The following is a 144,179-nucleotide window of genomic DNA, read 5'->3' as shown; positions in this document are numbered from 1 at the left end:
GAGAGAGCAAAAAATTTGCAAACCGAAGAATTTTTTTCTAACTCTATTTCATCATTTGGAAATTTAATCGTTCTACTAACATAAGAACTTTTTCTAATGTGTCCACTTGTTTCTTTTTCTCTTCTTCTTTTTGCTTTGATGTTTAATATATCTGTGCGTTAATGGAATTTCACGTCGTTCAAATAAATGGATAAATAATTGAATTAAAAAAATGTTGATAAAATGGAAGAAGCAGGGAAACAGGTAGAAGACAATGAAAGAAGGAATGGAAGAGAAAACGTACGAGTGCAAATGAATTGACTGTGTGACGGAAACACAATGCTTCCATAAAACTAAACATGTGCCCATGATGTGTTGAAGAGAAGCGGAAAATGTGGAAAACGTGGCTGGAGATATCCAGTGATGACGTAGTTAACAACGTGTGCTTGTCTCTGACACAGTGGACGCACGCTTTAATGCAAACAAGTTCTCTCAAATAACCGGTCTCTGGTTTTCATCATGGATTTCAGTATTGACATTAGAAGTGATGTGTAAATAACGCCACTTGAAGCGTATGAAAAAAAAAAAGAAAAAAGAAAAAAAGAAATTCAAAGGGGGATACCGGGCGATGGATGCATTCACAGACCTAAAAATAACTAAAGGACACTGTCGCGAACGATCTGAAAAGAGTTTTGTAGTTCGTACAAATGAAAGGTTGGGTGTCAAATTTCGAAGCCTAGGTGTCGCCAATACTCGTCAAATCTCTGCATTTAACGGGGGAAATTGAAATCATTAGAAAGGAAGTGAATTTCAATGTGATCCCGCGGGTACTTGTCTCTCACGAACCCCTAGATTATATGAATGGAATCCTTGACCTCATTTTTTCCCCACGCAGTTGCTTCCTACGCACAGCCTTGAGGGAAATGTTGAAGGAGATGTTACAATAACATCGCACAATTAATCTCCACTGAAAGTACCGGCAAGAAATTTCATCTCATTGCTCGCGGTTAAGTGGAAACTTAACACTCTTCGATGTACAGGGTGAAGCATTTAAATCCACCTAAATTACTCCCGAGACGAGAAAAAAAGATTCAGGACGAAGTTCTTAGTTTACGAGGAAGTCATCGCGCGATTCCGTTTCTTGGGTTCCAAGTGGAAGATATTTCAAGGTCACCCGTTTAATTGGTGCGATACGTTCGTTTTCATTTATCTTGCAATGGTGGCTGTTAAGTCGAGTACAACGATATATATCTCAAGGTCGTGCGACCTTGTCACTCGTCGAGAAAAGTATTTTACTTCAATTAAGCGATAAAACTCAAGGGTGTCCCAATCATCACCGGTCGATTTACTTTTTGAATAAAACGCAAACCGTTTAAGTAATCTTGATACATTTTCTTTTGTTCGAAAGTACAAACTTGGGAGTTTATAATGGAATAAGATATCTTCCAAATGGACGCCTTGGCTTTTTTTTATCAATCTTTTTGCAAAATTTTTCACGACAATTTCGTACAAACTTGGATCAATCTCACCAATGACACGTTCGATGTTGTCTCTCGGCTTTGCAATTGTTTCTGGATTGTCGGCATAAACCTTACCCTTGATGTGACTTCAAAGAAAATAGTCCAAAAGTATCAAATCGTAGGATCTTGATGGCCAATTGACATTACCTCTTCGAGAAATTACGCGCTGTGGAAATTTTGTTTGCAAAGTGCCATTGTTTCGTTCGCTGTATAATACTGAACACCATTTTGTTGAAACCAAATATCAGCCAAGTCGAGATCTTCCAATTGATGGCAGAAATAGTCAGTAAACGTGTCGCGATATCGTTTCTCATTCACAGTAAGCACTTCGTCGTCATCATTTTCGAAAAAAAAATAACCCGATCACCTCTTTTGACCAAAAACTACACTGAACAGTGACTCGGTTTGGATGTATTGGCAATTGTTCAACCTGTCGTGGATTTTCCAAGTCCCATATACGACAATTTTATTAATTCGCGTAACGACCGAGATGAAAATGCTGATGATAATTTTGTCGAAACAAATCATTATCGTCCTCTTTCCTCCGCAGTGTCCAATCCACGAACGTACGACGTTGGAAATGGTCCAATGATTCAAGCACTTGGCATAATTGAATCTTACAAGCGTGCAAATGAAGATGCTCTTAGTACTCGACTCGATACTCCCAAGTTTGTACTTTTAAACAAAAGAAAATGTATCAAGATTACTTAAACGGTTTGCGTTTTATTCAAAAAGTAAATCGACCGGTGATGATTGGGACACCCTTGAGTCTCATCGCTTAATTGAAGTAAAAATAAATTTTAATTTTGTCAAAATTCATTGCAAATTGGTCCTCGAAATGTTCAATACCTGAGAACGATGTCGAATCGATGTGCCCGTGGTTTCTCTCTAGATTTCAGCAACAGCAGCAACATTTTCACTCGAACGAGCGACAGGACAATCTTCAAGCATCGAAGAATGCCTCCGCTGTGCTACATTTTCAAATATCCCTCCAATAATATTTCCACGCTCTTTTGTAACATTTACGTTCCAATACAGTAGTCGGCACAGTTCTCCCCTCGACTTTCGACCTCTGGCTCGTATTTCCCGAAGCCTCGAATCGAGATTCATCGGCGACTTAATAAACCGAAATTCGATACTGTCTTTTTCTCTGGGAACTCGAGTCCTCGGGCAATCAAAGACTTGAGGAAACAGATTGAAAATCTCGAAGCGTGTCCCGCAGCGGCCAAAATGCCGCGAGACGAATATCAAACGATAGTTCCCGGATTACAACGTTAAACTTCCTCCGCCTTCGGAGAGATTTATTTTTCTTATCCATCGTCGATCCCGTTTTCCGTTGGACGTCTCCATCGGTGTAATTGCTTTTCGAAGGGGGACAAGCTCGAGGGGGGAAAAATTGCAGCCTATGCGCCTGACAGCGAGATACGATGGAGTCGAATCGGGCGGACTCGTTTCTGTACCGATATCGACAAATGTAAGAGAACGTTCGGAAGGGGTGCACCGAATAGAGGTCAGGATCTCCGCGGAGACCTACCAAGCGATTGTGATACACTCGTAAAATGGGTAACATCATTGTTATTTTACGAGGTTCGCTGTACCGAAGATCATTGACGCCCAGGCGCGATTCGAATTCCAAATCCTCGTTCTCCCGTGGTTCTGCCATTTTTTAAGGTGTGCTTTCTCGTTTCATTTTATACAGACTTCCACCGAATGGAGTCTATAGACGTTTGTTCACGTTTTGAAGTTTCTTCGAGTACGAGGATTTCTGTCGATTGTATTCGTGGTTACGAGGAGATGCAGAAATAGTTTATTTACTAAATACTTCGCGTTATGCTCGGTTGTCTAGAGAAACAAAGTGTTATTATTTGGAAAAATTCACAAGGGTCGAGATCGAAAGAGATTATTTCCATTTTTTAAGGCGTGCTTTCTCGTTTCATTTTATACAGATTTTCAACAGATAGAGTTTATAGACGTTTGTTCACGTTTTGAAGTTTCTTCGAGTACGAGGATTTCTGTCGATTGTATTCGTGGTTACGAGGAGATGCAGAAATAGCTTATTTATTAAATACTCCGCGTTATGCTCGGTTGTCTAGAGAAACAATGTGTTATTATTTGGGAAAATTCACAAGGGTCGAGATCGAAAGAGATTATTTCCATTTTTTAAGGCGTGCTTTCTCGTTTCATTTTATACAGATTTTCAACAGATAGAGTTTATAGACGTTTGTTCACGTTTTGAAGTTTCTTCGAGTACGAGGATTTCTGTCGATTGTATTCGTGGTTACGAGGAGATGCAGAAATAGCTTATTTATTAAATACTCCGCGTTATGCTCGATTGTCTAGAGAAACAATGTGTTATTATTTGGGAAAATTCACAAGGGTCGAGATCGAAAGAGATTATTTCCATTTTTTAAGGCGTGCTTTCTCGTTTCATTTTATACAGATTTTCAACAGATAGAGTTTATAGACGTTTGTTCACTTTTTGAAGTTTCTTCGAGTACGAGGATTTCTGTCGATTGTATTCGTGGTTACGAGGAGATGCAGAAATAGCTTATTTACTAAATACTTCGCGTTATGTTCGGTTGTCTAGAGAAACAATGTGTTATTATTTGGGAAAATTCACAAGGGTCGAGATCGAAAGAGATTATTTCCATTTTTTAAGGCGTGCTTTCTCGTTTCATTTTATACAGATTTTCAACAGATAGAGTTTATAGACGTTTGTTCACTTTTTGAAGTTTCTTCGAGTACGAGGATTTCTGTCGATTGTATTCGTGGTTACGAGGAGATGCAGAAATAGCTTATTTATTAAATACTTCGCGTTATGCTCGGTTGTCTAGAGAAACAAAGTGTTATTATTTGGGAAAATTCACAAGGGTCGAGATCGAAAGAGATTATTTCCGATGATGGGTTTCGAGTATTTTAACTTGAGGCGTGGTTACACTGTGAAACAATGTCGATGGTAATATTTTGAAATTTTATATTTACAGAATTTCGAGTTTTGAATATTATGGGTTCTTAATTTTTGTAAGGTCGCATAAAATGTATCCAATGGTAATGGACATTTTATGGTGTACATGTATGATATACATACATATTATGGTGATAAATTCTTATTAAATATATTTTGTTGTTGTTTGTAATTGAATAAAATTATGTACGTTAATTTATAGAGGGGACACCGAAGAACCTAACTTACCTTCGCCTTCATCGTGAGATAATTCAAAGATCTTGCATTCTTTATAGATTGTTTATAACCTGAATTGAGAATAGCTAGGGTAAAAGGCTCGTCAATATTGGTATAAGAAATTTATGAAGTAATTTCTTATTGAGCGGGGGATTTCTAGTATCCCTGTTAAGTACAGTGTTCCTGAGAAATTGTCGTCAACTTGGGATAAAGCCGGTAACAAAGGTTCAGAGAAGGTAGCAAAATTCGATCATTATCGATGAGTTAGAATTTACCTTAGTGGAGTGGGAAGGGGAGGGATAATCGCACAATTTCTTAAGAATATTATAATTTATGTTATTCTTTGACGTTACTATTCTTTGGAAAATATTTAAAGAAAAGTAATGCTGTTTAATACACGACTTTTCTCGATGAGTATAGAAAATATCCATTTATTTAATAAACGATATTTAATAATAAATAAACAGTAATTAATTATCAGTCTCATCGAGTTGTTTCTATTATTTCAGACGATAATATCACTTGAAACGTCAATAATAAGAATAGTCCGTTTAAGATCAATAATTAGTCATTATTTGAACAAATATCTAGTAAACATCGATATATAAAAAATGGTAAAGGAGTTTTACATATACAATATTGCACCGACAGAAAATTTGTCCCCTTCAACCCCAAAACATTACATTATTCATATTTCTCAAAAATCACCCTCTAAATTTATCTAAATTCACCCTTATTATATTATACAAATATATTATTTTGTGTCTTCCTTATGGTGGTCGTAAAATTTGCTTTTCTAATTCTTATACATTGCTGGCTGGCTTAAAGGTTCGAGTGGCATCCTCTGCGAGAAAAACTTTCCACTTTCTGGTCGAATTGAAGGGCCTGCTTTAACGTCCTCATACCAGCACGTCTGGCATGATCCAGGGACATTCCACTTTCCATAGGACAGGTTAAATCCTGTGACGCCTACGCTCTTTTTCCCCTAATCTTCAAATTTGCTTTCTCATCCTATCGTACCACGAGAAAATCCCCGTGTTTTATACTCCTATTTGCCGTGTTTCACTCTTTTACTCGACGTGTCCCATGAAACGACAATGAAGACATTCTATCGGTACTGTTACTTTCTAGCTATACGTTTACAGAAAAGATTTTATGGAGTGAAGAGTATCAATTTCTAGGATTCTTTTTTTTCACGGATGCACAGCATATCTTGAATTTTATATGTCTAATATATCAAAATAATAGACGGAATGTTTAATTTAATAACCGTTTTTAAATTGTACGATGGAGCAAGTTAATTGTCAATCATAAGTCTGATATGGTTGTAAGGTATAGTACTTAACCGATCATTCGACCGATTGGTACTTAATAGACAAAAGTTAGTGTATCGACGAGTATACTTATTCATTAATAAATTAGTATTTCACTTCTTGTACTTAGTTAACGAATCAAGGAATTTGTAAGTATACTTTTTGTTCAACCAGTTAATTTCTTATCACGTTACTCTTGATTAATGTTTGGTAGATAGGTTGATAGATCGATGAGAAATACTTGTTCCCTAATTTGATGTTTGATAGCCTAATTATTGATTGGTACTTGGTTCGATCTCTTAATTGTTGATTGGCACTTGATTCAATCGTCTAATCGTTCATCGATACTTCATTTGTGAACTGGTATACTTCTAATTGAAAAGTACCGATACACTTAGAAGAGAAAAAAGGAACTAATTCTCGCGAGTGCGCGCAATTATTTCACAAATAGAATTCAAGTATATTATTATTTGAAATCAAGTTACGATCGTCAAAAGAATTATACAGCGTGTAAGAATAAAGAGCCACATGCCCATTTGCATCACGACCTGTACGCCCACCGTTTGACCTCGAGTGTTGCAATCTTTGAAAATAATGAGCAGGTTTCGCTCGGTAGATTATGGTGGGTCACGCGTGCATTGCAAATAACAGACAGCCATATGCCCCAACAAAACTGCCCTTTTTCAGGGTGTCATCTCTCAGGGCCAGTCCAAAAATAATCATGACGACCTTAAGCCTGTCTGCCTGTAGCATTTGAAAGGGAACGCGTAGTGAAATGTTTAAAGTGTACACTCTTTGCGTTTGGATATTTTTCTAATATTGGATTTCGATTGTAAATGTTTTACATTATTTTCTTTGGGGACTGTTCTTAGCAGGATATCCTCTTTGTGGAAAAATTCTCTACACATACACTGATAAGTTACTACTAACGGTACGTCAATACGTTGATGAATATTTTCATTCGGTAATCAGTTAATGGCTGATCTCACGAGGAGTAATTGGTAGTAAATAGACGAGATAATGTATTAATAATTATACATGTTTATTAATAAGTTGGTATTTGACCTCGAATGTCACGATTGGTACTTAATTGATATTTTCACAAGTGTACTTACTATGAGATTGATTTTTGATCGCTTAACTTGATAAGTCGATAAATTTGGTATACTTGCTCGCTACTAAATTGATTTTTGATCATTTCACTTAAGAAAATGGTGATACTCGATGGATAAGTCGGTACGTTAATAACTTTTCGTTGGAGAGTGTTCAGTTTTGGAGAAAATATACTAACAAGTTATAACATCAAAAAATTGAATTGTGTTGAATATTTTTTCGTGGAAGCAATAAGTAACAGAGAATGGTATTTATTATTGTCGATAATTATTAAATGATAAATATATATCTGGTATCAACAGTAGGAGACTTTGTGTATTTCTAATATCATTTACAACAAGTAACCGTTATCAAGTGCAACTGAACTCGCAGTTGATAAGTTACAGATACTTGGTATATTCGTTGTTCTGTGCAATACTTAGCTACGAATCGTATCGAAATTTTCGATAATAGTTAATTTTATTATAACAGTTACCTGTAAAAGTTATAGTTATCATCAATAATACCTAAATATCTGTATTTGATAATTATTGGTAGTTTATAAGCGACAAGCAATACGACTGTACAATATATACGTGAGTGCGTGTATGTGCGCGCGTGTACACGTTACACCGAAGGATATTTGACTATTGAATTGTCCTCGTGCATTAATATTTATCTACTGCAATTATTATCCATCTAATATATGATTGTTATCGGCTGTAGTTGACGCATACACCACGATGGAAGTTTGTCAGAGAATCAGACACGAAACGAGTCATGAAAGAAAAGGCCGAGAATATAGAGGATGAGGATCAAGTTCACTAGAAAACCTAGAACTCGACGGTAGGATTTCTGACTATCGAGCAAGCAAATTGTGTAATAGGGCCATTGGCACCGGTCCAAAGTCTACGGTTTCATGCTTGCGCCAGAACTCCGAGCTCCAGAATTCAACGGTAGCGCTGGTGGGTCATCAACGGGGAACTCTGGTTTCAGATGAACGTGTTCAAAATTGGGTCATATGGAAGCAATCGTTGCAGCTGAACAATTAACAGACCAACGGTCGAATAGTTCTTGCAAATGTTATGCAACGGTTGCTCAAGATTCATGTACACCATGATTGGATGACAGTTGCACCGCGTGCCAAGTGCTTGGACGGTGTCGTGTTTCCGGTTTCGTAGTCATCCATTATCGACAGGAAACGTTTATTAATTAGAGGACAAAGGGCGACACGTGCAAACATTGAATTATAATGGAATCTTTCATTCTATCGTCTTGCATTATTCATTGTACCGAATGAAATAAGTCGCGATTGTTGCATTCTTTTCGTTCTTTTTTATGCAGATTCATTCGAATATATTTTTTTTAACTAATAAAGATTTAATGGAGTGGTAGAATATTGTTCAATTGACTTGATCAAGAAGTTTTGATTTGTATGCATTACAATGGCAGTTCTGTTTGTCGTCAAACACTTGATAACGTAGGCTCAAAGGAACGAAATTATTCTGAATTCAAAATATGGTTACAAACGGTTGTGCTAGGTCACACAAGTGTTCGTTATTCATAGATTAAAAGAATTCTTCTTTTTCGCGAAATAATTTTAAATATTTACCAATACACTGTTAAATTATTATAGGTTGTAACATGTGTCTTATTTTGATTGTAACCTTATCATTCTTTTTCTTGTTGTGAAAACTATTGTATTACATTGATATACTTTTAGAATATGTTAACAGGTTGTACCAATATACTTTTACATTATACTGATTCTAATATAACTAATTATTTCTGATTCTAATATAGTTATCAGCTGTTAGTACAAGTATGGTCACGACAGTCTTTTTTCTGATTATAGTTACTATTGTTACTACTTCAATTATTATTATTTACCAGGGTTAAAATAATACCGATTATATTGTTCAGTATTGACATTTGTTGGAGATAAACCAATATATTTTCCTATAAATTATAACTGATCATCATTGTTATTAATCGTAACTATAATTTCTACACAATATTACAATTACAATCTGACTGTAGTAGATATTATTCTACTGCACCCATTAAACGCTAAAGAAAGTGCTGTAAAGCAAATAACTTATTGTAAAGATTTCACTATACTTTTACCAATACTTCAACTTCATTCAGTCTTATATATACTAATGTGCTGATGTACAAGAGGATGAATTGACGATCATACTTAAATTGATGTCTGACAGCTGTCGTGATATCAATAAGTGTCACAATCGAGAATTAGTACTTCAAATCATTTCTTAAAAGCGTAACAATATATTCAATCCCTTATGGTCTTTCTCTTTTTTAATAAATCGGAATTTTATCTCGTTACAAAACGAATTAATCATACTGAACATTCAACTAAAAGTTTCCGCAATAGAGAACGATTGAAATGTAAAAAGAAGTTGTATATTTATTTCACAACGAATTTCCCCAATTTATCACTTTAATCTCATTCAAGCTGCCAGTGTTCACTGGAACAGAGACGAGGCCAATAGTAGCTTTATTCATTGGATCGTGTCCAAGTTACTTTCATTTTCATTTCCATTTACTCCCCATCTGCCATAGACTTGTAATTCACGTCTGAAGGTGTAAGGGGTTAGAAAATATGCATAGAATATTTCAAGAAATCCTCCCACTCCTCACCCGCTACCTACAAGAAATACTCCTAATAATTTCCTCAGGCGTGAATCTGCTCTCTCGGAGCTAGAAGAAAACCAATATGTAAAGTGAAAGGAGAAAATGGAAAAGTTTCTGAAGAAACGTGAAATTGCCTGTAGACCCCGCCGTTTCTTTCATGTTCTCGGCACCGCTGCTTGAACTTGAACTCGTGGAAATATACGAAATTATATTCGCTGGACATGAATAAACATGTTTAATCAAAACGTAAGTTTCATTTCAAAGTTCCCATTTTTATCACAGTCGAGTGTTTAAACATCGGCCGCGATAATTAAGTGGAGTCGTTTGATTATTGTCAAATGGAAATATTATACAAACGAACAGCTAAAATTAATACCTGATGGCAATATACACTGTTGGTTCTATATCGGTGCAAATATAATTTTATAATTTAATTTAGCATAAATTTGATCGCAGGAGAATAATATTAATTGTCGTAGAGTAAAGAGAAGTACATTAAAATATATAGATTTGAAAAACATTAATTTTCATTGTATATTGCGAGTGATTTTCCTTAACCAATTCCCTTGTTTTCGTTGATTACTTAATTCTCTGCCTGCAGTATAAAATTCTAAGTGGTTAGATAAATATAATTGAATTAGACGAAACTAAAAATTGATTTTAAATCCATATTTTACAATTTTCGCGTCATGCAATTAAATAATTTTGCTATGAGTTCGACTCAAACCAGGGTTTTGTTTGTTTAGAATTAGAAAGAAACCTTACAATAATATATTATTGTAATAATATATATTAACTAGAAATAAGAGAATTACTTTTAAAATAATTTTGAGTACAATATTGTTCCAGACCGTGACAGTATAATTTTAGAACTATAATCACTATGGTTCTTCGATAAATCATCGAAGATCTGCTTCGATTGGAAATTATCTTAAAATTACAAGGACTTTCCTTAATTAATACCCTGAAAAACACTAAGTATTACTATATAGTTACATTTGTTATGTAGTATTACTACAATCGCAGATAGTTGCTCCTCATCTGCGTGAAACGGGGAAGAAAATTTTGATACGATTGTGCGAAGTCATCTTGCAAAATGGCCCCTCTATTTGGCAGCCTTTCGTTGCTTCGATGATAAATGACCCTAATACGAAATTGGAAACGCGATCCATAACCGCGAATTTACCGCGATTATTTATTGTTATTACCGCAGCTCCGTCTGCGTACAACGGTTGCCAAGCGAGCTCAGAATCATGAAATTGACGATGGATAGAATGACCTTAACCTTGAACCTCGAGGACCTAGGTTTTTTCCGTTGATTACTTAAAAACTGGTACATTTGGTTCCAACTACGATTCTTCCTTAAATGAAGAACAAATTAAATTGATGAGAAAATAGAGCGTGATGAAACAGTGAAGGATATTGGGAATTATAAATGCTCGGGTTACTCGCAATTGTCAGTTAACGAATATTCTAATTAGTTTAATTCCTCAACGTTTAATATCTGTGGTTTCTAATTAGGGAACAAATACATTTAGCCACAAGGATAAATTCCGAAAACGATTTCGAACTATGAATAATGAATGCTTCGGTCCTTAAAAATGAACTGTTCCGTCTTCAACGGAATGTGCGAGCAGACCTTGGACGATGATCAGATGGGTGATAAATTGCAACGCCTTGTAATTAGTTTTCGAGCACGCGTTAAAAGCGATAATAAATAGACGTCGAGACCGGAATCGTAGCTTAATTTATGATTCCTCAAATCGGTACTGGTCTCCCACAGTATCGAGTGTTTTCAGGCTATCGACTTCACTTGCCCTTTTCTTGGCGATCAACACCTTCGGTAATGGACAGAATGAAGTCGAGACCAATGAAAGCCCAATTTTTTAAAAACAAATCATGACTCCAAGTTCAACGACTCTTCGTCACTGCGCGGAGGGAGATTCGAGTGAGACGTTAAAATAGATGTAATTTAAATTTAGTTTGATGATGAGTTTGATTTTTATCTTGGAATGTTAAAGACGTATATGGAAACTAACAAAAAGTTTCATTAAGGTTTTACATTATGAAAATATTGCAAAAATTACTTTCATTTTAACGTTTTATTCGAATTTCCCATCATACCTTTTAATTCTCTTTTAAACTATAACAGAGAAATTTTTCTTTTAAATTGAGAAATCTTACCTTTTAATTTTCTTTTAAACTATAACAGAGAAATCTTTCTTTTAAATTGAGTCATAGAAGAATTTTTTGAACGAAAATTATTCGGTATTGAGTTCCTTAAGTCGCACATTGTAGTTTCAAAGTGTTCGTAATGATTTGATCAGTCACTGTATGTGACATATTCCAAGATTGAAATCGTGAGAACATGTCCTGTACCGTCTGTTTGTGAGAAGGCTAACGAGTGTTTACATCGCCCCTCCCTTTAGTTTACAGTCTTGAACCGAGGAGGGTGACGAAGGTCGACAGTCGCCAATAGCGACAAATAGAGGAGCTGATAGACCGTAAATTAGAATGGTGGTGTAAACATTAACATTTTCTCGCGGACGGACAGTACATGGTATCGTTAATTCTGTAATAGTCCTGGAAAATATTTTTGAAAGTTGGATTTCTATTTCACAATTTTCAAACGAGGAAGATTCAACTTCAGAGTGGTGCTTCGAAATCCCACTGTCTCCACATACTGTGTCTTACGATATCTGTGTGGACATGAAAAATTGGCAGAGTATTATTGGAATGAAAACTGCTCTGTTGTCATAGCGTTTCTGCAATGCCTTGTGATAAAACAAAGATTCCACTATTTGAAGACGTCACAATGAATGGAATTCCACGTTCCGTGTACGAATGAAGAGAGAGAGAAAGAAAAAGAGAGAAAGAGAGAGAGAGAGAGAGAGAGAGATGTGTGTATTCTGCAATGGCGCAAAACTCGCGTCGCATAGAAAGAGAGTTGCGCGACGGGAATGGTTTTCTTCCACCCTTACTGGACCACGGCCAAGTAACTTTTCTACTTTGCTTTCATCGTGATTCCCGGTCGCCCTTATCAGGAACAGTTTATACGTATTTTTGCGAATAGCGAGGTCCGCGGGTTACCGGGCACTGGAAATGTACAACGTTTCCCAGATTTCTTTCGATTACTCGGAAAAGTAGAACGCCATTTCTCTGCTGTATTTTTTGTTTTTTTTTTTGTTTGTTTTCTTTCTTTTTTTTTTGTAGTAAAACCGGAGAACGTTTTTTCCCCCCTTAGGAGCGAAATTTCGGAAGATGATGTACCGTGCTTCTCGGTTCTTGGAAGATTGAACCCGAGCTGGAGGTGTTGGAATAATAATTGAAAGTTTGAGACGTGGAGTAATTAAGACTTTGTTCGTGATATATTTTCATAATTTAGTATCAAATACTCCAACATCAATTTAGGACCTGAGCGAGAAGTTAAGAGGGAAACCTCGAAGGCTCGGATCTTTGATGTATGACGTTAAGCTTTAAAGCTTAAAAGCTATGTATCTTGACGTCAAAGCTTTCCATCTTAGGTAGTAATGTCTCAAATTTCGAAGCTCGATAGCTAACTTATTTCGGGGTTAAAGAGTTCACATGGTTGCCGCGTTTCATCTGTTCCTCTGAGTGGAAATTCAGTTGAACGCTCCCGAGCGTCTGGGCACTAATCATTAAGGTTAAATGCGTTAAATCGGACACGTCGGAAACATCTCCGTTACAGTGTTAAAAGCTACCATCTTGGGGCAGTAAAATGTTCGGTCTCGTGTGAAAGAAAGTTTCGTCTTTTGCAGATCAAAGATAACGGTATCCAAGGTTCGGTGGTTAACATCGAAACGTTTTTAAAGCTAAGCTCTCGTACTAAAGTTTTTCCTAGCTCAAATTTAGCGCATTGATATTTGACTCTCGAATGCCTCAACCTTGAAAGATAAAGAGAGTCCCACTCTTTGAAGATTAAATATTCCGATAGTCAGATCCTGAATCCGATATCGTTCAAGCTATTCACTTACAACATTGAAAATTTTCTAACAACCCAAAATTTGTTCGCTCGTACCGTCCCGCCTCGGACAGTGTATTGTCTCAAGAGTTGCAAACTTGCAAGGTCAACAAGGCTCTAACCTTCGAAGAGGATAAGTATTCTGTTAGTGTCTGAATTCGATATTTCTAAAGATATGATTTTATCATAGTAAAGCATTCGTGGACAGGTAAAAGTAAATTGCAATGTTTCAAAAATTGCGACCTTAAACAGTCAGTTCCAGTCCAGTACACGTAAGCGATGTCCCTTGTACTTACAATATTCGACGATTGTCTGTTATTTGTGTGTATATATTTAAACTTACGTTTAGTCTTACATTTATAATTAATTTTAAATCTACGTCTTGCCCATACAACTACCCTCCTCTACGATTTTTTTTTTCGGTTTCTTGTACATAGAATGTAGGTTTAAAGTTCAAAGGGATTGTCACAGTGTGTTTTCGTGGTATAGGAAATTACATAAATTAGTTTAAACGGTGAAACGATACATATCATTCTTGACAGTCACTCTATTAGTAAGATCCCAGACTTGAATTTAATACGGTTAAATAAATTTTGATTTGTGCCGTATGCTTGTTAGCAACGTCGCAAAGTTCGTGACAGTGAAATGCACGATTTACTCCCAATAGGAAAGGTCTCTAGGCGTCTGGACCTCGAGTCATCGAAACGAAGTTGCTGGCGACCGCAATCGACTCGGTGTTTCAGTTGATCAGTTCGAATTAGTTCTCGATATACCACCGGGGTCTTCCATTTGCGGATTTCCGCGTTAACGCGAACCCAACCGGTGCTCTTTTTAATCGCAACGTGCGTATATATACGGAATATTCTAGTGAACAAATAAAAAAATAGAAAAAGGTTTGAGACTTTGTCCGAGTTTTGCATCGTAAGGAGGGAAATTCGAATAAAACTTTAAAATAGATGTAATTTAAATTTAGTTTGATGATGAGTTTGATTTTTATCTTGGAATGTTAAAGATATATATGGAAACTAACAAAAAGTTTCATTAAGGTTTTACATTATGGAAATATTGCCGAAAATCACTTTCATTTTAACGTTTTATTCGAATTTCCCATCTTACCTTTTAATTTTCTTTTGTACTATAACAGAGAAATATTTCTTTCAAATTGAGTCATAGAAAAATTTTTTAAACAAGAATTATTCGGTATTGAAAGGTTTTATGTATAGTCTTAGTCACTTTTTTTGAAGATGGAGTTGCTTAACAAGTACAAATGTATATTTATGATTTTTTTTAATGGCAGTCTACCTTTTCAGTGTATTATCTGATAGTAGCTCATACAATGAACACACATGCTTAGAACACGAGATCAAGATCATGCAAAAGGGATTCTGCATAATGAACATTTTTGTTTTAGACGTCACGTTTGAAATGGCAGGTGATGTAATAATTCTTTGTTTTGTGTTTATAAGTGTTCAGAATTTTTCGTGCAATGGATCCTTCAATGTAGTAAGTAAATATTTACTTGGAACGCCTTAGTTCGGTAAAACATTATATTATAAATTAATAAACTGAAAAGTATACGTTGTCATTTAAAGAAACAAAAACGACCTTCGCAAATAATTTCTCTTACGAAAAACATCGATACTACCTGTTAAATATCTTCGACAACTTTTGTTTGAAAAATTTTCTTATAGTTTAAAAAAAAATTAAGATGCTAATTTTTATCGAAACACTTTGTATATGCACACAACATATATATACGTGGAATCTTTATTTTTTATCTCAAGAAACACGGAAAATTCTTATTCGCGTAAATTTAGTAATAGAACGTAACAATGTACGAACAACGAAGAATGAGTTTAACTCTGGTAAATAAATAATAGGAAATTGATCTTACTTACGGAGAAAACAAAGTAGTTACACAAGTACGAAGATAAATTTGCAGAATTGTCAAGAGGATAAAATTAAATAACGTTGATTAAACGGAGATGGTAATTATCAGCGTGTAAATGAATTTCATTTCAACAAGTTTGACCAGTATTTGTACGCAAGTATTTCTCAATCAAATTTCCCACCCACACCTTTGCTAATTGTCAAACACACCGCTTTTAGTTTGAAGCACGCAATCAATCCCAGAATAAACGAGTCACTGGATGTATCTCTGCACCGAGGCGCGATATTTACGAAATTATTTCGCCGTGGAGAACGTCGAAACTCTTGATCAGACACGCAAATTATCTCGAAGGAAGAAGCTTGAACGAGCAGCGGAATTTTAAAACGAAACACGATCACAATGCTGTGTGTTTACCCAACATTGTAGTTCGATTCATCGGGTGGTAAGGTTGGTAGGAATGGGTGCGAGTTAGAAACGGTCGAACGATTTCACATTGTACCGTAACATCGCGATTCATTCGAATCAATTGGGTTGTAAATCCGATAAGTCGACGTTAAATGACACGTTATTTTTTGGAATTAATGAAAGACGTAGGGGAAACGTAATTATAACATACTCTGTGTAATACATACGGTGCGATTGAATAATATGTACAAGCGAGCGGGATGTGATTTTTGATGAAAAAATAAGAAAACTATAAACAATGAAATTGTTTCACTTTTGATTTAGTTTTCGAGATAATCAAGTTTGACAATTTGTACGTATCGCGTAAGTGTATTTTACAAATATGGTAAACATTATGATTATTTCGAAAAATTAAACCGAAAATGGAACAATTTTATGATTTATGCTTTTCTTATTTTTTGTACTTGTATATGTTATTTGGACGCACCTTGTATACGGTGGCTCAAGAAAATATTCAAAGTGCACTCTATTATAAGGAAATTCTCGTAATTTGTAAGTTTGATTTTAATGAAAGTTTGTGTGCATGTAGAGCATAATAATGTATATATGGAACAATTCTTTTGTCCGTAGAAAATTTTTTTAAGAAGGTGAAATCAAGTCTCGAAGGTTTCAATACTTTCTTTATTTTTTTATGCAATTTTTCTCAATACATTTCTGCGATATAGCAATATAATACTGATTGTGAGAGCTAAACGATCATATGATTAGAAATCTTGCAAAAATTTTCATTTCTTAGAAAAAAAGTTCAGTTTTTAGTGCTCTATCACTCTACTGTGAAAAAAGTAGACAAAATGTTTTATCGACAAAAAAATTTTTATATGTGGCTCACTATGCTTTACATGCATACAAACTTTCATTGAAATCAGACATATAGATTAAGGAAATTTTCTCATAGTTCTTAGCCTGCAAATACTTTCGTGGGCCACTGTACCTATATAACAATATCTATAACAATATGAATATAACTGTTTCCGATCATTCGTCCGAGATAATTTGTCGAAACTTAACTGTGCTTGCAATACTTTTTTTTAATCTACTCAAAGTTATTACGATCAATTTTTCATAGGGAATTACAAGTATGGGATATTATTGCATTCATTCATTATTGCAAATAAAATGAATAGAGTATATCTTAGGATATACCGGACATTAACAAAAATATAACGACGAAACAAATACGCCACAGAACTACCATGACCCTGAGTACACGGTTGTCTTCGATGCTAGCTACAAAAGGATTCCCTCGTTCAGGGCGATGGTCTTTCTTGTATCTAGGTTTTTGGGCCTACGTGACCTAAATCACGAGGTCAGGGTCGTTGCCTGAAATGCACAAGAGGCGTAGGTCGGATGGTCCTCACAGGTGGTTGCTAAGACGTAGACCAGGCAATGGACCTGCGTTATGTCACTGTCGTCGGAAAACTCCACAGTCCTATCGGTTGGTACCTTTTTGTCGGGCACGAACCCTCACGTAGGATCACTCGCACCTCGGCTCGCTTCCATGTTCTTTTTTTTTCCCACACGCACGAACCCAACACCCTACATAATTAAATTCGATGACGTTACATTGTGACACGTGAGGTAACAGCTATTACTCACAATCGGCTGTTATATACTAGATTGTTCAATAAGTTTTTTCGTTCGATACAATTTATTCGACAGTATAGTACTAGCTTGCTCAATAACGTTTATCGAACGACAAAACTTATTGAACAACTATTATGTATCACCTTCCGCTGACTTCAAGTCTCGCGGGACGACACAAGGGCAAAGAGGGTTCGGATCACTCATCCCCACACGAGCTGCACATTCTGAACCTTAACCAGGGTCTCTGCCATAGTAGTTGGAGTAGATTTTAATTACATCCCTATTTGAAACTGTATTTATACGAATATAAAGTTTGGAGATTGTAAACCTAAATTTATTAAGACAAAATCATGCGATGGTCATGGTACATCAGATCGTTGAATTGGTCTTAATAGAAATTATAATAACATGAAGCAAAAAATACGCAATGCCATTTAAAAAAATGAAAATAACCGTGATTTCTTACAATAGAAAAATTTTCTTTGTTATTTTTTGTATTTACATTTGTAGCTGACCAGAAACTGATTAGTGTGACACCTTGTGTGTCACACACTGTATATAATTTTTTTTGGAATGAATAAAAGATTCATTTTTATTTACTTCTAAATGATATTTCTTTTAAATTATTTTTGTTTCTGAAAGGAATATTATTTACTTCTACTTGTAGTTATATAACCAATGCTTTTCTAGTGTATTGTAAAAAAACTAGCAAAACTTGTTGTCCTGTATTAGATATAAATAATGTATAATAGTAATATATTACTAGGTTGTTCGATAAGTGTTGTCGTTTTTTCCATTGTAAAAAAACTACTATGACACTTCAACTTTAAACAACCGTAAGTATATGAACAAATCGACAGATTTACACGAAGCTTCACACATGTTCATCAAACAGTAGTACCTTCTTTAAAAAAATTAAACAACGAACCTAATAGATCCATTTTTTTATCAAACGACAAAACTTATCGAACAACTTATTATATGTATAATATATACCATAGGTATATGATCAGTGTTATTAAACTAAAAACAAGCGTCCCCCAATTCATGCTAATTAACCATTCCACGCAGTTCTTTTTTCAACATGGAAGAAAATTACGTAAAAAGGTACGAAGAAAAACTAAAGCAAACAGCTAATATAAATTATAAAAATATTTACTTCGTACATTTTCACGAAAAAATTCGGATAAATATTCAGAAAAATCGTCAATAAATTTTATCTATTGTCGATATCTGGACCGTAATGGTACATAAAAGGAAAGACCGCTGTAAATTAAAATCGCGTAATAAAAGTTTGCGTAAACGGTAGGATTATTTACCGGGTAAAAGGAGATTGGTGTAAAAAAAAAAGTATCGTGTAAAACGAGAGACGAGTGTATCGGTTATGGGTAAGTCTGTTTATCAGATTTAGTAGAGCGTATCTTGTTAATCTGTAAGAGCGATTATTGGATGGAGTTGGTTCTAAAGCTAGTGGATCCACGTGCTCTGATAATTATTTTATGCGACGTTTGCTGTAATTTGATACTCCTCGTTTAACTGTGGATATTGCGTGATGTATTATGCCGTTGGAAACATATCACAGGATACGTGTACGTTACGTAATTACGTTTTTGATTGGAATCGTTAAAGGATTTCAATATTCGAATTACCAACTCTACACCATAACTGTACACCGCACGCCCAGACTTGCATTAAATCAATTTAATACATTAACAGTGTGTTTCCTAGTTCTGGTTTCTAACGTCTGGTTGTCAGTCAGTGTATCTTCTTCGTTTTAATTTTAAGTCGAGTACAATTGGTCTTTATTTTCTTTTTCCAAGTTGATCTTCTGGCCAGTTTCGTACCAAGGTATTCAACTGTGAATCAGTTAAATCAGAAATTAATTTCATGACAGGAATTGTAGAGGCTTGCAGCTGCGTTTTATGGCGGGACCGTGCTTCGAGTTTGTTAGAGAAATTGTCCACATGGCTACGGCAAGGGCCTGTCACCGTGGGTCAGTTTATTTGTTGTTCGACTCGAGGCACGGAGCAAGTGATGGCTATTTCCCGTCATAAAACACTGCAGGCACTTGGACAGGGACCCTCTGCACAGCCTGGCACGCGAGGCCCTGGCGCGGCCTTGTTGCGTCATTCGGGATGCTGGAAAATTCCAGCCCAGGCCTGCAGGGGTTTGGACACCCTGTCTACGTCGCGACGCCCCCACCTAAGCCCCATAGGGATGGGCATGCCTTAGATTCGGCGGGACTAGGACCCGTCGTAATTGGTCAGGCATTCGTCGCCACCCACCCTTAATTTAAGGGAGTAGGGCGAACCGAGGCGACGTTTGCACTGACCCGAGAAATCTTAGACTAGTGCACAGAATACCACCAAGACAATACAGCCAAGGGTCTACGACTAGAGTGTACAGAGTACAGCCAAGGGTTTACAGCCAGAGCGTACAGAGTACAGCTAAGAGATCACTGTTAGAGTTTTGGCCTGAACGCACGGATTGACGTGTGAAGCTTCCTGCGTTAGTTCCCATAAAGAACTTGCACTCCTCGAGGGAATTACCAGCAATCCCTCGAGCCTCCACGGAATCTTGGACCTTCGAGGAAGTTCGGCAGCCGGCTTGTGCATCCAGTGAGGCGCCGTGTGTGAGGACAACGCTCAACACCCCCCTGGACGTGAGAGCAGCAAGCGGCGAAGACCTCGAAGGCGCCATTACAACCTCCATCGGTCCAGCCTAGCGGACAACGATCAACAACAGTTAGTCCTTCCAACGGGAAGGTGGTCCTTCGAGTAATCTATAGTCGGCACCCATCGTGCAAACACACTCAATGCTCGAAAGATCCTCGAGATCTACCACGAGCAGCTACAGGAATACCAAGTAACGATTCTGAAAGCATCGTAGTTTTTATTTTGGCAGTAATTGAACTACAGCTTTTGTCTGTTTTCTTATCGAATGACCCTCGTATCCGCGTGCATTGAACGTTCTCCAATTCTGATTATTTTGTCTCGATCGATGTGTGAGTTCACAATGGTGAGCTTGCTATCTCGGTAAACTCCGCGTCCTTGAGTTCGGTCGTGGATTTCTTCGGCAAAGTATTCGCGTTGCATCACGTAGATGTTCTTTCCCTCGACTGGGTACAGTTCTTCAGGACATAGTCAACCCTTGACGTTGCCTCGCTCCAATAGAAGGAAATACGTGATTCCTCCGAGCACACGATGAAAGAATATTGCTGAAGCAATTTGGATGGAGTTACAGTGGCTGAACAAATTATTATGAACACTTTGAAACTACTACTTATTTGAAATACGATCAAGAATGGAATTGAACATGCATTTCATTCCGTAGTAACTGTTTCTAAGCCTTTACAATGGAATAGATATTTATATGTTGATACTTAATCATGCCACTTTCCTCGTTTATAATTATTTGAGCACGTCTCTGTATGATTTTCATATTTTTTTCAATACTTTTCTTATTTTCTTATATTTCATGATGCCATATAGATATAACTTTCTCGATCAATTGATGTTTATTGCACATGAATGCAAAGGGCGATGTGATCAAATATTCATATATATATATATTCTTTTTTTCTTTATTATGAAAACTTGAAAATAGTTGCAGTATATTGTTATGAATATAATAATACATTTTTTTTCAAAATTGAACTAACTTTTTAAGGACGTTTTCAATTCCATTCTTGATCGAACTTCAAACAAATAGTAATTTTAAAGTGTTCATGATAAGTTCACCACTAACTGTATTTTTCTCCTTGTTAGACAAGGTTTGCGTCTTACCTCTAGAATCTTGTCATTGGTGGTTCGAATACTGACCACATAAATTTCTCATCTGCAAGACATTCTGGACCAATCTGTGGAAATGGATGCTGGATGAATTCAGTCGGTTGTTGTTTACGAGGCAGAGAATCCGTAGAATTCTATTCGGATATTCGATGGAACGTGTTTCCACATATTTGTCGATGTTTCGCTCTGTATTTCGCAAAACTCGATTCATTATAAAAGTTTTTAACCAATACGATGTTACTCAATGGAGAGTAACGGCGGAATCAGTCTGAAAGAATGCTTCTTCGATTTTCGCGTTAATCGACCGTAGAATGCTGCGATACAAGTTGGCCAATAATTGTGCTCTACATACAGTTGCCCCCAAAAGTTTTTAGAGAGTACTGAAATTTTTTAGCGATGTATCTGAGTCAATTATGAAAAGAATTGGGTTAACTCTATTTTTTAATAAAACATCGTTTATTACTGTTTAAAATGATCTATTATCGGTTTAATTTATTTTCGTATACATTATCGTAATACCAATAAATTAAAATTATATTCAATTATCTCGTGACAAAAGTATTCGAACACTTGTAAAGAAATTATATTTTTGCATATTCTCGGCGAAAGAAAGAAATGCAATACTAATATTTCGTTAGACATATTATTCTACATTAATAAAAGTCCACTCTTCCGTTAACCTCGTCGGTATTTTTTTTTTTTACCATGAACTGGAATTTTGCGAATTCTAGGATCAAGTTCGTTCCATAGATTCTCGATCCGATTCAGATCTGGAGATTAGAGCAACAAATGCAAAATTTTCTGATGGTTTTATAACAAGTATTCTTGGACAATACGTATCTTATGTTTAAAATCTGATAGAATTTATAAATATTTTGAAGTCTTAAATTGCCCACAGATTTGAATAAATTATTTTGTAAGACACTTGAATAATTAATTTTATCGAATGCTTAAAATAAATTCCGATACCATTACATTTTCTGCATCGAGTTTAACGGTTGGTTTTGAATGTTTCTGTTATAATTGCTTATTTTCTTTTTACTCTACACTATTGCTCTTTGCAAAAATCCATCTCTTTTTTGATTGGTCTCATTGACACATGTTTTCAAGCAATTCACCTGTTCATTTTTATTCAGTTCTCTATGTATTATATTTGTATGAATAGATTGTTAATTAGAGTGGGGATGTACACACTCGTTCGCTTTCTTGTCACAGATGAACAGTATTTCTTTATAAATATGCTCGAACAAATTTGATTTGTTCCTTACATGACAGTTTTCCATACTTAAAGATGCCCATGATATTTGTTCAAACCGTAGTGTAAAAAGTAGAAATATACGATAATTTGTCGATATACTTGTTATTTCGTAGCATTACTAACGAGAGTACTGCTATTTAGAAGTTTACAATTATTAGCGTTTGTCTTGTAAGCGCTTTAGAAAATCGTTGTAACTTTGGAGCGTCGGTCACCAGTGAACTATGTCACTGTTAACTATGGAGTATTAACACTAGAACTACCAATAGAACTACAATGGTGAATGTACTTCTATTTGTATCAGATCTCATAGGTAGCTTCGAAGTTAAATGGGGAAAGGGCAAATTAATTTACGAGTACCATTAGTTGTCTATTTCATTAATTGTCCGTGAATATTGTAGGCAAAGACACCGTTAATTATTAAGTAATTTTCAGAAGAAGTTTGAAACAGGTAAAATTGAACCCTTTGGTAGTTCTAGTGTTAATTTGACGACTTTTTTCAACTCTTCCATCGTGTTTCTCTTCCATTCTGTGAGCATCCATCTTCAAGGTGTCCAAATACTTTTGTCACGAGACAATTGAGCATGATTTCAATTTATTCGTATTACAGTGATGTATGAAAAAATGTACCAAATTGACGGTACATAATTTTAAAGAGCAACGAATAACGTTTTCGTAATTAGTCTGGATACATCGCTTCAAAGTAAAATTTAGCTGGTATCTGAATACTTTTGGGAGTAACTGTAGCTTAAAGCGAGACAGTAAAACGGTCTTGAGAAGAGCTACTCGTGTCTTGACGCGCAACAATCTAGACCGAACTAGACCCTCGGTGTTACAAGAGCGAAAAGTAAATACAGGTTCTGTATCCATTCTTGCATTGTAGAATCCGTGGAGTTGAATGTTTACCGCGTCCGAGGGAATTATTTATCTATCGAAGGACAGATCGTTGGATAGATCGAGTTCTACGCGATGGTTGGTCCAAATGCTACAAACGTTGATAAACGTTGACCAGTCCCGGTTCAATTTTAATTGCCACAATGATTGCATTATAAATTCGACAGTCTAATCAGGAGTTTTTCTACAAATTTTTCTCCTTCTCAATCATTTTTGTTAACAATTTATCTATTTCTCGCGGATAATGCTATTCATTTTCGTCAACTGGTGAGTCTGTTCTGTAGATGAGTACGTCTTTGAAAATAAAAAGAATCGTTAATTTGGTAGTAAGAACGACTAGACTAAACAATTTCAAGGGGACAAAAATCTTAGTAATTTCTGGAAGAACTATTCTCTTCGTGATTCTCGACATTGATGGATTTTACTAAATACATAATAAAATCTTGTTGCAGATTCCAGGTGTTTCGTTGTCATGCGATTGAAATGTAACGTTGATGCTGCCTTCATGGGTATGGGTTAAAATAATCAGCACACACTTCTCTAACGAAAATGTATGAACATATAATCGTAAAATAAATATTGCTAACTAGTTTCAGACGATTCTCAGAAATACATCTTTCTCGATGCAACACACAATCCATCCTTCACTTGCATCCTTTCTGTATTTCAGTTTTTACATACACACATTAGTTGTCTATTTGTAGATACACATACCTTTCCTGTATCGCTAATTCGATTAAACCAACAGTATCATGTACCAAGTTCTCTCGCAATGTTACGCTGGTTTCTTTCGTTAATGCGTCGTTAGTCAGTAAGGTAGTGTTATACTTACTGCTTCGCATATATGTCTTGGTTCTAGGTATTACTGCACGACTGTTGAGTATCGTTGCTCGAAGACAGAGTTTTCACGAAACTGCATTGCTGAGCACCGAACGAACCGTTTCGAATCTCTGGGACGTGAGTTGCCCAAACGCTTCTTGCCTTAATTTAAGGTAATGCTGCGACGTATCTTCCGGTAGTATCTCGTTTCATATGCTGTTGGAAATACTCCTCTGAAAGTTTTCCTTTTACAGAGAGACGAGGTGTGAATTTTCTCTTCCAGAACCACTTCGTATCGAATACAACTCGGGGCAACATTGTAACTCTTCGTGAGTAAAATTCTCTACCAGCTGCTTGGAAATTCAACTCGGTGTACTTCAATTGCACTGGAGACTACGTTCCATCACTGATTCGCCGAGAGGTGTTTCGATCTTTGCTCGTCGAGAATCGAATGCTGACGGTGGTTACAGAAGAATCCTTTCTGTAGTTTCAGCTCGATGGAAACAGAATGTTATTACCGATGATTCATCCCAGATCGGATACTTGTCGGTGCGAAAAGTTTAGTCTCGTTCCTGGTGGATTTTTGTTAAACTCTAACGGTAAAAACGATCCAAGAGTAAACTTTCTTGCATTGAAAATAGAGCAAGTGTCTCCCCTACCTGATCTCGATCAATTAAATACGATGAAAGGACTAGTTATTCCGAGTCGAATCTCCTGGCAGAGGGTAGCTCATGGTGGATAGGTAACTCTGTCGATGATGTACGATTTCCGAATCGATACGGTGATAAGTGAAAGCCTCTGGACCTATGAGTACTATCTACGGAACATGACATATAATTTCGATGCAAAAGTTTCATTTGTTCAACTCCGAGAAGAGACGAGAATCGTTTGTGAAACTTTGCATCCGTCAGTTCGATGTTTGCTGGACTATCGATGCGTTGTTGTGGTACGAGCTCTGAGATCCGTGGAAAAATGAGAAACTCGGATATTCAACTACACGAGAGATTGTGTAGTTTCTGATGAGTCGATCCAAAGCTCCAATAGGAATGAAGCACATCCCCTGTAGTAGACGAAGCGTTACTGCTGGCCACTCGTCGATGAAATTTCCCATTGGACGTGTGTCCAACAGTGATCCCCAACAGATTGTCCGTTCAGAGGAGTCGTTTACCCGAATTATTGCCTTGGACATCAACTTGGGGACTCATAGTCGGGGACAAATTGTCGTTGAATGTTGCTCGAGGAAACATTCCACCAGAGTTTCTTGAAGACGTCATTTTACTTGACTTTCTTGGAGATGTTTCAATGGAGTTTCTCGAAGACGTCAGTTGTTTCAGTTGAGTTTCTTGATTGAGATGAAGTTGTTTCTGTAGTCCTTGGTAGATGCAGAAGTGTACTGTGCCCTTGATTGTAGATTCTTACAAAGGGATGATCTGCATTGCTACATTGTGTCTCTTCTTCAAGACACTTTAGACACAGCTCTCATTTGACCGGATTGGAGAGGGTAGAATAGTAATAATGGATGAAGTGTGCAAAGTCTTGGCAAGTGTCATCTGCCTTTGATGATGTGATCGTGACGAAGATCTTCGCGCGTTGCCTGGACGAGATGCTGGGTGACTACTGAGTGTAGTGTGACCTTTGTGGTAGCGTCAGTGTTGTCGTCTTGTTGTCTCGATTTCGATGTATGTTATTTTCAAACATCTGGATCTTTGCATGGGAAACTGAGAGATTTTTAGCTAGCGGAGACTCCTTGTCCCTGAGTGTTCCGTCAGAAGCTCTCCTTGTCGATCTAGGTAGTTCGGGTAGCAAAGGTGACATCAGGATGGTATCTCACGAATTCACCGACACGTCTGGGGTTTTAGGAGCTGTTGCTGTACGTGATAACGTATAAACTTGCAACTGTCTTGTGCTCCACGGTGGTGTCTGCACGTTAAGGTCGGTACTCTCAGAGATAACCGATCTATCGAACATGTGCGTTCTGAAACATTTGGCAAGCCTGGTCGTAGTTAGCATCGGTGGTTTTCGTAACTTCGATGACCTTCGAAGACTCCTCTGATAAAGCTGACCTCAGTTAATGCAGTTTCCAGACATTGGCAAGTCTAACCTAAGTACCGATCATATACAGAGATTTTACTGCGAATGATTGCCAGTTTTTCGACTTTTGGAAGTCCATGTTGTAGACCCTTGAGGTAACGTGATTTTGCATATGTATGTAGAAGTTTCGCAGATGTTTTGAGTTGCATCTTGATACCAGCCTTTTCCTAGATGAGAATTTTGATGCGTCGAGCTTTTACGACCATGTCAAGTGACGATGAATCATTTCGTATCTGGATTGATATACAGATGTAAAATGGTGGAATTCACTTTACTCTCGGTCCACGATGTCTACAGGTTGCTCGTTCCGAATCGTCTCGACGAATCCGAATTAGTCGAAGGAACGAAATCGTAATACGCGATTCTTTTATAACAATCGGATTGTAAATCTAATATGACGACGTTGGATGGCACGCTATTCTTCGAAGTAACGAAAGGTAGTTCTTGTTCATAGTTGAAACGTTCTACATTCTATGGAGAATACTGTAACCGCACGACAGGCGTTATATCGGCAACAGTGGCGACGTGACATTATCGGATATACAGAGTGATTCAAAAATACACGTCTATACTTAGGTCTATACTAAGAGATACTTAGAGGAGACTTTAAAAGTCGTGAGCTACACTCTGAAATAAGTAAAAAAACGTCTTCTGAACGCAGGATTGATTTAATTTAAAAATACCGAAATTACTCATTTAAATGAACCTTTTCGTATTAATAAAGTCCTATATTCCTTACTTTTCGAATTACGAAGAATTAAAGAACATGTTCGAAGTGTAGGCCTTGTGTCTTAACAGACGCTAGTGTACGCCTTGTCCTTATCTAATGTCTCTGAACGACCTTTAGATACGTTAGTGTACATCAGGCGAAATTTGTGTTTCGTATATGATTACGCTCCGTTTCATTTTCTTCGTACAGTGAGAACATTTTTAAATAATTAGTGGACCTATCGTGTGGCTATCGCGATCTTCTGATTTCAACCCATCAGATTTTTACCTACGGGGCCATTTGAAATCTACTGTGTTGACGAAGCAAGTGAACAATGTGGAAGATTCACGAGAAAGGATACAACAGGAATACAAGGAATACTTGACATTCTCGAACGAGTGTGGAACTGAATGCTAAGGTATGCAATAGCGTGAGTTGAAGAACGAGGCACTGTGAACATTTTCTTATTTCTTCACAACTTATTTTAGTGCGTTGATTCACATTCTGAGATATAGACATACATTTATGAATCATTTTGTATATACGCTCTGGTGATAATAAGTGATAATGTAGAAGAAAATTTAAACGTTGTCTGGTATCAAGAGGAGAGTACAATGCAATAATTCGTTTTTTGCTGCATCGATTTTTTATCGAGATAAACACAGAATTTATGTATCAAGGATACAAGCGTTGTATAAGTTCCATTATCTTTCGCTATTGAATATTTCGTTAATTATTAATTTTCGACGATATATATACTTAATAATTTTTTACTCGACATTCAGTACTCTGTCAACTTGCATGATCACAAACGTTACATAATTACGGTTAAGAAAAATTAAGGCAACCTTCGTGTCTTGATAAAAAATGAAATTGCAAAAAATTATTATCGCTTTGTGCGCTTCTTCTGATACCAAACAACTTTTGTTTGAAATATCTTTTCGTACGGCACATAATTCACAAGTAAATTCAAGTGATACAGTTAAATGATTCAATTTGTACACGCTAATGATACAAATGCGTTAAAGCGGAACAATACGGAACTATTTTTAAAATGAATTGTTACCGAAGATGAGAAGTGGGTTTTATATGAGAATTCAAAAAGGAAACGGAGTTGGTGCGGAACAAATGATGTGCTTGAAAAGGTGGCAAAGTAAGGGTACACTTACGCAAACTTTTGTTGGTCTTTGGTGGCATTACCAAGGCGTTATTTATTATGAATTTCTACAGTCTAGTCGAACCGTTAATTCCGAAAAATATTGTACACACTTGGACAAATTGAAAAAAGATAAAAGAATCCACAATTTTTTAATTGGAGTGGTGTCACCCTCTAGCAGGTCTATGCTCGATCACACGTGGCAAAAAAAGTGCAAAAAAACTGTACGATTTCAGCTGAGAAATTTTACAAGACCCAACTTATTCCCCGGACATTACTCCGTCAAATTATATTCAGATCACTGCAATATTCATTATGAGGAAAAATATTTCAAAACAGAGAAGCCGTCCAGGAACACGTGGAACAATTTTTTAACCAAAAGGATAAAACATTTTGCAAATGTGAGATATAACGAAATGATAGAATAAATGAGGAAGGATTATCGAACAAGACAGAAACTACGTTTCAACGTAAAAAAAGAGGGAAAATGAAAAATATGAAGCTCGATTGAACGTATTGAAACGACACGAACTTTCCAGACGAATTCATACCTTTCGAAATGCTCAAATCTTGAGGTGATTGGTTGGCGTACGTAAGAGAGAGAACTTTATTAATACAAAAAGTTCATTAAAATAAATAGTTTCAATATTTTTAAATGAAATTAAATTAAATCAATCTCATGTTCATAAGTCGCGACAGGTGTAAGAAAATTCCATTGGTGGTGGGATAATAAGGCCCAAATGGTTCGAACTAAAGTGCTCGATGTTTTATAATGCAAATGAGTTTATAATCGGGAATTATGTAGTATTGGTTTCTACGAAGTTATTTTGGTAAAACAGGATTTTCACAAATGCTTTAGGTTAGTACCTTTGGAAGTGATTATTGCCACGTTATGAAGGATAATTAAAGGATAAAAATGTAAAATTAAGAAATTTCGATTCGAGAAAAATGCTTCAGGCACTCGAAGAGAAATAAAGTTGAAAACGAAACTGAAGAATGGAATTCCGTTGTATAAACGGAACACACATTTCAATAATTGAAAATAGACATCGATGTCTATTTCCAATATTTATTGCTGCGGTATAGTTGTCCAAATCATGTCAAATTTTATTCAAGACTCTACTCGTGAAAATTTGAAATTATTTTCAATTGCAAAGTTCTCATCAAATAGATGAACTCCCTGCAAAATGGCAAGAATATTATATTAGACTTCAATATTTCTACACGATACGAATCAGTTCGTGACATCTCATAAAGAATTCGCAAAAGAAGATAAAAAAACTTTCTAACAAATTGAATATTCCCATATGCATTGCTCGGAATAATCAAAGGACCACCTTCTCGCATAAATTATCCTTCGTCACAGTATCCAATACATCAAACAGCTTCAACGGATTAGACACTTTAAACATTTTTGCAAAATTGTCGTCTGAAATTTTGTTCAACTAATTCTTTCCTCATCACATACAGAGCGGAGCAAGATTTAAAATTCCACGCAGTATTTTATGTACTTTCATGTACAGTATGCTCTCGATTTTCCTTACTCCATTTAACTAACGCGAAGGAGAGATATTTTTGTCCATTCTATTTGCAGAGACGAACCGGATGGCCTCCTTTAACTGAAAGTCTTTAAACAGTGTTACAAAGAAAAGTGTGTCCCAGGTTCTGATACAAAATTCTGCTTCCGGAAACTGGACATTAATCGAGGGTGACGGTCAGGTAGGAATAGTAGGATAGCTAGCCTAAGTTGTTCACGAGGGGGCTGGTTAATGAAGATTCGAAAGAATCCCGGGCTCTTTGGAAATACACGTGAACAGATCGATGGAAATGAGTCAGTCGTGCTCTTTCCTACATAGGTAAATAGGTTAGCGGCATTGAGCGTGCGCCTTTAAGGCTGCTTTGCTCTTCCTTACGAGCCGCTTAGCGAATCGATAACAGGAGAAAGCGAAATGTCCTCCAACGAAAACGGTGAATCCGTATATATGTAGCTGCAATCGCCCCCCCACCCACCTCTCTTTCCGTCTTCTATTCTCTATGCACGTTCAATGTCATTAATGAACTCATTACGGATTCGCTGATCCACGGGGTGGATGTTTATTAAGCTCCGAATGAAATGCAAAGCTTCGTCGATCGCTACCTTGACTTCGTTCTCTCCTTCGTTGCATACCCTGTTAGCTTTAGCTACACTCTTAATGTTTGTTAAAGAGGGCAGCATCTTTGAAGGAAGAACGTTTGTCGACGAAGACACCAATGTTGAAACGTGGCAGTTTATAGATTGAACTTGTCGGAGTGATCTACATAGGCAAATCAGAGTGCAGAAGATTGCTGATGAACAGCTACTGGATGGTTCAATAAGTTCTTTCGTTCGATAAAACTTCTCGAACAGTATAGTACCAGGTTGCTCGATAAGTTTTGTCGTTTGATAAAACTTCTCGAACAATATAGTACTAGGTTGCTCGATAAGTTTTTTCGTTCGATAAAACTTTTTCAACAGTACAGTACTAGGTTGCTCGATAAGTTTTGTCGTTCGATAAAACTTATCGAAGAATCTGTTATGTCAAATACAGTGAGTTTGTTCGTGAAGGCAACAATTATGTCGGTTAGAGCATCGATGAGCTTAGCAGAATGAAGAAATCTATAGATAGAGATAGCAACGATAGAGTATATAGGTCTATCGTTAAAAATATCTATTATGTTCGTTAAATTATCAACGAGCTATATCAAAGTGTCAAAATTTGCTGACAAAGCCAACAATATTGAGACAGAGGTATGATTATAAAGTTATCGATTGCATTTTCCAAAATGTTGATGCGTGTAACAAAATCAGAGTGTAGGAATCTATTGACAAAGACAACATGTTCGAAGGCTGAAATGGTTCAATCGTTGACGAACATACTGTTTTGTAAGAGTATTATAGATATCTGCTAAAGAAAACTGACCCGATCAAGATAATTTTGTTCTGTATTAGACAACTATCAATTGCACAAAAACTTGCTCATAAATCTTGACGATTCAAATCCGCGCAATTATGTCAAGGAACTGAACGTCTTGTGAGCTACAAACTGATGTTCCAGGATTCTATTACCGACCGCAGTAAATACTCTTATAAAAGAACCTTCTCCATTCGAAGATTATTTGTTCAGTCTCAGACTGGTAATAGTGTTCTGAATTGAATCTGAAAATAATGATCTCTGAACGAATTAGGTGAAATGATCCTGGATGTAACGAAATTAGACTTTAGTAATTGTACGTTTTTAATTAGATGAAATTTCATCTAAATTGAACAGGAGTAAACAATGCTTATCTCAACGACGAGTGGAAGTAAACTTGTGGAGTACATAATATTTTTGATTCAGAATCACGTGGCAGAGGTATTGAAAATGTTTGCTGTGTTAGCACATGGGACAACCTGTATATTAATAAATAAATACATGCCTGGTTACCTAATACGATACCACCCTGGTAACTGAAGAAATTTCATCTCGAACGATTACTGAGAAAATTTACATAACTTTTTCACATAACTGAAAAGGCACGAGACATTTTTCAGTTAACCGGGTAGTACCACGTCGAAAATAATTTTCTGTCGAAAATCTCGAACGTATTATGTCCAGTTTATCACTCGGAGTATTTTATGCAGTAAATTAAGATACTCGATGAAGAAACTGGTTTCAAAGTATAAGGAAATGAAAGAGCGAAGTGTCCCGATGCATTAACTGGGACAAGTGAGGGAGAGAGACGCAACCTACGAGTCGGAAAGTTTATAATTGGAAATTTTCGACGCGATTGTAGATCATGCACCGTTATAGTTTATTTCAACGCAATGAGTACCATCGCGAAGTCGAAAGTGGCTGAAATTAGCAAACTAACTCGAAGAGTTACGTAATGCCGCCTCTATTATTAGAACCAACGTTTAATTAAAGGTCGAAGGGGTACATTCTTGTCCAGTAGTGAATTTAATTGCCCAAAATCGATTGCTGCATCGAGCACTTTAACGAGTTCTGCAACTTCTGTGAAGTATTTAAGTTTGACGACTGTGCATAGGTTCAAAAATTTAATGCGATTGGTGGTTGTCGTTTATTCTTGTTCTCTTCAGCTCGGTGAAACGGAACAACGTACGATATAGTTATACTTGACGATTTAGTAATTATTTTTCTCAAAATTTGAAAATCTGATTCTGATGTTATTAATTTAACGAGAGGTATAGTTTGCGACTATTTCTTTTTTTTAATAATAGAGTTACAATTGGAGAAAATCACTTGTTAAATCGCCAATGAACAATCTGCATTTGCATTATTCAACTACGTATTCATGTAAGATTAATTTATAGAGACATTTCGTGTTGCAAAATTTCAAAAATCTGAACAAGAACAACGGAAACTGAAATAATAGTAACCGATTAGTAATTGAACTACGATAACAACTTATTTCACTATTAATTGATAGTTAAGAGAATTGATTAATCTTTAGTAAGTTACGTTACTAAAATAATAGACAATTGATCCAAGACACTTCAGTTATTAGTAACAAATCCAAGACTCAAAATATCTATTTATCAACGTGTCATGCTGCAATGGTTCATTTGCTGATAATTAAATCAGAATAGGTAATAACTGAGATATAGTAAATAATTAATTGTGAAGAAATTACAAGTCATTAGATTTATCAGTATTAGCGATGCTGAGACTAGACACGAGGTATTGACTCTTTGTTTATAGTGCTTTGTATACCGTGTCATTTTTTTAACATTTACGCTATAACAGAAGACATAAAGCTTTGTAGAATTTAAATACATCTAATTCGAGAACCATTTGAATCTTTGAATATCGACTCAAGAACAATTATCAGAGAAGTGAAACACAGCACAGCTGAAACATTCATCTAACTTCGATTAAACATGGTTCGATTCGGTCTCTTTGTCATTGTTGTTAATCGAGAAAGATCACCAGCAAGTTAGATGTAATGAGCAATCCTGACGACGTAATAACGGCGGACGCCAATCTGGTCGCTCATCGATTGGTTTCTAATTATGCGTTTCAGTGAATCTGTCGAGCACGATTCGATTGAACACAGGGAGGCTACGCAATCGAAGAATAATTACAGAATATCAATCAGAGCTATGATATACATTTCGTACTGGGTACGAAGATACATAGATTTTTTTATACTTCATAATTTCTTTTTACCATCTCAACTATCACCCTTAAAGAGATCATTTTCGTTTCAGACACCCTGTAATAATTTTCAATAATTGATATTAATGCATGTATGCCGATGAAATACAGAAACAGAAGCAGAGAATATTTAAAATAATTTTAATAAATTTCTCTCGCGTTCTAACTACTCTTGTATAACAATGGAATTTTATTAAAATTAAATCATTGTTTCACATTATTCTTTAAGTATCTGGATATTTTTAATAAGATTTGTGTTTTTTATTAAGACTTGTAACTTTCATTGATTGAACATTATTAGTAATTATTGTTTGCATTCAGTGTTCAAACGTTTTTGCGTTACGTAAAATAAGAACTTGCGTCAAAAATGTTCATTTTGGCATGAACAACGCGCATAAATTGCCACGAGTCATTATGGATAGTGTCGTAACGTCAAAGATGATCTACTTAGGATTCCGAAGTTTGTCACTGCCGGGGAATATTAACCCAATTTATCGGATCATCATTATCCACTGATTTGCACGCGTGCTCGATCCTCTGTACGCGTTATTGTGCCCGCAAGCTCGCTAATACCTAATTGTCTCGTCAAAGCTACGATAACCCGCGGCCATCTCTATAGGGGTATGCTTTGTGATCGTAGACGAAGGTGAAACAGACAGTGATTGGGGTGAATGTTATCAACGGATCGAAATGTTAGGGTACTCCACCTTTCGCGGGCTTTCACCTTCTGAGACCTGAATTTCGACGCCCCGTGGGACAACATTACTATATAGCCAAAGGACAAGAAACTTTTACTACAGGGTAAAGGTAAACGAAGATTAAGATGGAGATGCGTTCTGAACTTTGCTAGATGCGATGTTATTCGGAAGGATGTTGTACAAATAGAAGAGCCGTGATGCTACAGTGATATAACAATAGAAACTTTAATTTTGTAATTCGGTATACCGAGTGTCTCGCTGGTAACAGGTCACTTTAGTATTTTTACTTTTTCAAATCATAGGAATTCAGTCGAAGTAATGTTAATCGTCGATTTGTGGAAAATTTTCAAAGAATAAGTCAATCAGTTCGTAAATAATGAATATAGCGGACGACGCAGTGGAAATGTAGTCTGTGTGTTTTGTTAAGTCGCAGCAAATCCACTCAAGGCCGTTGGGGTGTTGCCCCACCACCACCTCCACCACCTCCACCACTCGGCTATCACCACCACGCCATCTCCCGTCTTTTGTCGTAAGCCAGTAGAGACTGTGTGGAATTAAGAAAAATAAACCTCACGGGTACCACGACCGATCGTCTTTATGAAAATATTATTTAGAATTATAATCTAAATAATCTTGTATGGAATTATGTCCTAATTACTATTATTTAGAATTATATTCTAATTAATCTTATTTAGAATTATGTTCTAATTACTATTATTTAGAATTATATTCTAATTAATCTTATTTGGAATTATATCCTAATTACTATTATTCAGAATTATATTCTAATTAATCTTATTTAGAATTATGTTCTAATTACTATTATTTAGAATTATAATCTAAATAACCTTATTTTTAATCCTAATTACTATTATTTAGAATTATATTCTAATAATAGTATTATTTGGATTATGTCCTAATTACTATTATTTAGAATTATATTCTAATTAATCTTATTTGGAATTATATCCTAATTACTATTATTTAGAATTATATTCTAATTAATCTTATTTAGAATTATGTTCTAATTACTATTATTTAGAATTATATTCTAATTAATCTTATTTGGAATTATATCCTAATTACTATTATTTAGAATTATATTCTAATTAATCTTATTTAGAATTATGTTCTAATTACTATTATTTAGAATTATATTCTAATTAATCTTATTTAGAATTATATCCCAAATACTATTATTTAGAATTATATTCTAATTAATCTTATTTGGAATGATGTCCTAATTACTATTATTTAGAATTATATTCTAAATAATTTTATTTGGAATTATGTTCTAATTACTATTATTTAGAATTATATTCTAATTAATCTTATTTGGAATTATATCCTAATTACTATTATTTAGAATTATATTCTAATTAATCTTATTTGGAATTATATCCTAATTACTATTATTTAGAATTATATTCTAATTAATCTTATTTAGAATTATGTTCTAATTACTATTATTTAGAATTATATTCTAATTAATCTTATTTGGAATTATATCCTAATTACTATTATTTAGAATTATATTCTAATTAATCTTATTTAGAATTATGTTCTAATTACTATTATTTAGAATTATATTCTAATTAATCTTATTTAGAATTATATCCTAAATACTATTATTTAGAATTATATTCTAATTAATCTTATTTGGAATGATGTCCTAATTACTATTATTTAGAATTATATTCTAAATAATTTTATTTGGAATTATGTTCTAATTACTATTATTTAGAATTATATTCTAATTAATCTTATTTGGAATTATATCCTAATTACTATTATTTAGAATTATATTCTAATTAATCTTATTTGGAATTATATCCTAATTACTATTATTTAGAATTATATTCTAATTAATCTTATTTGGAATTATATCCTAATTACTATTATTTAGAATTATATTCTAATTAATCTTATTTGGAATGATGTCCTAATTACTATTATTTAGAATTATATTCTAAATAATTTTATTTGGAATTATGTCCTAATTACTATTATTTAGAATTATATTCTAATTAATCTTATTTGGAATTATATCCTAATTACTATTATTTAGAATTATATTCTAATTAATATTATTTGGAATTATATCCTAATTACTATTATTTAGAATTATATTCTAATTAATCTTATTTGGAATTATATCCTAATTACTATTATTTAGAATTATATTCTAATTAATCTTATTTGGAAAATATATTCGAATTAATATTGCACCCAATAGGACCTACATTTCTTTCAGGTCACTCATATGCAAATGAAAGCTGATATTGCGGAAAAGGAAAGTCATGTACGGTGTGATTCATAGTGAAAGACGGTGATATTGAGTGGTCAATTGAGTTTAATACGACTAAAGTAAAGTCGTTTAATGGCGACAAATATTGACTTTGTTCTTGATTGCATTTATGACTTACCTGTAGCTATTTAGGAAAGGACTATTCAGCGAAAGCCAGGGATGAAATGGAATAAAGAAGCGGTGGAAAAACAAAGTTTTCCTAACGGGTTACATTTATTATAAAAAGGAACAGCAAATGTTAAACCTTTTAAAATAATTATCGTACGAGATATTAAAAAGTATCGATTATTTTATAATCTTATTGTCACACTTTCTTGCAAGTATTCGTGCGCAGCATTTAATTTACTGAAAGCAAATACATTACACTTTGGCTGCGCGGACTTCACGAATCGAGTCTATTATCGATATATCAAGCGAAATGAAATACCATTCAGTGACTGGTTTCTTCTGTACAATTTGTGAATACTGGATACGTTTGTATTTTACGAAGCTCTTTGTTTTCCATTAGAATAAGTGACAAGATATTTTTTAAATAACTGAGAATTGTTAATTTACGATTAACATCAGTGCAATTAATGTGGAATAAAACGTGGAAATCCTGTATCGAATTAGAGGCGACAAGGATTTCTGTAGGAGTTTTATTATTGTTACACATGTAGTGTGACTCGAATGATTGAGCATTTTGATAAACGTAGTCAAATTTCACATAAATTTGACATAATGCTTTATAACGTTATCATAATACAAATTATGCTTTAAAGTATAATATCGTTACTCGACCAAGACTTTCAAGAATTTCAAGATTTTTAAAACATTTGAGGCTCTTAAGACTTTCTGGAGTTTCACGGCATTCACGTCCCTCATGACTTTCTAATCTTCTAAATCATTCAACACTCGCGAGACTTTCAAACCTTTCAATTATTCCTAATCTTGTCACATTATATAAATTTATTAGATTGTTCAAAGTTTCGAGCTCCTATCGAATTCCAACGTCATCTATAATTCCCAAACTTTCGGAACTCTAGATATTTGGAGCTCTCGAAGTTCCTCGGACTATATAAATTTTCCAAATTTATAGTGCAAAGGGTCCAACAATATTGAAATATAAAGTCTTCAACGATATCTAATATTTTTTCTTCATCGAACAAAGTCTAGATCGAATAAAGTGTCGAAACGAATATCTCTCATCGGATAAGTGACCGTAATAAAAGTATCTTTCACTTTCTAACTGTGATATTTATGAGTACGTCACATTGTATCTTCGTCTATTGTTCCGTAAGTTATTCACAAACCAATTATAGCGTGAACGACGAGATCTCCTCGACGATGTCAGAAATTCAGAGAAATATTTTCGCACCGAGTACGTCCCAAGAATGTCTAGTAAGAACTACAATGGACGTGTTCGATAAATTTTTCCCAGCTTGTTCGAAGGATTTCGGTCGAATAGTGACACGACAGACGAGATTGTATCCTGGATACAATTCGTGGCACACCACTAAACCGTACAATTTCATAAACCTGATGCAGTTTTCGTACTGCTACGTGTCTTGCCTCCTGATGTTTCAATAATTTATGGGGATGTTTAGTGCGCGCGTATGCGTGACACATGTTACTCATCGATTATTCAATGAAATCTTGAAAACTGTCGAGCATGTGACACGTTTGGCCTATGCTCGATAAGATACAGTTCTTGTCGATTACGTTAACGACTTAGAATAATATTTCTCAAACTTTTATAATATAGTAGTTTATTTGGGTAAAACACTAACCCTATTTATTTGAGTTACTATTGAGATTAACTGTGCGGTACAATGACGTTTAATTGATATTCAATTAAAGTTATAATAATATATTTTGTTACAGTAATGTATCGAGTGCGATGCAATAATCCAGAAAACATTACAAAATGTTGGATTCCAATTCTGAAAAAGAAAGTTTTCGAATAATTTTTCATACCAGTTTACAAACCTTCAGAAATAATACAATTTTTATTTAAAACATTTTTCAATGTCTTCTGGAATTTAAGAATTATATAGGCGTAAATGAAATTGGAGGGTCTGAAAGATAATTAAAACTGAAAGATAACGCCAACAAAATACGATATAGTTCTTAAGTTGTGCAAAGTTTCATAAAAATCTGTGTATGACAGTTTGCAATGTTCCCTTATAAGTCCCGAAAGATTGAATCGGTTTCCAGTCACATCGGTTCGCAGTTGAAATTCGCTTCAATTCTGAATTGAACGTTACATTCAACTAAAATTGCATTTTAATCTTCAACTTGTTTTCACATTCGAATGCATCCCTTTCCAGTATAATTTATTAGAAATAACACTATATTTGTTTCAATTTACCAATTATGTGAAATTCCTCACGAATTTCGAAGAAATGTATGAGACGCTGCCTAAAATGAAACAGAGTAATCAGGATTTTCTTAACTAACTCGAACTAACTTCTTGAAAACTCGAAAAATCTGGAAAGGAAGTGAGACGGGTGGTACAAAGGTTACCACGAGGGAGGGATGAAGGGGGTTGAAGCAAGTGAAACAAGAGGGCTCGCGACGTATCGATTAACATCCAGACGAACTTGACACAGCACGATGCAGGGGCACGTGGGCGGTTGAGGAGCAATGTGGGCGAAGGGGGTATCGAGAAAAAGAGTAGTAATAGTCAGTGATGGGCTCAAGACGCTCCGAATCTCATTGCAAACATGAGATTAAAGATTCCATCCGCTGCCTCGTAGCTCAACCATGCACAAAATTACAGAAGAAATCTTAAAAATTCAACGGACAAGTCGTTCACATAATTATAACAAAATGTACATTTCTCTGTCGTATCATTAAGAAGGAAATAATTTTGAAATTACTTACGAAAACTTTCTGATCGTCGATTTTGTACCATGATATTGTACATTTATTTATTTCTTAACGTGAAATATTTCAATATCTCAAGAATCTCAAAACTTTCAAACTATTCGCACCCCATCAACCAGACGCGTTAGGAATTCTGTTAAAATTAACGGAATCTTTATTCGATGCTCAGTGTCGACTGATTTTGAAGCAATTCAAACTTTCGTACGCTTAAAATGATTTCAATATCGATGTAATACTTCTAATTTCCAGGATTTCAATTTTCGTTAATTCTTTGGTACAAAAATAGCAATATTTCAAAAAGTCATTAACATTATCGAATCGTTCGATATTCTAAATGTCGCCAATTTTTGAATAAAATATTATGTTCTCACGGGGGTTTCGAATCACATTAGGACCAAATTGCTCGTCAGTTCGCAACAGGCGGGCGTTGAATGCCCATCGCTAGCAATAGTAGGCCGCTTACCCTCTGCGACTCGTTTCCCAATGTACCCCCGCTAATCACTCCGTTCCGCTCGTCGAAAAATACCAACTTGACCGAGTTCGACTGCGCCCTTTCTCTTGACCCGGCCCACCCCCGGTTTGGGAAACCGTGTTTGCAGCGTAAGTCGCGCAGATTATCCGGATGAAAAACGTCCTCTGAAATTGTGCCTCGCGTGGCGTCAGCCAGTAAATCTCCGAATACTTTCGAAATTTTTAATTTCCGCCGGGTCATTGTTCTTCCTTTTTTAAACAGCATTTCATATTTTCACCTTCTTCCAGACTGTCCACATTCCGAACATCTTCACAATCGTCAAGACACTTAAAATTCGGGATTTTTAAGAGTTTCAAAAATTTAAAGACATCGAAGGATAAAGATTTTCAAAAAACTTTCAAAAATTTCTAACCTTACCACGTTTTATCGATTTACCAGGTTTTTTAGAATTGACGGTCTTTGCTGAGACAAAGATTAGTCGGATAATTAAGATTTTCAAAATGGTGAGTATTTGTAAGATTTCTAAATTTTTCAAATTTTCCTGGCGTATCAAAAACTCTTAAATTTTTTCAAACAGTTTTAGATCTTTTTAGAGATTTCTAAGGATTTTTATAAATTTGACAACTTTCGTGGTTTGTAAGATCTTTTAGTTTTCTCGAATTACTCGAGGGTTTCGAAATCCTACTCGTGTCGGAAAAAACGACTATCTTTTTCCTAGCATTATTTCTGGCTCAGGTTGACCTTATAACTCAAGCGATTTGTACTGTGAATATAGTGTCGTCGAGTTTACTTGAGAAACAGAGAAACCAATCAGAATAGACGTCGCCGTGCAGTCGTAACATTTCTCACTTTCGTCCAATTTACTATGCTTTGGAGATATTCACTGAAACTCCTTGGATCTCGATCGTATTTGTTTTTTCGAAGTCTTATTTTATCGAAATGCAGAACATAGTTTGTGATCTAAAACGTTCCAGTATTCTTACAGTTTTCGCGTATAAATACCTTTAGTAAAAAATATACATAAATAACTTTACCAATACATAAAGTTTTCCCTAGTAAACAAAGAAATACATTTTTCAATGCTTTTGTTATTAATACTTGGAGAACAAAATTTTGCAAATAGTATTTCCATTTCTCACTTACAGACTCATTTGAACCCTTCAAATCTATTTACTTAATCACAACACTTGAATGAGGTTGTATCAAAAAAGATAACTTCTCGTACTTGTTAAAACCTGGCATCACTCTTTGAAAAACATGATCAGTATTCCTTTCTGTTTGTATAATACTGTTTACTTAATTTAGTACGCAGAGTCGTATTTTCAAGTATTGATATGCATTCATCAATCGCTCTGTATGTAATAACAAATATTTGGGTGAGCACAACGTATGAATCAGTTTATTCCAACAAAAAAACAAATGTTCATACTCGTCAGAAAATTGACTCCAATTACAAAAGAAAAACTCGATCAAGATTCCTTTAACTCCTCCCATCAGTTCCAAAGCAGAGTAATCTCCAGGCATTCCTTTGATCGCTAGAGCTGCGAAGCGTCCCCGGCCCGTTCCAGTTCCAACGCAGACAATTCAAATCGATCGTTCTTATTGTCAGCGTTATCGTGGCCATTAATCAAGGATGCCTCTGCGAATCTTGTTGCGTTCATTGTTTCCGTGAAAGTGGCATCGTTATCTCAAGGTGGCCGCGAATGATGCTCCACTTTTGAGCCTTTGTTGGAGAAATAATTAACGCGTGCAGGACGCACGAACGATATTAATTTTGACGCTGAAAAGAGGTTGTTATGGTTTCTGACATTCGAGGAGAATACCAAGGATTCATTTTTCTCCCAGCGAGAACGTTGACACCGTACACCGGTTTAAAAATATTTCCTCGTTCGAACTTTTATTCTCGAGGATATCAAACATTTGTCGAATAAATCAATACGGTAAGATGAATATCACGATTCGGTCATTGATCGATTTATGCGTGATTTGTTATTTGTTTGGATGAATTTCTATCGGTGATAAGATCATTGTCAATGGTATTAAGATTCTTGACAAAATTTTCTTATTCTTTTTATTACTCCATGAAACTCTTTATGCAGTTATTAACAATTGTTAAATCATTACATGCCTATACATATTAACAATAAAAGTGATATATATATATATATATATATATATATATATATATATATATATATATATATATCATTGTATTTAGATCCAATATTTATATTTAATTACTAAACATATTTTAAAGATTATAATTAGATAATATTTCAATACTAGGTGCATTGAAAGATACTATGATTCTTGGAATATTTTTATACGTTTAATAAAGGAAAAATAAGTGGTTTACCCAAAACTTTTTATTATCATATAGGGGATACTCACATATAACATGGTTAAGATCCTGCTCCAGACAATCACACTCACATTTTGTATCAACAGCAAGGTTAATTTTAAAACGACGAACAACAACCAATCGATAATGGTTTGCTCGAAGTCTGTTAACTTCGCAAACAAATCCTCTAGGCAGATTTCTGTGCATAAATCATGATTTGGAGCTAACATGATAAAAACATTCAAAGAACTTGTTACCCTTGAACTTAGCTTACCCAAAAATCTGTTTCTCAGTATCAACCTTGGCTTGTTTTCTAAGCCATGGTTAAAGTGGGGAAAGGGAACAAGGATGTTAGGAGATAATTCGAGAAGCGACACTTTCTTGCCAGAGCATTCACTTTTACATTAAACGTTATTACAATATGTAGAAGAAACTCAGAAAAAGAGTTGTTTGTTATTCTCAGGCTAGGATTTTATAAATTGTCGAGTATTCGATAAAAAATAATTAGATTTACCATTACTGGATCTACCATTACAGGAAGAGTATGCGAAAACATTATCAAGAAATGTTTAGAAGTAAATTCAGTGACACTTTTGTTAGAAAGAGAGACAAATGTTTGTACAAACTTAATGAGAGTGAAACGTTTAAATCTGGTGGAAAGCAAATCGATTCAACAATTCATGTCTTTTCATTTTTGCTTTCATTGGTGAAGAACGAAATAGAATTAAGAGACTTATTATAAAGATGAACTAGAAAATCTGTATTAATGTTCTTTGAGGTCTTTAGAGGAAGGTTCAACTCAGTGTTTATTTCAATGGGGAATACAATATATTACAATTGATCGAATGAAAAATAAAGTTGTTTTCCATTCTGAGTTATATTTCATTGTGTTGTAAAATATTAATTAAACATACGAGTATAATGGGTGATTTATTTACTAATTTTCTCTAATTTCACAACGTCTGTCTATTAGACTACACAGAATTGTTTCTTTATCCAATAAACTTTTAATAAAGAATTCGTTAAACATTCATGATTAAAATGCAATATTAAGAGTACTGTTTCGATATCCTAAGACGATATGCAAACCTGGAAACTGAATTTTTTAAATTTTTAGCGTACGATGCTCAAATTTAGGAAAATAAACGAAGGTGCTATAATCAATGAACAAACTGAACGAGATTCTTGTATAGAGTAACCAACGTAGTCGACTCAATTTTTTCATCTTCTGGCATTTATTAATTTTAAAATATTTAGTCGACTAAAATACTTTTTGTTGATGATATTTTTAATATGCTTGTTGAATTTAAGCTGTTAGTCGAAAAAAGCTGAAAAGTCGACGTCGACACTTGATTTGGTCAAACAATTTTCAATTTTAATAGAGCATGCACCTGGTCAAATCTCTTTTCTGTCGGAGCGAACTAAAACTGTCTTTCCAAGAGTCGAGGAAAGAAGTTCAAGTTTGCTGCTTGTGCTGGTGACAGCTTTTTCCAATGCTCTCTTACCGATACTGGAAATAGAAACTCGACCAAAGATAGGAATACCATCCACGAACAGAGAGACGTGAATGTTGCTATACTGCTCTATATCTTTGACATAAGTAGGGTAGGGGGCTGAGAACAAGCTTTCAAATATTTTCCTTGCTACAGTGCCAGAAGCGTTGAAATAAACGTAACATTTCATTCCTGTATTAAGAATCCTAGAAAATGATAAGATTACGAGAACAACCATAGAGATTTCCCGTAGTATATAAATAACTGCTAACATTTCCAAATGCTCTTTTGTCGTTCAAGAAACACGATACATTCTCGTTCATGCAGAAGAGCTCCTTAATAGACAAAGTCAACGTAGTGAGGTTATCAGTGTAGAGTTTTCTGACCTGAAAACCAACTTGAGAAGGTGGGAGCAAATCTTAAGGCTCCATCCACCATTGAAGTCATAGCATTGTCATTTTTCTAGTATTTTGCAAAGACAGGATTTGAGTAAAATAAGTCGAACGCTGTCACTGTCTTATCCATAAAGAACACTGAACTGTCCTCTCAGGAAAGAGGTCAAAAATTGCTCTTAAAAAAAATGTTATCAAATATAGCTTGACATTGAAAGTTAATTTGCAGATAAAGCCTCATTCAATTTTATCAGGAGCCTAGGGAGGCTTTAAGATTACAACTGTTAGGGACTAGATTAAATTCGTAAAAGTTAAATAGAAAACTAAGAAATTGGTTTCTTTCGTGATCAACGAAGTAAGGAAACCAAGTATGCGAGTAGGTGGGAAATAAGAAGGATTAATCATGTTGATTGCATCTTCTATTTAAGCTACTTCCGTTCAATCTAACACTGGTCCTTAACCAGGATTAATGCTTTTAGAAAATTTTTTTAATTTTCTATCCTTTTTTTTTAAGTTTCTTCTCTAGCCACACACGTATCAGTTAGGCTACTAACTGTATTTTCACATTTTAAGCGTTGCTTTTCTACAGCGGACGAGCTTTACATATTGTTAAAAAAATATTATTTGTCGTCAATTTCTAGCAAGCGATAGGACAGGATCAAGGAAACTGTTATATAAATCTACTAATATGCAGTGGTACTGACAATGAGTTTAATCCATTTTTTCGGAAGTGATTTTTGGTATATTATTCTCTTTTAACCATCAGACTGACAGTCAGAGTCACGTATAAGATTTTAAATTGACATATTTTTTCGGCGAAAATTCACACGAGCGAAAGTGTTGTAATTTACTAGAATTAGATCTAAATTATTTATAGAATTACAAAGCCTAAGCTATTCCACACGACGTTATGTGAATTAAAACTCTATGAAGTCAAAAACAGAAGGAGCTGGTTCCATTTTATTTGTGAAATATATAAATCAGGAACCTAACTGTAGCACCTCATCGGAACCAGAGGAGAAGATACATAATAAATTTTAATCGCTCCAAAAGCGTACGTTGAATTTATCTCTCTCAATACGTGACTGAAATTTTCCTATTGGAATCTTTTATTAATAATACGAAAAAGTAAAGGTTTCACACTTTTTTATTTGTAAGGAAATTATTTGTGTTACCAGTGAAAAGTTTTGTTGTCATAAATATATTAATGATTGATAGAAATCTTTTTATAATTTTTGGAAATTATAAAAAATGCTTTACTATATTGTTCAGTGTGCTTCCACAGTGTTAGTTACTATTCCATTTAGTTACTCTACTTGAATCTTTATTACTCAAACATTTCTACTTCTCTCGATGATAGTTGTTCCAGATTTAAGAAATTTATTTTAGTCCTGCTGTTTATTTAAATATCATTGCATATTTTGTGCCACAAACTGTATTTCATCAGCACAATATTAATTATTTATAACAGTTAAATGAATTAAAATTTTATAACCTTTATCTTCTACGCTTTCTTGATAAACACTTAAACAATATAGTGCTATATTTTTCTCACGAATAAGTATTATTAAGTCCTATTTTCTAATCAATTTCATGAATTCAACATACAATATGAATAAAAGAAAAAAAAACATTCTACTGAAAATACACTACAATGGGTAGAAATTTTGTAATTAATAGTAATATGAAAGGAAATATTATAAATGTATATATACAATCAGAAATTTCACTTGTTCCGTAACTTCGTTTTAACTGGTCTATTACGGGACTGAGTTATACTACTTAAGGAAAGTTTTACTTTCAAGCAGCGCATTTCGCAAATTCTTTCCCAGTTGATTCCATTGAAAGTTACAGCAGTCTTGGTTGGTCAAACAGCGAGTCTGTACTATTTGTAGAAAGGTTTGCGCACTAGTAGCTCGTTTGGAAGTTTTCACTAGCTGATTCGACCGAGAACTGCAAGTTAGACGCTGCGTCCGCTCTTTTATCGAATTCTATCACCTAACAAGGATCATTCAATTGACAATCTTCGATTTTTATTACACTTGGCACAGGAATGGAGCATTGATAAATATTCGATCCCTATTTCCTTTTATCGACTAATATTCGTGCTCGAGAGGCGAAAACCACCCTCCAACTTGTGGATAAAATATTTACTTAGTTAACTCTCGGTAATTGTGTCCGCTCTCTTATCGAATTCTGTCACCTAACAAGGATCATTCAATTGACAATCTTCGATTTTTATTACACTTGGCACAGGAATGGAGCATTGATAAATATTCGATCCCTATTTCCTTTTATCGACTAATATTCGTGCTCGAGGGGCGAAAACCACCCTCAAAGTTGTGGATAAAATATTTACTTAGTTAACTCTCGGTAATTAACGAAGATAGAATAAAACGTTGCACATGAAAATTGTTTGATCTTTGACAACCAATCACAAAGCCTGAATAAAGATTTCATCAAATCATAAATGACTCTACTGTAGCTAATTAGATAATTTTTGTAATAAATATCTGATTAAATACAATGTCTGTTGCAACGTGAAGTCCTTGAAGCGATATCTTAGCACTACGAATTCTCACACGGCTAATATTAAATTTGTGCGAGTGAATTATAAAGATGAACTCATATGTAATGTATTGGTTATCATTTCAGTTCATGGAAAGAGACTGAATGATTGGACGACTACGGTTGAAGGTATCATTGAATCTTTAATGTTAGGTGTTTTCGTAGCGACTGTTCTAATCTCGTGTCGGTATCGTCGAGGAAAGTTCTGTCGTGTCAATGCTAGTCCGCCATTGGTTAATTTTGTCGTTGTCGGGGTGTCAAGAGGAAATATTTTTAACAGAGTTCGCCAGTAGGAAAATATGCCATTTTCCAGTGGTGATGATACGTAACATTTAAACTATAAAGGAACGCGCAGATGATTGGTTTATGACCTGGCCTGTCACGATTGGCAGGCAGTTGTTCGTTAGATTTTTCCAAACAAAGTTTTTCGTTTTTACGTGGAGTAACAATAAATTAGCCCTCGATATTTGCACCCCAACAATGGCATTTTGTATGTTAAGGCTCGTGTTCAGATCTCACATAGATCTCTCGAGGATGTGTTTGCACGAATGATGTGCTGTCTAATACTCTTCTCGAAGGACCACCTTCCCCAATGGAAGGACACAATACACAAATGGAGACAGTAAAGATGTATTTGCCTTGTAAGACTTATGTTGGACTCATAGGCCAAGTTCCCACAGCCCCAGAATGTACAAGTGAACGGGACACAAAACGTAACTTAAAAGACCACTGTCCGATTCGAGGAGTTCTCAATGTTAGCGAGGAACTACGAGATCTTTGATGATTTATAGATGTAACGATCGAAAAAACTGACTCAAGGGCCGTCACTCAGCGCAGACGTCACCTCGGTACACCCTACTACTCCCGAGTCAAGGGTGGGGGGCAACGCGCCACTGACCAATCGCGACGGGCCCAAGGCCTCACAGTAGCTGATGACGTCGGTTACAAGGGTTCGAAGGTGGGGGGTGTCGTTACGCTGAACAGGGTGTCCAAATCACACAGACCCGGGCTGGAATTTCCCAACACGTGGAGACCCAACTGCGGGGCCGTACGAGGACCCCGCGTGCCGGGCCGTGCCAGGAGCACTCGTGTCCCTCGCGGAGCAGCGTTTATGGCGGTTTGGCGGCTCTAAGTTGAATGTATGCGAGAAAGGAAATATAAGGAGTGGGGAGAGCGTTTCATCCCGGGCCTGCTAGTGGACTTGTCAGTAAGGCATCCTAGCAGGCCCTGCCTTATACGCCGGGACATTGGAAGATCGGTAAGAGATCGTATATATACCGATCGGAGCAGGTACGGGAACTTGTGGGAAACGGTTGGTGGTGAGTTTCCCTCTGGTGGTAAGCGTGGGTAGCGCCGCCACAGCGGGCATTAGCCAACAGCTGTCCAGTGCCTCAAGACAATTTCTATTATCGCCGACAGGTCCGGTCTGTAGCCATTTCTACGATTTGCTAAAGAAACCCGAAGCACATGGGCCCGCTATAAACCGCAGCTACAAGCCTCTACAGTGTACGATTCGATGAAATTTTTATTCAAATTCTATAATTGTGTAAGGTGCCAGAAAGGTTATGTGTATACCAGATAAAGAACTGGCCGATGGGATTGTGGTTTCCCGGTAATGGTGACATAACGCAGGTCCATCGTCTGGTGAACGTCTTAGAGATCAACCGAGAGGACTAGCGCATCCAGTCTACGTCTCTCGTATCCTCTACGATGACCCTGGGCTTCTTGGCTTGGGTCACGTAGGTTCAAAAACCTGTAAAATGTATAAAAGAGGCCATTGCCCTGAACGAGAGAGTTGTGTGTGACCAACATCGAGAACAGAACCGCACAGTCAGCGTAGTTGTGTTGTATGTTTCTATTTTATCGTTCCATTTTACAATTATATCCCAGAATTGTTTATGAGAAGCTAAAGGTTTCTTATATTTGATATATTTTTCTATTTTCATTAATTTTCGAAAAATTCAATCAAACAGGTATTTCATTCAGTACTTTCAAACTAATTTTCTCCTTAAATACGATATTAGTCGGAATAAAGAAATACGGATCTGATATTTTTCGATATTCTATTTGTGTGTCAAGTTTCATTGAAATCAGTGTGCTGCTGCTTCGGCTAGAATTTACAATTTAGACGTGTCTTCTGTACTACGCCACTTAGTGGAAGTTCTTTTCGCTAATAAGACACTTGGGAAGCTTTTCTTCGCCGACTCGACTCGGAAGATATAGCAGCTTGGACACGTTATTTGCTTTGATATCGAGTTAGGTTATTGCAGTAGTGACTTATTTTACTAACAATGCTGTTGAAAAAAAAAACAGTTGCATCGTTAGTTTCGTTCTGTTCAATTTTATTCTGGACGTTAAATGTAATGTCTGATACATTGAAGGTTTATACTACTTAATGACGATTTTCCTTTCATATTTCAAACAAAGTTTGTCATAATGATACTGCATATGAGTCGTTGGTCTTTAATAGTAATTTTTATTCGATAAAATAGTTTTCTACACTTTCGGTTCAAATTAAGGACTTTCGTCGAATGTCGATAAAAAATATTATCATTTCTTTCTCCATTCATGTTTTCGTCAGCTATAAGAATACAGTAAGAAACATTTGATAATATTGTAACCTTGGAGGAAAATAATATTTAGAAGAACAATTTGTTAATTATATCTTTCTTTTTGGAAAAAATAATCTGTTTCTTGCACTTTTTCGCAACATTAAAATTAACAAAGACATTAGGTACTGTTAACTAAGTAAATTATACATGTAACTTTCTGCTCACTTATTTTGGCTATTGTTTTGAAATGAAAACAAATTTGGGAACATCGATTGAAACTACTTACTCTACTATTATGTACAGATTTAAAATTGCATTTCCAAACAAATATATCATACATTGTACAGTATTATTATTATATACGTTAAAAAATAATATAAAATCATATTTCAAATTAAAACACTTTGTACGTAAATTAATGAGAATGGTACTATAACCTAGAAATCTTGTCTGCTCTAATGTTGAGTTGTATCACTTGAACAATACTACTGTTATTAGTATTGTAGTTGCAAATCTTTTGCGATATCTTATCAACTCGAATATTGCGTTTTACTACTGGAAGTATTGATCTACTTCCACGCAAAGAATATTTTTAAAGTTTTTGCAACTAAATATACCACTTGTACGTAGTCTCTGCCTTAACAAGTTCACACTATTTAACAGAATACTTTTTTAAAAAGCTTTTCCGATCGATTCAACTATCTTTTAAGAGGTTCTGTACCTACCTAGCCGTACGGTCTCCTTTAATATCGAGTTATGTTACTTTAACGGAGTTCTCTTTATCACCAATGCATTTAGAAGACTCTTTCTCAATCGATTCGACTGTGATTTACTACTTACACATAGTCCACAACTCGAAGAAGGTTCTTCTTGGCAGTAACCTATTTAAAAGTATTTTTATAATCCAGTTTTACTGTACTGTACAACTTGGGTGCACTACCTACATTAACATTGTACTACTCGAGTTAAAGTCTCAGTACGCTTGGAAGACTTGCTCCTATAGAAATCAATAGAAAATTACTATAATCTGAATACAGTGTCTGGTTCAATATGAAGTTGTACTACTTGATTGCAATTCACGTACGTAATTAATGCTTCCAGAAAAAATTTTTTCAAATTATTCAAAAATGTTTTCATTAACAGTTTTACCACCGTGTAATAATAAAGTTTATGATTTTAAATTATTGTGATTTTCCGTACAAGGTCGCCTTAATGTAAATTTATTATTCGCAATTAAATTTCTACTTTCATCGGCTGTACGAAGAGCTCATTAATCGTAAGACATATTTAAAAAAAATTCAGTTTTCACATATTCTTTCGTACGTTTAAAATCATCGAAAATACGAAAATGGTTAATATAAGTATGACACCAAATATATTACAAAATGATACTTTTGTATTATCGTGCAAAATTTTTGTAACGTGAGTAATACAATAATTTTCGTAACAGAGTAATTTCTCTCGTTTAAAATTTGCACATATAAATTGCACATTAAATATTCCTCGAAATATCAAAAAATGCGGAATTTTGTCTCAGCTTGTCAAGAGAAATAAGTCAAATAGGAAGCTTAAATTGTGACAACTGCGTGAAATTAATGTTATAAAATTTTTTGGAAGCTTATTACATCACATCACTTTTTCTCGTTTCTCGTAAACGAAGCCTTTGGAATGATCAGAGGCATCGATGCAGATGCCGCCAGCTTGTCTGCGGGCGAAGTATTCCAAGTTCAGACCAAGGAGAATCTGGAAATCGTTCAAGGCCGCTCGTAATCTCCCCGAGAGCGACACTGTCTGCCATAATTTGTCAATGTCTCAGAAATTTCAAGATTTCTCTCGTGTATTTTGTCTTCAATTACATCTTTGTCAAGCAAGTTTTTTTTTCTTTTTTCGATTAGAATTGCCAATGGAACCTGAAGTTACCGATGTCTCGCGGTTTATCGACTTGTTCTACTAATTTAGATTGAATTAATAAACATCCCTTGACAAGATTAATTTTCTTATTTGCCGATTGCTTAACAAATTGGTGGAAAATATGGCCACAAATTTTCCACCTAAATTGCAGTTCTTTAAATTTTTAATAAATTTGTTATCAAATACTGCACTATTAAACATATATAATTTATCGGATGTATGTAATTTCATATTTCGATATTTTTATTTTTTAAATAGATGGTATTGTACTTTGCAAATGTACATTTATTTCAATTTTTAATTCTCGAATATAGAAATTTATTGATTGTAAATATTGATATATTTTGTGTATTTATATATTGGATACATCTCGAAAGCATCCTTTATGTTGACAATACGAAACAAATTTTGTTTCTTCTATTTAATTATATTGAACAAAGCTTTTTCTAGAATAAAAATGTTGAAGATCGAAAGTAACGAATTGCTGGGATTATTCGTTACAGCTCCTTATTCAAATACGTTCATTTCAATTCATTTTAAGTTTATTTCTACTCGAAAAGGACACTTCACTGGGTTAAGGAAATTGTTCAAAACTTCAATAAATATAACTTGATCGAAAGCAGGTCAATCGTTTGTGTCTCATACACGTCTTTAATATTTCGAAACTCGAAAGCGACCATTTTGGCCTGTGCATTTTATAGAACTTCATGGAAACACACAGGATTACACTTCAACTAATTTTGAATAGTTTAGATGGATATCTATCTAACGTCACTTATAATTACTTCTTAAGTCTTTTCAAGTTGCTTTAAGACATGATTTCATGGTAAATCTACATAAGCCATGATAAAATATCTTCAGATTCGTATCTCTTGAGGGTGAAGTTATGTTTAAGAGCTTGCTTTAAGAGGAATTAAATTACATTTCAAGTTGCCAAATCACATTAACGTAAACTTACATGCCATAATTTTATTTACGTTAGACTTTGAAGCGCAGTTACATGTTAACTTTTCCATAGCGTTGTGTTACGTTATATTTCAAACAAGTTTACGTTTCTGGAGAATGAGATTGCATTTTGAAGTCATTTTTACGTATTAAATTACATTCTATACTTTTCAGCACGCTATAGTAGGTTTCATTTCAAAATATTACAAGTCACTATACAATAATATTTGAAGTTTCTCTTCTAGATAAAAAATTATTATTTTAATATCAGTCGTACGTTCAAGCTTTCCAAAAAATAGTATCAAATCATTAAAATATTTCAACACATCTAGTATGTTGTAAAAAGAAATATTTTCTTGACTTTTCTTGATATTTATACGTCAATGAAGTAATGAATACTCGAAATAAATAATAAACGGTTAAAATTACCGAATTAGATGTCCCTATAAGGAAACAACTCGACGAATTTTAGAGCGATTGTTTACGTCGAAGTTCTCAATCGTTCACATTATGCTATAGAGAAATTCAAAATTGTACAATTTTATTAAAACGTTTCAATCTATTTAGTTGCTATGTCATTATGTTCTACTGTATAATATTACGTACAGCAGTATCATTATAGAAAGATTATCCATGTCCATGAAAGATTAAATGTAAATATTGTATAAAAAACACAATTAAGGGAATACAAAAAATGGCGAGTACAGTTTGAAATCATCGTACGTTGATCAGTGATTACTTGTAGAGTGACGCACGTGTCTCTTGTTAGAATCCCCGCCATTCAGCAGTGAACGACATAGTTACTATGTAATTTTATGCACATCTACATAGCACATCACGCGCTCGGAAAGGGGCCGCTTCTCTGATAACAGCTTTCATGCATCTGTGGTAGCATTGACAGGTTCTTTTACGTTGAGTGTACTTAGTGCACATGTGCAAATCTATACAGAGACGTGTAAAGTTAAGACATAGTTAACTGTGCACGTACCTCACGATTCTTCAAAATTAATTTTTTCGTAAACGAAGCTTCTTTCGTACACCTCTGATTTTTTTAGCATCGATTTATCTAACAAAAATACGTTTTCCATTTAAATATACATCGAACACCTTGAAATTTTAAAAAGAAACGAAGAAATCTGTTTTCTCATTTTCTTCTAAATAATGTTTTCCAATAATACGTTATTAAATATACTTAACCAATTTCAGTAACCTTGAAGCATGTTAGAAGACGAAATCCATTCAGTATCCTTAATCCGCGATTAAGAATCGCTCACGCGTAATTGTAAAGTTAGGGGCATTAGAAAATACGAAGAAAATAAGAAAATAATTATAATTTACTTCGAAATCGTCGATTTGTCGTCATTATTCTCAATCCAGACCTAGCTCTGACCATTATTTTTAGTGCTCGGAGACATTCGTTAACCTTTCCCCTTTAACACACTTTAAGGGTTATTAAAATCAGCGAGGTCGTTACGTTCACAATTACTGTCTTTTTTCGTACATCCACATGTAATGAAAATATTTGCGTGTATTTATTTAGAATATTCCATCCTGATGACCTTTGCTTTTTCATTTTTTGATTTGTCATATACCTTTGCTTTTTCATTTTTTGAATTGTCATATACCTTTGCTTTTTCATTTTTTGAATTGTCATATACCTTTGCTTTTTCATTTTTTGAATTTCCATACACCTTTGCTTTCGCATTTTTTGAATTTCCATACACCTTTGCTTTCGCATTTTTCGAATTTTCACACAAATTTGCTTTCTCACTTTTTGAATTTCCATACACCTTTGCTTTCGCATTTTTTGAATTTCCATACACTTTTGCTTTCGCATTTTTTGAATTTTCACACACCTTTGCTTTCTCATTTTTGGAATTTTCACACACCTTTGCTTTTACCATTCGAACTGGAGCAACAGACAACTTTTAAATATTTCCAAACTTTGTCATGGAGTGAAGCTTCTACCATGAACAGATGCTCAGTTACTCTCGACCCTTTCGCCCCATATTGCGCGACTATCTTCAGTTTCTTGGTTCCTGGAAGCACGGGAAGAACGAGGGGTCTGCTCAGGAAGCTCGACGTCGACTTTTTTTGCAGTCTATTCGACGATCTTCCGGTAGTGGCGACGAGTTGCTTTGAAAACGTGCAACGTACCGCCGCGATTTACTTTCAGGCAACCTTGAGATTCCCCTCGAGGATAGTGAATTCTGGTTGGTGTCCCGTTTCAGAGGTAACGCAATTGTTAAACAGATGAGACGATAGGAAGTGGAAATAACGAGAATCGACGATTCTATTGTGAGAAGAATTTGAGAAATTCTTCCTTTCTACAGTTTTTCTAATAAAAATGTCACCCGAATAATTTAACAATTATTCGTTGTAATTGAACGAACATTATCGTACACGTTCTTCTTACCCAGTAGTATGACACTTTTATGTGAATATCTGATCCACCATTGTTGTCCAAAATTGGCTTAGAATATAAGTGCATGCTGTCGATTAACTTAAGTGAATATTCCTGAGGTAAAGATTTCCATAATATTCGTATTGTATAAATTGCTTAATATTCCACAGATGTTTTCCTCGAAGCTTCATCTTCGCATAATCCCAAACATGGTCTATTGAGTTCTCGTTTGGTGTTTGTGATGACCAATTCAATAGATTCTTTTTGAAATCTGTTTCTTTAATAGATTTAAAAAATTTGTTTGTGTTAGGAATGTTGACCTTAAAACGGAAGATATCAGAGATTTTCGATGTTCAGGAGTGTTTGCGGATGATCGATTAGGTTCTCTGGATTATAATCGTGAGTTTTTGATGGAACGTTGTTGACGTTGTTAGAAGGCGAACGGATTTTTTTACACGCGGAGTATCCAGCAAAATATGATTCCGTAGGGTGATATTTCCTTGTGAGTAAATGAATTCTATTTTTTATAAAAATATCTTTAAATCATCCACCTTGTATGAATATATTAAGGATTACTTAGTGATCCGTGAAATTTTTATACTCAATCTGAATTGTAATTTCTATGAAAGAAACTCGAAGGAAAATTTTAAATGTAACAGTGCATTGTTGTAACTCGAAACGTCTCAGTGATTAATTTATTTACAGTATTACTCGACAATTGGTTAAAATTTTAATACACGAGGTGTCTTATTTATCCTGCGTAGCACAAATTTTGTTGCCTTTTTTCTGAGCTACAATATCACAATAATACAATTTTGACGTTGTATTTAAACAAATTTCGACATTGAGAATTCTGCAAAACACAACATTTGTCTCTTCGAAATAAATAGTATATCCTTTTTTTAAAGCACTATTTCATATCATCAAAGACAAGACAAATGTTTAGAATCGTTGCATAATTTTATAAAAGTAATTTGTGATTATTTTTAACCTATACTATCATCCCTAAATGGAGGGGAAAAATGATTTTGAGAAAGAATTTCCACTGACAGGCAGTATTAAAAATGGATTTGATTGCTTCGATGGGGTCGTTTCATTATTAATAAGTGGTTATTTCTGTTACAGAGGGGTTGACTCATACGTGTATAGAAGGTGGACTATTTAAATAGAAACGCTTAAATATCGTTGCTTATGTATGTATGGAAAAAGAAACTGGTCGAAGAGACAAATATAGTTATAGAGAAAAAATTGTTCTCGTACAATATATCTTTTTTTAAGGTATATCGATCCCTCTAGTCGTTCTGCGTATAAACGTATCGAATGTGGCCGTTCATAAAATATTTGTTCTGTGATGATAGAATATTTGGGTATAGTCTTGAGCGAAGAACGTAACAGTCGTTGGTTTTGAGTACAAAATTTGAAATATTTCAAGAAGTAAAAAATGGCGTAATGAAAAAGTCAACATAAGAAAAAATATAATTTTATTCAAGAAAACGTTGATGACCTACGAAATCTCCTTGAAATCTCAAAAAATAACTCTGATGAAAAATTTGTTCTTATGTGTGTGTTTGTTTATCCATTCGATTAGTTTAATTTATGTTAATCCTAAATAGTTCTTTTTCATATATCTATAAGTAACAATGGTACTTAATAATCACATTCCAAATATTTCACTCTGTATAAGGTTAGAGGAGGAAAGACCAGGGTAAATTACAATAAACCTACTTAAATATCATTAAATAGGAAGCCTGAGTATAAAGTGAAGCCTATTCATAAAAAAATTATCAATGAACTGTATCAGCAGCATTGAACATAAAACCTTCCATGTCTTTTATTCTTCGTTAAATATTTTCCAGATAAAAGTTTTAAAAATACATGTTTTACAGTTGAGGAATTTAGAAATTAAAGTTTTGGATTTTGGAAAATGTACAGATCTAGATTTCAAACGTAAACGCAATCGCAATTGCAGATATCAAAAAATGAATTTTAACAGAAGTGCAACTTCGAAATTCAGACTACAATATCAAGGATTTAAATGTTTAAAATTCAAAAATTGTTGGATAGAATTTTGCTGAATTAATAATTGTATAGCCAAAGTTCAATAATATCGATAGTCTGAAGGTATGAACATTTCGATTTTGGAAATTTAAATATGGCAATATAATATTTTTCAACTGGAAATATCGATACTGACAGATTGAACTCGTAAAATTGCACAAATATTTATGTAAAAATTTCATATGTATTGTAAACTGAAAGAGAAGTCCTGGAATAAATTGCAAATCGTATTGGGCCAGATGTTTTAATCAGCCTTCGTAAGGTTTACAACTAAATAAAAATTAGTCGATACTATCTACATTCTACATTCTCACGATACCACATTCCTCGTAAATTTCACTCTTCTCCCCTCCTCTCTATAATACATAACATGTAACAAATAAAATATTCTAAATTTAATAAAAATTAAAAGAAAAATTGATTAATTTCCTACGGGTATATCTCTGCTCTGAAACGAAATATACAAATAAAAATTTACTTCTTGTTAACAATTAAATCGATAAAAAATATTTGCGATTAATCGATAAATTCTACAGCGAATAAAAATTTATTGGTTACCTACAAATAAATCTCTCAGCTTTATTCGTTATTCGGAATAAAAGTCGCCCAGCTTTGCGGTCGAAACGTTGAAAAGTAATAACAATTTTACTGGATGAATATCGTTATTTTAAAATTGCGAAAACTTTGTAGATAGAAGTTGCGGTTGTCTTCGACCATCCAACAAATAATTGAACGAGGGCAGTTAATTTAAAGACTCCTCTGTGATAGCTAACATAGAACAAATTGATCGAAGAAGTACTTTTTGTTATTGCAAAATTGTCAAAACTCGTTTTCTCGGAAATGTCGTTGGGTTTCATGGTCTGTCATTTGTTTCTGAAATTGTGCCTTGGTTCTCTTGGCTAGCTTTGACCTGTACTCTTTAATTTTCCGCCTCGATGCGAGGATAGATTGAGAAGTAAAACTCGAAAACTGTAGGGTGAAGAGAGTTAATAACGAATTCACAAGAAATGGGAATAAAATGAATAATTATGTATATTAGTTAGAACACTCAACGGAATTGTATTTTAACCTTTTAGCTTGTTTTTCCACGGTATGTAATTATGCGGTCTGGCGCGAATGACAAAAGATGAGACTAAAGAAAGTAAAAATATTACTTGGGACACTTTACGGAATTGTGAAGTAATCTTTTTGATTGTTTTCTTATAACCGACAAATTATAATACTTTGTATCAGCTCGAGGCCAGACAGAGAAATTAACAGGAATTAAATTGAAATGGAATTAGTAATAAAATGTAATAGAGTATGAAATGAAAATTGATTTAAAATTAAAATATTCTGAATGATTTATGAATAACTTAACATTTGTTTTTTAAGATTTTGTACGGTTATTGTTTCTTTTAATTGAAACTTACGTAATGTGAAGCTCGAAGAAAAGCGAGGAGAAATAAATTTTAACTACAATAAAAATTGACAAAATTGTGAATATAAAACATAGGGAATAGAACGTTATATGTGTTGCAAAATTTTAAACAATTTTGGTTAAACTTGATACCAGACAATGGAACAGAAATATAGAGGAGCAGAATTTAAACGAAAAAATGATCAAAATAGTAAATTAGGATCATTTTAAAGACAGGGAACTAGAGAATCACATGATACGAAGGAAACTAAAGAATATCTGAAGCTTAAAAGTATCGAGAAAGTAGATGCTCATAATCAAGTCAAGCTGAATATTATTCTTAAAGGTACTCATAATAGGAGTAGAATAATGAAGTTATAAAGAAAAACAGAGACTCAAAGAAAATAATACAAGTGCATTTGCAATATGAATAGAGCAATGTGAACATAAATGTAGAGAATAGAGGCTCAAAGAAGACAACAGACTAATCCAGAAACAATACTCATAGTAAAAATACAGTGGAACAAAAAAAAAGAATGGAAATAGAAGAATTTGCACCGATGAACCAAGAAACATTGACCAATAGGTTCAAGAACACTTACATTCTAAGTTATTATAAATATTGTCTCAAAATAAATATAGAAATGTTAGAAGAGAAGCAAGTACTCAAAGAACGACAATAAACAAAGTAGGTAATGTGCAAACTGTCTCATAAATAAGTGATCAAATTTTAGAAACTCGTTCTATTCGCTTTGAGAAACCATAATGATCGTACATCTGTTTCAGCAATAATTTACTAATTCAGTTTTTTCTTCTAAACCCAAATAACATACACCGTAAGATTCATATAAAAATAATTCTTTTCGATTGCTGGAGCAACGCATAATTTCTCAACTTAAACCTCTTTTCAAAGATAATTTTAGGACTATTGGAAGAGACAGTCAAACAAGAACATGAAAAGCTATACAAACTGGACACTCGAAAAAGAAAAAGACGCGAAACAAAAATTCGCACGTTCAAAAAAAAAACAATACAGTTACGATCCAAAGAAACAGACTTGAAAGTGAACCACAACCCTCAAAGAGAATCAAAGGCATTCGGTCTATCAGAAGCTCATAACGAACAACAAGACTGACAACAGCATAGAAAGCAGAAGTACAAAATGAGGTAAGTGTTAGAAAAGCAGAACTCATAAAAAGTACAGTAGCTCAAGGAGATAGGGTTGACAAAAGTAGCAGAACGGAGAAGAGCTGTTCAGAAAGAGACACAAGTAAGAAAAGAGACTGACTCGCGAAGAGAGAAAGACGGAGATGTCGCGAACACGAGGGGGAGACCCGCGGCGCCACAGTTCGTCGCGGCGCTCAGTCTACCGGCGTCGACCGGGCAAACATGTCCAGTTGTAACTTTGTCGGTTGAGACCGCGTGGACTGTATCCTTCGATTTCACGGTTCCGCGATCGAGTCACGTTGATTCGAGAAGTCGTGACATGTACCAAGTGTGCAACTCGAAACTAACAATTCTCCTGTACCGCGAGTCGTGAAAGTTGCGCGTAAATCGCGCTCAAAATAGTGTAGTTGTAGCAAGTGTCGTTTAAAAATACTTAACGAAACATTGAAGTCGCTAAACCAATTTAGTGTAAAGACTCGATGTTCCATTACCGTGAGTCATCCAATTGGTGAATAGTTACGCTTAGAACAGTGTAACTGAAGTGAGTTTCGCTTAAAACTATCCAACGAAACGTTAAAGTCGATATGTTTGTTTAAAGTAGCGAGGAGGACTCGAAGGAGTGTTGTTGCGAGCCAAAAATCTGTGAATAATTCCGCACGAAATAGTGTCATTGCAGTGGGTTCCTCTTGAACGTAAAACTTTCAAGAATCTGATTAATATTGTATGGATAATAGTATGTTCGATTTTTTATCGAATGTGCTCATCTTGAATCGCAAAAATGATGAAATATTGCTATCGAAGGAATTAGAAGTTCTTGGAAAAGTCTTAACGAGATGAAAACTTTTTTAGTGGAAAAGTTTCAGTGATTACAAGTGTGATAATCGATACAGGGGTCATCCAAGTATGCAACCGCGATTTTGAGCGTCTTGTGGTTGAGAACGAAGGCAATGCACGTGTGTTTTCAATGCAGTTCACCGGTGTTCAGTTTGAGATGGCTGCGTCAACATTGCAATTAGGAGGGGAAAATTTGTGAGCTTGAAGTTAGAAAATGTTTTAGTTATTGTTAGAGAAATTTTGTGCCAGGCGATGGAATTTCTCCATCGAGGGGACAAGTTTCTCTCGGAAAAGTTAAGTGTATAGAAAAAAGACATCGTGGAAAACGAACGAACCGTGAAAAGTTTCGGAAGCTAGTCGTCGTTACGAAACTTGAGGCTTAACGAGTAAATTTTGCATTTAAAATTCTGGAAAATTTTGTCGAGAAAATTGAGACAGGCGTCTTGAAAATATTTTCTTCCCTTTGGAAATTAATATTCCCTGCGAAGGTCAATTTGTTCTTAACTTGAAAATTAAAAATTCCAATTGATCCATTGTTTTGTACAATTAAGCAAATTCATCAATCATGATAATTGATTTTTGCACACGTCTCCGTGTTCTCAGATTGAGAATTTTAGTATAATATACGAATCAATGGGCAGTAATTGTTGAATGTAGAATTCGTAAATTAAAATCTACTTCGCTTGACATATTGGTGAATGGGCACTTCAAAATTTTACGTATGTATTTTATTAATGGGTGTACGTATATGTAGCAATATACAAATTTTATAAAATTTACGAACGATGGAAAATATAATATTTTGTATATTGAACAAAGCTATCAAAGTTGCAAAATTTCTTTTAATAACAGAGAATTGTATTTTATTTCCCCATGAAGGGGTGAGAGGGAGTTGTATAACATCATGGTCTAAAATTTTTATGATATAATACATATCAAATTTTTTGATCCTAGTATTGAAGCAAATTAAGACATTGTTAATCTAACCACGACAAATTTTCATTTACTTATCATAATTTTTAATTTCATTCCGTCAAAATCTTCCTTATTCAGATCGCTATAAAATTATTGTTTTTACCTTTTTACAGTTATCAACATGTTTGTTACTCACGTGTGCGTTTACTAATAAGTAAATTAATGTTTGGGCGGAAATCGTTCTACGATAAATTGTTGCTTATGTCGACTAGCAATTTGTGCATAAAATTTGTTTTGAAATAGTATTATCGATATTGTAAAATTGATGAACATCTTCTGATTTTCAAAATACAAGAGAAAAAAATAAGAATCAATTATACATGCGTTGGGATATTACTATTAAAAAAAATATGTATATATTTATATTTGCAAATTGTACTGTAAGGGAAAATCCATTCCTTCAACCGTACAATGATAAACACAAGAGTTCCAGGAATTTGAAATACGTCAGTTCTTCGACGATACAGAAATTTCAGAATTTAATTTTTCTCTTTACTTTTCGATACTTTTTAATTCTATGGCATTAATACATTTGGCATTCGTAACTCGAAAAATCGAATATTTCCAAACTTTTTCGCAAGAAGTTGTTGAAGAATAAAAATTCGCATTCTTTCACTCGAGCGACCTTAAACTGTGTCACATTTCTCGCACCATTCAACTATTCTCGTACCCGAGATATCTTGTCCTTCCCACAATTCATAAACTCGAAATTACGGTTGTTCTCGCAGACCCATCAGAGCAAATTGTTCGTGACCGTGGCCTGCCTGTCAGCTGGAAATAATAATTTGCTTTATAGGTCGGTTCACGTGAGTTGTCCGTAGCGAAAGTGTTTTCGAATTTTTCTGCTTTCCCTCCAAAAAGAATCTCGTTTCTTGATTCGCTGGTGTAAAACTAACAGGGACTTTGTTGATGTAACCAGCCAATGAAAGCAGTCGCGGAAAAATTCATGCATTCTCACTCGCTCAGAAAGTTCCCTGATGTAAATCTAGACGCACAAATGTTGAGCGAATCGGTAATTGAAAATTTTGACTTTTGAACTGGATTTTTGTTTATATAGGTATAGGAGAAAGATTTTCTTGCCTTTGATAGAGAGGTTAGGTGTTGCCTTGGTACAAAAAGATTTTAAATTCGTAAAATCAATTTCAAGGAGACATTTTCGAGATTATTATAAATAGTCGTTAATTATTTTCATACCTTTATCAGTGGAAGTTTTATTATAGTATTCGAGGTATCAGTGTGAATAGAAATTCAATATCAGTGTAATTTAAGGATGTCCTAGTCGCATGCTGTTAGATTATATTATTAATGACTCGATGCTATAATACTTATAATTAGTATGTAATCGGTTAATGTAATTGTGAATCAGGTCTATGCTAGATACTTTCAAATTGTTGTGAACTAAGAAATAGTGAATGAGTTACTCACTTGTAGTATAATAGAGTGATGTACTATATTCCTATAATTATGTACTATTGATGCTTATAGTAATATGGTATAATAATAATGAACAATAAGGTACAACGAAATTGAAAAGTTTTCTTTCGGAGAAACAATTTTCTAAAACTTCTTCGAGAGAGTATAAAAATTATTTCTTTTGTGAATAGTTCACTAAACAGTTGTAGTATGGTAAACTAAGTAATACATTATTCTTTCATGGTAACGAATTACTTTTTATCATACATTTAGTATTGTAAGATATGTTACTAGTTTACAGTGACAACTGTACAGTAAGTAGAATACATCGTTTATTAAGTTTCTCTTTTTGTTTTTTCTTAGAAATTACGGTTTTCATTCAATCAGAAATTCGAAGCGTATTTTTTACAACTACGCATAAGATAAAGAAATGGATTTTTTTACGTTATAGAATATTTCGTTGGTTATGCATTCAGAAAAGGACCAGTTTTCCCTTACTCCTCTTTATGATGCTATCACAGAACTTCTTTGTTCGCTGAAGCAAACGTAACATTCGTAACTCGCATACTGAGCAAAAAATGAAATATGTTCCTCGATAAAGTCTATGTAACGTTAATGGTTTTGCGTTTTAAAAGAAAAATAAGTTTCGAAACTAGTAGTTTCTTTATTCATTCTTTAACTGTAGTAGTAATCGTATTTTTCTATTGACTATAATCTGAGATACTTTCTTCAAATCCTCGTATATGAGAAAAGAAACTAATCGCATCATCGACTGAATTTTATTATCTAAATTGAATCTGCCCAAGTCTTGAAACTGCTTTTAGAAAATACGCAAAGATGCAGAAACATTTACTTACGATGTCCTTGAGACCTTAGTTCATGAAAAATCGCTCGCAGAAAATCAAAGATGAAAGAACATTGATTTGTAAATGAAATTAAATCAGCTGTATCTAAAAATACTTTGAGAAAAAATTCTTTCGTCATTACTTGTCATTTGTTATATTTCTGACAAGTATTAATACGACATTATTTAGTAAAACCTTTATCAAAACTTCTACATTGTTAAATTTATTGTAATAATTAATAAAGCAGGTACTTTATAATAAAATAGTATAACGGTATACCAGTTTGTGTTGCTATTGTAGGTAATTCATTACTATTTTTTTAGAACAGTACTTTTTAATAATCAATAATATGTATACTTTATAATAATATAGTGTAATATTATATCACTCCCCGTTCAATATAACGGCTGTAATTATGTAGTACATTATTATTACTTTAATTTAATTAAATAATAAGAATATTTTTACCTACAAAAAAAGGAAATTATGTTTAAAATTTCTCTTAAATTCTGCTCACTTTTATGAAACATTTAATATAGACAGGACGTTTAATATGAACTTCATTTTTGTTGATTATTTGATGAAGTTCGTAACAAATTCTTCTTTACCTTCTGAACAGGGAAATTTATTAAGAAAAAATTATTATTTATAAGAAAATTATTTTAAGAAACAAATTTTTCGATAATCAATTCAGACGTGCTGCATTTACAAAAAATATGAATAGTTTTAATTCTTGCTTCTAATCTGAAATAAATATTGAAGTTCATGATCAAATAAAGCATTGAAGATATAATCATGTTTCCTTTAGGAAAGAAATAATTCAATATTTACCAAGAAAAAGATCCTTTTTTGTCTTAAAATTAATTAGTAATTTTTGACAAATTTGGCATCACTTTCTGCTTCGTAAACAAGAGTCCAATGAAAGTCAAACTTATTCATTGAGAATAATATATTATCATAATCATAACAGAGTAGTCACAAAAACTCACTAAGAATGAAGAAATAAATTTTTCTTCTTATGCACAAGATAAGATTCTTCCTTGACCTCTTTGTCACTATAGCAAGAGAATTCCACGAATCCAAAGAAACAATAGCTTGGTATTATTATAAAATAATTACTGCAATTCCAAACAAAATAACTTTTCAACGAAACTGATTACAGACCGTGATAAAAAAAAAAGATACCGGTCTCGTTCTATATTAAGGCTTAGACGATGCTAATAATTTAATATTTGAATGTTGAAATATCATTGTTTAAATATTTCAATAATATGCAACCGTCATTGCTTGGATATTAAATGAAAGTTTAAAAAGGGACGATCAACTTAGGAAACTTAATTTCTAGGCTATTAAATACCAACACTAACTTCAATATTTTAAGTACTAAAGTATTCGAGTATTATTCAAATAGGCAATTATACAAATATTATTCGTTTGAATAATATTAGTCTACTATTTATAATAATAATAATATTTGAATAATATTAGTCTACTATTTATAATAATAATATTTGAATAATATTAGTTTACTATTTATACTGATAATATTTAAATAATATTAATTTACTACTTACTCAATTACTCGAATAGTATTTGAGTAATATTCGAATTGTATTTGAATTATATTCGTAAAATATTTGAATTAATAAAGTCTACGAATATACGAATACAAGAAAAATTCGACAAGTAACCTTAGCCTCAGTTTGTGTACATAACATTCCGTTCAAATAATATTAATTTACTACTTACTCAATTACTCGAATAGTATTGGAGTAATATTCGAATCGTATTTGAATTATATTCGTCAAATACTTGAATTAATAAAGTGCACGAATATACGAATACAAGAAAAATTCGACAAGTAACCTTAGCCTCAGTTTGTGTACATAACATTCCGTGGCAATAGTGACGCATCCTTGGTACCTTCTCACGGAAACTTACGACTCAACGAGGGACTCTGCACTCGTCGAGGAACATTCCTCTTCCACTGGAACTCTACGCTTCAACCGAGGTGACTCCTTGTCTAACGATTACGCAAACCGTTCTTTATTTTCTTACAAGTTCGCTGTTTGATCATGAGCAAGGACGTGTGCGCTTAATTCATTGTCAGAGCAGTAGAAACTGGCTCGTGTACATAACAACTCCATCGAGAAAATAGATCCGCGAACTCGATGATTAACCTTTTTTTATTGGTGATATATCTCGCGTTGATTCCACATCCGCGTGCGTCTAATTAAACAAGCATCTGGGCAAGAAACGCCTTGGAAATCGTTTCTCCTTTTCTGCCACAAAATTGCCATCTTGTGGTCAGGAATTATGACTGAAGGGATTAAGTTTATGTTGAGATGATGGATAGATGGATGATGCATTTTGTTACCTTTGGGATTGTCATTCTCTGAATAGGATTTCGTACGGTACAATGCTCTAAATAATTGTCTGGACAACAGAGAATTGTAACTGCACTCGGACCGTGTACACTCGTCGTTGAAATATGCATGTCATTCTTGGAGACAACTATTTTCTTCTCAAAAGATGAATCTTAATCTTTGGATCGAGTCTCTTATACGAGGACGCACGGAGAAATATTATTGTACATTTTCAAATTTTTTTTAGTTTCATTATAATTACTGTAACAATCGGTATAGTTGTATAATATACAGAAATAAATACAAGATCAAAGAAAGTATTGTATTTATTTTTACACAAGTACACCTGTATGTGTACAAATATTTTTGATACACATACATCTCTATCTGCATAAGTATCTTCTATACACGTATATCTGTATCTGCATAGCATGTCTCGCACTATCATCTTTTTACGAAGGATCTACGAAGAGAGCCTAAATGTTGTATCAACGTGTTAATTGCATCGCTCGTAGGATTTTTTGTTGCTCTGAACTTGTTCGCAACGAACGAGGATGCAATCGTCGCGTTTACATTTACGGAACCAGGGTCAAATAAAATTTTCTAACTTCGTTTATTATTACGGAATTATTTTCAAGTCCAACGTCAGATTCCACGAACTGGCCGTCGCCTCTAACCTCTCCTCAGTTTTGCATACGCAAATGTCCGGCAACTGTTGGTGTCCGAACGCGTCTACTAGCGAGTCGTCTCTATGAATATTGCAGTATGTAAATTCAGCCCTCTTGAACTTGCTCTACTGTCAGCACTATTTTCTCTTTCTACCTCGTCACCCCGTCTCGTGTCTGTTGCATGCTCCTCTCTCGCGAAGGTCGTCACGGCCTTTCTATCTGGGTGCGTAATTTGTTCTTACGTGTCAAGGCGAGTCCAGCGACTACGAACATTTTCCAATTGGAAAATCCTGATTTCAGTCCAGAGGAACCGGGCGTGTGTGTTATGGTACCTGGAAACAATGCCTGTAGGAAATTCATTTCGAGGAGCTGGAGGTTTACTCGATGGCGAATGGGGTCGATTGTTCTTTTCTTGAATGCTAATGAATAGGCTTTCGTCTCCGACTATATCGGTTAACGACCTTGGTGTAATTTTATGGGAACTTGGAGACACAATTTCTTGAAAATATTCTGTTCCAGGACCCGATGCTTTTCTCGGTGGTAAACGGATGTGGTAATTTCTCTGTAAGCGATGTGGGCCTATTTTGAATCTTTACTGGACAATTCTTGAACGAAATAGTCGGTGACTGACCGATGTACCGGTTACGAAGTATTCAAATTTTTAATACCGAAATATTTGTCCACGGAGGATATCGCTGAAGAAAAAAATCTCGATACGCTTTAACCGAAAGGTTCTAAGTGACGCGATTGTTTTTGATACTCGTTGAAAATAAAATACCTCGTTGTTGTTGACTGATTTTAAGAATCGTGTTATTAAGCTTCGTTGGTCCAATTATATTTAAATTTTCATTCTTCGCTAGAATTTTGTATTCCTCGATAGACGTTAAATTCGGAAGATAGTCCCCGTTATAAACTGCAATTGTTAACTTTCACAATTTATGAAGTAAAACTCTCTGCTTCGCAAAGTACAAAGTCCATTTGCACGTATAAGCATAATGGTAATACAGGAACACGAGGCAGTGCACTTGAAACAATACTTTTTCTTAAACGGTACTTCAGTTTCTGACTGCAAATAAACTTGCACATACATATGTAAATGTGTAGTCGTATTGTGGAAACATGGAGCGTTTGGAACGGTTTAACTTTGGTTCGTAAATTTGTTCTCTGTCGTATTACAAATGAACTCGACAATAAATACGTAACACTGACACGAGAATATAGAATAATTAGAATCATCTTTAATCCTTTCAAGAATGTAACCCAATTCAGTTACGCGAATCAAACTGTATAGTGTTTGCGAAGTGACGAACGATTTGAAACGATATTAAGTGCTAAAATCTGACAAAACAACGTAAAATCCATATAAATGGTGAAATATTCAGCAAAGAAAGGGACAATTTACTCAACGTCAATAATTCTATTTACAATTAGTCAAATTCCAAGAAGAAGAGTCACACCGAGAATAACCCAATACTTAGTCATGTTTCCTTAACGTGAAATGCTAATCACGGATTGGTGCGCTCTTTGGTCACCAAAATACCATACAAAGGGTAACAGATTCGACCAATGTACTCGACCAACAACCACAGTGTCGATCCATTGACGATTGTGTAACATTCAAACCTTGTTTTGTAATATTCATTCGAGATTAATTTCTCAATGTGAAGTGGAGCGAAATTTGAAGGTATCTTTCATTGAGCTGGTTTGGAGCAATTATTACTTCGTTCCGCAAAGACACGACATTACGAGAACAGTGAGAAAAATTGCAAATGGACGATTGAGAAATAAACGTGGCCAACGAGGCGACATTTATCGTAGAAGAGGCTGACTTTTATTCGACCGATTGCTCGATATTTACGTCTCCGAAACGACGACTCGCCACGCCAGGAAATTATCTGTCCACGTGAAATTAGTTGGCCACATGCTTCACCCTGTCAGATTCGCGAGACGGGGATGTAAGTTCCGCTCGGCGCTTCGGGCTTATCGTTGGCCCACTCTCAGCTTTATTAATCATTTTATTGCGCACTAACGGACCGAAGTCTATCACACAGATTTCTCGCCCATCCGGTTCGAGACTTCTCGCTATTCATCACGCGGATTTCCATTCGTTTTGGAGGATTGTTTACAATATTTTGCGCTACCATCGAATTTACGAGGTTACGTTTAAATTTATGGAGATATCGAGATCCTCTGCTGTGTATAACTGATCCATTTACGCTCTATTTCTGAGTGGAGAATGATTTGTTTGATACACTGTGATTAATCTCCAACAAGCTTCGTCCCATTACGCGTGATCGATTATTTTTAATTTTATTTAACGATCGATCGATGATTAACGATTGAAAACTGATATTTGTAGCACGATAGTTACTTTACGAATCTTTTGTGACATTTTCTACTTTTTTGGAAGCTTTTGTTCAGACGTCAAAACTTTTATAAAATTTTGAAACAAAAGTCGTGTATCATCGGTGCCATCTGCTATACATTGTTTGTAGTTGCAAGACCAAAAGCAAAGAGTAAACAATGTCGTTGTTCTTTATGTCCTTCCACCGTTGACAGGGAAGCAAGTTTGCTCGACATGTAAGAAAAAAATCATGTATGCAAACATTCGGTAATTGTTTTTAGAAAATGTTTAAATGAATCTTAGTTTATATTTATTACAATCTAATTTTAAATTACTGTTTCGATTTAGTTTAAGTCACTTGTAAAGCACACAAAATGAACGATAACTTTTCGTATTAATAATATGTAATTTCTCGTTCCATATTTGTAAAAATCATCTATTATGATTTGATAATTATAATTTTCTTTCCGAAACGGACAATTTCAGTGTAACAATTATTTCAACAGTGCACACAAAGATTAAAAAATTCCTCAAATTAATAATAATTGAAAGTCGATAAACAGTTGGATGTACACAGTTAAGAGTAAATTAATTATAGAAAGTTAAAAAATGAATCAACTAGATATTGAAATATCCGAAGAAAGTTTCATTCTACTCGTTTCAATTTATCTCGGTTGTACTCTAATACGACGGTTAAGTTGTTGTGATTGTTACTAACTGATTTACCGTCACGTATCACGAGAGTAATTGCATTATCACGAATTGATTGTGACAACGAGCACCTCGGATTTGGAATCAACATTTCCCTCTGGTTTACTCTGAATTTCGGAAAATATTTTCACGCAACACCGAATAAATCTGTTCGCTGCCCTCTTTTATTTTCTTCTGCTCCTTCCGAGAAGATTACTTTTATTTGGAACGCGACCGTCACGTTGTTAACGAAAACATACGCGTTTATCGTTTCCTTGACCGCAGAAATTTTGGAACAAACGCGGTTGTGAGTTATTTAGTCGAGGATTATTTGCACGTTATTTTATCTTTCGCGTAGGAAATTCATTTTTTAATTTCGATCATTTTGCAAACCGGTTACCGAGTCACTCCAATTATTGATGAATCGATCACGCATTAATCGGCCATTTGTTCAGTTTTTCTGATCGTAGAAGAAATATTTAGGCAACACTCGAGTGACATAAAGAAAACGATTATTACAACCATCTGGTTGTGAAACAATTAATCTCTATGATAACAATTAATATTCCAATTATTAGTGAATCGATCACGCATTAATCGGCCATTTGTTCAGTTATTCTAATCGTAAAAGAAATATTTGGGCAACACTCGAGTGACATAAAGAAAATGATTATTACAACCATCTGGTTGTAAAACAATTAATCTCTATCGATATTAGATAATGAAAGTTTATTATAAAATAATAAATAATATATAAAATTGATAAAAAAACACATATGTAAGAATTCTACACACTTTCGTGTACATGCAACAGGATTTGTATCAATTTTTAATTCCATTAAATTTATTCAATGATCGGTTGTAAATTTAATTTACGAACGAATCTGGGAATTTATAACTTTATTAAATGGATACATTCATTTCCGTAAAAAATTGTCATCGCAGTTTACTAGTATAATTTAAGGAGGGAAATCCGACAACTCTGTTTCAGACGAGAGATATGTGCAATAGTTCTTGTATATATGCGAGAAACTGTTTAGGTTAGTCACTGCCTTGCAGCATTAGATATAATTTACTGTCGTTCAATTGAAGATATTGAAATATTAAATAAAATTGGAAATAATCAATAGCGACATGGAAATATTAAATAAAATTTGGAATAATCAATGGCGATACGTACAATTAAATTTGTTCGACATTTAATGATACTCTGCACAACGTGGTTCGCTAACAATTCACAAATGGAGTTAAGAGATTAAGTCTTAACCTTGAGACAGTAAACTATCCTTATAATTGACATCATTAGATTAACTTAAACCGTTTCTTGCCTTTATTACTATAATGTATTCCTACATATACATAGATATCATTTGACATCGAACTGAACGGTAGTTTCTTTTACAGAAACTATTGACGGGAACATTCGTTCTCACTAGAAGTTAATAATATTCATTTTTCTTAAAAATTAATGACGATACGTTCGCAAAGAATACCGTCGATACAAACACCGTACGAATAATACTATAATCATATAAAGAAAATAAGAAACAAAGTTTAATCGATACGAGAGGAGTAGTTACAGAACATGATAATTTGCAGTAATTACTTCGATCGATTAGATTTTATAATTACTCAGACTTGTGTCTGTTTGCTTGCGCTAGAATTTATTTCTTACTTCTCGATACATTTGCAACACTAATTCCATTCAATCGATATTGTACACTATCATTGGCTCGTTATTCGTTACAAAAATATTAGCAATCAAAATTTGGTAACGATCGATCGAAGATTTTTACATTTTCCGATACTTCCATCTAGATCTCGCACAGCAACCTAATAAAAACAATAAAATAACTTTAATTCGGACGAATGTGTTACCCTGTTTTGTACAAATTTTTTAACGATCGATCGAAGATTTTTACATTTTCCGATACTTCCATCCAGATCTCGCACAGCAACCTAATAAAAACAATAAAATAACTTTAATTCGGACGAATGTGTTACTCTGTTTTGTACAAATTTTTCAATCGCTGTAAATCTCGCGTATTAGCATCCTTTTGTAGGTGTTGCTTGTCCAGTTGACTTCGATTCTCTCCGTTAGGACCGTAACGCCACTATGCGTCGGTTATGCCAGTGTTGATAGAAGAAACGAGCGGTTAACTCCTATTTGAATCACAATACCAGACGTTGCAGAGTTTCTCCGCAGTTCGAGGGAACGCTGAGAAACTTGGCACATCGAGATCACGTAACGCTCGCGATAGTCTCTTCTTGACGTGGAGCCACGATTTACGAGCGACAGCTCTCGACACTGTGCTGATTATGCGAGGATTTTCCTTTCGTTTTGGTTGTTCTTTCCTTCGCAATTTCGGCGAGCAAGGCCATCGCAGGTGCCGTCGTGAAATTTCTTGTTGCGGCCCATGATAAATGGCCGTTGCAATCTACAGGGTGTCCCGAAAACACGTGCTCGAACTATGGAAGTATATTCTACTGGTTGTTGCGACGAAAAAAGGTCATGCGAACATAGACCCCCGAATACTTCGTTTAAGAGTTACGGTCTCTCGAAGTAATCACATCAGAGGTTGCGTTTCGAATAGAATGTGAAGTACGCGAAGGTGACTAATCAATTACGCAAGAAATTGTGGTTAGGTAATAGATAATAATCGGAACGACACTATCTGTTTACGTTTAGGCCTAACATAAACGGACATTTTCCATTAAAGATACCAAGCTTCCGTACTACTCGCGTTTGTTCGCTCGTACGTGAAATGGATACCTGTCATTTCAGCGTCTGAATAATAATGTGACACGATGCAGAGACTAATCGTAAACTAATACTGTCATTTCTATCGTTACTGATACTTGACTCTGATTGCTTACATTACGCTCGAGCGAGATTAGAGCGATATTTGCACTTTTGATACTCGGTTCGAAACAATCTCTGATGTGGAACTCTGAACGATTGTCTATGTGTGTATGTATCCGTTGAGTTACCACAATGGATAGAATGTATCGTCAAAGTTTGACTTTATTTTAGAAACACTCTTTACGCATCAACTGGTCGAAGAACATAACCTGAAATTATTACGATCGTATCTAAAATTATTTTCATCGTAGAAGTAGAAAAGAAAAAGGTAGTAGACAAGTGTGTAGAAGAAACGAAGACGTAGATGTAGAAAAGAAACGGGTATTGTTAGTATAGTTTTTTTTTTTTTAGCTTGGAGTTTTTCGATAAAACGAAAAATACACGCGAACATTTATTTCAACAGATGCGTCAGATTCGCGGAATATCAATTCAATGTACATAGGTCGTATTCTGATTATATATATATGCTCCCTAATACTGAGAGCTCTTAATATGATAAATTGCCTGAACGCGGTATATAGTAGTAACTGACCTGTCTTGTTCAAGACCATTAATGATGCAAGCAATTGCCACCCAGATGCGTTAGAAGAAGACCGACATTTCACTCCCGGCTTATAAACCTAGTTACGACACACACTTGACCCTGTTAATCGTGCGATCCCTCCTGACAATTTATACAACGTGTAATATGTGGGATTCACTTCGGGGATTTAATGCGTGAAAATAATGAAACAGTTTCGACACACGCATGTTCCATTTGATATTTCTTCTAAGTTACGATACTTTGTGTGTACAATTGAACGCAAACTTCTGAGGAATTCTTATTATTTGGACAAAGTATCGAAGTTGGGCCAATAACATTATAACCTGCACGTTGTATACCGATACTTACATGTATACTTATTTTTACTTTCATTCAATATTATTTTTTAAGATTGAATATTTCATTTCCTTTTGTACACAATTCTGATATAATAAAAATGTATTATTATTATTATTGTCACGTTCTGTAAACAATGGATTTCGAATAACCCTACAAGTAAAAGTTCAATGGATCTAAGACCACGAATAATGTTTGCGAAGTAAACACTAAAATCGTACGTAATATATCGAGAACTATTTGTAAACAATTGTGGTTCGTTACTTAGATTCAGCTCGTGGAAAGAATTACTGCATCGTGAAACTCGCTGTAACTCAGAAACAGGATCAAACACTACACGTGTTTATACGAACTTATTTTATTTATTTTAATGGGCTAAATTCCAGCTTGGAGTGCGCCTTTGATCTTTTATCACCATTCAAAAGTAATTTACATAGAATTCTGTCGATGGCAAATTAAAGCATATCGTAGTAATTTTAGGTTATGTTCAGGCCAGTAATGTATAATAATAAAGAGTAATAATATGGCGTCCAACCAATGGAATAGGAAGTTTTGTAATTATACGCCGTTCCGAAGGTTCGCGTGGTTCATTAAAATAGAAGCAGAAACCAATCGCGACGTTCGAGCGTTGAACCTTTCGCGGGCAGGCGGTGAGGCACCGGAAGCCTTTAAATTATACTCGCGATCATGAATATAGAACGAGGCAGTTCCGCGAAAGTGAAGGAGAAATCGTTGATGGGACATTTTAACGTAACGAGCGGTTCCATTGGAGAAACGTTAATAATAACTAAACTTTGAATAACCAAGACCTCGTTTCGTCGTGTTGCGATATCGAGAAAAGCGAATAAACATCGCGCGCTTCGTAAAAGAAGATACCCGGAAAAATTGGGGACAGGAAAAGAAACTCGAAACGGAAATCGCTATATACGTACATCTTCATTGAGTAATTCTTCCCATCGTGTATTGTCTTTTGCAAATTTATCGCTATCGCAATTATTTGAACTTTGTAGCTTCATAACCTCAATTCGATCAAATTTTTATCTCGAATACCGGTCTACGATTTTTTATAATTTACATACATTTAATCTGATACCTTCATTTCGATTAATTCGAGGTAGAGTTCGTACATAGCTACCAATTATGAACACTCGTTAAATTTTTAGATAGTGTCACTTCTTCGAACGTCATGCCATGAAAAATGGCACCCCGGTACTCCGTAACATTAGTGTCGGTCGTATGTAAATAATGGCATCAATATGTTTGTTCATATTTCGTATTATTTCCACACGACTGATAAGACGTTGAACTAATTGGATATCTTCGGTTCACGTTTTGAATCTTTCAGACGAAACTTGTCGAGCTTCCCTCCCTAATTTGAGGTTAGAACAATATCGTTCGATCGAATATGGCGATCCTTGGTCGAAGAATGTCGATACCAGTTTCTCTGTGAAAGGAGTGATGCATCGCAGTCCATTGTTATCAAACCAACTGTCAGCCGTACGTCCAGAGGAAATCAAACGCCAGCATGCTCATCGACTGTACCTATTCAAGTTTCCGGCGGAACTACGGCGTTTCGGGTACCATTAATTACGCCCATTGAGGCTACGCCGGTCAATTCTAGACTGCGTGTTTCTCACGCGGTGTCTAGCGCAGAAGTGATCTAGACCTTGACTCTAGTGGGTATATCCAGTTGATAATGCTCGCACGGCGGCTAACAGGCGGATATGTTGGCGTTTCGCGATTGAGATGGACCGGGAGGAAACGGACAATAATGGCTCTGGCACGAAGCGTTTTGCGTTCGCGAATGCACGCGAACGTCGCGAAGAATCGGAAAACCTCGGTTGTCTGCGGTTTGGACACCGCGATGAGGCTGGACCTTGACAGAGATATTCGTGTCGGCATAGCGTGGGCAAAGTGACGAGGTTATGGAAAAATTGGCCCAACCACGCGACAAAATTCAATTCAACGACTCGGTAACATTCACGGTGGTAATCAACATTTCGTTCGATATTCTTTAACCCTTTGACTGTATGTGAATGGCTCGAATTGAATGATTGCAGCGATGAATTTGTTTTGAACTTTGTCGGAATTACTTACTTTGCATTCGGTTATTGTTTCTCATTATTGTACGAGTTTATTTTAATATAATGAAATACTCGGTTTGTTTTTTACGCCGCAGGAACTGCGCGAGGACTGTAAAATGTTTGTAAATTGTTCCATCGAATTCACTGATGAGAAAATCATTTGTGTTATATATTTTCTAATTAATTATAATATATACGTATTTATTTTATTATATACGTTGCTACTACTATCGAAACATGTAATCAAACATGAATATGCAACAAAAACTTGTATACGTTGCCGAAGAAGCTTACTTCTCAAAGAGTTAATCTTCTAAACTGTTTCGGTGATAGAGGTATTTATCTAATGAAAGAATAGTTGAATTGAAATTGTTAAGAGGTTAGTCCAAAATTGTTGACAATGTATGAACAATGAAACAGGAAATAGAGAGCAACTGACAATTGTCGGGTTCTGGAGATTCATAATTGTTTGTTCAAACTGGTTTGGTCACTTGTATTCGGAACAGGTGATTGACCTAACCGTGTTGGTAAAAGTGTGGGTATAAGAAAAGAATTAATAGAAAGCTCAAATAATACTCTTAACCTTGAGTCTAAAAACGTTATGGCAGTTTTTTGCAGACAGAGGTTTGCAATTGATGACACGTTATTTTAAGTTTGCTTGTCATGCAGTTTAATTCTCCAATTGCATTGTAACCGTACGTGAGAATAAAGGAGCAGTTGTAACAAAGTAAACAAAAGTAACTGCATACACAATTGATTGACTCATTCGCACGTTCCCATGACATGCTTCCACCAGTATTACTATTTAGTAAACTCTACATGAGAGAACACTGAACAAATAAAAAATAAAGCTTCGACGCGAATTAGAATTTCATCGCGTGCCAAGTATCCATAATATTAACATAATAACGACAATTTTCATTACCTACTCTACTGTGTGAATGTAACTTCGCGCGGTTAAATGTATTGGGCGCTATTAAAGGCTCGTCGTCAGCCACTTTGAAGCCATTATTCGAGATTGGGACACCTGCATAGTCGGTGAAAATTAGAGTTCGCGATTAAATGGGTTCACGTTTATCGCGAAATCGCCTGTCGCGATTGGTGTTGTCGTCCGGTTTGTGTTCGAACAAAATCGAAGCTCTATTTGTTCCACGTTTACAAAATATATCCTACGTTCACGATCGTGATACTTGCTGGATCATTTTTGCCTAGCGTCGAACATCCAGCTTCTCAACCTTTGCGGCAGATCAAGTCGGTTCTATTATTTCAGACAATTTCTAGGTCTAACTTTACATTTGGTATACTCGGAGAAATATCTTTTTCTACTGGTTAGCTTTTTCCAACATTGAACAGCTGTTCGGTGCAAACAGAATATCAAGTTAGCCCCTTATCGCGAAGTCTCGCCACAAGCTAGACCCTTATTGCACAGTCTCTCGTATCTCGATAGCTTTAAAGTTATCTGTACCTACCGACTGACAAGTTTTAAGTCCGATTTTGTGTTTGACATCTAGGATAGGGATTATGAAGTCTGTACGAGAGATTCTAGCGCAATGTCTTTCCCGTACGTTGGCAGGTGGTTTGAGGCGATGTTATTTAGGTTGAGTTGTGACAGACACAGAATATCGAGAATTGCTAAGAGACAGGATGTTTGCGATTACATTCAATGTAAACGATGTTGGAATAATCTTTGAAAGCAACTCGTTTGAAAATTACTAAACTTTCTATATTTTAGGCAGTAAATAATACGAAACACCCTGGGATTGCATCGTAGCCAGTACGAATGAAAATGAAATCGTTCGACGATCGATAATGGTTGATTGTAATTTTGTTGGTGTTAGACCACTAATATAAATGAACACGCAATTTGCAGATGACTGAATTGAAATCGTATCGTCGCCATTCCATTAGTGTAAACGAGTACACCTAATTGAGTTTGGTTCGTTATAATGTAGTTTCCAAGCTAAAAGGTTTCTCATCAACTCGTTACATCAAACAGAGATCGATGATACAATCAATGCTGTAAATTAAACTCGTCAATTTGCTCGATCGAATATCATCGAACAACATTTTTCCTGTTGCTACAGTAACAAAGATTATACGTCGGGTGATAATCTTTCATCGCTGATATTTTCGGATAATTTGAAGATTGAAAAGTAGCGAAACAATTCTTCTTAGACATTTCAATACTACTTGAGTTTCGAGTTCTATGTACAATCGTAAAGATGACAGAATTTTCCCTCTGCGCCGCGTTTTGTTTCCGTAATTCCAGGTCAGATGAGTACTTACACATTATGTCTACATTCCCCGCTATTTGCATTTAACTTCGAATACCTGAGAGGCTGGCGTTTTTCGGGCAAGCTAAATATACGTACAACTTGTCTCGCCTGGCACTCCAACGAGTGTTTACTTTAATATTAAAGTATGCTCTGTCGCTCTAGGATAGGAAGATGTTTATGTGAAAAGTTTACTCGCTAGTCGTGCACATTCACTTCTTATAGGTAGGTCTTGGGTTACTCTTTTTATGTCGTTTCGTTTACTGGAATTATCCCATTATTTACTAATATGCTTTCAACAAACAGAGAAAGGTGTTTCTCTTATTTTAAAGTTTAGGATTGAAAGTTTTGCCGACTTATAATTATAACAACGCGATATCAGGTGAACAGAACGTTCAACAAAACGTATCGGATCAGTTTTGCAAAACTTATTGGATCAGTTCGGTGGGAAAGTTCAGAAATGGGAGAATTAAGTCGATCATCCTGTAGGCGCGATAAATTGTACGAATTAGTTTCGCGTTTGCATGTTTAATTAACTATATCCGGTCCACGCAACTATGGAAGGCGATAAACCTAAGCTCGACAAGCTTCGCGCTTTCGCCTTTATTTCACCTCACTTTTCTCACTCAGGTTCGGACAGGGCATACATCGGGAGAGGTCCATGTCTAACGAAGACAGTGTTTATAAACTTATTCGAGTATCGGTGAAATTTAGAGCAGTGACCGCAACTTAGAATAGGACCTAAAATAGACCTCTCGAATTGTAACAGGTAACAGGCGTAACTTGAACCGCAGAACCAACGTTCTCTGAACTCCTGAAATCAACATGTACGTTGACAACCGAGACTGGCAGTGCTCGATCTCTCCTAACAGCTGCAAGAACTTCAAAGCCGCGTTTCGAGAGGAAGAGACTATACCCTGAACCGTATTCCGGTGTCGAACATGCTTCCAGGCCGTGTATTCTGGAATGGAAGTCAGTGAGCCACCAGAGGAGGATGTGGACCTATCGCTGGGCAGGATCAGTACGACTTCCAGCATCGATCGTCTGTCAGAGTCGCTGACCACCACTGTCCGTGACACGCTGCAAGAGGTCAGCGACATCGGGGACTCTTACCACGTGGTCTGGACGGTGATAAAGGGTGTGGTGATCATCAGCATCATCGTGACCGCTCTGATAGGCAACGCGTTGGTGATAGCCAGCGTGAAACGTCACAGGAAACTTCGTGTACCGACCAATCGCTACGTAGTCAGCCTGGCAGCTGCGGACTTTCTGGTGGCGGTTTGCGCAATGACTTTCAACGCGTCAGTAGAACTCACCGGTCGTTGGATTTTCGGTAGGGTTATGTGCGACGTTTGGTGCTCCTTGGACGTCTATTTCTCCACATCCTCGATCCTTCATCTGTGCTGCATCAGCGTGGACAGATACTACGCGATCGTCAGGCCGTTGGAGTACGCAGCCATCATGAGGAGGATCACTGTGACCTGCATGCTGGGCAGCGCATGGCTTCTTCCAGCTTTGATCAGCTTCATCCCTATATTCATGGGGTGGTACACCACTAATGAACACCTGGAGAAACTCAGCAAAAATCCTGAGGTAGAGATTGGGTAATGGATCTGTTTGGTAGGGGATTAGTTGGAAACTGAGAGTGGAATTTTTTTCCTTGAGCACGTTGATTCTTGAAGATAATGAACCCATTTCATTGTTAATGTCTAGAGTGTACTGTTGGCCTGTTATTGGCTATTGTTAGGCCTTCTGAATGGGAATTGCGCTGAATTAATTGACGCGAGTGTTGTTTAGGGTGTGATTCGAGAACCTAGTTTTTATTAACGGTGCTCATTCTCGTAATGAATTAGTTATTACTTTATAATCTGTTATTCTGTCACTAGTTCTTCTTATTTTTCTCGATCATGGTCCTTTTGTTGTGGTGTATCGTATAGGGTTCAGTTACATAATGGAAGACCAATTCGTTGAATCTCGACTTTTTATCTTGCTTCTAAATAAAGTCGTTGAATAAATAAAATATTAAAAATAAATCGATAAATCGAATGTAAAAATTTACTTTGGGAGATATAAACTGAGAGCCTATCAGGAATACTGTTCAGACGAATACTAAAGTCAAGAACTTTACAGTATAATTCAATGTTTCTCAACCTTCTTGAATTAACGATACGTTTTGAATTTAATAAAATAAAATAAAAAATGTTTAAAATTACCACAATTATAATACATTTTCATATACGTTTCTGTATAGTAGATTCGGTATATTACAAATATAGTTTTGAAAAAGTCATTTATTTAAGTAACGAAAATTACGAAAACTATAATAAAATTCTAAAAATAAAAAATATTTCCGCGACACGCTTTTGGTACTCTCGCGATATAAAAGTGTGTCACGGCATATGGATTGGGAAACACTGGTGTAATGAATAAATATTGACATATTGATCATATAATAGATGAACTTTTCACTAAAAGATACTGATTTTTGCATAGAATGACTTTTAAAAATTAATTATCACTTTATAAATGCCTGTTTCCATTTTATGTTATGTGTTATCAAATCATTTATTTTTAATATTCTCAAAATATGTTCGCGACCTTAACATCTCCTAGTTAATAGAACATGAATTAAGTTCATATCTGTTTAGTTATCCAGGGAGGGTAGCCTTTTTGTTCTTCGAGTCGACCTTCTTCAAACTTCGAAGAAAAAAGTTCCTGAATAAAATCTTGAGGAGGAAATCTTTGCATTGAGATTTCGGTAATTTTAAAAACTGTTTAAAATTATTATTTACATTCCTTTTAACTGACCAAATATCATGTTTCGTAGTGTACTGATGTTTCGTTTTTTTTTTTCTTTTTTTTTTTCGAAAATCGTACGAAAATTAATTCCATGACTTTTCATTTGAATAATTGCATTTATTTCGTTGTGTATGGAGGTGGTTCGTAATTCGTACTCGTTTGCAACAAGCGGCATTGAATTTACTCGTGACAGTTGATAGAATATTTGATCGGATATTTACACTTCAATCGCGTAAGGTAGAATTTCAATTCGTGGAAAATTCAACGAGGAACGAAAGGAAACGATGGGCAAGATGAACGGCCTTTGGAATTTGCATATAGATGATTTATTATCTGTCTCTTATTCGAGCGTGCTATAAACGGAAACTGGGAATTAATAGCTTTAATAATTCTATGTCTAGTACATACGCTGCATCCTTTTATATATTACATTGTTGTCAAATTTTCTGGATCTATTTTCGATCATCCATCTTCTTCGTTGTCGTTAGATTATGTATTTTGTAAATATTCAATGCAAGCAGCCAGTTTACAAATAAGTTATTAAAACGTCAAGCTTATAAATTCATCCCGGTACTGCAAAATCTGATCAATTTTGAAATATAATAATGGTAATAATCCAACTGAAGCGTAATATCAAATATACACGATACGTCTCTTGAAAAGTTAAAATTTATTTTATCAAACGAAATCTGTGTTTTATTGCTGTGAAAATAAAATTCTCAATTATTATTAAACTAATTCCTAAGATCCTCGATTGTTTGCAAAAAATATGAGCTACTCTAAAATTAATTTCTCGTATTCACATTATTCGAATAATCGTAATTGAAATTGGTTTTCTTCGTTTAAAAAATTGTTAAAAGTGTGTCAACAAGCGAAAGAAATATTTCTACTAATAATCCTTTAAGAAAATTCCCCTCGTATCTAAATTTGTTCAAAGAAATGTGATTTGCCTTAAAGTGGATTTCGACAGCTTCTCGTTCGTGCACTATAAATGATAACCCGACTCACGTACTTAATTCATGAGAAAAGAATGAAACTACGAAGTGCAAAATTGATTCGGCAAATTTCACGAGTGTTGAAAAATTGCTATGCTTCTTCACCTTCATCGTGTTTCAAGTGAAATGGCGAGCATCTTCTCGACTTTTGTAGCGTAATTCTTCTTGTGCAACACCGCAGCCAGCATAGTTTCCAAACAACACACACAGTCCTTTATTATAACCGAAGTCATACTCCGTTGTTTTATAGCTCTTCATCCGGTATTCAACAACTTTATTCAGACATTTCGTGCGTATGTGTATATACAGAAACACATTCATACGTATAATTTCACCGCGCGAAATTGCAGTCGGAATGGTATTCGCGTCCGATGGAAGGTGGTGTTAAATTTATTACTTTCCATGGGAATTTCCTCGAGAGTTTCTCGAACAGCGGAGCAGCGCCATTCCTTCAAACTATCGGAATATAACCGTCTAAATCTTTCTCATTTTTTTCTGCAGTTTCGTTATCTGCAATTTTTATTCGATTACTGATGAATAGAATTAATCATATCACTATGAATTTGAATTTTTTCATGATCTATAAATTTGTCGTTGTTTCAAATTAACGAAAAATGGAACAATAATAATGGTCGACAATAGTATAATTTAAATAATAATATTATATTTTGATGTTACATTAATATTTTTATCGAATTGAGTCCAAATTGAGATCGAAAATTATATACTATTTTAAATATAATATTAATTTAAAATATGCTTATATTGATAATTATCATTGTCCTATTTGTATCCAATTTGATAAGCAAATTTTCTAAGAATAATTTTAATGACATATAACAAAGTTTTTGTAGTGTCATTTTTAATTCGATTCCTTTCGGTTTTGCTCTTTTTTTTTACTTCTGTTTTTAATTTCCTTGATCCCATTATTAATTTCTCTTATTTTTATTTTCAATCATCATCCATATAGGCAGCAACTATACTGTGTTACGAGATTTACGGACGAGAAGGAATCGTCGATAGCCTGGATAGAGCTTACAATTAGCGATTAGAGCAACTCGTTCACAAAGGGGAAAATCCGGATTCGAATCTCGGCTTAGCAATCGATCGGTCGATTCTTTTTCTGCTGTATCCTCTTAATTTTTAATGACTGGATTCTATTTCCGTCAGATTCCCTCTGTTAATTCTTAGTTATAACATCCTTGCTGAATCAATTTGTGTACCTCAAGATGACGCCAAATAACTTCAAAAGGATCCAAGGTCGAATTAGAGAAATAAATCTAAATTGACCAGCTTGAAATTTTTTTTAAATACGTAACTCGAAGCTCAAATAGAAATACTTAGAAAGAACTAACGTGGAAGAATAATCTAAATATAACCAAAAAAATTTGAAACACAATTCACAAAAGCATTCAATAAACTCTCAAATAATATCAAACAATTTTACACAAAAGGATTCTAGAATCCAAGCTTGAATAAATACAAATGTAAACTGGCTGATTAAAAAATACTCGTACATAATATTCATAAATATAAAATACAAAAAGAATTACCGTCAAGAACCAACCTAACCTATACCGCGTTCATCTTAAATACAAAGTGCAAGTAAACAAACTTAAAAGTTATTATTTCCGTACTCGAAGAGTAATATTGTTATTTCGAGACTAAAATTTTCAACAGTTTTCTAATCAATACCGTGTCATTAATTTTTCGCACAATTTGTGATATTTTCTTCTATATTGAGACACTGCGTATAATACGTGTCTACTTGAAACACGTGTGACACGTCGACACATCGGTCCGATAGATTTCAAATCGTTCGACACTTTGTTTACATCCACTTTGTCTTTAACCTGAGCGGATAATCGATCGACGTAAAAATAACGTTGATTCATCGAACGGATATGAAAATACTCTCTTGAAATTCACCGTCGAATTTCGCTGAATCAGATGTGCGTGTTCGTGGTGAATCAAGTGTACGCCGTGGTAAGTTCCTCGGTGTCGTTCTGGATACCCGGCCTCGTGATGATCGTGATGTACTGCAAGATCTACAAGGAGGCAGTGCGTCAGAGGGAGGCACTGAGCCGTGCCTCCAGCAATACCGTCCTAAATAGTGTTCACTTGCACCGTGCGTCCACCTCCAGGCATCATTCCAGGGCATCTCATCAATTATTGCTGCATCCGAGTGATGCCAGCGATTTTGGGAGACCTATTTCTTACAGAACCGCCGCGGAGCTGAACGTGGAGAATGGTGAGTGGCAAATAAAAAAAGAAAACAAAGAAACGCGTTCGTGTGGGAATAACTAACGAACCGTTACGTCCGAGTGATTAATTTTACGTTAAGTTTGCGCAACGCTCCATTCCTGATTCGTTTAACACAAAGAAATCGATCAACAGAGAAATCAACAGAGTCTGTGTTTATTATGTTTACGGTATTCAAATGAAATTTCATTCGCTTGTTTTAAATTTCTGCCACTAGACCTCTCCTCGTGTTCAAGACCGGATCAATATTTTCCAAAGTGAGAACTTTCCTTGGTGTGGAGGGGGGCGATTTTTATTCTTAAATAAAGCTTAAGGACGTTGGTTTACGAGCTCTCTTTGTTTCGAGGATTGGTTATCTTTTTGGTGGAGGTGGAGGGGAGAGGTTTCCTTTTAAGAGGAAATTTTTTAGAATTGAATTGTAAGAATGTATTCTTCTTGTATCGTTTTAAACCTACCAATTACGTCGAGAGCAGAAATTTTCATCTTTTTCAAGTAAGGATTCCCAAAAAATTTGATTTAACCAGGACTGTCGAACTTGTAACACACGGGCAAGATACGGCTTCTACTCGACTTGCGTGTTATGTTAAACAACTCCTACCACTCTACTCGACTGATATAGTTTACAACAGTATAAAGTTACCGAAGTAGTTCTGTCTTTGTCTCTTACTCTGGACATGGTTAATTTTGTCAAGTGGTGGGGAAGCTGATTGACTAAAAGTAGGATTGTCAAGAACCAATGGAAAGGAACTTACTGAAAATTTCAACCAGTAGTGTTCAATGTTAATACACATAATTAGAAAATAATAATAATTACGTTCGGTTTAAAGTAGTCGATAATTAACTCTTTAATTAAAATGTCAGACAACGGAAGAAGTTTCCCGATTATAATGAAAATTGGAACAAATCAAACGGACACTATTTTTACTTTTAATATTTCTACTCCTATTGGTTAAGAGTTTTATTTGTTTTTACTAGCTTGACTGTGTTTGTCTCTTTCCCACTGTTACTGAAACGTGATATTTTCAACGTGTGTGCGGGTTATTTACCAAAGACCGCGAACGAGAGAAAAGAGAATATTGTTACGTTGTAACTGTCAACGATCGTTTAGAACCAAAGTTTTCCGCACTATCCGAAATACACGTTGAAATACCTCTGGTTCTTGTTTTGTTGTAATTATTTGAACACATTCACGAAATTCTGGAGCTTTTCTATTTTTAGATTGCCTCTTGGAAACCTATTGTAGAAGACATTTATTAAGTGGGTATTTTGAAACAACAATGGTAGAAGTAGACAATCGTTGAAAACCGAAAATTACTTGTTCGAATCATTTTTACTTATTATTTTTTGCTGTCTTCCATTTTTAGATTTGATCACGAAAATGTACTACCATTGGAATTCAAAATTTTGTAAAAAATTCTTAAAAATTATGAACCTTCTTCTAAATAATCATTAAATAGAAATTTTTTAATTGTGTTAAATAATAAAAAAAAATCGTATTACGTAATGATCGAAATTATCCAATACCTTGAGTTTTACTCAAATAATACTCTTATGAAATTTTAATAGATGACTAAATCTGTTTACCTTGCATTTTCTGATACTATTTGACTATCTTCCAAATAAAAATTATAAACATTCTTTATAAATAAACTTCCATACTGAAACAAATTTATAAACAGCTACTAGTAGAATTTCCTATAATAAAGCTTCTGTTTCTAAGAATGTTACATGCATCTTTCCCCCCTCCTTCTACACATACACACACACACACACAATCTTACTTTCTATTAAATAAATCTTCATGACAAATTTTGTACATCTTTACTCAACAGTTTCTTCCAAGATAAAATTTTCTGTACTGAAAATTGAAATCTTAATGATTTTTTATCGATAGAATTTATTTTAATAACTTTTACTTCCTTGAAATCAAACTTACAGACTTCTCCGATATCACAATATTCGTTCTCTGAATATCGAGTCTGTATCTTCAACGAAGTAGTTTCTGCCTTCCAAAGAGCAAACTTATCCGATAAATTATGTGCACTTTTCGTTTAACAGTTTCTTCGGTAATAAAACTCCTTTTTTACCGAAAATTTACTGCATATTGAATCTCCCAATTCTTTTTCGGCAATGGGGCTCCTGTTCGTGACGAATGTTCTGTAAAGAGGGCATAAATAAAAGTCGAAAGACTTTGATGGTTGAATCGAAATCGAAGCGAAGGAAATACGAATAAAGAGAGCCGTGGATCACGCAAAAACTCTGCGGTTGTCTGTAACGTTCGCTTCCATTCGGCATTCGTATCGTAAAAACGCGTTTAAGTGCAGCCAATTACTGCGGGCAAAAATTACACGCGCTCGTAATGATCGAGATCGATGCCGTATGTAATTTTTCTGCCATTTTCAATACCCGTCAAGGTTATCGGTAGTGATGGTCTTCTCGTTCTGGCTGACCGATTTTTGAACAAATCAATCATTTCTTTTAAACCAATCGTACGATTTACGACGTTACTTAGAATTACGAACTCTTGAAACGAAAGGTTTAAAAAATGTAATAAATTTGTCGAGTTTCATTTTAACGAGGTACTCAATCGTAAGAAATAATTCAGGTATGTGGAAATGTCTGTCACCGAAATATTCAATGAAATAATCACAAAACTATACAATTATTCAGCTTGGAAAATTATTCTTATCCAGAACGGTTATTTGTAGCAAAATTCCGTATTAATTCAATTACTTGTAATTAAATTTTATATTCAAATTTTTGGTCAAAATTAATGTTGAAATCTTATCAGAAGTAAAGAACATTCGTTATTTTAATAACCTTGAATATTTTAATCTCTTGAGAGATTCACGCATGGTTGCATTTAATGGCTGACTTTTAAGTTATTTTTAATATTGCAACATTGAAGTAACCACCAAAATTATGCATAAGTATTCGTAATTAAATTTTCCAATGATATAACAAGACAATGTCGTTAAAGTATTTACAATAATTTTAATATGAAGTCAAATTCACGAATAATGAAAACTCTGTTCGTAGGTTAAAAATTTGTAGAAATTATCAAACCATATTTTTGATCCTTAACAATACAATAAAATATTTACAGTATGTATACTAATTTACATTTTACGCATAATTGGTTTTCTCGTTTGATTTATTTGTGTTAATCTAGAAGATAATACTCTGATATTATTGTTCAAACCAAAAAAAATTAAAATGATTCTACAAATAAATATATAATATTCTTCGTCCTCGTGTTCATTGGGTGTTTAACTGATATTTCTAATTTTTGAAACATTCTTTAGAGGTTTCTGGTATCAACCTTAATTTTTTGAAACTTTATACTACAGTTTAATTTCCTCGGTTTGTATTACATTCTTTATATTATCAGATCGAACAACTTTCGAAGCGTTTTAAGTCTATCGCTGAATCTCTGACCAACTTAATTCCGTAGAGAGACTTCACGGTAATTTGTCGGACCGATGAGTAAAAACGGTCCTTGGTACGACGTTCAAGGATAAACTTTGAGTCCATTGGGAAAGGAGTCGAATGAAAAATAAGTGATTCGCTCAGGGTTTGTGACTCGACAATTAAACAGTATTTTACACATTATCGAGACCTGAACGCCTGTTACGTTAAACGAATAGCGAATCTTTTATCAGAGCAAGCAAAATTTTTGTGTAAAACTGTGTTTAAAGACTGTGTACGAAAATATAACTAACAAAAGAGAATAATAAATGTTCATTAATGTTTCCAAATCCTCACCACCACTTGTAATCTTGTAAAATCTTAACTCATTAAGTACGAGGATCCTCTATGTGAAGAATATTCGGAGTAAAATTTGTCTACTGTTATAAATAATTATTTGAATACCGTGCAATGTTCAATGTACATACTTGATACCAAAAACGAATAATATTGTACTATAATTATTGTACAATCTTTTTTATAATATATCACGATTCAAAAAATATCACATTCGAAAATTTATCCAGATTGTAGGTAAGGAAACTAATTATATTTTACATTATTATGATTTTTTACAAAAAATGTTTCTGGGTGTTTCTTATTATTTAGCATTGTTTGTTATTGTACACTGTGTGCTGTACAAGCGTCATAATGTTATTAGAAATTTCAAACTGTTCTATTTACGCGACACGTTACTTGAAACAGGAATTTTTCTACGAAAAAATGAATTCTCCTGCTTAAATGCAACATGTGTAGAAAAACAATTTTTCTACAAATGATTCAATTTGGTACTTGATAGGTTCAAAGAGAAAATTGAAGCTAATGTTAAGAACAACCTCAGTCTGTTTAATCATTTCCGTTCGAACTAACGGAATTCATTGGACTGCTCTATTAATCTTTCGAACTATTGAATTCCACGAGCTTATCAATTTGAGAAAGTTTCGATTGTATGCAAATCTAGCAACAAATTCACAGAAATGCTCAAACTATTTCAGGAAGGAATTACAATTCGATCTCGAGACTCATCAACGACGATAATGAGTGGTAGATTTTTTTTTACGAAACATCTGACGAAGATGAAAAGGTGGCTCAGGAATGAAAGATTATATCTCAAAGATGACCAACCGTCCATTCGAATGAGGCCGAATGATCAGTGACTTGGAACGAAAATTTTTCTTATCGCTGGAGATCGCAATGCGCAGGTGTTGCGAAGAAATAATTGTCGCAATTTGTTACTAAAGCGTACGATGGGTCTCTAAATCGAAGCTTAACTCAATTTTCGTTTTTGTCTTGACCATTGAAGCAGTGGAGGTCCATGTTCCTTTCAATTTGCTTCAATGATGAGGTAAATTGTTTGGACGTTCGACATAGTAGCGTTCAACGTCAACGAATATTTAATTCTCGTTTGTAATACCAAATTAAGAAGACTATCAATTAGGTAATTAATGTCACTCTCGTGGAACTTTTCTTTAATGTTAATTTACGAGTTGATTTAGGTTTTTAATGTTAATTTAGGTAACTTACGAGAGTGTGTATTTCGAATGGAACTATTATAAATTAAGAGTGAGCTTATTTGTGAAGTCATACGAATTTCACGAGAATTTAAAATCAAGTAATGTCAAAAATACCCTAAACATGGCTCTGAAGCTTGAGTCATAGGCAAAATAAAAGAAAAGGAGGATGTTAAAAAATAGTCATTTTTGGCATCGTTTGAAAATGACAAATTCATGCAGGATCTTTTAGATCTGTCTCCCATGGAACAAAAAATATCTTTATCACTGTCTTTAATGTTAATTTAGGTAACTTACGAGAGTATGTATTTGAAATGGAACTATTATAAATGAAGAGTGAGCTTATTTGTGAAGTCATACGAAAAAAGATTACTAGTATACATTATACAGAATATCCCTTAAATCGTGGTACAATCAAACAAGATGTGATGATAAAAATAAGTAGAATACTCTGTAATGTTAAAGTGTGAAATATAGTTTTTGCGCGCGAGAAACGTTTGAGAAACCGATTTTGAAAATCTGTCAAGCACATGTGTAACAATCATAAGTTTGAAGGACTTCTGTTTCTACTCGTGTTTGTATTTATAAATAAAAAAAATGCAATTCTCTGTTTCCTGCTACTGTTACTACTTGTTTATCGTCGATCTGTACTAACAGTCTTTTATAATTTTTGTATTCGATTAGAATGATTTCATAAATAAGGATAAGAATATTATCTTTTAAGATTAATATTTTTTTAACGAAACGACCGTATGAAATATCGATCGCGTCACTGCATATACAATTGTGCATTTTGAAGTAAATTAGTATGCAGTCCTTGTAGCACATTACATGTACTTGTTTAATTTGTCACTGTTTTGCTAACTTCACCTTCTATGTTACTACGTATTCGTCGACCATCGCGTAAATCATTACTTCAAACAAACTGAAAACAAAAAACACTTTCAAAAAGATTTCGCTTTGTTCTTGCAATTATGCATCTCACATGATAGCGTTCTCTATATAAATAATTCGTAGCAGACACATTGTCATTGCATGTTTCTAAACAAAGGAGTATGCCCATGTATTCTTAAGTAGTTTAGACTAAAAGAAAATAACAGTACAGATTGACTGTAAGTATTGTATTAATAGATAGTAGCAATGACATTGTCCGTGTTTATAAATATAAACATAAGTCGAAAAAGGGATCCTTCAACTCGATACAATTAATACATTCTATATAAACATACATGTATCTCTATATTTATTCTATACTTTCTAATATTTTTTTACAAATTTTTTCTGTAGTTTCGACTTATTTTTTCACGAGAAATAACTCGGTTCCATTTAAAATATGGATTTTAGTATTTTTCTAAAATATATTCGTACTTTGAAAGTTTCCATTAAAACAGATAAGGGTGAACACTTCAAAACAAAAGTTTTACTTTCAATAGAACTTATGGAATACAGAAGTAAAAATTGTTCTAAAATTGGAACAAATATTTTGTTTATCAATATTACAAAAGTTCTGAATTATTGTTACGGAATACTTAAAAGTATTCAATGAATAGTATTACGACAATATTAAATAATAATTAGAGTTATTTACGTTGTTTCCGTTACACAAGTTATCGTTGAACGATCTTTTTTAATACTAAAGTTTATTGATAATTTAGTTTAGGATAACTGTCTATTTCGATCCCTATTGTACATATCTGCATATTAAACTGGGATTATTTAAAGCGATAGGAAAAACGAAAAAGTAAACCTTTTTAAAAAGTTAACACTGTTTAAAGTTAAAACTTTAAGACAAACTAACTTTTATATCGTGACTACTCTTTCATGAAGGATTTTATATAAATTGTGGACGATGGACGATGGTTCATTTTAAGTAGAAAATGTACAATGCAATCAAAAAGGTACAGTCTGCTGCTTCTGTGTTTTAATAATTACTTTCCACGTATTGAATTACTAAAGTTAATTAAATGGTCGTTTATGGTCATTAAGAGGCTATCCTCACCAAGTCATTTGTGAACAGTGAGCATCTTGAGATCCTACTTAAGTCTATCGCAAGTAATAGATTGTCAATAAGTTTTATCGAACGACGAAACTTATTGAACAACCTAGTATATGTATAATGGTTGAACTAACAAACAGTATAAACTGACATTAAAAATATTGGTTAATATAGAATATACTATCATAAAACAAACATTGATCAGTCACTTCCAACAAAATAATAGATTAATTAATTAATATTATCGTATCTTTGTTTACTACTACTATATTCTTACGTATAAAGCATTAACAATATTATCATATTTTTAATCGAACATGTAGCGTTTTCTTACATGTAAAATATCTAAGATCAATTTTTCTTATTTTTCTTCTATATAAAATATTCTAATATGACAGATCATTAACCCGGTAATTATTTTTTGAGGTTAGGTTCTAACAACGGCAATTTTAGCCGTGCTTCATCTTTTATGCATTAATGTAGTCCTTGTTTTATTTGTTTATGTACACGTACCTGTACCTTGACATTTATAATGTAAAGTCGTTTAATAATAATAACTTGGTGTAATCGGTGTATATATCTGTCACGCAACTTTATCCCGATCCTATGAATGGATCAATTTAACGGACGAGTAAGAATGAAATTTTCCAGGTGGGAGCATTTAGGCTTCCCGAGCACGTCATCGGCCTAAGTGTCGCTTTTAACCTAACAAGAGCGTCGCGTGTGATAGCGAGAATTTTGTCTCGGCGGGAATGCACTTACGTCTAAATGTATTTCGCCTAAAATAACGCGGTGCAGGAGAAATTTAGTACTACCCGTGTAATGAACGTGGCATTTGTTATTGGCGAGAGGCATCGATTTATCCTCCGCGTTGGTGCGCATTACTCAAACAACACGTCACACTCGACTCAAATTTATTTCAGTTTATCAAACTTGCACCCTTCTAATAGAATACAACCGCGATTTCAATTAACCGATCAATCGGGGAAAGAAACTTTCCAACACTCGATCATGTTTTGAACAACATTTAATGTTGTCGGACAGAAGAATCGATAGATATTTTTTAAAAGAAGTCAATAATACCTTTCACGTCAGTCTGCAAAAAGTGGAGTTTAGAGTACCCAGAAGAAATGCTAGAAAAGCTCAAGAAAATAAGCACGTTTTGTAATATCTGTTCCAATTTTGCAATAGTGTCTTAATAAATACTTTCGCCGTAAAAGTGTCAATTTAGAACGAACAACAACCGAAACGAGAAAAAAGTAAGAATGCTTATCCATTTCTTTGAAATCGCATTGTTTTTCATCCAGTAGTTCCTAACTCTACAACTACTAAACTTGTTAGGTTCCTCCGCCATTATTTTCGTTCCGATATGGGGTTATATTTCACACACGCGACACTTACTTACTTTCTCCACACGCGCGCCATATTTAAAACTGTGACGTGTTTCTGTAACATGATAAATCGAAAATACACCCACGAGCCGGCAGTATAAATATGCTTCTGGTGACAGTGAGCTATATATCTTGCAAGCGATCAACCTCGTGGAGTACAGCCAGACGGAAACGCTGCCAAAAATTTCAGCCAGCGAACTTAGAACTCCATGGCCATGTTGCCTCCAAGTCCAGCCATGGACACGTCCAATGCCGGGATCATAGCTGTTTGTTACATTAGTTTATGAGTTCCTAAATATTACTGGTGATATTTGTACTTAAAATTATAATTTGCCCTGAACGTAGGAGATTTTTACTTGGAGACTTATAACACTTGCACAGTCGTGGTAACTTACAATTCAGGATATTCAGTATTAGGTTATGTGATTGTTTGAAAATAGATAAAATCGAAGAAGTGATGTTTTAGAAATTTTTTTTATAAGTTTGAACGCCAAACACAAAATTCTTTATAAAATATTAAAAATATTAAGCGTAACAACATGGAACGGTATTAAACTTCCGAGCAAAATATTCAATCTATTTTTCTTGTCGAGTAATCAGAATACATTTATTTATTTTACTTTTAACGTGGATTAAAATTCTAGAAAGCTTGTAAAAAATCCTTGAAGCTTACCTTGTAGTAATGGTAATTTTAAATAAAATATAAATTATCACTAGCTCCAACTGTGGACATGTCTAATGTTACGATTGCGACTACCAAATGTTGAATCCAAGTTTACTTCCTGACAAGATAATGTTAACTCTTTGGCGTTCCATAACTGACATTGTTCAATATGTCTTCCTAAAACTATACCTACACCTTCGATACGACACCTATGTTCTTGTATTTGCTTTGATTATGACAGTGAATATTTTAATTAATGGATGTTTTATCAAAAAGAAGTGCTTCAATTGTATTCTGAAGGAACCGACATTTGTAATGTTAAGAGTCCAATACATACAATATCGTATAGAACATCTTTGTTCAGTCTGTACCCCACACTTATCACTGTAATTAAACCATCTTAAGCGTACCTAACGTTAAGTCGTAAACTCAGCTGAAACACCAGTTAATGTACTAAATAAAATGACACTCGAAGATTTCACCCGTAATTAAATTATCTAAATTTCTATCTCTCGGTCCTTATCCGTACAAATTAACACCTACTCAAGAATGTTCCAGATAATCAGAGTTCACCAATTTTTTCAACCCGATCAACAACCCCGCCAATAGAAGTATTGATCATCATCCTTTGCGACAAGAGTATTGATCAGTTCCTCAACCTGAACGAGCAATCCCGTAATAAATCAATCTAGAAATACTAAGGAATAGAGTTAACAGTAGACTATATTCAAGTAGTTATTATTTTCAACAAAAGACAATACTCCAACAAAAGTATCGGTCACTTATTCAACCTGATCGATCACTTCGATGAGAACTCGGTGCAAGAAGATTAACGAACACAGCTAACAATCAGTTATGTCCAAGTAGTCACTGTTTTCAACAAGAGATAGATATAGTAAGAGTGTTAATGCACGATTGCGTATTTCAACTAAAATATACAATTCAGACATACACGTATCAGATCGAACATTCACGAATTATCGAAGTGTATATAACGAAGTCATTATACATAATAAATAGAACTATTTCACCTGCTGGTTGTACCTCTGCCAGCTTGGATGTAATATCCCATCGGGAGGGGATGAAACGAGGCGGAACAGAATAGTCGCCAGTAGCGTGAAATTGTCGCAATGCTTGCTTCTAATTCACATTAGCAAATTGCACGTAGTCAGTCCATAAGTTATTGTACAATAGGTATCAACGATACCGGAGGATCTGTTTACTTGGCCGTTTAATTGCGCGCGCATGCGAGCCACAATGTGATACACGCGTAACACGCGTCGTTTATGAGCAACGATAAACGTCACGGCCCAGAGCCAAGACTGTAAATTGTTGGAATACCTAAGACAATTATTTACGCGCGCGGAACTGGTGCAAAACGTTGCATGCGCGCGGAAGTCAACCTCAATGTCTCCACGTTCGGTGCTGTTTTTAGAAACTTATCTTTAAATAACAACATCGTGCACAAAGTCTTGAAAACCGATCACGACTGTCCGGCAACGCTAAGATTTTTACTACTTCTTGTGTACGATAATTAATGGCTACTTACGTGCCATTAGTAGATACTTTTAACGTTACGATCACGAGGCAATGAATTTTTTCGTTCAATGGATCACTCTGGTAATTAGTATGTTTTTCATCGTTTCAAGATTTATTCGCCTATATTGCACGTCTATCGATTCATAATTTCAACAGATTATATTATCACTGTATTACATTAGCATTCATTTGAACATACTCCTAGAGTATTGCTAAAAATGTAATTATAACGAGTTACTATTGTAACAAACTTTGTCGAGCGAACAAAATTGTAACGAAGAAACGACACCTGTTCTTAAAATAATAGACCGAAAAATCACATAGTTAGTTTGAAAGAACACACTCGTCCAATATTCGAAAATCGAATACGTTTGTTTAACGATTAATCAAACTCAAAGTTGGCCATCAGGTGATTTGGGCGGCTCACCAAAGCATTGATAATTCACGAAACATACATATTTCCCGCGAGTAATCTTGATAATATTGGATTAACGGTTGACCCGAATACAAGTGGTGCTAGACTGAATAATTGAATACTGGTCAGAAGTAAACTTGTAGCTACAAAATTATGTAAACGTTATTTGCGTGACTCTCCTAACAAGGATTCTTTTTGGTCACCTGGCTCGGCTACAATTATGGTTGTGGAATCGGCAGAGTTATGTGTAATTAGATACGTGATAGTCATTACGACTACTGTTATTCATTATGGAAAATTTAAATAGATATAATATAAATGTAAATATCGTTCTGTTATTTTCCAAGATCCAAGGTCTAGCACGAGTCAGGTTCGTAAATCTATGAACCATCACACGGGTCATTTTTTTCAAAGATTCACCTGGTTTCTCACACATTTGTATCTATCACTACCTCACCTGGGTTCATCAATAAAGATAGTACGTGAACAGATATAGCAAAAATTCAACAATCTGGATCGATCGAACAGTCGTCCAATTTAAACAATGATCTGGAAGTAGATCAAAGGTAATTTTAAAATGTAGAAAGACTTGGAACACCTGCAAATCCTATCTTATATTATCCTGAACAACAAGATAGACCTTGGCAACAATAACATACACCCGGACTATTTACCTCATCTGCAGCCAATATCAAGAACTGAAATAACGTATAAGTTAAAAGCAAAGTGTCAATCATTCGAAGAACGTCACAGTTAGCTATCTTCGATGTTAAATCGCTTTAAAGAAAGTGCAAGTCTTGTTTCAGAAGTTTTCAGTATCGTATACTTATAAAATTCAAACGTCTTCGTAGAAAATTAGCACCAAGATGAGGTTAACGAAACTTCCAAAGAAATAACGTCAACTATGCTGGACCTAAAAAGCTCTTTGAAAACAGCACGAAGTAAACACTCAAGTCGTGTCATAGAGGCCGTCTTCGTCAAAGATATGTCTAATTCTCTATCGCTGTCTCATTTGGGTCAGTCACTTGCCAAAAAAAGACGCATCAGAGGAAAGTAAATCCTTACCGCGTCATCCTACCTCCGTGACAGAAATCCATGCACGTCCGTCTTTTTACGCGAACACCGTGGATTTGTACGAGCGTCGGAGCCTATTTAGAAACTGACCCAGAAAAAGGCGCACAAAGGCGCGTATACGAGACTTTCTGGTTGGCTTCCAGACGCGGAAAAGAAAGACTGAGTTGTACGGGGCAGACCTGGACGAATATAAAGAAAGGTACACTGAAACCCTTAGCGGTTTCGCCAAAGGTTCTACGAATCAAGCTCGAGCTCTTTATATTCCGAGACAAGTGATTCAGAAGCTTCTTGCAGCGAAATGAGGAGACTTTGTTGAAGTGTATGTAACGAGGCAAAGTTTTGGGTTTCTCTGCGCCGCGAAATTCTAACCAAACACGATTTTAAATATGGTTGTTATCACGTTCTCCATTATATAATTTTTAGAAAAGCGATCTTAATTTTGTGTTACGTTTGACGACTTTTCGAGAAAATAAACGTATAATTCAGATTTGTTATTGTATAGAAAATTGTAAAATTTCCGGCTTGTGTGATATAATTTGAAAATTAATTCGAATTAAAATCGCAATTTATCGAGTACGTACAACTAGTGACGATAATTCGTATCGATGTGTTAAACATTCTTATGATACTCGTTGGGCATAGATTAGTTTCGTCGAGGTTAAATATTTTTAAAGATTCGGTGACATAACGATTCTGCGCACTACGTCACATAGTCATAGTACCGCCATCTAGCATTTCATACTTGCAACAACTAGAAGCGTGTTGCGAAGGAGAGGGGATAGCGTAAATTCAGTCATATACAGACTAAACAATAATAATACAAATTATTGTCACTGGGTGTACTTGGTCAATATGCTTTCTTAATGAATTGTGATCTTGTAGGGTAATTGGACCTTTTAGTTTAATTCGTTTCGAGTTATACATTGAAATTTTAAAAAAATTGCATTCAGTGATGCAATTATCTGTATTTTGAAGATATTCCATAATAATTTTCTTCGGTTGGACGTAGTATATATAGTAACACAAAAATAATAATAGAATGATAACAGAAATGATTTTTATAATAATAATAATAGACTATAATAACAATAATAATAGAAAATATTTTCAGGTTATGAAACATGTTTTTAATTTTTCAATTTCTAAGGCAATGTTTACTTGCGTCTCCGGTTGTAAAAAATCTTCAATTAAAGTAATGATCCTGAAAGTAGAAGAATTTACTACGTTCGCGGTATTAATTTTCTGACAATTATATATAAGTATTATAAAAATTAATCAACTATTACATCGATAATCTCAACATCATCGTTCTCGAAAATGTCTAAAGTCAAGAATGAGGATGGTTGGAAAGAAGTTAGGATCAATTCGCATTCAATGTTGTTTCAATATTGCGGGTCAACAATTCCGAACCATTTCCAAACGATAAATATCTCTACACAACTTTCTTGGTCAAACATACACCTACTTTAAATTACTCTATTTACAAGTGTTCGGAGATACTCTTCCGCAATAAAAATATTCCCGTGTCTTCTTGCGTTTAGTTTACTTTATACAATCGTCTCTGAACCGTGAAGATAGCTGGAATAAAAAAAAAAAGAAAAAAAAGGGAGACCACGGGAGAAGAAACACAAAAGGAGGCGGGCAAGGAAATATTTTTCTTGCTATCTTTGCATTCTCACCAGCGGTGTGAATAACTGAGGATGACAGTGATGTTGGTGTAGAGTTCATCTCGTGGTCTGGAATAGGTTACCGCACTTTCGTTCATATTGCACTCCGTGAGAGAATCGGTAAATAGTCTCTCGCATCCCGGTGTACATGCTTACTGCTGACGAAGACGTGCAACGCAATTTTTCCTGTGGGATTAGTTAGGTTTCAACGGAGTATAATTTCGATGGAAGTGGGTCAAACGATATTCAGCCTAGCTTCCAGACAAAAATCGTTACTCATCCCGCTTTCAATTAACCGACGGTCCTGTATTTGTCTTGCTGACTCTTAAGACCGTACTGACTTGGATTTATGGTACAGTCACCTGGTCCGCGCTATATTTAAGGATCAGCTGCCGGGAATATTAATGTTCCAGCCGCCTAATTGCGCGAGGGATCATAACCCTGGAAGTTGTTTCATTTCCATGAAATTTTTGGTGGTCACACATGCTTTCAGCCTCTTAATACCTCATCCTCTGTAACGATTGACGTATTGTAAACACAAACTGCTAAACTCATCGATAATTTCTCCACTAAGTGCGTCATCCTGAGTCTAACTCCACTTCATGGTTCAAGTAATCCCACACGCGAAGAGGTGGGCGGGAATTAACGTTTTGGAAAAGGGTCCCGAGAGAGGGAACTCGTCACTACTCTGTTACTAGGTTGTTCGATACGTTTCGTCGTTCGATAAAACTTATTGAACAGTATAGCACTAGGTTGCTCTCTAAGTTTTATCGAACGACAAAAGCCAACAATTCGTACAAACGATATATCGTACGATAATTCTAAATATTGACTTCAAACAAAAATATTTATCTTGTTATTTGAATGTAACAAACAGTTTTCGATCCTTTCGTCGTTGGTTTTGTCGATTAGTCGGCACATCGCGTACAAGCGCAACCAATTTCACGATAGTTATTGGAATCAACATTGGTATTTGTGAAATTCGAGCTAAATTATATGAGAAATGTTTATCGAGAGCTAAAGTTAGCCCGAAGCGAGGAAGTATGAAACTTCCCTTAGTTTACTTCGAAACACGAGCTCCAAAAATTTCTAGTTACTGGAATTATTCAAATATTTTTCGGATGAAATGTTTTACGCTACATAACGAACAAACGACTATAAGATTTTCTTAGAACAGTCATTTCTTTGTACGTATCTCGTGCATCACGGTCGTGCGAAGTTACCGATGACTGATCAATCACTCAGAAAACTTCTTCGTTACAGAAAGAGTATCTTAATTAAATCATAGTCTTGTGACCTATACGTATTATACGTATCAAACGTGTAGCTTGAAACAATCTCTATTAACGTACAAATTCTGACGTTGTTTGCTTCTCACTCGTATTTTTTCGAAAACGCTAACAATCAGAGAACGATCTTGTTACTACTTAGTTATTCTAGCGATAGAGTAACGTTACTTAAACTCGTAATTTGTGAAAGTATAAGATACGAATTTGAGGCAATTTAAAATGACATTAAGAGTTTAAGTAACGTTACTCTATCGCTAAAATAACCAAGTAGTAACAAGATCGTTCTCCATTCAAATACAACTCGTAATTTGTGAAAGTATAAGATACGAATTTGAGGCAATTTAAAATGTCTTTAAGAGTTTAAGTAACGTTACTCTATCGCTAGAATAACTAAGTGGTAACAAGATCGTTCTCTGATCGTTAGCGTTTTCGAAAAAATACGAGTGAGAAGCAAACAACGTCAGAATTTGTACGTGTTCGATGAAATGACCAGTTCTTGTATTGTCTTGATCCCATCCTTGATTCTAACTAACATCCGAAACGATTAAAAGCGTTTTTAGCGCATCGCCAACCGCGGCTTCTGCTGCCCCCCCTTCTCCTCTTTTGCGCCGAGTCTGCTGTCGTCGTTTCCAGATATCGAGCGAACAAGTGGAGGTCGAGGGTGTCCCGGGGTGTTCTCGTTGAAGCTGCCCGGAACCGCGTTCACTGACCTACCCTACTGCTCACCGCAGGCTGGGAGAGATCAAGCCCCCTGTAGCTCACCCTCTCATTCTTTCGCGATTCCCCCATCGCCACTTCTCGCCTCGTCTCACCCCTCTGCGTTCCCAGCCTGCTCTTCAGAGTCATCTTTACAATCCATTTTGGCAACCTACTAGATGGTGTGTTTGAAACCGAGCCACGAGAGAGTGTTCCTCCTGTTTAGTTTCAGGGGGAATGTTCTAATTATTCCAACGACGGTGTTCCTTTTCTACTCGAGTCGATTAAAACCCAGCCGTGTGAAGATGTTCGACCGACAGAGTTAACTTGTCCATGATAACACTTTCTGGAGTAACGACGATATCACTATCGTCACTGTGTTTATAATGACTCGAAGCTGAGTCTCCAAATGAGGTTCTATGTCTATTCTTGGTTAGGCTTGATCGTGCAAGAGGACGTTCAACAGTCGTGATTGGTTCTAAGTAAATTTACTAATTGTTCGGACGATGAGGATTCTTTGTACTTGGGTCGATTAAAATTATGTCATGTGGAGATGTTGAACTTGAGAGTTGACTTGTTTAGGATAACGTTTCTTGGAGTAACGGTGATAGTGGTACGTTGATGGTGGTTCGAAGTTGAGTCTCCAAACGAAGTTCTATGTCTTTTTAGGTTAGGCATGATCGTACGAGAGGATGTTTTGACAGCACTGGTTAATTCTAGCTGAATCTTTGATATTCTAGGGACAATCCTTTCGGGCTCAGATCGATCGAAACTATCATTTTCCTAACTCGATTTTACGTTTTTTATGACACATTCCAGAACAATGATAATCGTACCGTGTTCATGATGGTTCAAAGCTGATTCAATAACACTGTATATGGTATTATACCTGTTACAATATTACTGGATGTGATACACACGGTACGTTATTACAGGATATCATTACTGCACCTGATGCCCTAGACAAGATAATGCACCTGCTTTACTATTACTGGATATGATAATGCAACTGGTTCATTGCTACTAAACGTGAACGGAACATCTGATACATTATCACTGGATATGTTACTCACCGAATACAGATAATTACTAAATATAATATAATAGTATACCTACTGATACTAGTCGACTACAGAAATCATCTGGTTCGATGCCTGGCAGCCTATACTATAGTACTTATCGCTAGATACAATACTATCCTATCTAGAGATAGGGTAATACATTACAGAAACAGGATCAGGGTAATACATTATAGAAACGGGTCTTCTCCAGTGGTTATTCTACATTCTCGGAAAAAAATGAATGCAGCAAAGTAGATCGTTTAATTAATCTTTTCAGGATAAGAGAGAATAAAGCTTACTTAACAATCTTAAAGTCTTAAAATCTTTTACAGTTAAGTGATTAAACGGTTTGAAAATTCGAAGAGGGAAAAGCTGAATCTTCACCGATAACCGTCGAGTAACAGGGAGATTTCCAAGCGATTCGGAGGTGGTAAGGGGAGAGAAGTCTCTAACATCCGGGTTTGTTTACACGATCAGGTAGCTAGTGACCGGATACGCGCGAGATCTTGAGAGGTTTTTGCGGTAAAGTTTTCCATCGCTGGAACGTTCACTGAAAGAGGGTCGTGCGTAACGAGGATTTCTAGGGGATCTTTTTTTCATCTACAGTGACATAGGATTAGAGAAAGATCGATAAGCAAGATAACGAATGTTCCTTAGGGTTGACAAAGATTTCACTCATTCTCGTCATGAGCAAATTATCGATCATCCGGTACAATTGTAATTTGTTATTTATTTAGTTTTGTGTATACTGGATGGTCTACGCAACTGTTTCGGGTAATAACTCCCGGTTATTAATGCATTTACGAAAAAATGTCAAAGAGAAGACGTAAATGGCTCGAAGAGCACTACATGTATAGTAATGCTACCCCTGATGCTCTACTGTTATTGTATTATTGGATCTGATGAACTGTTGCTATTATATTATTGGACCTGATGCATTCTTACTACATATGATAATGCATTCAGTGCACTCTTACTATATATAATAATGCACTCGATGTATTTTTATTAAATATGATAATATACTCGATGCATTCTTACTAGGTATCATAATTCACTCGATGCACGTTTGCTAGATATGATAATGCATTTGATGCATTCTTTCTACGAATGATAATGCACTCAATGTATTCTTATTAAATATGGTAATATACTCGATGCATTCTTACTAGGTATCATAATGCACTCGATGCATTCTTGCTACAGATAATAATGCACGCGATGGATTTTTACTATGTATAATAATGCACTCGATGTATTCTTATTAAATATGATAATATACTCGATGCATTCTTACTAGGTATCATAATGCACTCGATGCATTCTTGCTAGATATGATAATGCATTCGATGCATTCTTTCTACGTATGATAATGCACTCAATGTATTCTTATTACATATAATAATGCGCTCGATGCATTCTTACTATGTATCATAATGCACTCGATGCATTCTTGCTACAGATAATAATGCACTCGATGGATTTTGACTATATATAATAATGCACTCGTTGTACTCTTATTAAATATGATAATGTACTCGATGCATTCTTACTAGGTATCATAATGCACTCGATGCATTCTTGCTAGATATGATAATGCATTCGATGCATTCTTTCTGCGTATGATAATGCACCGATCATACCGTTACTGGATATTGGTACTATTCCTTATGAAACCTATTCTCGATGGATATATTATTACATGTAATCGAGAACAGGAATTGTATTCCACTGAAGAGCGGGAATATTTTGTTTGGTAAATTCAAATATCTGATAGCAATGCCCTAGAGGAGTACGGTAGCTTTCCAATACCAAGAATAATCTTTTCAACTTTAAGCCATGAAACCGTTGGTTATCGTTATTTTTCCATACGTCCGCACATACCAGATACATTCAGTCGCGTCGCTTTAAAACGATCCCGTTCCGTAAAACAGAATTGCCCGAAGCGAAGCTCCGTGTCAGGGACGTCGAATGAAACGAGACCAAAAAAAAAAAAAAAAATATCGAGGACAATAATGTCACGAAACGTTCAGAGTCTCACTGGTCTTTCGTTTCGTGGAACTGGAGTTCACGTAATCTTAGAAATTCGAATAAATGTCTGCTCCACCATATCATTTCCTTCTCGTTTTTCTCTTCCCTCGTGTCAAAAAAGAAAGATCTCACAAGGAAGGAGCTGAAAGGAATTACGATCACGAAGATACAGAGAGCAAGTGATAACCGAGGAACCCAATCGTCCGACCAGGCTATTCGTGGATCAAGGGCTGAGTGAAATGGAGGCAAGATAAGATTTCCTTGTGAGGGATGACGCGAGTGATTTCATCGAACGGGAACATTCGTAAAAGGGTGAGGAATTGATGGGTGATCGTGTCAAGGATCGAGAATAAGCCTGGATGGCTTTCGAATGAAATTAGACCAGCTGCTGGATATTCGAGACAGAGAGAACTTTAAAGAAACCTATTGGATGAAATGAACGTAGAGATGCAACTTGAACAGAAAATGATTCCCTTTGTGGGGCTAAATTGAATTGGAATGAGGGATAAGTTCTTTTCAAACGAACCTGCACTCTTTGAAGAAATGAGTTTGAGGATCTGGCGCACGTACAGATCATTGAAACACGATTCAATGGAATTAGGTATTGATCTGTCTATCGTAGTTGTAGACGGTGTATGTATGTCATGACGTTTAGGTCTGTTCGTTCTAGTTTTTGACTTTCAATATTTTTAAAGCTCTGAGGTATACATGTTTCGTACGTATCAGATGTTTAATTTTAGAAAATGTCACTTGCTGCTACATTTAATACGTTGACTTCGCCATTGTTACTTCGTTTTTGTAGCAGTGCATTCATGAAATTTGCCTATAAAAAAATTTCAAGATTTGATAGACACAGAAGTCTTCTTATTCATTGATGACAATTTTTTCAGGACTGATCAATCAAACGAAGGATTTCTATTTACGAATATCGTATTTTCATTAAGATTATACTTTTCTGGTGTAAAGATATACAAATTTTGGCTCTCTAGCCAAATTTATCTAAAAATATAAGAGATTTGTAATGTTTGGAAGAAATGTAAATAGTTATTGAAAACCTAAAGTTTGTTAAAAAGTTTTCGTTCGTGATTCTCTACTAGGTAAGAGGTTACCTTTGCCTCAAAATGGTAATAATTTAAGCGTCTAGTTTTCTTCGGGCAGTATAAAAATCCAGACAATTCAATTCGCAGAGCTAGTCAACAGAACATAATTCACTTTCCCACGTCGACCATGTAAACGAAATCGTGATAGACAACACGCTGGAAAATGTTTAAACAAAACGACACTGGACGGCTCGATTTCCATTTATATCAGCGCAGACCGAATGGAAAACGGCATGGAAAATCAGCATCGTTTCAATGAAGCCGTAAATATTACTGCACAAACACAGAAATCGTTTGGACGACAAAAAGGTACTTCTAAGAAAAAAAAAGCAGCACTAAGTTAGATCGTGTGCTATGGTTAAGTTAGCTTGGTATGCTCAACTTTGCTAAGGACAGGCTTATATTGATTTAAAAGTTGGGTCAAGTTAGTATGCTATACCGTGCTAAAAGTAAGATTAGGTTAATTTCAACAACATTGAACATAGATATATGTTAAAATATATATCCTAAAAGTAACGATAGGTTGATATTAACCATACTAAAAGTAGTTTTAGGTTGATATTCGTACTGAAAGTAGGGTTAAGATAGTATCCTCAATCATACTAAGAGTAGAATGAGATTAGTATGTCCAACTATGCTAAGAATAAACTATAAAGAGCAATATCAACGACTGCGAACACGATGGACAATTGAAACAGTGGAACCAAAGTGGACATTATATTCCAAGTTTATCATTTCGTTAATATTCTACCGAAGCAAGTTCGAGTTTCGTACTTTCTTCACCCGTGGAGAAAGTGAGTGGTGGTTGAGTTACTTTCAATATGTATCTATAGCTGTGACCATATCCATTACTTTGTTAGACTTCTTCATATGAATTATCATATTTTCTCAAAGATACTCAATATATTCAATTGCCAAAAATAAATGCTTGGTCCAAGTTTAATAAAATCACTGTAATAGTTGGCTGAACACTGATCGAAGCAGATGAGACCAAACACTTGGACCACCAACTATTATACATGCCCATATCCTAATACTTATTATCAGATAATGAACTGACTCCAGTGATCTCAATTAATTCCTTGAACTATGCCTTTGAATTCCTGACTGAAGAAGATGACACCAGACACTTAGACTATTTACTATTATAGAGGCCTATAGCCAAACTAGTAGTTATTATTAGGTACTCTTCGCGAAGGACGTCAAACAGACTCCAGTAATCTCAATTAATTCCTTGAACTATGCCTTCGAATTCCTGACTGATGAAGATGAGACCAAGCACTTAGACTACCAACTATCATAGAAGTCCATAGCCTAACTAGCAGTTATTATTCGATACTATTCGCGAAGGACGTCGAGCTGACTCCAGGGATCTTATTTAATTGCTTAAACTATTCCTTTGAATTCGTTCTCGATACTTAACCGTCACGTTTCGTTGTTCAATTATCGTAGCGTGTTGAAACGCGACAGGTGAATCGACATCTTGCGAGGCTCTGGAAAAACGACACGGTCTCATTCACCACGTTCGAAACAAGTCATCGCGTAATAACGCCCCGTAATTGGCGCGCGCACCGGCTGGCGAAATTCCGAGCCGAGAGGGGGCAAATACGCTTGTAAGTTTGAGGAAACGACGGTGTCCCACTTTCGTGCAATATGCAGGTCTTGTTGAATAAGGATTACGCCGCTCTTGTCCGTCCGTGGTCTCAGACGGGCGTACGGCTAAGTATATTCGAGACGTGTACCTACTTGGTATTACCGTCGAGATTCTCCATTGTTCAGCCTGTTAGGCGGGACAAACACGACCGCGAATTCAATGCATACGCCATTGTCGAATGTTGCGCCGCGAGATCGAGCGGTACTTACCACAAGTGTTACAGCCGGCTCCCGCGCCTATCCGAAGCCGATTAAACGAAACGTCGAGTGAATGATGCTGACGAGTGTTCAAAACTTGATCAATACCTAAACTCGTGTACGATCGACACAGATTACCATTTCCTACTTGAACGATGCAACAGAAAATGTACACATGGGCTAGACACGGAAAACAGACCACCCGAGTAGAAATTCTACGAACGGAGTCAGGTGATGATTCAGACGATTGAGACGTCGTTGCCTGAATAGATCGTTTTGAATTTGTAGGCAAATTAAAAAAGAAAAAAAGTGTAACACGACAGAATTTAAAAGATTCTGAAGAACGAAAGTGGTGAACAGGATTGTTTTCCTTTCGAAGACATTTTCAAAGTCATTGATATCTATTGTCAGTAGTGTCTTTTGTTTGAATTCTTTGGGCCTAGAATGATTTGAAATTTGAAATCGACGTGTTAAGAATCAATTTCCACATTCTACACTGTTAGTGAATCCTGGTGACGTTGCGATGGAATTTTGAGGTTATAACCTCCTTAGATCTGAAAGCTGTTACACTAAGTTGACGAACTCGTGCAAAACATATCAGTTACGCTGTTAAAGAGATATTACTGCGGAATATACAAGGATTTATGTTCATAAAAGAAGGATCTTTGTTCTCTTATTAATATGAAATCGGTATTACATTACTGTATATTACTGGCAATGGTCCATAAAAACCTCGTGAATACAATCTTCGAAGACATCGTTTCAAAGTTCCAGCAAGAGCTTAATAAAACTCACCTTTTTACCCCTTTTCAAAGTACTTTCATTTAATCATGTCACGAATCGATCTTTTCGTCTAGCGAAGAACCAGAGAAAGATTGAGTCGCTGAAAAAGAAGCAGTTCGAAGACCCTTTTTCTCGGCCTCGTTCGTTTCGCAACAGAATTTATTAGAAACCAAAATTAACGGCTTCCTTTTCTACTGCGTTTGCTATTAAAGACGTGACTGGAAGAAGGAACGAGACAAGCTGTTCCAGCAGGTCACATCACTCCTTGACGTAACGGCCTGGTGTCAATTTTGCTCCTTGGAGAAATTGTACACCCTACATCGTGGTAAGAAAAAGCCACTGGGGCTCTCTGGGAAATAAACGATATATTGTTTTTAGCTGTTATTAAATTCGAATGTGGAATAAGAATCTTCCAAAATAAGAAGAAAATAGAAACAGAATAAATTCATGGAAACTGTGTATAGAGTGTGGCTAAAAAATTTGAGGTTAGATACAACGAATGGTTTCAAATTAAATCATCAAACTATACTCATATAATTATATAAGTATAGATCCAGAAATGTTCCATTTTACTGACATATTGAAAAGAAGTGAATACTAATATTATGTTACGTGATCCTGTTTACACGAAATCTTTGTTTCTTCTTAACGTTGAATAATTCTTTAAAATAAGGGTCTAATTTTAAAGCTAACCTCAAAATTGTAGTATTTTCTTACAAAGTTGTACAACGTTGACCCCACTTACATTCGACCTCCGTTGATTCATACGCGGTCAAATAAATACACATACTGTTACATGTTATGGTATCCTTGATATTCGAGAAATAATGTACGGTTAAAGAAAGTTTATCGGATGTAGCTTTCGCAATATACTCCTAAAAGAAAGATACTCGATACAATGATTTTTTACAACGAGAGAGCCGTCGAATATTGGAAAAGTGAGCTAAGTAAACGAAAGTCCATTTACGTGATTCAAAATTGTTTTCAAAAAGTCAAGTAACACAAACAGTTACACAAATGAGAGAAATATGTAGAAGCAAGTAGCATTACGAAGAGATAAATTATTATGTACTTCGGATTGTGTTCTTTCAAAATTCACCGATGTCATTGACAGAGGATCAATAAATCGATGTTTTCATCTCCGAAAATAAAATATTAGAAAGGTAAAATATTCATTTGTCATTGTTTAAAGCAGAACGGTGGTAAATATTTCATTTTTGAAATATCGAAATATACATCTTATAAACGACTAAAAATGTTCAAAATGTAAATTTAACCATGAATTTTACATAATTACAGTAATTTGACATTGTTGAACATCAATGAATACATTTAAAGAAAAATATAAATTTCTACAAAAACAGGGGATGGAGAATTTACTTTCCTTAAAAAATTATCTTTTCGAAATCTTTTTTCTAGCAATGCATATATCTTTGAAAACTGTGTAACATTTATTTCAATCTTTCATCGATATTTTTTGTAACCTATGAATTGTAAATGCATATATGAAAGGGATGATTCTGACAAAAGGGGGTGTTTCTCCCTTAAAGTACAAAATTGTGCGAAGTTTCATCGATATCCGCCTATATCACTCACATTGTTTGATACTGTTCAATATATAAATATCTATACTGTAAAAAAAATGAAAAATTTAATTAAATTTACGCGTGGTTGTTGCTCCAAAAAGTCCAACTAAAATGTTCTATATTAGATTCTTCTACTAAAATTTCATTATTCTACATTGACCGGTATAGTCGTCTCAAAAGCTACCACCATAAACTATCAAAAATATTATGTACTACGTAATGCTAGAAAACATGTCCTCCGTATCTTCTCGTCTCGCAGAGGCTTCTAAAAACCATACCTTTGAAATAACGAAAGCAGTGGGAACTAGTCTAGATGATAAATTTAGCGAGTTAGGTGTTCCAAACGAAATAGTGACGCGTTGCACACAAAACGCCCAAGTATTACGCTCATGCCCGGTGTTCCTAAAGAGACCGAAACTAACGAACGACAGACACGTGAATTGGTGCAACGTGTCACAGAGAAGCCGACCGTGTCCGAATTATATTTCGAGCACACGAACAGGAACAAGTTCTCAAAACAACCAACCCTCCCTCCTTGCAGCGTTTTTCACGAAACAAGGCTTCCGGATTACGCGTCCCCCGTTTGCCAACTTGGGCCCCGGACTACTTTTCTTGTTCCCATTAAAAAGTTCCGAATCCGCTTTGCACCGTAGTTCCCGCAGGACCAGTGGGATTGTAGCGACGTTTTTCGCAATCCCATCGCGCCGCTTCCATTCTTGACTCGAGGGACTCGAGAACAACTGAAGTATCATAAAGTTACCTACCGATAACTTCAAGTAGATGGACAGGTGTTTTCTTCGCCAGTGGCACACGCAAGTCCCGTTATTCCGTGTTCAATTTTTCAGAACGAACCAAGAATGCTACTTAAGAGGATAATCCTTAGATACGGAACGTTTTACGCTTGTAATTGAGAGGAACTTTCTGTGTTTGTTCGTTGAGCGTTCCCCACGGAGATTCTACTGCTCCGCGTCTGTAGATTCTGGAGCTAATTTTAGACGAAGAACGATGTATCAGTGCAGGCCTCAGTCCGAATGAAATATTGGGCTGGTACGCGCGAAGTGGCGGAAAGCTGAGCCGGTAGAACTTGCTTGAAAACGACGTTTATTAATCATGACACGTTACATTGGTTTCGGTGCGCTTTGCCAGCTGAATACAGTTGTACCTATGCTGTTATTTCAGATACTTGGGTGTCAACTCCTCGCTGGCAATGTTTTCTTTCTGTCTTTGGGTACGACGGATGAAGAACTGGTTCTACTCTAACCGATTACTTAATATGTATTCCTTCGTGATGGTAGTTTGATCTGGGTTTACACAAAATGGATAATACCAGCTGGAAATCATTGCAGGATGAAGATTTAGCTCTGATCGGTGTTTGGATTATTTTGGATATACTTCGAAACTCTGTGGCTTATGTTTCCAATTTAATGTACGAGCAATGACACTTGCTGGTAATTTTAATTGATAAATGTATAACCGAATATACCACTCCCTAACCCAGGGACTATGATATCTATAGCAACTGGTGTATTGTATCGACTGTCTCGAGACTCGATAGAAGATACAGCGAATAATTTGTTTCGTTAGATGTCTAATAGTGAACGTTGAATCTGATTGCAGTACACGGTTTGTTTTTTACGAAGAACCTAAACTGATCATTCCTGTTCAACGTGAGATAGTTCTTGGTGATGTTCTAAGGAAGATGAGTTACAAGTTTCTCATCGTTTCTTCTGATATTATTGACACTGCTTCTCGCACAGTATCGACAATATGTTCAGAGAATAAGAAACTGAATGGACTCTTTGAGCGAAGCAGCTGTTTAGGTTTAGTTATCGATTGCAATAGAAGAGTGTATTCTAAGGAAGCATTTGGTGTTTTGGACGCGTTGTGGCACGTGAAATGAATGTGAAATCTGAAGAATGAAGCACGGTCGAGAATTGGTTGGTTGGTGCTTAGTGTGGAAAGGAATAGAGTAAATTCATTCAGAGTCTGCGTTTTGGCAGAAGGCCTGCATCAAGAGTACCAAGTTGCTTTATAAGTTACAGATTTAGAGATAGATTGTGAAGTTTATTAAATCGGCTATTAGTTAAACATACCGTTACTTGTTAAGTAAAAGTCCATCAATTTTAATCTAATTGGCTTACCTACAATTCTTACATTTGTGTCCAACGAACTTATTTGCCACTGTACTCCTTCAAAGACACAGTCGGTTTAGTTGTTCAGACTCGGGGCACAATGATTCTTCGCTGACATCTATGCCTTGTATCTTTAGTAGCCTCTTCTGGCAATAATCATCCTCCTGTTCAACTGATCTTATCAAAACTGATCCTATCAAACTTGAAAGCCCCACTTGAGGTGTTTCGTGTTCCTACTCGAGCCTCCACTCGAAGAATAAAAGTAGCGTACTGTTAACTATTCACGACGTGTCCATTCATTTCTATCAACGCTTGGAAAATAAATACAAACCGTTCTTGACCCGGAGGCTCGATGTCGTTCGACTCTCCGCGCATTGATATTGTTTCGAGTTGTATGAATTCGTTTACGTCTTCAACAGCCCGACAAGTGATTGCGTGTGTACACTTAAATCGAGCATACCGTAGAGCAGACGCTTCTTGCATCTTGATAGACGAGCGCATCGATTGCACGAAAGCGGAGAAGCCGGTGAGCATCGACCAACCAACCTAAATCTGCTTGACTGCGTCGAAGCACGCAAACCCTTCAGCTTTCGCTTCAACGACTGCCTTCCTATTCTAGCACTTCGCATTATCTAAACAACGCTTGGATCTCGGTCCCGTCGAAATGAATTTACTATCTTTCGCTAGAAGAAACCACGTGTTCCTAAGTGGACTCGATGCCTTCGACTTGGTTTCCCAGAAGGTGGAATCATTATCATTGCGTTCCATCCAAGATTCGAAAAGGGACCTGGATCGATCAGTTTATTCGGGACAGAGATAAGTTGAATCGAAATCAACCGGGAAATTGAGGTCTAATGTGAATTGATTGAAATTTCATCTGTTTAGAAAATGTTTGTGTTCTCTTTAGAAACATACAGGGTGTTTCTGAATTAAGAGGCTAAGTTATGTAAAAACCTAGAGTATTCTTTAGAAGCACCTGGACGATAAGGGGGTAAAGCAGGCAGTTAGTTAAACGAGTTGCCTATCACTTAGGATTTTCGAACGCGATAATAGTAATAATAATGATGAAATTTATCGGTTAGTATAAATATCCTTAATAATACGTAACAATTGATAGCGATTATGGAATTTATTCCTTCTACGCAAGCCACTTATTACATTTTTGTTATTGCTGAATAGACAAAATTCTCTTCGCAATTAACGAGTGTATAAATAAATAACAGCTTCGTTACAGCGAAACACCACCGTTTCGATTCGATCGATGACTTTGAAAATACATCCAAATTACTCAGTGACTGAGCTGCGTTATTAATATTCCCTCATTTACACCACAACGTAATTATGGCGGGAGAAAATTCGAGAAAATGTTTGCTCGACGAATTACCAGGTTTGAACGTATCAAGCACGAGAAGAGTCATAATAAACACGAATCTGTTCAACCGATTCGAGCACACACATATTCAAATTCTTCTAGCACTACGGAGCATCGTACTGAAAATGAAATTAATTATCCCTGTAGCTCGTCAACGTTCAACGCACAATCACATGCTTCACATTGTTCTATAATATTAATAATTCCGTCGATGTCACTTGCTTTAGTCCGTCGGCGAGCAAAAACAATAGTACGAGGTTAAAAACCGGAAATAATGCATCTCACGGGGATAAATATTTCTGATAAATTATTCATGCTTATGCATAGAAATGAAATAATAAAAAATACAGTCTATTCTTTTAAACATTCACGGCGCATTATCAGTTTGAAATTATATTTTTACTTTTTTAGCAATAAATTCTTTAGAGCAAACTAAGCATCTTTTCTTGGTTAAAAATAAATATTAAAGTGAGAAAAGGGAATTGGAAAATTTAGGCGATGAAGTTTAAGAGTAGAAATTAGTAATTCAAACTCGTTGAATTTTTATTTCAAGCATAGTAATATTTGTTATATAAATATTAATATTCAAAGAGGATGAAGCACACATTACTCCTAATAATATTTACTGCTTTTTGCGATGCACATATACTATAAATATGCTATAATATTACTAACTATAGTACTACTTTAGTACAATTTTTTAATATTTCTTTCATTTGTTATTTAATCTTTCGTCGATAGTAGCACAGAATTATTGATATACCGATACATTTTTCAATTTGTAAAAGTTTGCAAAGTTAAGAGCCTCTGGCGTATACTAGTATGGAAATTGGAAGCAATTAGTACATATTTTAATAAGTTAATCTTATTGTAGGTATTAACTATAACGAGTGATTGAATTGCAAAAGTAACGACAATTTACGATTTCCAGGTACATCGATACGACAGCAAACGAAAAGCTGGAGGGCTGAACACAAAGCTGCGAGGACGCTCGGAATCATAATGGGTGCATTCCTCCTCTGTTGGCTACCATTTTTCCTTTGGTAAGCAAAAATAATCAAATATTTTTAGAACCTGCTCTCCAACCCAGCACCATTTTCTAACAGTAATAGCGTTACTTTTTAAAAAGCAAATCGAGAATGTAAAATCAAATTTTATTCTACGATGCTTCGTTTTTGTTGTTTAAAGTGTCTGACCATTGCTCGGTATTTCTACTTGTTGATCTATAATGTTGGTATGGTATTAGGTACGTTTTCTGACAATTTTTACAAACTTCAACGTAAAGATAACGAATAATGGACAGACATGTTACACCAAATTGTATTAAATCGCACCCGCCCCAAAGAATATTAAAAATAGATATTCCCGAAAACAACAGTCTCGTATAACAAAATTCTATTCTATATTTTCGATTTATTTTTTCATGTAGAATCATACTCTCCGTAACAGTCACAGCAAGAGGTTAACCGTAAAGTTCAAGATTGTTTCAAAGTTACACTACGAGACACTCGGGAAATAAATATCTGAAAATGGAACTTATCGTCAACTATGGAAGCTACTCGGGTCTGGTATCCAGATATTGAGGGACACGAATTTTCGTTGCACACGTTTGAAAACAATTCGAGGATTAAATACACAGTGAAATTGCGTTTTACCTTTAACATGTAAATATTCGTTCCATCGAGTATTTTTCACCAGGGGCTGTACAATCGCGATCCCGGAAGCGTCGGGTTGCCGGGGAAACTGAACAGAAACTTCGTCTGTTCGGAGCTGCACGATGCATCGACGAATGCGCTGCAAGCTGTTCGCAGCTTTCGTTTCATCGACGCCAAGTTTCCAGAGTTGGTGAATTACTCGCGAAAGCTGAGCCAGCCGCATGTTTTATTAATGCAAAGCCGAGTGTATCCCGCGGAGTACGCCGAGAGTTTAGCCCGGTCCCCAGGCTCCCCGTCTAACTATTTACTTGACTAAGCGATGCAGGATCGCGGCTTCCGAGGAAATAGTACTTCCTCCTTATTGCTAGAATAATAAGGCTTGGTAGAAGTTCCGAACTATCGAGTTCCAATGAGAATTCAAACCCACAACCATCGCTAAAAACCTGGTCCATTTGTTCGGTATCGAAGTTTCGCATATGGTAGAGGATAAAGCACAAACCAGTAGAACATGCACTGTCCTCGATAAAGGCTCTTTTGATTTTTAGGAAGGCTTTTATATTTTGTGATTTTTTCTAGATTACTTCAATTACTTAATTCAACGAATCAATTATTCGATATTGATACCGTCAACCTTGTATCGTATATCCTTTGATGTTGATACCATCTGCAATTTACTGTGGGCACGATTTTTGATATTGACACCATCAAGAAAATACTGTCGGTATATCTTTCGATATCGTAGGATCGTGAATTATGGAATGAATGGGCGGCTTAAGTGTGCAGGTGTATGAGATAGAGAGAGAGAGAGAGAGAGAGAGAGAACGTGGGTGCGAACGAAGGAACATGTGATCCTCTCTGGGGGTCGTAACTGACAACAGAGGACTGGCCGCTGGAACAGTATAGTTTTCCGACATCGTCGATATGAAATAGACCCACCATCTGCTTATATTCCAGCGACTACCCTAGAAGACTAACGCATTCAGCCTACGCCTCTCGCATCCCCCGAGATGACCATAACCTCGTAACCTAAGTCACGTAGGCCCGGAATCGTAAGATGTGAAGTCGTAGCGCTGAACAGAGTTGCTTGTTAAGTAGTCTTTGGAAGGGAGCAGTGTATCTTTGGTCGGGAGTCGTTGTCGAAAGTCTTCAATAATATTGTTAGTTACATTTAATCACATTAACCTTAGACGTGTACTCTTTTGATAATAATTATTAATCTCCACAATATTGACACCATCATGTTGTCGGTATATCCTTTGATATTGATACCATAATGTTGTTGGTATATCCTTTGATGTTGACACCAGTATATTGTCGGTACGATCTTTGATACTGATACCATCAACAAAGTACTGTCGGTACGACCTTTAGTATTGATATCATCAAGGCGCTGGCACTACGTTCTTTGGTATTGACGTCGTCAAAGTGCTGTCGATGCATCTCTCGATATTGGCATCACGAATGTATTGCTGATACATCCTTTCATATTGGTCTTTAATCATCAATATCCTGTCGTTATAACCTTTAACAGAGACACCATTAACGTGCTGATGGTGTGTCTTTTGATATTGCTGTTGATCAAATTTTTGACATCAGCCTCATCAACATATCGAGGACATGCCTTTTTGACATCGATATTATGTTACCTATACGGCTCCAAAAATATTGGAACTGTACTAATGCTACGTTTTTCTACATTGCTTGGCAAAAACTATTCACGTCAAATCTTTTATCTGCGACATCGAACGATCGCACAAGAAAAATGACTATTCCATTACCCAAACTGTTATGGTTTTTTGTTAGATCGGACAATGAAGTCTGATCCTGCTCTTATGTATAACCAATTGAAAATTGTTGATATGCTCTATTGACACCGATACCATACCCTATTGACTATATGTCCTTAAATAATTGCACCATCAATATCTGTAATTGTCAAGGTCTTGATCCCTATCCATACCTTCCAATGCAGCGATATTTACCACATTTTGTTGTATACAACTAATCGAACACGTGTGTTAGTGGAAGTGTCGTGTCAATAACCCAACATGAATGTTAGTGACACATTACATAACTATTGTCAGCTATGGATATCGATGTTGACTTTAGCAATCACAGACACTGTTGGTATCAATGTCAATAATATGTCATATCGTCAACATACTAATCACAACGTCGTGCCAATAGTGTCGATGTCAAATGACATACCGACAACATGCCAACAGCAGGTTGATGGTGTCGACGTCAAAGCATGTGCTGGCACTGTGTTTGAAGGTCTCGATGCCAAAAGTGACACTGACGACGTAAATATCAGTAAACTAGAAGGAGATCTCAAAATATAAAACTACCGCAAGAAAATAAAGAGTCCGTCAGAAAACCAATCAGAAAATTCTGGTGTTTCGTATCAAGAGCAACCATTGTTATCTTTGATGCTCTGTGTTTGATGTTCGACTAGTTTGTGCTGCAGTTTCTATCGCACGTGTACTCGTGCCTCTGTTTGTCAACTGGCTTTACTGAAAAAGCAATTTATAGTTCGTTATTACTTCTTCTTAAATCGATTCTACCCGAATCGCTGGCTTGAACGATTTTTCCATGATTTAAATGTTTTCTGCTTGAAAAAGCACAATTTATTTCAGTTTCTTCTGCTTTCTGAAGGTTTCTAAGTAGAAATGAATGGAACGCTTTGAGAACCTCCATTTGTTTTTTCTTGTTGGAAAAACGAGCTTGGTTTTAACGTTCTTCAGAAGAATTAATGTATTCTGTGTACCTCTGTAACTGCCATGGCTCGTTCCTAAGCATTTGGCAGTTAAAAAAAGAAAGTAAACCTCTCTAGAATCCCTGAAGTTTTTCAAACAAGTAAAAGGAGAAACAAGCCTCTTCGGAAATACTGGCACGCACGGGTATGTTTGGTTTCACTCAATATTAATTTGAATTTTCGTTTATTTCAAATAAAATAATTCCTCTCTGACAAGTTAAACAATTGTATTACAATGAACTCGTGAAAAATGGAGTGAATGAAAAAATCTTTATCGAATTGTTATTTATTTAACTCGCAGCTGCGATAATGTTAAAATGATAGCCTCCTTGAAAATTTGAAATTTCTTAAAAATGTATGCAATCGAGAGAGGTTATTATTATTGAATCAAGTCACCAAGTTTGTTGTTCGTTCAGGAATTTACTGCTTTTATTGTAACTACATTAATCTTCAAAGAAAATTAATGAAACTTTTAAAATGGTCATAGAGTAGTGCCTATTTTATTCTTTAACAAAATTCTACGATTGGTTAATGCAAGTAGAAAGTTTTAAAGTTTATGATACTTCGCGAAAGTTTTCTGTACTTTTATTTTCACTCTTTTTTTTCAAACGGTACAAGTTTATTTAATCACCTCAGTCTAGCAGCCGATCGTTGCTTCTGCTTCTTATTTTCTCTGTAACGAAAGCGTTTATTAATAATATATTTCCATAGTTTGTTTAAGTTAAATATGCACTCTTTCGATTTCCATTTAATCAATACTCTAGAATAATACATAAATTACTTTTAAAAATTAAAAAGTCAGATTTCTAAATAATTCAGAAGAGTGAATTAAAGTTTAAAAATGTGCAGATGGCGCATGGCTTCTGATTGATAGAACAAGATGGTGCCTTTTATCAATCAGGAGAAGACGGTATGACAAGGGCAGACTTTGCAATCATGATTTTCATTAGAACATTTTATTATGAAATAGGCAGTATATTTTTACACTCATAACGTAATAATAAATTTAACATATCTAATTAATGATGATGTACTTAATAATATTTTATGTTGAAAAACCAAAATTACAGAAGAATGTAATGAAATGAATGACAAAGACTTATTTATTCTCTTTGGGGATATTGACATGTCCGTGTTCGTTTAATTTTTAAATTATATGAGATATTGTAACATGGAAGTAATCATTAAATTATTCATAATTATTCATAAATAAAATTCACAATGATAGAATACGACAGTATTCTTACAAAATTAACAGACTTCATGGACTAATATCACTTCAAATTTTTATACATTTCTTAGGTTATGTTAAAAAATTTATGAAAATCTTTTATCTGCGATATCGAACGATCGCACAAGGAAAATGACTATTCCATTACCCAAACCGTTATGGCTTTTTGTTAGATCGAATAATGAAGTCCGATCCTGCTCTTATTTATAACCAATTGAAAATTTTAGGTTAGGAGTAATAGTTCGAACCTAGTCGCGCATGGAAACAGGAGACTTCGAATGATTTGCAAACGTGCCCAGCGTGAGTATTATTGTGCAGCTGCGGACATATGCAAGCGCATTCGACGGCTGCAGTAAATCACAGCTGCAGAGCTCGATTAGGTCTCGCGACCGTGGACAGAGATTTCCGGTCCGTGAACATTTCGAAACGCCGTTTTCAAAATAAATAACTCCTGTGAAGCGGCTGAAAATATGATTATTAGTCAGCGTGAATATTTTCGTGAACACCTCTGAACATTAGTCAATATCACCTCGAAATATTCCTGATACACCAAGAAACTGCACAAGGACAATTTTTGGTGAATCTTTATGCGAGGTATCCGACCCAAAATGTAACAAATACATTTAATCGAAGTTATTAAAGTGGACATCACAATTTTGTTAACAAAACAATATTTGAAAGGGTACAGAATTCGATAAAGCTTAAAAAATATTAATCTGAAAATATTACAGGTGATTTTGCTAATTGTAGAGAAGAACATTTAAAATTTACTTCCTTAGAATTCTACGAAAGAGATTATTAAACTTGGAATTTGATAACAAGAAATTGTTTGATTAGTCTGTCGTTACAAATTAAGTCCTGCCACTCTATGTGAATTACTGTTGCAAATTGAACTCGTGGCAAATGTAATTGAATAATCACAGATTGTACTTAAAAGTTCTTACCAAACTTTAATGACGTTTCGTACTCGAATGGATTAGACGAATCGAAAATAGCTAATGAATATGTTTCCGAAAACTATAGCACTGTCCTTTGAGTTTTCAATGTCTCTGTCTTTCAAGCTGTCACCTCTCTTTCCAAGCAAGCTTCTCGAATCTCACATACTACGTATAGCACTAGCTGCCTGCGCAGCATACATAGATGCGCGCAAGCATGATGCCATCAACCACAAGACTGAGCAACCCTAATCGTCAGAAACATCTAATGTAAACACACCCGATCTATTTCAGTCGCGTAAATTGTTGTAAAGTAACAACATTGTAGAGAAACATTCGTAGCAACACTGTGATCTTAGAGGCGAAGATTATTAGATGAATAAATAAAGAAGTGAAGAAACGTCAGAAGATATAATGTTTTCGTACAAAGAATAAGAAAAACAAATTATACATTTATCATTTCTGCCTGAACGTAATTGCATCTAACAAGACCAATTTACTCGTCTTACCAAATACGAAGAATTTTCAAATTGCTAGTTGTCTCGTCTCCTTCGGACAAGTTAAACAGTCCCATGGCTCTCAATTACTTACAGTTCGCAAGTAAATAATTTTAAACCCTATAAATTTTAACGCACAACGTGAAACACAAACGTACCGCCCGATGAAAGTGAAAATTTTCCATTAATCCATCGTATTTGCGTATTTTCCAGGTATCTGACAACGTCCCTCTGCGGAGAAGCTTGCCACTGTCCAGAAACGGTGGTGTCCGTCCTATTCTGGATAGGTTACTTTAACAGCGCCCTAAATCCTCTGATTTACGCGTACTTTAACCGTGATTTCCGCGAAGCCTTCAAGGACACCCTGAAGAGCGCCTTACCCTGCTGCGCGAGTTGCTGGAAAACACCATCGCAGTTCGTCTAGCGAGAGAAGCCCCCGTGAACAGTCACACCGAGCACGTTGTAGCTTGAGATCCACGAACGAAATTGGTATCAACTCGTTAACCGAACGATTGTCCAACACCACGGGGCGGAAGAACAATGCGGTACTTGCATTTCCTTTTACCGATCTATTGTACTCGGATTCGACCGCTCAAGGTCATTCTCCCCCCACTAATAGTCACATCAGACACCACTCGTGATCGCTCACCGTGTTCGATCGCTTGCGCGAAGAGAAGAAACGAAATGGTGGGGAGAGTGAAAATAGTGGGGGGAGTGGATATCGTGGCGATAACCACTCGGTGGCCTTGAGCGATCACTTAAACTTAACGCGACTAGGTCAACTCTTTCGTGTGCGATGACAGTGTAGCGTGCTTCACCAGAGAACTTAGTAAATTTTTGAACGACGGGACAATTTAGTTTGTCGAATAAGAAGAAACACGGATGGTGTCGTTCGATCATTCGACTGCACGAACGAGTCGGGGATCAAGAAAAGGATCGAATGTTTCGTTTCTAGCGATCGTTACAACGCCGATGGTTTACTGTATAAGTATTGTCACGATGAACAATAGGAATTTGTTACGTTAAATAAATCGCTAGGGAAAGAACCGTGGAGTACAAACCGTATCAAACAGTGAAACTTTGTCTACGTTTGTGTACGCGTGCACTAATTAGATCCTGATCGTAGAGTCATCGAGGAGATGTTGCAATTGAGCATGGCCACGTGGTCAGTTTCGCAGAGCAAACCGCTTTCCAATTACACAGTTGCTCGTTTCGTGATATTATTGCGGCAGAGGGATGAAAGGTGAATCTCTTGCATTCAATCTCCTTTTTGCATTCGAAGTTAGCATACTCAATTAACTTAAATTTACCCGCTGCACTCTGTAATCGTCTGCGTCGACGAAATTAATAATCAGCTCGTTGATTTCCTTACTTTGAAAACTTGATTTCCTGTTTAATTGAGTGGACGTCTAAGGGGGATCCAAATTTCAAAGAGAATCCAAGTTTACCATATACTTCTCAACAACTCCGGGTTGATAGAATTTATTTTACATCGGAGAGACTGGGATCGGTGCTTGTTTTTCTGGCTGCAGGTGGCACGATATGAAAGTGGACTCTGGAAAACATCTGATCAATTTTTACGTTATACTTTTGTTTGCTTTTCGTGTTGCACGATGTTTGAAGAACGCGTACACGTATAATAGTGTTTGTACCGATCGTAGAGTATGGAGATTTCATTGAATTCGATCGAGTTAAAATTGATTGAAGTGACTTACAAAAGTATTAAACGATCAGAAGCACAACTCTTTGTTTATTGTATTTTATTTTTGGATAACTTTCTTTTTTCGAGGATTAACTTAGAATCATTGAAAAAGTAGTTTCACTTCTTACAATTGTTTTAACGAGAGTGCTTATCTACTTAAGGAGTACATTTTATATAATTTATAATTCAATATTTAATTTTTCAAAACTACCGCCATTCTGCTCCCTCATTATTTTATAAGGAAGTAGGTACTGTGTAAATTGAACTACAATTTTTACAAATTACTATTTCGTTTAGAACAATTAATCTTGATGGAAAGTTATTTTTAAATACTTTTGCTTAATTACTTCTCTTAAATTACTCTCTTATCCTTCTGAAACCATCTCCTGAAGAAAATTGATGATCGCCAGTTTGTACCTGCCTTCATTCTGTATCCAACGAATTAACCTAGTTCTATCAGTCCTAGTTTGCCAAGTTATACTTAGAAGAAGAAGAATGAAATAATTAAACTGCTTCATTATTATACATGTCATTTTTCTAGTTCTATTAATATTAAGGTTGTTATACGTTAACCATAAATATATAGTAATGGCGTGTACATGTAACTCATTATTTTAATATAACAGAATACGAAGATTGGTTGCGTTTTATGTATATACAATAATGAAGATATATAGTCGATACAACATTTTATCGTTTATGTTTTCTATTTTTATTTCGTTATTCTAAAACACAGATCGTAAACACTAAATGTTTGACTTAAATTCATGTAAAAGACTACTTCTGTAATCGCAATCATTGTTTATTTCCTTAGCTGTTTTCATAAGCGTCTGACGATTATCAAATCATGACGGCTACAATATTTATAACCAATGTTTACTATCTTCTTAAGTGTATCAACAAAGATATGATCATGATCAGGTGATGGTTACTACAGAAGTCACAACCATTGTTTACCACCTTTCCAGCTACGATAACAAAAGTTTGTTTATACTCTGACGATGATCACAGAATGACATCTGCTGCAATCATATTCTGTGTTATCTTTCTAACTATAACAACAGAAATTCCTCTGTTTGTTATATTCTTAAACAAAATCTGATCACGATCGAGTGATCACTATTCAAGCAATTTTATGACTTTGTTTGCTACTTTCCTTTATATAACAACGAAATATCAGACCATTATCGCAAGTTAACAACCGGTGTAATCATATCTTCTGTCATGTTTCTAGCTTTAACTATAAATATCTGACGACTGCTACTGCAATCTAATCATAATCACCACTAGGTTCCCAGACACAAGAGAATGTGATCCTGATCACTCGATGACGAAATTTAAACTCACAGTCAGATTTGTCGTTCGTTCGCGAATCCTATCAGAAATTCGATTTCGTAGAGAGTGGAAACGTTTAAAGAATTTCACTTGCAACCTTATAGTGTAGATTATTCTGTCCCGTCGAGATTCCATTTCGATCAAGTGCACACGTACACGCGTGATCGTGTCGGCTGCGTATGTATTTAACGAAACGCACGGTTTGTCCTGTCCTTGCCCGATAGAATCGATTACGCTTGACCAAGCGTTCCGCTTCGATGATTTATTAAAGGCGCGTTAATTAATCCGGACGGAAGTGGAGGCCATGCTCCGTGAGTTTTGCCCAACCGTTCGGTGCGAAACGAGTGCAACGGTATTTGAGACTGATTTTATGCATTTCTGGACTCAAATTAAGCCCATTTTTAGAAACGTCTTGCCCGTGGATCGCAATCGACTCTTGGTTAAGATCAGTTTCTTTCACTGACTGTTTCCCGACCGAGCACTGTACTGGAATTCCGAACGACCAGTTGTGAAACAACCGAGATGAAGTCGAGTTCTCGAGAACGCTTTGACTTCGGTTTCTTTACCGTCTGAAGCGAAGAATATTTAGCGAGGACGCTTTCCTTGGTGTTTCGGGTCGTGACACTCCCGAGGTTCTTTGATCTTCTTAAGGAATTTCACAATCGAGGAAAGAATCTTCCCTCGAACCCTGATTTTTCTCGAACGGCAATTTACCAAGTGGAATGAAACTTGCTTTCTATGAAAATAAGAAAATTAAATTTACGGTTAACGGCCAACGAAAAGAATGGAAATTAATATTAATTAGAGATTTGACTTCTCGGGTAATTGCACGAAGCTATGTAGAATTTCATTGGTAATTTCTATTGATTAATTTGGGTTTTATATGCGGTATTATTTAACACGTTTCAAAAGTAATTCTCCAATTCTTGGGAATGAGTTTCTTAATGATGGTAAAGTGGTATTATTTAAAGTTTTTCAAAGGTAATTCTCTAATTCTTCAGAACGAGTTTCTTAACGGTGATAACCGAAGAATATTACATTACAATTTGTAGTTATCGTTATCAGTTTAATACTATTAAAGATTCGGACTCTAAATCGAAAGGAAGTTCAATATGTATTTTCTAACGTGCGTAATTTTTGTTATGATGTAAATTTAAAGCAATGCTCTTCGGCGATCAAAAATGAACAGCAATGTGTACCACAGGACTGCCTTTGTAATTTAATATTTAGATATTCCCGCAATCTCAGAGCAAATTTCATTTCCTTCGTACAGTGAAATGCGTTAAAAGTAATATTGAAAAGTTTGACGCACGGTCGGGAACTGGCAATGAGTTCGCTGCATGAATGAATGAACAATTAAATTTCGAGTCTCGGTGTGACGACTGGCGACAATAGCTGTCGACATCCGGAAACGGGGGGCAAAATATGATACAGTACTCTTTTACGTCTTTCGTCGGTATGCAAGAAAATTGCAAATTTCGACCGAGAAACACGTGCCGCAAACGCGTAACTCCGCAAGCGACGAGCTTGGCGAAAATAGTGGTTAGATCATGGTTTTTTGGGCGCTGTTTGTCCGCCAGTCGTGCTTTCAGCTTCTATCATTTTATCAATTTTACTAATCAGTATTCAATTATCGCCAGATGGAGTAACGAGTACAACGCGTATAACGATTCTTGATCATTTCAATATTACCGAAAATTATTTTTCCATTCGGTCGTACTCGAAGACAGCTGCCAAGAAAATCACCTGAACTGGAATGCTACCTGTCATCGCGTGACAAATCGAACTTTTATCATCGCGATTCTACATTAGTTAAAAATTTATATTCTTGAATAAACTCATTACACATTATTGAATTCACAGATGAATTGTCTCGCCAAAGCCAGAAAGTCCGAAAAGTATTTCCAAAAATTGTGAACCACGACGAATGCAAATTGTTCGCGAGAGTAGAACAATGACTGGCAGCAAATCAGCGCACGGAATCACCGAATGCGCGTTGACTTTGTAAATACGTTGTCAACCATAAACGTAGAACGAAGACAACCAATGCTACCTAGGTGTAATTAGAGAACAATAAAGCTGTATTATCTGTAACGCAATACTTATTAACAATGAAATTGTTAATGAGGGAAGAGTGCCGGGCTAAGTTCACGCGATATAATAATATTCACGAACCGAGTCGCAATTGTTCGCTGAATGAACTCTCAAGGCCACGAAGTTGCTTTTATAGTCATTTGAATGAATGTTCACCGAAATAGGTGTTCATTTTACGTATACGAGTTGAGCCATCCAACGCTGGATTAATTATTTTGATCGAATTAATTATCACACGCAACAATTTCAGATGTCAACTCAAAAATCATTGTGCACAATACACAAATTAATTTCCCTTGTTTTTCATAATATCCAATCCTTGTATCTAATATTCGATATACAGTTTATACATACTTTCACTGTTCTTAATTTTTACGTATTGCAGTTTCACTCGACTCACGAAAGTTATTTGTGCAAATGCGGTAAAACCTCGAGTGTTTCAGGCAAATGGGGTTGAAAATGCAAATATCAAGGTTCAGTCGGTAATAGATGTAACTAATTGAATAAGGAGTTCCACTCAGAGAGGGTGTCCTTACCATCTAGTCCTTCCGCCTCCAGCTTCACTCGTTGTTAAGTAACCATTCTATCCACTTGACACAGTGCAACAAAGGAGGTTCTCTTGCAGTCATCGAGGTTTAACTGTACAAAATGAAGTATAATTCGTGATGTAGCCGAAACGAAGCTGATCCATTGTGAAAGATTCACTTGGAAGTTAGAAATAAAATTATTGCGTTTGAAAAAAGCGAAGAGTTTCGAAATAATCTCACCCTTATCGACTTAATAAATCGATAGATTTCTCAAACGATTCGACAATCCTTAACACAATTTCTTACATCCATTAAATACCACGAGTGTGAAATAATTTTCTCTAAAGTACAATTGTTCGAACGCATTAGACTATACCAGAAAGATAATTGTAAGCTGTTGAGTCACATTGAATACGTTGTTTACCACTGTGTTCTTTTCTCTTTTGCTCATTTACCAATATATATACTGAAATCAGTTTCTTAAAAATATCAATTACCATTGTTATTATCTGGGTTTAATAATCTCCAGAAACTATATCCATCCAAGTTTCAATGTTAAGTGTCTCATCTCATATCCAAGGAACCAGCGAGGCCAGCGATTTACTGGTAGGAAATACAAAACCACGTGGCCAAGGGTTAGCGAAAACACTTGGACAAGGTACTGGATCGAGCAGCGAAATTTGAACAGTGGAAAACGAAGAGTTCCTTCGCTCTCCACGCCTAACTGCAGCCTGTGCGTCTCTTCTCTCCGGCGGTAGAGACTCGACTTTTTCTAGAGGACTTGCGAACGCTTTACTATTCATTCGTACGGCCTATTGTACGCGTCTAGACTGTATAAATGTACCATAGCAATAATTATCGAGGACTGTACATACATTGACGACGAACAACGTTGAGAATGCGAGCGCGCGTGTATGTGGACATGTGTGCCCGTCGTTTTTGTAAGTGACCGATGTAATCGTGTAGAGTGCGTGTTCCGTGTTGCTTAAAAGTGTACACAATCCCCGAGCAACGTAATTATTGTCATCGTTAGCCCAGCAGGTCGATAGATTTCACGTGAAAATCCCCAGACGTAGCTGTCATTATTTGGGTGGACAAATAGAGGCGAGAGGAGGACAGCTGGACTTTTTGAACGTCAGTGACTGCTTTTTCGAGTGAAAGTGAATGCAACCTAAGGACTTTCTATTTTCAACGATTAATTGCGAAGAATTACTTAACGACACACTCTGTCGTTAATTAGTGACATACGTTGATCCCAAATTTATATTGGAGATACGAGATTACGAGAAAAGTATAGTACTGCCAGGTGAGTCCATAAATTCGTGTGCATTTCTGTCACTGTTTGTATTACCAATTGTTTATCTCTTTCGTTATCTTTTAATTTTCGTTCTTGACGACTTTATTACTCGCCAAGTACACGCACGTGAAGTATAATACAATGCGTAAGAGGAAAGGTGCGGTTGAAATTCTGTTGTTGAAAACTAACCTCCAAATTATTTACTGTAACATGTCCTCGACATTGATAAATGTTGATGAGAAGTAAGTTAATCATGTGGATACTACAAGTCTACATATTTTCTACTTTTCGTTTTTTACCAGAGAATGTTCAAGAGTGCGATGAATAAATTGAATATTGTTCATGGTGAAATAAAATGTGAAATACGAATGAACCCTAAGAATACTGTTTCATTATGTTTTACATTAATACCAATATCGCGTAGCGAGATTAATATTAGAAAATTACCTTTGAGTAAAAGTATTGTAAATAAACATTGCAGAAATAGTCTAGTTTTTCTTGCTTGTTCAATATTTTCTATATCTTGAACAATGCGCACAAATTTATGAACTAACCTAATATAATACTTTTAAGAATACCTAATTTTGGGAGTAATTTATATTTTTGTTAATGTTTGATTCGCTCTTGTTTCACTTTTTTGCACAGAGGAAAAATAAATAATTAAATTATATTTAATTCGTAGTGAATTTATTATTATGAAACATATTGTCTCCTATTATTGTCCTTTTCAATTATTTCGATTTGCTAATACTTTCATAACACAATACAAATATATTTGTAACAATACAAACTACTGCGCTAAAATTCTTTCTATTTTCTGTGTACCCAATTATCTCAAAGAAACCGACAAATTAGAAATTGAATAAAATGTTAATGTCAAATTACAAAGAAAGTAAAATTATTCTGAGAAATATTATTGTGTAAAGTTAGAGTGCTTAAGCGCTAATTTCGTACACTTATTCAAAATAGACATATTTCTTAGTCTCTGAAAGAAGCAAAACTTTATTATTTATCTAGACAAAAACTTTGATTTTCATCGAAAAATGAAAACATACAGTTTCAACGTAAAATTTAAAAAAATACAATATTTTGTTAAATATTATGAAATAAATCTCCAATATTTAATTTTCTCTCCGAAGAATCAAAATAGTAGCTGAAAAAAAATATAAAAGTTAAAAATATTTATAGTTCTCACAGTTCGTAGTTAAAATTTGAATATTATAACCGATGTTATCTTGAAACTTTTTTATTTTTACAGCACAGAAGCGTTTGAAAACCACTCTTTCGACTTCGACAGATAAAACAAAAAGGAATTGCAGGCTTTCAATCGATCGAACGCTGTCACTGACCTAGCTAAACGTCATCGACTGCTTCGATTCGCTCAAATTTCCAATTAATCCGATCCGTTACATTCGTATCGCACACAATAATAACAATCAGCAAGGACATACCAATCGTGGATTCAATGTCGATGTCGAAACAGAAAGCCATGATATTTAAAGAGATATTATATTCGAAGCAATTAAATTGTGTCGATGGTATCGTTCTAGCTGACAAACCTCTATACAAATTGCTACTACATCCACCTTTAAGAACGATTTGGATAAATATCCAATTCTCGATTGAATTGTTATTTTCGAAATATTTCTCGAACACGGAAAATAAAAATGAATAATAATTGTGAAGGGAATTAGAATTACTTGGCTCTTCAATTTGGAAAAATCGTTTCAGATAATTCTGTAAAATATTTTTAAAAAATAAAGTAAGGAATTTAGATAAAACTAAATAAAATAGAGCAGTCTCCAGTTGTAAGAAACAATTTCTCTACAATAAGATAAATATAAGTGATTGAATTTTAGCTACCTTTGCTGGCGTATGATCATCATTTTCTCGATGAAAATGAAACTAAACACAACTGCATCAAGAATTTTATTATTAGAAAAGTTTGAAAAAATGATTCGAATAACATATAATTAAAATTAATCCAAACGAGGTAATGTTTGGATTCATTTTCGTCGGAAAAATCCCATTAATCCACTAGTAATATTTTTGTAAAGATACATGGAAAACCATCAAAATTGTAGTTATTCTATCTCGCTCATTTTCAACGAATTCTATTCATTCTCATGAAGCAACAAAAGTCGAGTCGTGAAATGAAAGCACTATCTTTTATACAACATGCGCGAACCCGATTACAATTTCGTATAACCGGAGATCACTCTATTAATTGAAAATAATACGATAATGTTTCAGTTTAGTAGTTTGAAAGCAAAATTTTAATAAATTCATTATCAAAATATGAAAAAATGTTTTCATAAAATTTAACGAGATCTCAATTCCCCAAAAAACCTTAGTTTCAATTATTTCATTTAATTCTTTGACAATTTAAATTTGTATCTGATGGTCAGCTACGATACACTTCGGCATTAATTCAAAAATAAGCTCTCTGATATAAGGTGGAAATAATTGGGAAATCGAGTCGATTCAAGCGATGAAAGCAAATGTTCATTATCGGTAGCCAGAAGCCGCAACAAGATTTGATTTTTAAAAACCCAAGTATTCCTTTCGACGTATCGATGTGAACTTTATTTTTATATATGTCCATTTATGATGGATCACTTCGCCGACGCGTTTAAATATTTTCCATTGGGCTTCCGTTCTACAATAGTATCACGATCTAGATAGTTGTAATTAGAACTCTTTTGATTCTGTATAATTATACCAAGAGTACGCGATACATTGCAACTTGTAGCTTCAATATAAACCATTGATGGAAGGTACATTATCACTGAGCGAAATGGGGAAAGTAAACTTTACTGAATCGTTCACTATGAAAATTGTTTTCATTTTCAGCAATCCTGCAGTGCGTGAACATTTTTGTAAAACATTAGGTTCGATTATCTTCGGAAATGATTATATTCAGAAATTAAAAATCCTATTTTAACAGAGCTAACAATTCCATTCGAAAACAGTATTCCCTCTCGGGTTGTCATAGGAGTCGAGTGAGAACCTGAGGGACAGGTAGGTGAAAACTTGATCGCCGTTGTTTCTCCGACTCTTTCGATTGCGATAAATCTGTGACAATCTGAGAGACAGAAATTTGAAGAACCTGAGACACAGTATTGTATATTGTAAAATTGACGTTCTTAATTTTATTTTGAAAAAGATGCAAAAATACTTGCACTAGCATGCACTGGAGAGTTATGTAGTGCTTTTTTATTCGTGACTCCATGTCGAACGAGTAATGTTAAAAAAAAACTTTTCTCCGTGGGATGAAAATCCCGTTGAGAACGAGGTACAAAACTCTCGTGAATAGCGCGATACTATTATTCGAAGAAAGTATTAAAAAACTAAATAGAAATTGCGCTATTGTGCAGTATATGCATCACAAGATTTTTTTTCTTCGTATCTACAGCCGTGGAAAGCTCCGGTTATGTAACCTTCGTTCACTCCTCGTAAAATAAGTGGATAATGACCTACATTTCTTGTCTTTTCAAATAGTTTCCCATCCGACGCATGAGCGAAATAACGTTCAGAGGTGCGAACTTGGTGAAAACTCTCGAAATTTACATAATTTTTGACGGAGCACTGAATACCTCGTTGCACCGCAACAAATTAAAACGTAATTGTGTTTTTGTATGAAAAACTTCAGGTTTTACAGAATATTAAATAAGATTTGAAATAGTTGGTCGTAATTAATGTAATTAAATTTTTTGAATTTTAAATATAATATGAAGCCGCCGATAATTATACAGAAAGTTAAAAATTTATTTTTCAAAAAATTAGAAACTTCGCGTTCCCCACAAAATTAGTATTGGTATTTCGGTAAAATCGAAATATTTTTACTGATTCCTATATGTGGGGATACATTTTATTAATGATTGCTGAAATCGGTTTAACTTACCGACATTTAATTGGCGTTAGTTATAATTTGTATAGTGAAACCAAATTACACTCAACGTTGAGAATGTTATATTCTTAGTTTTACTTCTGAATAATTATTAATCGTTTCAATTGGATAAATTGTGCTTAAAGTTCAAAAAATATTTACAGAAAACTACATCGTTCGATTATTTTAATAATTTAAATTAAAATAGAATGTACGTCGTGTACTTATCAATTTATACAGCGGAATGAACAAGGAAATGTCTCCTTTTAAATAAGTATTATTAATAAAAAATGGAATTGTCGTTTTAAGGAGCATTGATAATTACAGAATTAAAGAATTCAAAATAAAAAATTAATCCAATTAATTTGTCACTCTTTTCAAGTACAGAATTTATAGAATACAATAATGAAAATTTAATTTCAATCGTGGGAGTATTAAACAGCTAATTTTATTACAGTTACATTAATTTAAGTTTACTTTAAGAAAAATTATATACATTAAAAAATTATTTATTTTTATTATTTTAAACTGATATAAAATATATCTTCAAAGAACTAAAAAATTGCTCAAAAGGTAGTAATCAAAAGGATGTCAGAAAATTTTTCAAATCCTTATAAAATCTATTATATTTTCTTTTATCAAAAACAAAACAAAATAAGTTTACTTCTTTGTGCTGAACATGGAACTACTTAACAGTAAAGAAAAATTTTTAAGTACTTTCTACTCACGTACTTCAAAACAATAACCCGGAAGGTATTCTTAATGGGTCTGCACTTTAAAAATCGAGAATTCCCAAACATAATCGAGGCAAATTAATCTCTGTCCATACGACACGCTTGGACTTGACAATTCCAATTGTGAGATTACGATTACAGTCGATAATGAACTGTTGCAGATTCTAAAGCAGATCAGTAATTCGAATGTTTAGAAAACTAATAGAACCCAGAAATATTTAAAAATCTTGACAAAATCTGTAATGAGGTTAAGAAACCTGGAAACTTTTGAAATTATAAAGCAATACAACAACGTGAAAAATAAGGAACAATGTATCTAGTGGATAATATTCACTGCTAAAAAGTTTAAAATATTCTTATCGCTTAAACGTCAACGAAAAATTCTCTACTTCGAACCAACAGTTCAAAATCTCAAGAGTTTTCAAGATGCTTAATGAGGGATTAATAAACAGTTAAAATAATAATTAAAAAATTAGTAAAATAGTGGCTAGATGTCTATTAGTAATTTTATATACATGAAAACAGTAATGTCTATTTCTGATATAACTATAATTTTTGCGTCAAACATTGCTAATGTTTCGTTTTATGTTCCTGGTAAACTCAGCAGCAAGGCTTCCTCAGTGAATTGCGTCTTCAATTAGATGTTGCAATCGAATTCCATAAGATGCAACCCATTAGAGCAATAAAATAGAGGTAAGTAGAGACACATGAAACCCTCGAATCGATGAAGAAAAATGCAACTAACGATGTTAAGTGAAATCAGATTGACGGGAACGCTCCTCTTATTGTTAGCGCACTTTCCTCTCGAACGAGTGATTTAAGCCACAATCACGTACTTTCTTCACACGTACTTGAGTACTCACGTACGATCTCCTCGTGTACGATCTAAAAATGACATTCTATGCAATCACGTAATATAATATAATCGTTCACAAGTCTGAATCAAAATTAACAAAGTTTGCTGCTACGAAATAAGGAAAGACCAAAATTTTGTTATTATAGAGATAAAAGTGGATAATTCGAAGTGAATACCAATCACCGAACTATAATGTACTTCTTAATCGATTTCAATAAAAAAAATTCCATTAATATAATATTCTAAATTCGCAGCCAATTAGCTCGGTACTACCCGCGACGAAGAATTATCGTTCGTCGCGAGTAATACCGATTACCAGGTCTCACCACGTGGAGGTTGCTGCGAGCGGAGACCCGGAGAGAGATAGATGGAATCAAAGTTCCAACGATCTCCCTCGACACGCGATACAAACGAAGACACTAAACCAAAGAGATGGAAGGAATCACTGTTCCTTCGATCTCCTCGTTTAGTTCTGCCGAGCAATTACATTATGGAAAAATTAGGCAAAATTGGAAAAGACGCGACACGAACCGTGCAGTTGGTCCTACTAGGTCTATCCCGTTTCCCCTCCGTGGTTCCGATTCCAGAGAAAACGAACGACGCCTACCACTCCCCTAGAGGAGTGCCCCGTTTCTCCATCTTTACGACGAGAGGGTCTTATTTTGGAGGCTTTCGCAGGGACCGGCAAAAATGCCTGCTCCTGTGCTCGCAACATGCCCCCTCTGGAAGCGGACACACCGGAAGAGACGGCGATAGACCGTTCGGACTACTTACACGGCCGGTCACTTGCTTATACAAGAAGCAGTGGTGACCGAACCAAGGAACGAGGAAGCGAGTAAAATTAAGCTAAAGATTGGATAATTGCTTGGCAGATCACAGCCTTAAAACTAACTTATTCTAACTGCAGAGATAGAAGGAATCAATGTTCCTTCGATCTCCTCGTTTAATTCTGCCGAGCAATTACATTATGAAAAAATTAGGCAAAATTGGGAAATACGCGACACGAACCGTGGAGTTGCTCCTACTAGTTCGGTCCCGTTTCCCCTCAGTGGGCCCGATTCTCAAGGAAATGCGCGACGCCGTCCACTCATATAGAGTGCCCCGTTTCTCCCAACTCCGCGTCAGGAGCTACGCAGAGCGTGGACCTGACTTACGGAGGATGACGAAGAGAGGGTCTTGTGGCACTAGGGCTTCCGCAGGGACCGGTGCGAACACCTGCCCCTGTGTTCGCAGCATATACTCTCTCAAAGCGGACGCACCAGAAGAGACGGCGATCGACCGTTCGGTCCAGCTACACGGCCGGTCACTTGCTTATGCAACAAGCAGAGGTGGCCGGAATGAGATACGAGCAAGCGAGCAAGAAGAAGCTAAAGATTGGATAATTGCTCGGCAGATCACAGATATTCGTACATGGTGACCTTAAAACTAACTTATTCCAAGCTTAACTAAAGATCCCACGGCGGTTGCTACGATAGTGCCCTCTTCGTTCTTCGTTCTTCGTTCTTCGTTCTCCGGTGTGCCTACCTAAGAGAAACCTAAAGTCAAGGCATGATAGAAAAATGATAGAAAATAGAAATGAAGTTGGTTAGTGTTTAAATACAGTCATGCAGTAACAAAGGAAATAAAGGCAACAATGGCAAAAAAATAAACATGGAAAAACAAGTACAAAGTAAAATCAGAGAACAAATAAAATAAATTACACAAAGAAACAATTAAAAACCAAAGAAAGGATTGAGAGAGGGGTCGCCAGTACTGACCACCGCCTACCGGCGGCCAATACCGGTTACCAAGGTGGGGGGTCCCCCTTCCATAAACCTAAAACGACGAGATCCGTCCACCTCGGAGGCTCCAGGAAGAATAAAATTTTAAACAACCGGGGGCTCCTTATATACCCTCCGCAAGGTCACTTACCGTTACTTCCATTGTCGTTGTTCGATCTAACCAAATATTTCAAGAAATTGATGGCTTTTTAGCCATTATTTATACCAGAACATTGTTAATAATTGTTTAATCTACGTTCCTACGACGGTTGTTAATAAATATGATAAATAAACATCAAGATATTGCGAAATCTTCGAAGGCCAACGGTTTTTGTGAATCGATAATCGATACCTGTAGCCTTTGAAAATGTCAGTTGGATCTCAGCGAAAAATTCCTTCGTGAACAAAGAATATTTCAACGAAATGATATTTTAAGCCATTATTTATACTAGGACATTGTTAATAATTGTCTAAAGTATGGTCCTACGACGGTTGTTAATAAACATGATAAATAAACATCGAGATACTGCGAAATCTGCGAAGGCGAATGGCTATAGCGAATGTTTATGTCTCTAGGCGATTGTTACAAACATTCTTGCACGTTTCCAATATTGATCGAACAATGTGCATCTTATTTATGTATTGCAATTAATTAAGAAACTTACAGAAGTCTTCTATCGTGTCTTGACTTGTTTAATCTTTGTCGTTTTTCAATTTCTTTTTCTTAGGTAGGCACACCGGAGAACGAAGAACGAAGAACGAAGAACGAAGAACGAAGAACGAAGAGGGCACTCACTATCGTAGCAACCGCCGTGGGATCTTTAGTTAAGCTTGGAATAAGTTAGTTTTACGGCCACCATGTACGAACATTTGTGCTCTGCCGAGCAATTATCCAATCTTTAGCTTCTTTTTGCTCGCTTCCTCGTCTCACAGTCCGGCCACCTCTGCTTGTTGCATAAGCAAGTGACCGGCCGTGTAGTTGAACCGAACGGTCGATCGCCGTCTCTTCTGGTGCGTCCGCTTTGAGAGAGTATATGCTGCGAACACAGGGGCAAGTGTTCGCACCGGTCCCTGCGGAAGCCCTAGTGCCACAAGACCCTCTCTTCGTCATCCTCCGTAAGTCAGGTCCACGCTCTGCGTAGCTCCTGACGCGGAGTTGGGAGAAACGGGGCACTCTATATGAGTGGACGGCGTCGCGCATTTCCTTGAGAATCGGGCCCACTGAGGGGAAACGGGACCGAACTAGTAGGAGCAACTCCACGGTTCGTGTCGCGTATTTCCCAATTTTGCCTAATTTTTTCATAATGTAATTGCTCGGCAGAATTAAACGAGGAGATCGAAGGAACATTGATTCCTTCCATCTCTTTGATTTAGTATCTTCGTTTGTACTGCGTATCGAGAGAGATCGATGGAACTTTGATTCCATCTATCTCTCTCCGGGTCTCCGCTCGCAGCCACCTCCACGTGGTGAGACCTGGTAATCGGTATTACTCGCGACGAACGATAATTCTTCGTCGCGGGTAGTACCGAGCTAATTGGCTGCGAATGTAGAATATTATATTAATGGAATTTTTTTTATTGAAATCGATTAAGAAGTACATTATAGTTCGGTGATTGGTATCCACAAAAGTATATGAAAGAAACGGACCGATCACTGATAAATTAAAAAGAAAGTTAATCGTTATTTACGCAAAGCGGATGCCTCATTTAAACCCTCCATCGGGGTCCATAGCTGCGACCCTGCCGAATGGAGGAAAGCGAGCAACGGAGCACACGGTGGCTAATCGCTGTACACGTGTAGCCGACGAATATTTTCTCAGCATGCTCGAAATGTAAGTCGTTCCAACACTTCTGCCGGGGAGTTTCTTCCTCAGAAATGTCTATAGAATCCGATCTTGGGTAGAGTTTTCATCCTAGACTTCTATGGCCTCGATGAAATTTCATATTTTGGAAAAAAACAGTGTCGATGGTGTTTGCTCGAGACTTCCATGGCTTCGATGGAATTTCATATTTTGGGAAAAAAACAGTGTGAATGGATTTTCTCCCTAACGCTTTAAATGGACATAATGTTCTCCGATTTAAATTCTCTCTGATTCTTGAGCGTTTGTTTGCATAATAGCAAATTACTAATTTCTGATTATTAGTAATCCATTAGAAGTTATTATTATGTTATTCTAGTTATTTTAAAAATAAAGTAGACGATCCTTAATTTTAATAACTGCTGGAAACGTTTCTAATTACATTCATTCATAAATACAGAATATAGCCATAGCCATCCAAGCCCAATGTCATTAAATTTAAAACGAGCTAATGGGTACCACATATCAACTTATTCAACCAACCTTTTCGGTTGTCCAAGATTTCACGGCTGTTTTATTTCACTGACATTTTTGCATAATACATCAGTTTTACGACCTGCACTTGGTTAAGGTGGTGGCAGTATAAGGATACGACCCGGAGAATATTTGTCGTGAACCACATAAATATTTCCATATCCGTTTGGTTTGGTTTTGGCACCTCTCTTTTTATTGCAGTTTTAAGACTGGAGAGTTACATTATACATGTTTCGCGTTAAATCCGGCTCTAATGTATTTTGGTCAGATTCGGTTTAAGTGAATCAGACATTTCTTATCTAACGTAACGATTGATATGTATCACACGCCAAATTAATCATACGTGATCAATGAATAAGGAGATATGAAATTACACGCAATGTATTATACAATAACACAGTTTATTAAAACTTACATATTCATAGTTACTATTATCATTTCCTTGTAAACACGATGATACGCAGAAAACAAATTTCTATTCCAACCCCTTATCGAACTTATTGATCTTTCTCCAAACGTGTTAAGTAGAAGCAAAGGTAATGTTCTGTATAAATTTTGAAAAATCTATATAATTGATCAAAACTCATAAAAACAAATGAAAAAGTCCTAATAAACATAGTACCACAAACTAATTGTTTTTCTTATATATAGAATTATACACTGTCAGCTATGTTTTTTGTGGAATTAGATATACTGTAGTCAATAGTATTACTGGCATCTCGACAAATCAGAGTAGTAACAATTTCGTTCTCTGTTGATTGTGTTTACATTGTTTTCACTGTCGTCTACTTCTGTCTCGCTCGAAATGATACATCTGGGAAGAGAAAGGGAAACGAGTGAGGTATAATTAAGTTTAGGAGGAATAGGGGAACAAGTACACGAAAGCTAACGATGCGGACACTGCGACAATTAGCGGGACATTATAATTATTAAATATATTTCACATACTTAGCAACCCTTATCGTAACCTTTAACTATACAAAGTAAAAAAAAATGTTTCAAGTAATAATTAACAGATGTAATAAAATCTGTCTTAAAATGTGGAACCTGATAAATTTTTCTATACGAGCTAATTTTTTAGCTATAGGTCACTTATAAATTATCGACACTTTAAATTGTCGATGTTTTTGTCATTTTAAAACACGTAGATACAATTACACAAAATACTTAGATGACAAAATCAATAATTGAACTTCTCAAAACTAATTACTTTACTTGTGTACTATAAAATTATTTTATCTTTTTTATTAGACAGTTAAGACTTGATCTATGATTTTGAGAAACTCTGTATGACCATATTCCAAATGTTATCAGGAAAATGCAGCAGCCAGGAAAAGATAACAAAAACACATATCTACAATTTTTTCATGCTTGATGCGGTTCGTTCAAGATTTTTTATAGTCCATCTGCCGTTTTTTATAGCCAGTGAAGAAAAACGTGATCGTAAATTTTACACGTGTACGTGCACATAGTGGATTACAATGTTTGTTTGCGGATGAAACAATGTGCCTGGAAAATTTTACATTTTGTTACTTAAAAAGCACGCAAAATTTCGTGCACTTTTTTTTTTTATTAACAAACAGGACGTCTTCAAACTATTCAGTAAAGTTCTTTCAGTGCTTATACGTGCTGTGGAACCAATATCTCGAGAGTTTAGAGTATTAACTTATAGTTCATAATGATAATTTGCATAGATCTACTTGTTCAATTATTATTCTCGTTAGTCGCGACATTTACTTTGAATTTGCATCCGATATCACCTCTATACAAGAAACACAGCGCATGCTCCTATCGGTTTGGGTAAATAGCCAAAAGATGGAGTGGTGGGAGTAACTAAATGGTGTACTGGAGATGACTATCAAGTAGTCTTGAGCGTCCAATTTATATAGATGTTACTGCTAATTACCTCATCTCTTTACGCGTTATCAAAAGCCGAAGCAAACAGTACAGGCCGTTTTAATAACAAACTAGCACAATTTCCGAATATTTTACCGTACACTTCATAATGTATCACTGGTGATATATTATTTTTTGTTATAATAATAATTGTTCTACTTGACCTCTCCCTAAATAGTCGTACACGCTTAACTGACCTTATTTATACAATAAAAAAGAAAGTCTCGCTAAATTATTTGATTCATTTTTGTATTACGAATTTGGTATTTAAAACCCGTTATTAATAACTGGATAAAGATTAGTTGTAAATTTGGAATTTTTGTCAAGAAAAGAAAGAGGTAAGTAATACTTAAGTTTAACAATACTGACTATATTTATCTGTAAAGCACATTCTATTACATAACTCGTTCATATATACTGTTGCATTTTGCTATTACTGCAATTTTATTCTTTACACAACAATTAATGTTAACTAATGTGTTGTTCATTATTACGTAATATTTTCTTAAAACACAAATTCTTCTAAGTAAACTTTGGCTTATTGTTATCTTAAATACTTACTTATTAATTTTCCATGGAAAAAGTTTAATTTATACTTTTCTCTCTACAATTTATCACACAATTTATAAAGTTCCATATATTTCGCATCTAATCCAAATCGTAGGGTTGTCTCGCGTTTCTACAATTTTAGACGATAATTAAGGCACAGCTGAATGTATGAATAATTGATTAAAAAAATAACAAGTTAAAGAAAAAGAGGCATTAATACGCGTATTCGGAGAGAAAAATTATTTTCCTCCGATTTTATATGACACTCGTCCGAGATTCAACACCAAAAATGTGTTCTTGCAGGATCAGAGCTGTGCAAGAGAAAAATTTCCCTCGTCGCTTTCGTCTCAGAAAGAAATAAGACGGCTCGATGGATTTTCTTCCCCTGGAACCAGCTCGAGTTAGGGGTGGATCGAAGTGGAACACGAAACTCAGACGGAGACTTCGGTGGTGCGATACGGATTTACTTTTACGTTAAAACTTCGAAAATAAAATTCAGACAATCCTTGCGACGATTTCGTAACACTCCATATAAAAATATTTTTACTGCAATAAAGAACTGTTAACATTTTTACGACATGGGCACACGTTACACAGAATCGAGGAATTTTTGAAAAATTCAAATTGAACTTAAACAAGAGGTAGAGAATTTATACTCGTTCGTTTTCCTTCTCAGTTCTTTCTTTGGCTATTCGGAGCAATAGTTTTATTGCAAATTAAATTGAATTTAATTTATATTGCAAATTAATAATAAGATAAGATGTAAGATAAATAATATGCCTAAAAAATGTAAATCAATGAATGGAATAGAATATAAAGAAAGAAACTTTAAAGTAAAGAAAATTAACTTACTGTGTTAATTATTAACATGCTAAAATTCTTTGCTCTACTCGTTTTTCTTTATTTATTGAAGTGTATTTTGAACATAACATATTATTCATGTTATGGCTCATCTTATCATTACGTTTTTTTACATTCTCATTTTCAAGAAATTTTTTATTCACAAAGATGACCGCAATTGAAACACAGAAGTGAACAAATAGATGTTACAGTTCTGATTGGTAAAACAAAGCACTCCTCTTGACGTGTATCTATTTATTTCAAGGAGCAAAATAATTTACAATTACTTCTTTCCATTATTCATAATCCATTGTTATTGAAAACATTCGTAGGCAGTGAGTAATTAACGAGTCCTGTATTATATAATGAAAATTGCGAGTTCGCACCCGTAGAAAGACGTGGATAAATTATTTCGAAAATAAGTATATTTGAAAACTGCTCGGTATCGAGTGGGCAGTTCGACGTTTTATTGTCAAAGCTTTTGTACATTGCATAGAATTTAATATAAAATTAACAACGTGACCGTAATATAATCAACTCGATTCTTCTAAAGCGTTGTCTTCGTAACTTTGTTACCGGATTCAAATTTCATTATATTCCCGCCACGTAAACCACTTTTTTTACTTGCAAGCGAATTTCAAGCTAAAAGCAACGCCTCCAACCCTGCGCTAATAAAACGCGTTAAGAACGCGTACAAGTAACACGCTTCGACTATACCATTCACAGTTTAATGACTTTGCTAACTACTACTGTAAGGTTACTCGGGCTTGTTCGTACTTCGTGTCGTAGTAATTGTGACATTTGGAATAATATTGACGATTGGTGCGGAAACAAATATGCGTTTGTTTCGCGAAAGAAGATATAATAAATGTAAACATTTTACTTCTTTTCTTCTTAGATACGTAAACATTTACACCAAAGAAGACTTAAATCTAAGGTCAAAACGTATATTGCAAATAATAATATGCTTGTATTGGCTATTTTATTTTACGAAATAATACTGACGATTGGTGCGGAAACAATTATGCGTTTGTTTCGCGAAAGAAGATATAATAAATGTAAACATTTTACTTCTTTTCTTCTTAGATACGTAAATGTTTACACCAAAGAAGACTTAAATCTAAGGTCAAAACGTATATTACAAATAATGATATGCTTGTATTGGCTATTTTATTTTACGAAATAATATTGACGATTGGTGCGGAAACAAATATGCGTTTGTTTCGCGAAAGAAGATATAATAAATGTAAACATTTTACTTCTTTTCTTCTTAGATACGTAAATGTTTACACCAAAGAAGACTTAAATCTAAGGTCAAAACGTATATTACAAATAATGATATGCTTGTATTGGCTATTTTATTTTACGAAATAATATTGACGATTGGTGCGGAAACAATTATGCGTTTGTTTCGCGAAAGAAGATATAATAAATATAAACATTTTACTTCTTTTCTTCTTAGATACGTAAACATTTACACCAAAGAAGACTTAAATCTAAGGTCAAAACGTATATTACAAATAATAATATGCTTGTATTGGCTATTTTATTTTACGAAATAATATTGACGATTGGTGCGGAAACAATTATGCGTTTGTTTCGCGAAAGAAGATATAATAAATGTAAACATTTTACTTCTTTTCTTCTTAGATACGTAAACATTTACACCAAAGAAGACTTAAATCTAAGGTCAAAACGTATATTACAAATAATAATATGCTTGTATTGGCTATTTTATTTTACGAAATAATATTGACGATTGGTGCGGAAACAATTATGCGTTTGTTTCGCGAAAGAAGATATAATAAATGTAAACATTTTACTTCTTTTCTTCTTAGATACGTTAACATTTACACCAAAGAAGACTTAGATCTAAGGTCAAAACGTATATTACAAATAATAATATACTTGTATTGGTTATTATAAACTTGAATAATGTATACATTTTGTACAATATTTTGTATAATATTTTCACGAAAATGTTATCAACAGATTTGTGAGGCTTTGCTGGTGAAAACGAGTCCAAATACGATTACACGCGGACTATCTTTAATTATACGTAATTCAAATAATTTTTGAAAAGTTTTTAAATACACATAATTGAAAGTAATATGAAGAAACGCTGAATGTTTGGATTAATTTTAATCGCACAAACCCTCAATAAACCACTTGAAATACTTTTATAAAAATATAATTACTAATATATAAATTACTTTCATTAAGGCTGATATACAAATTACCTTTATTAAGACTTACCAGTAAATAGAAATAATTTCACGTGTTGAACCACTTAAAATACTTTTATAAAAATATAATTGCTAATATATAAATTACTTTCATTAAGGCTGATATACAAATTACCTTTATTAAGACTTACCAGTAAATAGAAATAATTTCACGTGTTGAACCACTTAAAATACTTTTATAAAAATATAATTGCTAATATATAAATTACTTTCATTAAGGCTGATATACAAATTACCTTTATTAAGACTTACCGGTAAATAGAAATAATTTCACGTGTTTTCTTGACTTGTGACACCAGTTTCCCATTAACAAGAGATTGATCTTTCACCCCTTACAATTCTACTTGAGTATTAACTCATATTGACTCGATAATGGTTCACTCAACCTCTCGTACCTATAATCTATTTCCTAATAATAGATACGTTTATTAAGGTACTATTGTACACACGGGGACCCCATTTCGCTCAAAGGATCGAAGTTCTGCTGTATATCAAACGGTCTCTCCTTTGCCACCGCACGGGGAGATAAAGTAGCCGACAAGAAAAATGGCCAACGTCGAGGAGAGAAAAGCGAAAGCTCGTGGAAGGAGAACAACAGCGAAGAGAATTGAAAATATATAAACCAGCCGGGAAAGAAAAAATTTCCGCTATGCAAACGCCCAGTTGTTTTTCTTCATTGTCAAAAATATCGTGCGATTCGTTACTGATCGTACAATTGGAGCATTGGTGATCTTTTACGAGGGAAAAAGTAAAAAGTTACCGAACACAATTTCGACAAACTTTTGTTCCCCCTGTAGATATCAAACTATGGGAATGGGAGTTTTACGGAAAACGAAAGGATAGTTCCTTGATCGTTCGCAGCTGGCACGATGCCCGCGTGATTATGGAAAGGTCGTCGCGTGCTCTTGGAAACTATCGTTGGGCTTAATGCAAAATCGTGCCTCTATCTCCCCGCGATATTACCGTCGTTCCGGTTTCTATTTATATGCCCGAGATTTCGACGTGCCCGCGACGATTTTAATTTACTGTTCACCCAAACGCGAACGGGGAGCGAATCGTACAGATCGAGGGAGAATCGAAGTAATTAACCTCGAATTTCCCAGTATTAGTTTCCCAGTTGTTTTGGATGAAAATCGGCAGAGAATTTTTGTACGAAGAATGATAGAGAAGCTGAGTGATATGTAGGTTTAAATAAATAAATTTTCCAGTATTGTTTCCCAGTTGTTTTAGATGAAAATCGGCAGAGAATTTTTGTACGAAGAATGATAGAGAAGTTGAGTGGTATGTAGGTTTAAATAAATAAATTTTCCAGTATTGTTTCCCAGTTGTTTTAGATGAAAATCGGCAGAGAATTTTTGTACGAAGAATGATAGAGAAGCTGAGTGGTATGTAGGTTTAAATAAATAAATTTCCCAGTTGTTTTAGATGAAAATCGGCAGAGAATTTTTGTACGAAGAATGATAGAGAAGCTGAGTGGTATGTAGGTTTAAATAAATAAATTTCCCAGTATTAGTTTCCCAGTTGTTTTAGATGAAAATCGGCAGAGAATTTTTGTACGAAGAATGATAGAGAAGCTGAGTGATATGTAGGTTTAAATAAATAAATTTTCCAGTATTGTTTCCCAGTTGTTTTAGATGAAAATCGGCAGAGAATTTTTGTACGAAGAATGATAGAGAAGTTGAGTGGTATGTAGGTTTAAATAAATAAATTTTCCAGTATTGTTTCCCAGTTGTTTTAGATGAAAATCGGCAGAGAATTTTTGTACGAAGAATGATAGAGAAGCTGAGTGGTATGTAGGTTTAAATAAATAAATTTCCCAGTTGTTTTAGATGAAAATCGGCAGAGAATTTTTGTACGAAGAATGATAGAGAAGCTGAGTGATATGTAGGTTTAAATAAATAAATTTTCCAGTATTGTTTCCCAGTTGTTTTAGATGAATATCGGCAGAGAATTTTGCTACGAAGAATGATAGAGAAGCTGAGTGGTATGTAGGTTTAAATAAATAAATTTCCCAGTTGTTTTAGATGAAAATCGGCAGAGAATTTTTGTACGAAGAATGATAGAGAAGCTGAGTGGTATGTAGGTTTAAATAAATAAATTTCCCAGTATTAGTTTCCCAGTTGTTTTAGATGAAAATCGGCAGAGAATTTTTGTACGAAGAATGATAGAGGAGCTGAGTGGTGTGTAGGTTTAAATAAATACACGGTTACTGGTACATCAAACGGTAACTTTTGAAATTTTCTTAAATATTGTCTATCACATTTTACACACTTCATGGATGAATATCTTAGAACCGTAAAAAAATAACTTAATCCATAAGTATACACAATTGTGATGTGATCTATATATGTATTTACATCGTATTGTATATCTACATTTAATTGTATTATAATTGTATATTTATTGAGTAGAGATCATTTTTTACGATTTATTATGTTACACGGATTGTATATAAACTGTGACAAAAATTACTCGAAAAAATTGTAAGGGATATTGGTGTTTCTTAAAGGTTTCCTAGATGTTTTTAATAAGTTTCTAATTCAAACAAAAAAAATTAAATCAACCAGAAGTGTTGACATAAAATCGAATTTAATTAATCTTTCTACATTTTTCAACTGTATTATATTACATATTCTTCTTTATTTATTTATTTATCGTTACAAATGCTTACAGTTTTTATACACATAAGACAAAAACAAAATAGGGAGCATGGACTCCCTTTTTCCAATTTCTTTCAAACAAATATTGCCTCCTAATGGTAATGAACGGAGAAATAATTAATAAACAATTTTAATGGACTTTTACTAAGAGTTTAATTGAAAATTTGTTCAAACAATTGAAATTAAATCGACACACTTATATATGCCAACAAGAAATATTGTACTTCGGTAAATGAAAGTACGATAATTTAATGTTTTTGCGGATACATTATAAAATTTCTTTAGTTATGCGATAATCAGTAACAACGAGAAATAGAAATAAAGAATTTTTTGATCTTATTTAACAAATTTCGATCTACAAACTACTTTTCGGAAACTCAACTGAATTTCCTTCCAAGTTTTTCTCGGTTATAATTAAAGCCCAGAGAAGAAGCTGCACATTTTGCGCAAAACTTATTCGAGAAAGTTTTTCTACATCCATTTATAAGGAATGTAGTATGTATCCGTGGAAATTTTTCATTGAAGTTTCGCTCCTTCTCCTCGTAAAACTCGCTTCGAGGCTCACTATTGAAGAGTTTTGATTTCACATTTCTCAATTAGGTATCCATTCAAGATACGAAGTGAAATTTTGAATTGGAAAATTACACTGTAAATAAGCAACGATCACACTGGAAAAAAGTTTCTATTTTTCTTCGTCAAAGTTATTCGAAATTGATATATTACATTACATTGATATTCTTTTTCCATTAATAATAACAATCCATTGATTCAGGATCAGCTTACTCAACGTATTAAATTTTTGTGATCACAGAATCATATGTTTAGGTGAACTAATTTATACGCTCATAAATTTTATATTATGTTCGCTAAATAAATTTAATATAATTTCCTTGTACCATATTTATTAGCTAGTAGGACATATATGCCCCAGATATTACCACCACTAAGGTAATAATATTCTAAATTTAAAATATCACTTCTAAGGAAACAAAACTTTAAAAGTGTTTACTCTTCTTTCGTAAACGTGATAAAAATTTATATGAAATTATGTCCAAAAATTTCTTATCAAAAGTTATAAAACGTCAATAACACGCTAACAACACTGTTAATATATATATATATTGGTTTCATGATTCATCAGATGAGACAGTGATTTAGGAATAAGAAACTGTCAGTTATTTTTGACAAACGTTGACCTTTATACAATTTTAACATTAATTATTCCAGTAATTAGTATATTAAAGTTAAGGTTTAAGTCACCTCTGTCACTTCCTCGTCTCTTACGCACTTATGTTCATTAATTACATTTCATCGTTATAAATATTTATCTACATACTAGTATGT

The 144,179-nt window shown here is 35.1% G+C and overlaps 1 protein-coding gene across 11 annotated transcripts; it reads left to right on the top strand.

Moving 5' to 3' along the window:
• The first annotated feature begins 59,348 nt into the window (after window positions 1-59,348).
• Window positions 59,349-137,539, top strand: LOC143145143 (octopamine receptor beta-1R). Of its 11 annotated transcripts, none has more exons than XR_012991690.1 (6): window positions 59,349-60,167; window positions 78,132-78,955; window positions 83,107-83,407; window positions 111,976-112,087; window positions 118,331-118,662; window positions 137,393-137,539. XR_012991690.1 is itself a non-coding variant. In XM_076308675.1 (6 exons), exons 3-6 carry the CDS (start codon window positions 78,329-78,331, stop codon window positions 118,539-118,541), a joined length of 1,251 nt encoding a protein of 416 aa, XP_076164790.1. In that variant the 5' UTR covers window positions 59,349-59,619; window positions 59,726-60,167; window positions 78,132-78,328; the 3' UTR covers window positions 118,542-125,741. The 11 variants fall into 11 exon arrangements, 9 of the variants coding, with proteins under 9 accessions (XP_076164790.1, XP_076164869.1, XP_076164624.1 ...); XR_012991689.1 differs by lacking the exon at window positions 137,393-137,539 and adding an exon at window positions 123,018-125,741; XM_076308675.1 differs by lacking the exon at window positions 137,393-137,539 and having other exon boundaries at window positions 59,349-59,619; window positions 59,726-60,167; window positions 118,331-125,741.
• The last annotated feature ends 6,640 nt before the right edge of the window (window positions 137,540-144,179 follow it).

The sequence above is a fragment of the Ptiloglossa arizonensis genome, chromosome 1 (assembly GCF_051014685.1).
Source record: "Ptiloglossa arizonensis isolate GNS036 chromosome 1, iyPtiAriz1_principal, whole genome shotgun sequence".
In the NCBI taxonomy this organism is placed as follows: domain Eukaryota; kingdom Metazoa; phylum Arthropoda; class Insecta; order Hymenoptera; family Colletidae; genus Ptiloglossa; species Ptiloglossa arizonensis.
This window is presented reverse-complemented; position numbering and strand designations above follow the sequence as displayed.

What these genes read in the sequence shown, in the direction of transcription:
- LOC143145143 (XM_076308675.1), top strand. Translation starts at nt 78,329, where the DNA reads ATGGAAGTCAGTGAGCCACCAGAGGAGGATGTGGACCTATCGCTGGGC. An exon ending in AACTCAGCAAAAATCCTGAG is followed by an intron (nt 78,956 to 83,106) that starts GTAGAGATTGGG and finishes TCGCTGAATCAG; the next exon opens with ATGTGCGTGTTCGTGGTGAA. An exon ending in GGAGCTGAACGTGGAGAATG is followed by an intron (nt 83,408 to 111,975) that starts GTGAGTGGCAAA and finishes TACGATTTCCAG; the next exon opens with GTACATCGATACGACAGCAA.